Source organism: Periophthalmus magnuspinnatus, chromosome 21, assembly GCF_009829125.3.
Source record: "Periophthalmus magnuspinnatus isolate fPerMag1 chromosome 21, fPerMag1.2.pri, whole genome shotgun sequence".
NCBI classification, from domain to species: domain Eukaryota; kingdom Metazoa; phylum Chordata; class Actinopteri; order Gobiiformes; family Gobiidae; genus Periophthalmus; species Periophthalmus magnuspinnatus.
The window spans coordinates 12,806,514-12,950,692 of record NC_047146.1 but is presented as its reverse complement, the minus strand read 5'-3'; the positions used below and the strand labels follow the sequence as shown (position 1 = coordinate 12,950,692).

The 144,179-nt window shown below is 39.0% G+C and overlaps 1 protein-coding gene across 1 annotated transcript; it reads right to left on the bottom strand.

Moving 5' to 3' along the window:
* Positions 1-46,401: 46,401 nt before the first annotated feature.
* Positions 46,402-123,369, bottom strand: LOC117389700 (G protein-activated inward rectifier potassium channel 1-like). The gene is made up of 3 exons (XM_033987416.2): positions 121,842-123,369; positions 117,350-117,566; positions 46,402-49,030 (listed from the first exon to the last, which is right to left on the bottom strand). The coding sequence occupies exons 1-3, from the start codon at positions 122,517-122,519 to the stop codon at positions 48,429-48,431; spliced, it is 1,497 nt and encodes a 498-aa protein (XP_033843307.1). The 5' UTR covers positions 122,520-123,369; the 3' UTR covers positions 46,402-48,428.
* Positions 123,370-144,179: the final 20,810 nt, after the last annotated feature.

Sequence of the window (144,179 nt, the reverse complement as noted above, 5' to 3'; positions counted from 1 at the left end):
CAACACGGCAGGACAGTTACAGCTCGTCTTTATTCAACAACTTAACTCATCTCATCCGGTGCGGGCCCTGTGCACGTTCACTCTTATGTTTATAACGGTGCGCTCCTCAAATGGGCTGTACCGCAACAATAAGTAGGAACCAATATTATTATGAAGAAAGTAAATAATGTATCCAACATAATATAATAAATAATATTCATTGTTAATAAAATAAGTACAAAGTAATAAACAAAATACTAATGACCCAAATAAATGTTAATACTATATGTTGTATTATATTATATGTTAAATAATATATGTCAAATAAATCAAAGGTTACATAATTTTGTCTGAACACATTCTGTACTGTACAGGAGACATGGCACGGAGGAGACTGATGGACAATGGTCTACAGTCCCTTAGCCAATCAGGACGCAGAACACAATTCATGTTCACACTGTAAAAAAAAAAAAAAAACATCCAAAATTGCACAAAAAAAAGTGAAACAGACTGTGAAAGGTGAACCGCGATATAGCGAGGGACCACTGTATTGTTTCAGTTTGTTTACATATTAGATAGAAAAGAATACAGGAGATTTGGGAAATGCTTTTATGAGTAAATGAAATCTTACTGAAAATTGGTGTAAAAATTCTAATTTTGCCTAATGTTTTTGACTTAAAATAAACAAATCAAGCCTTGAATTAGATAAACAAATCCTTCCATCTGACCCATCAAAATCTCATTAAGCAAGATTCTGTTCATTTAAATATATAGATGCAAGATGATTAAATGAAATAATAAAATGTCTTTTGTTGTTTCCATAAGAAATCTTCAGATGTTCAGACTGAAAAAAAAAAAAAGAAAAAAAAAAAAAAAAAAAAAATCAACTTTGCCTATGGTCTCACTGCCTCAGTAAAATACATTTTTTTGTATATGGTTCAAGTGAGAAAACTGTGAAATCAATTATATTTCAGCAAAACACTAATTTCCCAAACAAAAGAATTAGCAATTACAATCAGGTCTGTGCCACTTTCCCCTCTATTGTGATCATAGCGTGTAACCAGCAAATTAGCGTTAGCCGTAAGTTCATTACATGCAACCAAATTACAGCAGATGCTCACACTTAATTATACTTGTTAAAGCAATCCCAGCATTATACGTCTCCATACTCCTACCTTATGTTACGTAACACTTAGCTTAACACGCTTCTCGAGACACAGCTAGCTAAGTACCGATTTCTGTACTCCACCAGATCTTTTGTTCCGTTTTGAATCGCATCCACCTACGTACAAACAGACAGCTGTGTGACGGTGGCAGGGCAAAGGTAGAAAGGAGGAAGTAGCGTCTCCTACAGATGCTAGCAGCGGGGGAGATGCTAACTATAGACACATCAATGACTCGATCTCGCAGCACGGACACCTAGCGGCACTTTGAAAAGAAAATAAATTAAACAACAAAGGCGGGAGGGTGACATTCGCAGCCTTTCGCGTTATTGCACCAAATAACGGCTGGTATGACCGCACGCACATCTGATCTGCGGAGGCATTGGTGGAGTTGAGTGGGGGGGGGTAGTTTTAAGGACAGGGTTAGCGTAGCGGTAGGGGGGGTGGGAAAAGAGCATGCTACAGGTGACATGAATGGAGGCAAAAATAACTGGAGTCTTTCTAGTTTATTTTGAAAGTGAAAGTAGAGGTATTCGGAATATAAAAGGGTGAGGGACTTTCCTTAGATTGGGCCTCAAAGAGAGAGATCTAACTTGTTTATAACAAAATGTATTGATACGTTTTCTTTGCTGAAAGTAGTAGTTGAAAAAAGTTAAATTTAATGCAGTACAGTCAAACATAGGGACCAATCATATACAGTGGCGACAAGTGGAGATAAGACATACCAAGACATACATAATGTGGTTTGTAGATGTAACAGATATTTACAATTGTATGTGACAAGTTTGCATTGCGTGTGTGATGTGTGTGCATGCGTTTGTGTGATTTTTACGTGATTTTGGAGGGGTAAGGTGGGGACAGCAAAGGAGAATGCTAGTACTAGTAATTTATAAGTGAGAAGGCCTATTTTTGCCTATATCCAAGAATATGTTGTATTTTTTAAAGATGTTCTGGGTTTAGTAATCTGTCTAGGCTATTAACACATTATTTTACCTTCAAATAAATAAACATGAAACAATAGCTAAAAAAAACTAAGATTGGAACATATTGATCAATGAATTTGGACCTATAAATTGAGGTATTCAGACCAATTGTCTTGTTGTTCATTTTAAGTTAAGGGGACAAACCAACCAAGCAACAAATGGAAACACAGCCAGGTCTGAAAAAACAAAAAACAAACATAGAAGCTAACAATTTTGCACCAAGACAAAAGTGTACAGAGATACTTTTCTTTGTACATAGTCACCATCAGAAGTAAAAGTATTTCAAAGTAGGATGTTCCATTATAACCAGCACATATAGCTCAACACAGACTTTCACGCGAAATAAAAAACGCCTGCTACAAGCTACTCCAGAATAAATAGAACATATGGCTCATTATGGATTAAGAAAATAGTTCATTCATAATACCAGTTTATAAACAGGTGTGGCCTATACAAATTTAACACCACAGGAAACCTTATCTTATGCCCTAATATGGTCATTCCAACACCAGAGAAGACCCACCTTTGTACCTCTCCCCACAATCAATAACAGGGAAATATACACGCGCTTACGTATCCGGCTCGGGTCCCATCCTACACGCCGCGCGCCAAATGATAAACGATTTTGTGCCAGTTATGACAGCGAGGTGCATGCAGTGAAGAGGGTGGAGGGCCTTTTTAATAGTGCTGGGAGAGAATTAAATCAAACCCACCAGGGCCTACCACGCGAAAGGGGAGAGAGGGCTGCGAGTCGGAGCGCTAAATCACACCTCTACTTAAGCCCGGTGCGCTCTTTCTGCCATTTTTCTACATTATACCAGGAAAGCTGTCAGTGCTGTCTATGGCAAAGTTTACAAATCATGATTTATCAGCGTTGCCAAACACCTGTGCAAAAAATAAGCATAGCGTCGCCGGGTGTGTCGTTAGTTATAAAAGTTTTTTTGGTGAGGGGGAACTAGTGGGGTTATTTGTTTATAAGGACTCAACGGGCTATAGCAAAGTGAATGCTATATGTTGTATTATTAGATAGAAGTGGGTCGATAAATATGGCGGGAAAATGTTGTTGTTATAGTTGTGTGCTGGAAGTTTTACTGAAGGGAGGGGATGTGCAATTTCTGTTTTGAATTTGATAAACATGATCTATCTGTGTTCCCAGGAACACACATAGATCACGTTCAAATCATGGCACTCAAGTGTTTTGGTTCTGGCAAGATGACTATCCAATCAGAAAGCAGAATGAGCCTCACATAAATCTCTCATTTGGGCTGCCATTTGGTCACATTTGAGAATTTTTTCGATGGACGATGATTCCCAAATTTTGAAAGAAAGATCTGAAGAGAATATCCACATATGTTTGAGGCAACTTCATATCGTTTTCTTTTCCATTTCAGTTTTATTTCTAATAACAACATGCGAGCAGTGTTTCTGTACACTGGTGTATGAATGTGTGTGTGAATGGGTGAGTGGTTCCTTGAGTGATGCCCAGATATGGCATAGATACTGATCGTAAATGCATTTTTTTCTGTTGTGAATGAGCAGACAAGAAGGATTTAATCGTAATTGGTCAATACCTATACCTCACAATGTTTAGAAAGATCTAGAGATATTTAAGAGATTTGTTCACCTGAATTGTTGGTTGCAGTTTATTTAATTTAAACATTAAACCATCAGTCCAGAACTTTTACATTTTAACTGTTGTTTTTTTCTACTTCAAATTCATGTTCTAAACTTGATACGAGACTGCTCCTTATTAGAGAAGGCACTAAACGTTTTGAAAAGTTTCCAAAGGTCAAATATTCATCAAACTTATTACCTGTTTAAAAGGAGATCCCAGTCGCATCTCATTTGGTGCAGTTTGAACATTCGTTGTCTTTGTAAAGGGCTGGACAATCCCACAGGACCAAACCTCCACGGACGCTCATTTGCATATCCCACACAGGTCACTACGAACAAAAACAACTGTTAGATTTGATTTAAAAATGAATTATGCTGATTTGAAAAACTTTTAACTTATTACTGTAAACAAAACTGGATGGCTGGCAAATGTTCATAATGTATTTTTTATTGGTTAGTGGTAGATATGAAGTGATGATATAGCTCTGGTAATGTATCCAGGACGTCTCGGCTTTTTTTGAGGCTGTTTTTGAACAGTGCATCCTGACTTTTTACATAGGCTGCCATCCCTGCTGCACTTGTTATTGTCTATTGTTAGTGCAGTACATCCAGAACACTGCTGCTCAGGTCCTGACTAGAACCAGGACATACGAGCGCGTGCGTCCTGTGCTCAGGTCTCTGCACTGGCTCCTGTGGCTCAGAGAATAAACTTTAAAGTAGCTCTGCTTGTGAACAAGTCTCTCCATGGACCAGCACCAAAGTATATCCCCGACATGTTAGAGCCACATGAACCATCTCACACTCTGAGGACTTCAGGGATCGGCCTCCTGCTGGTGTCCAGAGTCAGGAGATTCAACATGGGGAATCAGTGTTTCAGTTTTATGCAGCTAAAACGTGGAACAATCTTCCTGAAAATGTGAGACAGGCCTCTACTTTGACAATGTTTAAATCCAGGCTCAAAACAGTTCGGTTTAGCTGTACATGGTTTAGATTTAATTTCATGGTGTAAAATGACATGACAAATAAGTTTGTTTTTTCTTTTAATTACTGCTGCTAACACTTTAAAGCTGCAGTATGTGACATTTTAGCATAAAAAATTGACTAAAATAAACGCTTTTTAAAATTTTGGTTTTGTTTATTGCACTGAAAAAACAGGCTGTTCAACGTTCAAATTCCAACCATGTGGGTAACATGCCTCCTCTAGAAAGTTACATACTGTGCCTTTAACTAACCTCTAACTATTTTTCTAACCCTAAAAACTACTACGTTTGAGAACGTTTATGGAGGTTTTATCAATGAAACCCCAGATGAGTGGAGAGGCGAGCCTGCACACAGAGTCCTGCATGTGGCATGGTTTTCACAGTATGTTTTTGCAAAAAAACCAACAAAAAACTAGAACTTTAACAGGTATAATCGGACGACGCTAAGCGGGGCTTGACGGGGCACTAGCCTTTTTTTTTTGCCCCACTTTGATAACATGTCCAATCTCAACTAAAACTGTTCAAATGGCGACCACAAAGTGTTCCATTATTAAAGTCTTTATATTAACATGTGAAGTGAGCACCCACATGGAAAATCTTACCACCTCCTAGTTCCTCCAACCAAAAATATCTGGCACCACCCCTGGGCACAATGCAAGGTAGATACATTTTGCCGTGTTGTGGAACATACTGTGAAACCAGAAAAGTTCCATAGTGCAGCTTTAAATGCATGGCTATCCACTTTTTCACCATAAACCATACTTTTTATATTAAAACAGAAACACTACAGTCATACTAGTGCTGGCCACCAAAGCCACATGCTCCAGCCGAATACAGACAACACTTACCACCCCCCTCCACCGTTCCCCCTACAGTGTGGGGGATAAAGTGAACATCCTAAAGCAGAAGAAGCAGAAGTGTGCTGGCCACTCAACACACTCCACTTCTGAGGAGACAGGCCACCCCACTTCAGGGAAACCGAGTGACAAATGGCAAAGATAAAGCCGGAAAAGCTCGCAGACTTTAATAAATTGCAAATCAATAACAGGAGATATAAAAAAATACCTCAATATCTAAGAGGTCTGCGCTCATTCCAAACTGAATTCATCTTGTGTGTGTCATTGCTCCAAGTATGACCATTTGGATTTGGAGAGAGGCTTTTAGGCAGGATTATGATTTGAGTAAGTGCATACGTGTCCAGCAGTAATCTGACCAGATCTGAAGGGGCTTGGATGAGCAGTGAAACGTCTTCACCTCTACTTTTTGCCCAATTGACAGATTTGAATTTTTCTTACCAAAAATATGTATTTGTAAGAGTCGTTCTGAATACCACCAATGAAAAAGTAATTGTACTCTTTCATTTGGTGGTATTCAGAATACTTTCCTAAAACACTGCAGTACCTGATCACACAAGTAAGACTTCAAACTACACAGCACTAGTAAGAAAACTAACAACTCCACTTGTATGTGTTTTATCGTCTCTCATTTGGGTTGCCAGTTTCAATGCTGAAATCCAGTTGGTTTAAACCTAAAAAGATTCTGATTTGAATAGTCTCCATCTAAACCCCAGCACCTGCAGCCGATCATTAACCAGTGCTAGTGCAGCCTCTGCAGCTCAGTGACTGAATTCTGGAGGTTCTGAGCTTCACATGAGGCCTGTCCATAAACTCAGTGACTCACACAATATAAGAGTGTGACTATCCTTTTCTTGATGCTGCTGACAAAACACACGCCAAATTGTAATGTAATTTTCCTGTATGTGTAAAATGGACTTCATGATCTTTTAATGGTGTGAAAATGAAAGTGAAAACACGTAAAACACAAATAAAAATCAACTGTGTGCATTGTTGGGAGTTATGTACTGAAAATATGTATTCTGAATAACTACCAGAATGCAGTTGCTCTTATCCCTAAAATCAAAATCAAACACTGCAGCACTTAAGTATGAAATGTACACTTCAAACTGTTTGGTATCAGTGAGAAAAATAGAAGACACTGCTCTTGTGGTGCACGCACGTGTGATGTTTCCTTCTCTAGTCAGTGATAAATAAATGCTAAATAAATGTTTTAGTCCTAGGTTGTGCTTTTACATCATTTCATAATGTAACTCAATGTGAAAGTATTCTAAGTATTCAGAATACAATACATTGATTGGACCAGGTAGCGGAATAAGATACAAAATATATTTTAAAGCAGGTATCCAGTTATTTAGTAAATAAGTATCTTAATGTCATTAATAAGTTAACACCAACCAAAAACAGCCACCTACATTTTGGGCTCTCATGATTACACATTTTGAAGTGTGATACATTGCTGAGGTAAATATAGACGATAAACGATAATATTAAAACTAATTTATGCCACTGACACAAAAACCCAAGAACAAATTTAAACCACAAAATTATTCTAAATCTACAACATTGTCAAAACTATGAGCTGCAATAGATACAAAGAAGAATGAAACACTTTAGTACTAGTTTTATCCCTAATGGGTCATAGAAGCTATTGACCCCCCAAAAAATATTGTTCCATGTGTCATATTTTGAGCGATAAGTCGATATAGAAATTATCGTGACATGCCTACCTTTGAAACGTTTGAGGCATACATAAACCGTGCTTGGTGCTTGGTCTGCTCCGAGGGGAAACAGCGGCAGTAAATGCACAATATTCAACATTACACACATGTCAGGTCTGTGAGCGGCCAGAGTGACGCAGTGTCAAATCTGTGTGACAGATTTAGGTGAAGGGCTGAGGAGGAAGAGGAGGAAGAGGAGGGGACAGGCTCAGGGCGAGAGACGTGCAAACAGGCTAGGCTAACCACGCTGGGATGTTACTGTAGGTGCAATAGTGTTGTCAAAAGTATAAAAAAAATCAGATGATGAAATCGATAATAAAACTAGTATTGAAACTAGATACTCGTTTGAGCAGGTATCGATACTAAGACAGTCACATTCACAGGACAGAAATGAACCTTTCCTGAATAGCTTTAGAATTATGAGCCGTATCAGAACAAGTATAAGACACATAGACTAGTAAATGCCCCTGGATCACTGTGGAAGATACCTGGACCATTGAGGGATTACACAGACACTCACAGTACTTTCTGTTATATTACCCTACAGTCTATGATTTAATGCTGAAAATCTCATTCTATCGTCTACAGAAAGAGTGTTTTATCAACACTGTGATATCAGAATTGAGTATTCAGTGGTGAATTGAGTATTCAGTATTGAATTGAGTACTGATAAATTCATTAGTGTCATGATTATCCAGTAATGGTATTTAGATTTCATTTTTAACTGTCAGTGATCAGCTTGGATCTTTTTTTTTTTTTTTTATAAAGTGAATTTGTATTTCATTGGGGTATCCCGATAACAATATTCAGATATTATGTTAACTAGAGCTGAAAGATTTAGGAAAAACATAAATATATATTGACAATAACTGACTTAGTATGAAGCGACAAACTTATACAATATCACATTTCGTACAGTTAGCCCTGTAGTTTGGATCTGTGTAAGTCTAACAGTTTTTATGAACTGTGCCTATTCAAATTGCAATTGTGATCTGATTGTGATTAATGTTGCAGCCCTAATGTGAATCCAATAGACATGTGCTAGAAACACGTCTTCAAATGTGTTAGTTGAGGTTTAAGTTTCATACAGATGTGAAATGTCTGCAAAATCACCCTCAAGTGCAGAAATTTCAATCAACTCTTGTGCGACAGTTTTTGTTCTAAATGATAAACTCTTCATCATTTCAGTATACATTTTTCGACAATCTGTCCCGGCTTTAGTGTACAGCCAATCCTCTGTCAAGATGAAGGAAAAATACATGAGATTAATTTTTTATCATATATTCCAAAATGAAACTATGGAAAATTACGGGTTAGAAATGTGGTTTAGAACTGTTTAATTCAATTGGATTAAAAAGTCCTGGTTTTCGAGGTAAAATGTACTCAAAAATCTTGTGCTTTCTTACATATTACTCGATTTTGTTCATGCTTTATTCTACGGCTCATAGACTAATCGCAATTAAATCAACATGGCCATTTGAATGGACGCAGTTTGCAAATAGAAAAGTACCATCATTTCCTCCATAATGTCTTATTCTGTATTGTATTTTGTTAGTTCATCATTTCAGTCTTTTTGTCAATTCTTCTGGACGAGATTAAAACGAACCATATTATTTAAACATAAATCGTACATCTACACTTGCAATGTTGTCAGAAAAATCACAAATATTTTTTCCCAAATGGTTCACTAATTTACTTTAGCATGTAAATTAGTGATCAAATGTAAAGGTTATTTTAAATTATTATTTTATTTTTCACATAACTGCTATTACAAAGTTCCTACAAAGAAACATGACACATTCCTTCTTAAACTGAAATGGATTAAAACAGCTTAACTGTCCAACTCGCCTGTTCTTCTGCTAGTGTCTGGTGTCTTCACTTTCAGCCAAAATTAGCAGATCCTGCCAAAAGAGAAAGAATTATAGTAACCAGATATTACTGAGGTTATTTAAGTTTAAACTGTGTCACAAAATGGACTTTTAAGTGGGCTAAAGTACGACAAGTCTGGACCCCTAAAATACAGGTTCTACTTGTAAAGGCATTGGCTTATTGTTAATGTAATGTCGCCCTCTACTGGTCTAATTTAACAAATTTAACTTGATGCACAATGTCAGGACAAATTATCAAACGTGGCGTATGTTCTAAAATATATACATGTTCAAAATTTGAAAAGAGTAGGTTTACTGAAAAAATATATGATTTCAAAATTAATTAATTAATTTGGGTATTTTGTTATTTGTGTAAACAGAGATAAATAGGGACTAAAGGACTGTTTTGACAAGGTAGTGGTGATGGTGTTTTAAATCTAAAGCCTTACTGACATCTAGTGGTCAAAGTCAAAACTGCAAAACATACTCAGTAACTACAATATAGTTTTAGTCAGATACTGTACAGGGTTGTCAAGTGACGAAAATCAATTACTACTCTATGCTAAAACTTGTATTAAAGCTAGATGCTCATTTCAACAAGTATCGATGCTAAAAAAAAAAAGTCACATCAACAGGACCAAAATGTTAAAAAAAGGATAGTTTTTTTTTACAGTATCATACATTATATAGTTTATTATTGGGGTTCACTGACAGAGATGTAAGTGGATTGTCCAAGGTCACAACAACAACAACAACGATCTGCTTGTGAATATGCAATAAGGCTGGGACACAGTATCCTATATCGACAACGTTTACTATGGGGCAGTAGGACATTTGAATACTTGTGCTGTAATGAAACCAAAATTTTCAACACAAAAATAGGCCTAATAGTATTTGTTTATTGTACCATGTGATCTTACACTAGTTCTGATAAAACCCAAGAGGAAACTGTTCAGAAAAGGTCAAGTTTTATCCAGTTAAGTGATTTTCAAATTATTTTTTTCTATTATAGATATTAGTTTTAGTATCGATTAATATCTGACTTTCAATGCTTCTGACAACCCTAAAAGCCACAAACCATTTGTACATTATGTCAGCAAATTCTAACATCAAATTCTGAAATACGCATCTTAGTTTTAAACTATATGTCCCTCAGAGTTAGAGTTAGATATCCTTTTTGTCAGACAGGAAGGAGCGTTTGTTTACCTGCTTTGCATGTTTTGGCTACTTCCTGTATCTTCCTCAGAATCATCACATGCAGTGATGTGTATTGTGGGCTGCTTTACTTAGTTTTGCCAGGCAGTAGGGGAAGGTTATGCCCCCTAGTGTCTGACACCTTTTCCAGGACTGAGTGCTGTGTGTGATAAGGTGTAAGCTCCCTCGTCACGATTTATGCTCCTTGGACTTTGTTTCAGGATCTCAATGGCCTATGGATCCAGCAGTGGCATTTGTTGCCTTCAGCACATATGACCCTGTCATTGTTCCAGTCCACGTTTTGTCTCTTGGATTGTTCAGATATGGCTGATTTCAGATTTTCCTGCTCTGCTTGTTCTTCTATTGCTCTTGTTTGCCTGTTGGCCATTTCTTTTTCACTTTTTTTTTATGTTTTTCTGTTGAGTGTGACTTAAATGTTTTTTTTTTGTGAACAAAGATACTACCTCGTGGGGTATGAACATTTCATCGATTTTATGGTGATTTCTTACACCGCTGATCTATGAGTCCAAGTAGTGGTTTGAATAAATTGTGACAATGGAGCATACACCTTACCACACACGGGATGCAGTCCTGGAGAATGCGTCAGACAGTAGGGGGCGTAAGATTCCCCTACTGGCAAAATCAAGTAAAGCAGCCAACAAGACAGTCCCAACACAATCATGTGAGCTTCTGAGGAAAGCTACAGGAAGAAGCCGAAACATGTAAAGCAGGTAAACAAACGCTCCTGTAGGACAAAAAGAATTGCTAATTCTAGGCATCCACAAAAGCCACAATTACTTGAAACCTGAAGATTGAAGGAATTTATGAAGACAAACAAGTGACACTTTCAGGCAATAAAAACTGTGGATCATTCAGGCTAAGCAATGACATCTCCACTAGAGACAAGAAGATGGTGGACCTTTTTTTTCCAAAATGAATTACATAGATAGATGCATTTTCCATTGTTCACTATAAATCACAAGACTGATCTAAAATATGTATCACTCTGAGTCTTAACTGGTCAAATAACCACAACTACAAAACTAAGTACAGGGCTGTGGGCGGGAATAGGGGGTAGTTGAAAACAGGAATTTGCTGAGCTCTCAAGGCAAGCCTCAAACGCAGAACAAAACATGATTACTAGATGAATGTATACACAACTCTGAGTCAGCTAATGATGTGACAACACCACTGTAACGAGGTTCATCAAAAGTTAATTTAGCAAAATATGTTTCCTTTGAGGTCAAACACATGAACGCATGTTTTATAATCACTTTGCAACCACTACCAAGTAGATAAACATGAGATAAGAAACTCAAAAAGCTATAAAACAAACAAGTAGGGAAAATGTAGCATTTAAAAAGTAGCTAGCGCCTAGGCTAACTCACGCGCTAGGCTAACTCACGCGGTGCTAGTTTGTTAGCATATCTCTGCATACTTACTGTAACATGGAGTCAAGATATAGTCCAGATATAAGACCTTAAAGTCGTCAAGGTAAGTTTAATTTAACTTACTTACTTAGTACATACTTTCCTTCCAGATGTGACCTGATGCTCTGTCGGTGCAGCACGTGCGCACAGTGTCTTTATTAATCCTGTGAAATGAATAAAGCATGTCATGAAAGAGCTCCGGTCTTAGGAGGTTAAATACAAACGCAGTTAGACATCGGTCACTGTCTGCTCAATAACATTTGTTTTATAATGAAATGTCTTTGGTCTTGTCTGTTTTTAAGCAGTTCTTCTAGTCTGTTAATGATTTAGGCCCAGAAGATGTAATTCTCGGTTTAGCCAAAAGATGGTGCTATATGAAAAGAAAAATCAAGTCTATCTTTTTGCATTTTTCCAAATTTGATTTGCTCTCAATACATTATTACAGTACGCATTAACTTGTTAACAAAAATTCTGATCTTTTAAGAAAGGAGACATTATATCTGGCTCTCATCTATAGCTAAAATCATTTGCCTATATAATGTTATGATGTCAACTGAAATGTCAAAGCTTAATAGAAAATAGCATGATTTATATTCAGAATCATAAATGCAAACATCTGAGTCTTATGTACTTTACTTGTGCAGTTCTTCTGATTGCACTTCTTGACACTTGTGTGACTTTGTTAGACTCTTGGACTGTGTGTTCTTCTTGTGACCTTGTCAAAGCTCTTCTGAGCAGAGAGGACAGAGAGGACAGAACTGTCAGTCTGTGTCATGTCCTGTCCATGTGAGAGACTAAAAGCTCTGACGCTCACAAGTCTACTCACTTTAGAGAGAAGATGTATGACACAAGGAACAGTTTACAGATCACATTTTTGTATTGTGACACAACGATTTTCAAGTTAAAAGTCAGTTTAAGGTCATTTGATAAAAATTTTAAACTTCTATTCATGTTACAATGTGGTTTCCACTAAATCCACTTTATTTATGTGGCATATTCATTAGTGCTGTACTGAGACAGACACCACAAAAGACAACAACAAGATGTGAAATAGGATTTGACTAGTTTTAAAACAAGACTTAATTTTACAAACTGTGAAATTAAATAAACCATAATTATAGGCTCCATCTTGAGTGTAAAAGCTTGGTCTCACTGTATGATGTCATCAGGTGGCTCTTCATGAAGTACTCCTCCATGTTTTTAAAGTCTCATCAGTTTAAACTGACGGCACAATAAATCCTGTGTCATTTCTATGTTTGCAGAAATATACAAACGCTTCCAACATGCACAAAATTTAAAATGAAATACTATAATATATTTATATATTTAAAAACTTTAAAAAACTCACAGTATTGTTAAGTAAATACAGTAATATAGCAAATCTTCCTTACTTTTTTGTCTTTTGAGATTTGATCAATAATTTTCACTTAATTGTGGAAAACATAAAAATAAATGCCTATATACACCCTTGGGTAATTCTGTGGTGCCACCTTTAGATAACAGATCATATTTCAATAGTATTTCCAGTAGTTTTCAACATGACAAATATCAGTTTCATGTATTCATTTAGAGTGTAGTTCATAGTTCTTACAATAGATGGCAATATAGGGCTAGTGAAGTATTGTTAAACATAGCACCTGTTACCATACAGTCAGTATAGTCAGCATTTTAAAATACCCACACTTATTTGCATGCATTTACACCTTGTTTTTTATTGTAGAGGAGACTTCACAATCTCTGTACAAACCCAGTGTCTAGTTCTCTGCATCCTGTTTTCATATTCATTAAAATAAAAGTGCACAGTGTAACTTTTTTCATTCCTCCCTGGAGATGTTTCACTTACGGCACTGAACGTCTGTATCTTGCATTACTTAAACTTTTATTGCAGAAAAACATCTAGAAAATATGCATTCTTATTATGAGTAAGCTTGCCTCTCACAGATCTAACCAGTAACTTGGTCTAATGCCATCACCTGCCTGTCTCTATGGAGGTGCCAGTTAAATGCCATAGTGTAGAACAATCCAGGTAAATAAATAACATCTCCATTTAGATGAGGAGATGGAACACCACATGAGAATTGTTACATAGTTCCCTTAAGTTATCTTTTCGTTCATTCATACATTTGGTTAGTGGATATAGGTGCCGTTACATGTTTTATGCTTTCAACTGTATAACCCATAAATCCTGCTTATTGATAGCACTGCACACAAATCCTCTCTGATTCATTCCGCAGTGAGCGCAGTTTTCTTCAGGGAACAATGTCATCTAAATTATTTATGTGTGAATTCCAGATCGGCGCAGGTGTAGAGTGTACAGGCAGCACGGGGGATCACGCCTGAGACTCCGCCAAGAGGCCAAACATCGCATTACAACAAGGCAAGTGCCACACCAGCTGACAGAGGAGGGCCAGCGACAGGAGGTGAGTCAGTATTTATGAGGAGGGGGTGTTTGTGGACATCTGGGTGACATTCTCTCTTTAATCATATATGACATTTTGAAAGGTGGTGTGATATAGGCAATGCTGGCTGATAATATGTTTGGTGGATCAAGACAAAACAAGATCAATTTTCATGGTATCACAGCGAGAATATTGTCCTAATTTTACCTTATTAGCAATACCACACAGTCTATATCTGCTACTGCCATTTGACTATGGATTTTGCTGTAATTGTGCCTCTACATTTTAAGCTATGTCATCTTGTCCATCCATTTCCATTTGCCCGGCCAACCAAAACGAAACCCTTTGACAGTACTTTACAAAGGCTTGTGGGCCTAGAACCATGTCCTGTCTCTCTAGGTGTGATTGACCGGCAGATTAACCAATCAGAGAAATGCCTGATCTATGCGTGTCAAAACAAACATGGCAGTTTAAAGTAAAAAATAAATAAAACTAACATATAGGACTGAAAAAACACATATTTCTGCAGAATCAATAAGTGAGGCGCTAAACTCTTATGTATAGGTTTTATAGGTATATTTTGTTCTGACATGAGAATATTCAAGAGGAGACGTCTTCCACTTTTGAGAGTCATGTGCTACAGATTAGAGGCTGTGGTTGGGCTTTACAAGTTAGGACACTTTATGATCTGGTTCCAGACACTTAGGAGAAACTGGCTGGTCAGGCATCCATGACATGAAGCGCCTTTGTGGTCTCCTTTGCTACATGTCTTGTGATTGTTTCAGGGCTAAAATAGCTTTAACTACTCAGCTAATCAACTTAAGAACAAGCAGCCATTGTTTTCAATTTACAGTTACAATTGCATCACTCCAAAGTGAGCCAGCAGATGGAGTCCTTGCACCCTCTTGCATAATTTGTCTTTGGGGCCGTCTGGGCCACTTAATTGCCACACACACAGGGCCAACTATTAGTAATTCACATTCTGCAAAATGAATGCAATACTGTCATCACTTCTACCAATTGTATTTGTAACTAACTTTGGACAAAAAATCCATCCCCAGAAATTGTCTAAATGCTAGACCTTCCTCTCTCCTAATTTCTGATGCATTTTAATGTGTTTTACTTGATTAAAGTGAGTTTAGGCACTTCTATGTGAGAATGCTGCAAGTTCCCTCTACCACAATAGAAAGATATGGTACATCCTGTCTTTAACATTATTTATCTGGTAACACGAGCTGTAACCTACTGTAGCCTTGACATTCACATGACGGCTTGGATCACAAGAGGAAAAGCAAACGCAGTCCATTTAATAACCTGACTCACCATGCTAGCTTTTTGTCGCTCAGACTTACCCTTTACTAAAATATAGAGGGCCCTGTTTTATCTGGCATGTCCTTTGTCTCTGGTGCTCTTTGTGCATTGTTCTGTATGTACAGTTTAGTTCAAATGTGCCCTTTTTCCTTTGCCAAAAAATACCATAGGAAACGTAAGGAAAAAGTTCATTCTGATCACAATGTTATGATTCTTAATGATTCAGCCCTCTCTTCTACTTCCACAGTACATGTTTCAAACAGTGAGGTCTTCATTATCCCTGTATGCGGTTTACTTGTGTCCTCTGAACTTTTGTCCTCTATATGTTCACAGAGGAGCCTCAGTGAGACTGTGGAGGGACCAGCCCCTGCCTCAGACTGGAGCATGAGCGCGGCTTTGGCCATAATAGCCCTTCTCTATTGGAGTGGCTGTGAGGATCTTATTCATTATCATAATTGCAGTGACCGAGTGGCCTAAGACGCTTGTGTGCTGCTGGCTTTGCTTTTTATTGTAGCTCTCTCTGTCTCTCTCTCAATCTCTCCTCTATCCACCTCTCTCTCCATCCTCATCTCTTTCTCTACTCTCATTCCGTGTCCTTTCTCTCTTCTGTCACTCTATCCTTTCCCCTCTTCCAATCCACCGCCCCCCTTTCCTCTCTAAATATCCCTCCCTTTTTCTTTGTCCATCTCTTTTCTCCTTACCTTACCTCCTGTCCATTTCACCGTCTTCTATTCCTCTTCTTTTTTGTCGTCTTTTTCTCTCTGTCCCTCTCTCCGTCTCTTGCTTGTCCCCTCTCCCACCCTTGCTCTTTTTTGTCCACACCTCTTACCTTTACTCCTCTCCCTCTATTTCCTCTCTTATTCTCTCCCTCTCTGCCACCTTTCTCTTCCTGCCTATGTCTCATTTCCTGTCTCTTCTCTCCTGTCCTCCACCCTCTCTCTTCCTGTCTCTCCACTTTCCCCTCTCCCTCTATTTCCCCTCATCTCTCTAACCTTCTCGATTACTCTTTCTTCTCTCTCCTTTGTCTGTCTTTCCCTCCCTCCCATTGCCTCTTTCGATGTCTCACTCCTCTCCTCTCTTTGTTCTCTCTCTTTTCCCCTCTGTTCTCTCTCTTTCTTGTTTACGTCTCTCACCTTCACCCCCCTCTCCCTCTATCCATCTCTTCCTCTGTTTTCTCTCTCCCTCTCCCCTGTTTCAGTCTCTCTCCATCTCTTCCTCCACGTCTCTCTCTTGCTTCTGTCTATCTCCCTCAGCCCAGCCTCTCTCCTTCTCCTCTGTCTCCCTCTCTGTCAATTGCTCCCTCTCTTCTCTCTCTCCCTCCCTTTCCCTCTCTATTTCTAACTCCCTCAGTCCCCCCCTCTTTCTTCCTTCCTCTCTCTCTCCACTCCTTCTCTTTCTCATTGACTCACCCGCAGCAGCAGCAGCAGAAGCAGCAGCGTTTCCTAGCAACCCCTCTTGAATGTACTGTACAGTGCTTCCCCATCTCGCGGGTGCCTTTAATATAAATCTGCTCTGCTATTTCCATGTGAGCTTTGTTAAAAGATTTATAGTGCATTGGATTGAGCCCCTGAACACTCCTTACATACATGCAATAAATAGCTATGATTCACTGGATACAGATGTGTTTACAGCACTTGTCTGTGTATTACCAGAGAATTAGCATGACACGCGTATATAAGGACTGCGTTTGAGGAGGAGACGCAGCGCTGACCGGTCCTTATTGCTCTGAATGAGTGTTATTTATTGGAAAGGATTTTAAGCAATAATATTAAAGCAGATCTATCCTGCAAAATGGACTTTTCAGAGTTTTTAAACCATGTTATAGTTGTTTCCCCTTCTCATTTATCATCTCAAAGTTGTATTTTTAGTGATTTGTGCATGTTTGAGTAATAGTCTTATTTTCTTGACGCCATATTCCTGATCAACCCGTGTTTTCACCGCCACTAGTATACGTCCACCGTGACATATGCGCTTCCTTATCCAGTTTTATTTGACTTAATCGGTTGGATTCTGTATGGGTGTCATAGATTATAACTTTAGGACAGACATAATCACAATAAGTCCGCTTTGAAAGGATTCCTATTGTTCACATTGTTCACTTAGCCAAGACATACCTGGAGTTCTATTTCGCGTCCTTCATAGTAGTTTCAGCAATCCCCTATCCATTGTGACAGAAAATATGCAGTTTGAATTGTCCCAGAATTGTTACGTCGTAGGTAGAAACCCTGTGCAGTTTTTAAGTCCATAAGCATAAATCATTGCCAGACTTATTAACTTGTCTGGGCATGTTCCTTTATTATCTACTGATATTTTTCCTCCTGTCGCCAGTGGAGGGTACCTGATCACAGTTTGAGGAGAGTGCAAGTTGGGAAATAATGTGCAGTTAATTAGCCATTATTTTAATTTCTAAGACACGAGATGCTAAAGCAAAGGTACTCAAGAGCATGTTTAAGAGCCAACAACAATACAAATGCATAATATTTGTGCTTTCTATCGTCTGTTGGCTGGCAGCTGCTTCCTTTAGGGTTCTCATTTGACAGAAATGGACAATATCCTTCCGTCTAACTGTTTTTAGAATACTACCTTAGACTAAAGCGTTTTTCAGAACTACAAAGAATGTCAGTACAGGCCCTATCCATGGGTTTTAGAAAGATTTAAAAAACAATTAAACTAAATATTATGTCTTTTGAATTGTAAAAAGTCCTCAAAATGTTGCATCTGGACTCATGAGTACATACTAAAGAGAAAAGATATACAAATTATATGTTATGTATTACAAGAGGATCGCTTCTGTCTGTAAGGACTGTGGTGTCCGGATACAATGGAAGTCCTCATATTCTGAATGAACAGTGAGCAGAACAGTATCAGCGCTCCTCCTGCTGCATGACTTTGACCGGGGCATCCCTCTCACCGACACACGCTTTAATAAGTGTGACTCATTCACCACAGGGTCTTTTGTTCAGACTATCAGCTTAAATGCATGTATTATGTCTTCTGTGGAAGTCTGTCATCGCGTTTATGGAGGACTGTCATGTGAGGTTACAGTAGAAGAGGAACACAGCAGACACTTTTCAAACACGTATGAGCAATTAAAGAACTCATTTTGTGTGTAAATAGGAATTGGAAGCATTTGAAGTTGTCTTAAAGGGCATGTACGCTTACCATTTTGATCCATGGAGAACATGTTTCAGTCCTCTCAGCGATAGAACTGTCTGGTAGTTGTTTCTTCATGGTTCTCATCCAACATGTTCACTTGATTGAGAAAGTTGACATGGACGCTGCCATTATCTTTATCTGATTGTGCTGTTTTTAAGCCACCCAGAGGAAGTGGACATTATTGACTTATTGGTGCTCATGAACATCACATTTTTACACACATCAGCTTTATTTTGATAATATTTTAGCTGTAATATTTTATTTTATTTTCTCTACTTCTCCATGGAAATGAACAGAAATCTCACTCCCTTAAGCAGAAATGCCGACACAATGGAAGTGTGGATCAGTAAAGTGGCCAGGGCAGAATAAAGTGAATATATGCCGGTTCTTTCCTTTTGGTTCTCATCCAATAAAATGCCTTTTGAAATAGGAAAAATGATTCAGTCTCATAGCTGCTTTGACAACACTGTCTAGAGTAAATGGGGTTTTCCTGAACTACAAGAAATGAAAGTCAGATACACTCTTTATAAGAAATAAAGAGAAGATGTATAAATGTATATGTATTTGATGTTTTTTGAGTAAAGCCTACTACTATACAGTGTTTCACCTTCAAAACACTTTACATCAAGGAACCACTCACGCATTGACACACACACACACACACACACATACACACACACACACACACACACACACACATTCATACACCCATGTACACAGACACAGGGGGGTGTGCCCAAGGACACGACAGCTACTGTCACCCCGTTACTGCTGTTCAACTTTAAACTTTAACCTGTGAAATAGTAAATTTGCCATTCAGCCAATGTAACGTTGTAATGTTGTAAAACCTAATTTTTATATTCATACAATGTCAAGAAAGGTGTACGTCATATCTCATGCACATCCTCAAGATGTCAAAATTCTGAAATGTTGTTTTGTTTGGCTTGTGTTTTTATAGGGAAATGAAAAATACTTTTGTTTGTGAAGTGCTACTTCTGTGGCCTTCTATGTCATCAGTACCAAAATTGCATTTCGGCGTGGGCGATATTGATAAAAACGAAAAGCTCTATATATTTCAGGATTCTCACAATAAAAATAATATAACTCTTAACTCTTATAAATATAACTCTTCAGGTCAAAATAAGTCTGCTCTGTAACGTCTATCAAATTAGAAAGCATTTTACTGTCTGATAATCACTAGTTGTTGTTAGATTTACCGTCGTACTGGTCTCTGAGTTGTGAAAACCGCTTAAAAACTCATTGTGTTCAATAATTAGGATGCTCAGAACGCATGAGGTAAGTGAGAAGTAACTGCAACCAAGCAAACTAATTCTGTTTTTCACATTTTTAACACAGTAAGTATCAGCTATAGCGCTTTTAATGTCATTTGAGTTTCCATTGTATCCATAACAAGTGTGGAGATACCACCTTAGCCTTATTTGGAACATAATATGCAATTTTTCCTATTTTTCTTTAGCTCTATTCCAATTTTTTATTGAGTAGACTTCATATTTCCAATTTTAATATCACTCCATACTACCTTATTCTGATATTTGACCATTCTATCTCCCTCTCTCTCTCCCTCTCTCCACTCCCTTTTATCACACCCTATCCAGAATGCCTACTCCAGCTTCAGCTCTTATCCGGCACGCGGTTCACGGGGTCCGCTGTAAAACGCAGTCTATAAAAAGCCCAGCTGCATTTGAAAGCATCGCGCTGGGGTCGGACTACCACGAGAAGCTGATATCTCTGATGAATCCCACTGTTACGTGAGCTGTCCGGTACTGAAATTTATGGCCCTGAATCCAAAGACTCTTCATCATTCTATAGACAGATAGGATTCATCATGTCCGACAGCAGATCATGGATACTATATAGTCTGGCTGCTGTTAAAATCGCCGTCCCCTCACTGAATCACTGTCCGTTGAATCCGTCTGAGCATGTTACGTCCGTTGTCATCCTTGTTTATGGTTTTGTACTTTCCGGGATTGCCCACGCCTGTCTTGCCTGTCCTCTCGGTTAAATCCCGGTGATATATTTTTGGGATTCCGGCTTTTATTATGCAAAATGCCTGACCTGTGTGTGCGCTTTGGGACCAGCAGACACAAAGGGGTTGAATACATCGACAGTCGTGTCCAGCTGCAGCGTTTTTGTCTTTTTTGAGGTTGTTGATTTGGGGATTATTATTAGGAGTGTTGGGAAGAGTACTTTGAAAATGTATTTAGTCACGGAGTACCTGCCTGCGATTCTGAATACACACTTTTCCAATACTATGTAGATGTAAATTCGGATGGGCATGTACTGACACAGGTGGATTAGCCAAAGTAAATATGGCTGCTGATGAAGAAAAAATTGATTGACTGTTGATCCGAGGGGAGATTTTTTTTTTTACCTTGTTAAAAATGACGCACTTTTGTTTCACATGTGTCACTGCAATAAAAAAATGTAATCGCACGGCCGTGTTTGAGCCTGGCACTGTGGAAGGAAGGTGACCAGAGTGATACTACTCTATAAAAAAACACAGAGAAATATCATTCTGTATATGCCAGGTAACAGAATATCTATTAAAATGCATTTGTAACATATTTACTTAGAATACTTTCACTCTAAAGTTGCATTTTATTACAGTAAAAATGTAACACAGGATAAAGGAAAAAATTGTAGCAGTGCTTTCTATTTACTTCACTAATACTGCGCTGTTCGAATCCTTACTTCAAGTACCACAAAGTATTCCTTATATTTTTGTAACTATATTTAGAACAATAACAAACAAAACATCCTTAGGTGCAAAATTGGACAATGAGGAAATGTATATATGTATATGTTGATAGAGCACACTGTAATGCCTGTAGTGTCTCGCCTTAAAAACGATATATATATATAAAAAGGTTAAAGTATACGAGCACCAATAAACCTGTACCTGCCTGTAACCACGCCAACTGCCTTTTATATTCATGTCTTTTATTGAACTTCTTCCAGCGCAGGGAAAGCTCAAGTCTTGTCTTTTTCAAATGCAGCTACGTGGCACTGTGCCCTCTCTACCTCTTTCTCTCTCTCTCTCTCTCTCTCGCTATTCTTTCCCTCCTGTCTTTCCTCTCTCTCTTCACCGGTTTGCGTCCAGTGCATTTCCCGGAGGTAAAGAAGATGTTGTCTCCCATCTGGCTGACTTCACCGTGGGCTGACAGGCTGCTGCGGTTCTCTTCTGTGACTATACGAGCATACTGTTCCCATCCCGACTGCCACGGGCCGTGCTAAATCTGGCCAAATACAATCAGAGGGCTTTGAGGTAACGTCGTAATTAATCTGCAAATTATTATGTTACGTAAATTATGCTAAAATTAGTCTTAAAGCTGTGATGGAGGCAGCACCGCACGCAAAAATGAAAAGCAGATGTTAAAAACGCGATGGAAGCAGAGAAAAAACTATTTGTCATTGAGGTGGCTGTTGGTTCTGCTGCTGCGGTGAAGGGAATTTGTGACTGGGATTAGTTGAATAAGCAAGACAACATAAACTGACAATATTTCAGCCAGGAGTCCAGGGCAGAAAAAACAAAACAAAAATAAAAGTGAGATGCAACTTTTCTGGTAGAGTGTCTGCCACCTGCGTGTCTCCATGGAAATTGTATTGCTTCGGAATGTTCCACCATACGGGATTTATCTGTCATTTATCTATCTCCACAACAGGCATGTGTCACCACCAGAACAAGTTACAGGTCAGATCAGTGGAGCTATGACCTCGCTCACAGTAAGAATATTGGTTATCGACATTTTAGAGCAATAAAAAACATATGTAAACTCTACAGATATGAAATGCTTTAGTTTTCTTTTCACCGTGGATGGATTAGATGTCATGAATGAGATCAAAGACGAATGCAACGCCTAAAACAGAAAAAGAGGCAATTTTTTGAATAGCCAAGTAGACAAGCATAGTTCATAATCTGCAAAAAATGGGATGAAATCTTAACTTCGAAAAACAGTTCTCACCCAAATCTTTCATGATCAAAACTACAATTTGACATTTTTAGTGCAAAATGTTCACTAAAATTACTCGCTATTTTGTCTGCATATTTTGTTACTTTTACCAAACATTAGCAGCAGCAGCACCAGAGGTCTACAAACACGTTGGTAAATTCACGCTTGGGGTGCTCTCTGTTCCAGGTGAGCCGCGGCACCACTTAAATGAATAATTAAGGATTTCGATCATATCTCGGACTTGCATTTATTTTCGCCCGGTCTCTCCTGCCTCTCTAACATTATGGACGAGGTTTTAAATCAACTCTGACCCAGACCTCAACAGGCCCATAAGATCCCAATGATTGGATACAAACCTATTATTGCATCTGGCTGAATGACGGATAACCCAGCAGTGCCCTCCCTCACTAAGCTCCAATACTGTTCCTCCAGTTTGTAATAGCTTGTTTGCAGTCATGTGATTCAGGGGATGGGAGGAAGAGCGGAGGGATGCAGTGCTCAAGATAAGACATTGTTTTAGATAGAGAAAAGCTACTTTGCAGCTGACGTCATCAACATTCCTAGTGGGGTGAAGCTAACTGGAGGCACTGCTCTGTCTGAAGCTCTCTTAATCAGCTTAGACTTTAATCTCAGCTTTATTTTAACACAATCTGACTATAAAGAACTGGTTTTGAACAGGTGAGCTGATTTTGTACTGTTAAAAGTCCCTCTCAGATAACATTACAGTCACAAGTTTGCCAACAGTTTTTCAGTTAGTCACTTTGTTGAATGTCAAAGACCAAAATGGGACCATGGACACTTTTTTACTAATCACGAGCTTCTGAAAATGTGTTTTTTTAATCCAATTTGTATTTTTTCTTGGATATTCAGACAAAACTACAAACTTTTCAGGCTGTGTTAATTGCATTGTGTCACCATGGTAACTGCTGAACATCCCATCATACATCCATGCACGAAAAACATGAAAACGTGCGAAATTTGTCCTGCATTTGACCCATTTTTCAGTGCCGCTGGGGCAACCTGTCAGGAGCAGTGGGTGAACGCAATGCAGCGCCAGGGGACCCATCTTCAGATCTTGAGCTAGGCTTGGTCAGGATTACGTTAGCGGGAGGATTTTACTTACACAGACACGAGGAGAACATGCAAATTCTACGTAGGAAGTACCAATTCCCTCTGCAAATGATGTTGTATATCTGATAACTAAGCCGTTTTATGTTGTTTGCTGTATGTACTTTTAAAAATATACATTTGGGGAAGACTCTTGTGACGAATATTCAACAGATTTTAATTGTTCGGCACTTGGTGAAGATTTCTCAGTTTATAATAACAAAAACAAAATGTAAGAATAATGACATTTTGTTCAAGTCAGTATGTCCAAGTCCCTGGAGGAGCATACATACCCTGCACATGTACCACAGTTTGAGAAACACTGCTTTACTCAATTGAAATATACCTTCATATTTGTACTAAATGAATGTGCAACTTAGAAAAAGCGGTCGGAGAATGATTTTGAAGTGTTTGAAATCCACCCCGCACTTAGTCTCTCCTCACAATCTTCAGTATTCTTCCTCTTGTCTGCGGCAGTCTTGACTCCATCACCAGAGCTTATGTTCACATTCAGATCCACTTCATTCACTGCGCCACACTCTGGGTGAATAGTCCATTTTATTAAGTGTCGGCCTTAATCATAGACCTTAGCCGAGTGTTCTCTTTTCCTATGAGCTGACAGTCATCTTACACACTTAATCTGTCTTTAGCGCGTGACTGCAGGGAAGCACCGCGCTGCTGATATTACCCCACTGAGATCAGATTCAGACGCTATTTAATTTGTTAGCCCCCTCCCATCTTCACATTTGCAGCTTTTTTATACAAGGGCTCTCAAACTAAGACTAATGAATGAGCATATGGCGTTCGGCATCAAATGTTGTCACACAATTATTCTTGATTTGCGGTAAAAGTGCCAGAAGTACAGAACAAGGGTAAGTATTTCATTGAAAGTCAAGATGGAGATTGCTATGTGTAAAATGTTGCTTTTATTTAGACACTCATGATATCCATAATTTGGTTATAGTCAGGCTCATACTTGGTTATACCCTGTCAGTAAATTTGCCCGTTCTTCAGTTTTGCTGGTGCACCCTGACAGGAGCAGTGAGAGCCAATGATTGTTGACCCCGTCTCCAGATGTTGAGCGAGACTAGGTCAGAGCTTACTAGCTGCTGGATTAGTTTACTGCGTGTCAGCTGCCTGTATTTTTGCTTCTCTGCCAAAAGTGGGAAGTAGTTTATTTTCTGCGTTAAATCACACACTTACTTTACAGCATGTCTTCATCACAAATGTTCGAAATTACGCTGATTGTGTGAGCAGAGATTGTTATTAAAAGACCAAACCATACACGTCGTTACCAGACTAGTGAAGATAAAAACTGATGACGATCTGAAGTCCACACATTATAAACAGCGAATATATATCCCAATAAATTCAAATATAATTTTAACACGAGGAATTATTGCAAATACCCCTAAGAGTTTACAAACCCCCAGGTCCCCGGACTCCTAGTTGGGAAACACTAGTACAATAGTCCATATATCACATGCTTTTGAGGTTCAAGACTCATGCAAACTCCAGACTCACACAACATCCAGGATTGCTGTGCTGTGAAGCCGAGCCACCATGCCATGACAAATCACAACAATCACATTTCAAGTCATAGCATACAATCATCCACAATTTTTAAGACCAAACAAAAATGTCACACACAATATGAACGTTGCTGGCCTGATTGTGTTCAGATACGCACAAATTCAAAAGGTCAGATTTGGGCTTTTGATTGATGTCCACTGTGCGCACACTTTTGTCTGTATCTTCTGTAAGCGTGTGTTACATTTCTTGAGTAACTCCAGGTCAGAATGTGCAAGAACGCTGTTATCTTTTCTAATTCAGCCCTGCAGCGCGTCTTAATTAAGCCATTAGGAGGCACATTTCTTAAACCTTGCCCTGTGCTACTGTTAATTAGACATCTCGGGCTGTCCGCTGTGGTTTCCATCCAAGGCCTTCTCTCTCTTTCTCTTCTCCAACTCCGTCGAGGAACCATGACTCAGCAACGCTTGGAGATTTGGGAGCGAGGTGATTAAAGGTGTATAAGGATAGGGACTCCGCTGGCTGCTAGCGATTAGCCTGTGCGACGATACAACCTTTTTTTTTTCATCTTCCCTCAAAGTCATGTGCATTTGATGTGGCCAGGACTCGCTAGCGCAAATAAAATGAGCATATTCAAATGCGTTCCGAACAGAGTGGCCATCATTAGGAGATAAATTGAAAGATTGCCCTGGCACATCACGCGGCGTGCTCAGAATTGGGTGCCCGCTGTGACTAGGGTGACCAAGCGGAATATTCATGTCCAGTGTGTGTGCCGGAAAACGAGTAAATATTATCTAAAGCTGCTTAGATCTCAGTGATATTTGGACAGCAAATAGTGCAACAGCCACTGGTAAATATGAGGAATGTTATTGGATTAGGAGTGTCAGCAAATAAACTGCAGATATGAGTGAAATGTGAATACACTGCGGAGATGGCTAAATGTCAGACGTTGGTTGACTTTGTCCATAAGTAGTTGGAAAAGTTATAGCACATTTAAAATGATCAGCCTATAAACTGCACACTTATCAATCTAAGCAGGCTCCTCTAAGCAGGCTCTACTACAAGCTCCTCATTGTCATTTCTATAAAACGACAGCACATAGACCTAGAACATTTTTCCATTTGATTTGATTGTTATCATTGGATTGGATGTAGACCTATTGTTTTAAAAAGCCCTAACATGATAATTGCCATTTTAAAAATGTACCATGTAACTTTTCTGCAAATTTATTGTCTCTTGAAATGTTTCACAGTATGGCATTAAATTAAACCTATTGATCTTGCATTTTTTTGATTGCTGGTGTTTTTATTGTTCAAAAAATATGCGTTAAAAAAAAAATTTGATCACAAAAAAAAAAAAAAAATGCGTTCTTACTTTCAGCGGAGTCGCCTCTCCACTCCTGACCTGTACTTTGGTCTGGTGGCTTCACTTTCTACCGTCTCCATGGAGATAGATATCTTTAAAGCCGTACTGTGGAGCATTCCCAACACAGCAATACTTAAAAGAACTTCTGGGCTGTCAACCAGAAATGTCATAGTGCAGCTTTTAAATGTTTGGATTTGATTGAAATTTTATTGCACAACCTTACACTGAGGGACCTTTTGCAATAGGTCCATTTACAAGTGGTCAACAAAGTATAGAAGTAAAGTATAAAGCCAGAAAGAGAGGATGAGGCTCCTTTGTGACCTCTTTCCTGCGGGTTTGTTCATTGACAATAGCAGTTCTCATGGGGCGGCTGTAGCGGCTCACATGCTCTGAAAAGGTCTTTGAACTTCCCTCTACAGTCGAGCTCACGGTCTTTGTTTTACCAAGCTTAAAATGTGGTTTGTTATGGCTTTCAAACCAGCATTTCTGTTTTTCAGCAACACTGCACTTGGGCAATGTAAATAAATGCTTCTTCATGTGTAGGAAAAGTATTAGACTTACTGTATTTAACAGCATCAAGTGCTTTTCAACAAGACGAATGGCACAAACACCTTCGAGCCTTAATCGATACGTGAACGAAATCAATAGACCTGGAAAGAAAACTGCCTTTGAAACAAACTCACTCTGAAGGTTGTGTAGTCGTCATCAACAAATATTCCTTAAAGGATAATCCATTTGACTGGTCTTTTCTGATTGGTTTGCAGAACTACACATGGAGGCTGTGGAAAGGAAAACAAATCTGATGTATTAAAGATGATAGATCAGACCAGGGCACAAAATACACTACACATACTTTCAGGCAATCTTTTATGACAATTAAATCCAGATCTAGTCTTAAGATATAATATAGTATACTTAAATCAATTCAAGTAATAAGTAGTTTTTAATGAATATAGGTTTAGCATAGATAAAACTCACCACTGATGGGATTAAATCTCATTACACAGAGTTGGTTTCAGAAAGGTCTTTAATTCTTAATCCTTAATCCTAAAGTAAAAATACCTAACTTTCTCCTTTAGAGTACATTCTGAATGCCGCAATGCAACATGCTGCATCCAATCATAAATCACAAACCTGTAAGAAAAGGTCTGATATGCCATGTGTAACAATGTGAGCCGTCTCAAAAAAACTGTTCTAAAAAGTCCATGCATGTGAACACCTGCAATGTACCACAGGGTTTAGAAAAGCTATAGGAACAAGTGCGTTGTTTGCTAGAAGTTTAAACCTCCTTATCATGATTTGAGCTTTTCAGTTAACTATAGACAAAAGTAAGTCAGTCTTTGGGGCGCTATTTGTTCCAACTACCAAACCTCAAAAAACAAAGCTAACTTGAATTGTTATTGTCATAGCTAGCGTTTGACTGTTGAGCTGTTGTCGTGTGGATTGCACCGTATAAAGCCTGTGCGTGGGCCTTGACGTGTGATGGTTTTTATGTTCTATGAGTTTATGTATGAGCGAATTTCCCTGACAGGCCTATTGCATATTCCATTTCTCTGTGTGCCCCCCCTCTCCTGGAGAATAATCAAATTACAATGAGTCACACTTGACCTGCCTCACACTGGATTTAAATAGATCATAAAAAGGGGCTATCGCATGCTGAAATTGCCAGTATGTTACATTCATGTTTTGGTAATATGCTATTTCCATGACGCAGCAGGGCCATTGTAATAGACGCTAATTTATGTCATTTATTTGCGATTATCGATTCAGTGCAACGGAGCAAATGATGTAGATGAAAGGGCCATTTTGAAAGCGTTCATTCAAGCCAAGGTCTCACCGTCCATCCACTAACCCTGATTTCCCTGCGCAGACAGGGACAGTGGCATTGTACAGTGAAGAGATGATGCTATTAGCTAGCATACATTAAACATGAACCACATCCAGCCAAGGAATAAAGGCCGACCAGATGGTAAGCATATTTCAAGCTCAGCCAGAAATGAATAATTCCCCTCAACTGATGACACAGCAACGACAGCAGCCCAAAGAACTTCCAACTTGTTGTTAATTAAGCACATTGGAGGTTTTGCCTTGTCAGAAAGCCAGCAGAGGAGAACCCCCTTCCTAAATATAAAGCGATGTGTTCAAGGGTGAAAGGAAAACGTAGCCTATTTAATCCCTTAGGTTTACGTTGTGGGTGCCGTAATGAGCTTTGCCGCGCCTCCGTAAACAAGCAGCCATTGTGTGGGATGTACAGCCATAACGGAGTCTTTGGCAGAGAGCAGGGTTGGTTCGAGTGCAAGCAATTTATTTAAAGTCAAAAGTGGTTCTTACTTTGAATCATAGACTGTATATATTAGTGGACATAGCTAACGCGCTAGTCACCGCATTCCAGATGGGAAGTGGGCACGTGCACACTTCCGACTCCATCAACTCCAGCTCCAATTCACTTTCTATTGAAAAACTTTCACCCCTCTCTCACCCTGGGCTCTGCTGGCTCTGATTTGGTCCTCTAAGCTGTCAATCACGCCATTGGAGCTCAGAGAGATAGACCCGGTGTACACATCTTTGTAAAGCATTGGAAAAGCTTGTATTCATGGGCTGGCAGGCAATGTTGAACGAGCCCAACAAGATTGTTTGTACCCGGGGTAGAAGTTTGTACATTCACACATGTCCTGGTTTGATCTCGGAGTAGTCCCCATATAGACTTGCTTGGCTCTGTTCTTGTCCTGGTTTAGCGTTGTCTAGTTCAGGCTTAGTTTGGAGTTTAGTCCCAATTTTGTGGTGGTGTGTGGTGGGACGCTTTCAGAGTCATATGAAATCAAATTATAAGTCTCCCATTCTTTGGCATTTGCTGGAAGTAGATTGTTGGAAGAAAACAGATGCATTATTGGAAGAGACAAGGAACCGCACTTCGTATAAAGCTGACGATGTAGAACACCCAGTGGTGATCCAGCTGTGAGCCCTGACAAGCAGGACTTTGCAGCTCTGTAGAAAGTGCTTTAGGCCAGACTTATTCTATATGAACTCAGAGATATAGAGCTGTCAAATCAACATGACACATGGAGAAGATGCAATAAGGAGGTTGTGACACAATATAACTGAAGATTTCCACTGACAAACATGGCCATAGAATCATGGCAATGCATCCCGTTTAAAGACCATGTGGGCTGCAGCTTTTTTCTCTAATTATACGGGTCATACAGGAGAATTGGAAAATAACTAGAATTGAGACATATTATAAATAAACATGTCATTCAAACCTAAATCTGGCAAAATATGTGGTGTAGAAATAAATGCTATATGTTTTGGCATCAACAAAATTGCTTGTGATGCCAATACACCATCTGTTCTTGGTACTTCTGTCAGTCCTGTCCATCACCAAAAAACAACAAGGAAACATAAGTCCTTGTACAATCCATCAAACACATTGCTCATTCAAGAAGTAGGTCTAATGTATTCGCCCCATTTGTTCATTGTTCTCCCCAGTCACTAACACTGTTGTTGTCTCTACTTCCGTCCCATTATATTCTTATAGGGATTTTGCAGCGTCTCAGTGTCAATCTAACTTTAATTTCTAAGCGTAATATAAATCAACCCTATGTATAAAAATGAGTAGTCTTTAGATTCAAATTATACTCCACCCACAACCACATTTCAAATAGAGCTGCTGAACCTGGCAGTACCTGGAGGACTAAAGAAGAGAGTGAGGGGGAAGGAGGGGCGAGGTCTGGAGAAATAAAGAACAGTGTGATCGGTCCAACAGGTATCTACGTTTCAAACACCGCCCCTGCAGCCCGGTGTTTGTCATCAGAAACAGGCTGTAATCAGCGCAGGCTTTTGTGATGTCACCAACTACAAGTAATTGCATTTGCTACTGGAGGCAGCATTTGCTTAGTTTTATATATTTTTCAGCAGATAGGTGCAGATTTACCTAGGTAGCACTAAAATTGCCAAAAAATGAACAGTAAGTAAGCAAGCAGTGTTTATGGTGTGTCAAATAAAATCTGAAATCATCACATGTCAAATGAATACAGTATTTAAATATGTTTAGTAAATAATCCAGCCTGTTTGAAGCATGTTGAAGTCACGGTGTACTGTATTGCACCTTACTGGTCACTTCTTTCTCGTTAACTCATGTTGTAGTCCTCTACTACAGAGGCCACGCTGAGCCGGTTGTTTTAGATGCTTATGCCTCCATACTGAGGACCACAGGTAGCTCAAACAGCACTGAATAAACTCATATCATAGATCCATGGGAAATGGACATCTGAGAGATTTCTAGTAGTGTGCAGCAGGAGACGACAACAGCAGCACTTTCAACACGAGTTTCTAAAATAACTCGCTTTTAGCTTCACGTTTCTAGTGATTAGATGTTAGTAAGTTATACAGGCAGTCGTTTAATCAAACAGTGGGTTAATTTTAGGGCTACTTTGTATGAAAAGGAGGATCCGGACAGAGCACTTGAGTGACAGTGGCTGGAGAGGAGCCCGTTTGTTTATGGAGTGGCAGCATTAATGAAATAACAGGACTATTACACATGTGTGGAGAAAAATGTGGCTGTTCTGGACCAGTTTCTTCAGAATAGACATGGTTTTGATTTGCATCTGTGAGAAGTGAGTGTGAGCGCGCTGTTCTAATGCAGGGCTGTGTTTAAGGGGACGTTTGTGACACAGGACAGGACTTATTATAGCCTTCATGCCCCCGTCTGACCAGTGCACCTGTTTGCCCAGTGCACTGTCGTCGTACATTACATATGTGTAGAGCTGCCATATGTCACTCATATGATTTCCAGACGCATAATAATAATTACATAGATAACAATAGTACTGAAGTAGTGAATAGTAAATATGCTAATTGCATACGACTGAAAGGTTTTTATTCTGCACTCTTCTCTTTTAATGTAAATTTTATGATGATTTATGTTTTGATTTGTTTGTATTGTGATTTTAATGATTTTAAAGCACTTTCAGTTACTTTGTGTATGAATTGTGCTATACAAATAAACTTGCCTTGCCTAATTTGTAATGTAGTTTGTAATAAAAGTGGTGTTATTTTTATCTAGTAAACGTTGATGTCCACCCCAAGTCTGCTTGAATGCCCATAACAGTCCAGTTCACTTTAGCTTTGAGAAAAACATACCTTACCTTTCTAAACAGCACTGTCCTCAGGTGGAGCACACTGTCCACTACTGTCCACTACTTAATCCTTTCTTTAGTGCGACTCTGTGAAGACCCCAAACAGGAATATAATGGGGCAGAAGCAAAGACAATACAATGTTCATGACTGGAACTAGCTGGGACACTGTTGTGCACAGAGCCAATTGCTTTTCAAAAAATCTACCATTTTTCAAAAGCCCCATCTCTTCCTGATATCAGTGTAACTCCTTTGATTTACTAACTTGTCATTACAAATAGCAATCCTGTCAGATTTGTTCCTTGTCATTTTTCTCCGATGACAAACGTGGCAGTCTTTGACGATAAGACGAACCTCTCGTCCATTAGCAACATTCGAATGTGCTGCTAGCTAAAGTTTTGTTTCACTACATTATGCATCACAATTTCCTGAAAGATTTATTTCGTCTGACAAGTAGCCCATAATTGAACATGCTAGCCTTCACCCACGTTCAACTCCACTGCCTCCACCTACTCCAGTCTACGGATCCTACCTCAATTAAGAACGTTATTACCGCGGCGCTAACTCCGCAACGAAAAGGGGAAAAAAGGAGGGTCAAATGTAAGTTGCACCAATTAGTTAGTGTTTTGGCAGTGCGACGCCTTTCAAGAGCTGTTTCTGCTTTTAATAGATAGGAGAGCCAGTCATTAGATAGCCCCGCGCGAAGGCCTCTTTTGCATACAAAGCGTCAGGTGCAGTTAGAGTAGCACCACTTAAATCCACATGATTGAAGTGTTGGGGTGTAAATTAGCAAGCAGGTGAAGATTTTCAGAGAGTTTCCTGTGTAGAGCACGCGGTGACCTCCTCGACTTCATTGACCCAGCGATACCCATTTTAGAATTACAAAATTGAAGCTAGTTTTTGAAGTTCTGTTATCGTAACTTTCCGGTTTCAAACAATGCAGTACTGATTTACAAATATATGCTAATAACTGCAAACCATGGCCTTGTACACAGCTTGAGATTTGATTGTGGACTTGTTCTGAGTAAACACTGCCAGTTAGTCATTTTGGGGGATTCATTACAAATATACTTCTATGGGGCATTAACTGCTAACACGTAACATATTTAGATCACCGTGTTACCTTTTGTTGTTTTGAAAATGTTATGTTTGCCGAGAACAACGTATATATATTTTATAAGTTTCATATTTGTTTTTCACGCTCTGAGTCTTCCCTGCCTTTGCTCTCCATGCTAAGTCACTCCCCCTTCGGAGCACTATCACAACACAATCAGCGTGGATCCCTCTAATAAAACTACTGCACATCGCATCAGATTTGTTAAGTTGTTGTGTACAGAAAGTTCCTAATACATTTTGTTCTAAAAAATCCAACCAACTGCATAATACCCCATCTTTAATTGTAAGAAGGTAAGTTATAGAAAGAAAGGTCCAAAATCATCCCTGTATTTGTGTTTTTGCTTCATGTTTGAGTAATCTTACATATTTAGGCCTTGTCCTCTTCAAGGATCAGAATCACTGGCCTTAAGGCATGTCCAATGTTCAAAAAATATTTTCAATACAAATACTTTTTATGTGGAATTCTGATGCCAAGGTATGTAAAAGCAGATTTAAAGTGAAAAAAATTATATTTCTTTATATAAAGTTGTGAAAGTTACTATTTTCAAGCACGAAACTGCATCTTTTTTATGGCGTATTCACAATTTGGTAATCAAACATCTCAATATATAGCAAGCATATTTTGGAAAATGTAAATCTTGCAACACATCGACTGATCAAAACAATTTATTTTGAAAACTGAGCTAAGGCCTTTTGTATTTACTCCAGAGAAAAGGAGAGTGAAGAGGAGGAAAACAGTGCTTCATTCTGCAACATTAGTCCAATCAGCTCCCTTCGGCTCTGCTCTGACGGGGGGAGGGGAGGCGGGGGCACATCCCGCTGTGAGGGAAAGTGGAGGCTCTGAGATCGCTCTGCTGTTCCATACCATAAAAAATGCAGTGCATTACGAATTACATGGAGAGGCAAGAACTACTGTGTAAGCTAAGTATGGCGCGACATAGCTTTAGCATTAACTCCGTCTGGAGTTCAGATAACACTCGTCCTATAGACTCGGCCTAACAGAGGACAAGCGAAATTACTGTTGTTAATATATGGTTTGGTTTTTGTTGTACAGCATTAATGATATAAATGATAAGAATAATTTTTTTGGTGATCTTTCTTTGAACATTTCTTGAAAATACCATAATCGGTGCCATATTACAGTATCACATTTTATAGTCGAACATTGGCTTATACTGCATTAGTATAATAAATAGTTACTTAAGCTTCATCATGGACTTTTCAGGTTGTTTAAATTTGCATATGTATATGGTAATGGTAATTGTGACATTTGTGAAAGAGAGAGAGTTTCCTTAGGCCAAGTCCATACTAATGTAGTGTCTACACTGACATCTCATCTTTTAGAATATATTTGATTCTTTTCACACCTTAATGACTCATTATGTTTACACAATTTGGGCTGACGAAAGTGAAGGCTTTTATTCATGTTATATTTCCTCTAAGAATAACACAGATATGTGTGTTCAGAGCACGGCTGTTCTCTGTTCTATAAGGTTTCCTTGACAACCACTCATTTAAAATTTGTCCTTATAAGAAAATGTGGCCTATGCAGTCAACCTAACATTCAACCTTTGCCTTAATACAAACCAGTTAGGAGCATTGTGCCTTCACAGCAAGGATTTTGATCACGATTAAACCTGGAGTGCCTGCAGGAAATCCATCCAAACACGGGGAGAACATATCCAAACTCTGAACAGAAAAACCCCACTGAGCCCAGGAACTGAACACAGGACTTTCTTGCTGTGAGGCTGAGATTGCTGGCCTCTCATCTACTGTTTTTGATGCAGAAAACATGCATGAATCCCCCCTGCAATGTGATGCACTCCACCAGGTACACCACCCAGACACTTTTATATGTATTATTTATCAGCATTTTCTGTAAGCCATTTCCCTAATTTAGCAACCTATTTGACATGCACCTCTATGTATACACTGCTCAATGCTGTTGGAGGTCTGCCAAGTTTGGTTGCTGTAGTTATGTACAGGAGTTATTGTTTTTTGTCAGCAGAATACCTGTACCTAGGGGAGAGTAGCAGCCCTGTTTACAAGCAGGGGAGACAAGTGGAACACAGTGTGGCCTGTTAAAATATTCATCCCTCCACTACACAACGGCCCCGGATGGCCCCTGACACAATGATGAAGCCAATGACCAACAGCAGAGCTCAGACCACGTAGAACCACTGTCTGACACCACGGAGAATTATAGTGCGAGACAGAAAGTAAATGAGGGGGAATGTTGCGAGACTATTGCGTTACATTTTAGTATGATTTATATCTTTACTTTTTTAGGTTTTAATGATGTTATTCTGTTTTCTAATTAGACACTGAAACAGGTTTTGTTTCATTCTGGCATGTTTGAGGGTTAGGGTTTCAATACTCATTCTGTGCCTTTTGGTGGAGTGTGTTTTTAAAGTTCAACAATCTTTACGCAATATTGAAAATTTTGTTTTGCGTCAATGTTTTGAGTGTTCATGGTTCATATTTTCATATTTAATAAACAAGAGGGGCACAGGACTGTTCCCTGATGCACCCCAACCTGCTACAAATACCTGAGTCCACGTGAACAACAGGCTGGACTAGAGGGACTATAGTAATGCTGTTTACAAGAAGAGTAGAGACTGCAAAAGTACACTCTACCTCCTGAGAAAGCTCCAGTCTTTAAATGTGTGCAGTATGTTGCTAGAGACGTCCTATTAGCTTGTGGTGGCCAGTGCCCTGTACTTCACTGTGGTCTGCCAGTAAAACGGACATTGGACGAATTGACAAACTGATCTGTAAAGCTGGTCATGTGATCGGCTGTGAGCTGGAGACATTTTACAGTGAGGGGACAGGAGGACTGTGGACAAACTTCTTGGACACTCCTGCTGACCCACTGCACCAGACTATAGAGGGACAGAGGAGCTCCTTCTCCTACAGGACTACACCATACTCCATACAAGTGTACAACACCTCACCCTTACGTAATAGTGATTAACATGACATAGGGTTATCTGTTTCATCTTTGCACTGTTTGTCCTTACACGCTTCTTATATATATATTTTCTATTTACTATATTTGTATTTTTACTTGTACATATGCAATTGTATATTTATGCTTGATATGACACTAGTCTCTTGCTATTTTTGCAACTTGAATTTATTATGATATTTATATTTTTGCTGTGACATGTGAGCGACTGTCCAAATAATTTCCCTTTTGGATCAGTAAAGTTTGTCTAAGTCAAACTGCACCTTGTATTACATTACATCTGCCAACTAGATAGATACATAATTACTTCACCTAATTGCTGTGCTAAACCAGATACATTTTTTTAGGGTAAAGACTTATTTTTATTTAGCTGTGTTATTTAAATTTGAAATGAATGAAACTAATCACGTTTACAGTATACAGCATGCATTTCCAGCTATGAATCCAGCAAACGACTGTACACTGTAAATTAAAACGTATGATCGCTCACTTGCAAATAATCCTATTGCAGTTGCTAGGTAACACGTGCTTTGGGGGAACCCTCATTATATAAGTGTGATAAATATTTAATTAATTTGCTAATTTGCTGATGAACATATACTTCAGAAATAGCATCTCGTGTCAGGCCTGTGCGCACTGCAGCGGATACATGGAAGTAAGAAGGGAGAAAATACATTGTTGTCCGCACTGTGTAGAATCTGTAGGGACCACTGCTGTGCTATTGTGAGCAGGATCAAAAAGGCTTTAGCGGAGGCAACAAACAGGCTAGCAGTTACGGCCAATCTCCACACTTATCAGTTGCCGGGGCTGCTAGCGAGTTGAAAGATGTAGCCGAGAATCCACCAACGAACACCAACCTCCTTCGTCTAAGCGGGCGTTATTTTTAGCAGGCATAGATGTAGAGCCAGAGAGAGAGAGAGAGACGGAGAGAGGGAGACAGCAGTAGTCTTCACCCAGTCCTGGTAGTGGTTCAGCCTGGAGCACAACAATTATGGGTGCCCTTGGAGTATGCACGGTGATTTTCCTCTGGTTAGACACATGCCTGAACAAAAGGTGGCAGGATTCTCGAAGGTTCACTGCGGCTCACTGTGGATAAAGAGTTTGCGGTCAGTTTCAAATGGTGCAGGGTTTTTCCTCACTGTGTAATGTTATTTTACTGAGAAAATTGCCTTGGAGTGTGGCATTTGAGATAAATTTGGAAAGTGCACTGTAAAAAGTAGAAAGAAAGGGGCAGAATAACTGTAATATATGACAAAAAGGCTGTAAAATGTAGCGTTATGTGACGTTATGGTAAATTCACTTATATAATAGCAAGTGTTAACTGGGAAATTACCCATATCTACATCAATCGAAATAGGATTTAATGTTGTTCTTTGTTTTTAATTAACTAGTTTTTATAATGAGATGTTGTCACTGATGAATGAAAGGAAATTATGTGTACAGTAAAATTAAAAATACTCTCTATACTATATAGCATACAAAAATACTTGAAGGAGTTCTTTAATTTTGCTTTACTTACAAATGTTGTTTAAATACACCAAATTGTTCCATCAAAGTTGACATCTATACCATATATTCCCTTTAATTTCTTAATACGATGCTTTTCACATACTCTTAGGACATAAATTTCTTTCCATACAGCACAACATAAACTTTTATTTTGAGCGGCAATCGTCAATTCTCCCGTTCAAAATCTGGACAGTTTTGTTTACCACAACACACACGCACCCATCTTGTACTGTTTATACTACTCTTCAGGATCGCATTCAGCCTCGTACCAAAGGATTTCAATGGGCCATGCTTGTACTTTGGGTATTTCTGGCTCAGTGAGGCGGCAGTTGCTTACTGATCTTAAGGCAAATTGATGTGTGAGGAGAAAAAAGAAAAAAACAAGTGAGCATCATTCACAGGAAGCGTATATTTTCGAGCGAGTGGGCTCTGGATGTGATGTGTCCTCCTCTGCCTATTTTATTCTCTCTCTATCTCTCTTCCTCTCCTTTCTCTCTCCACTGTTGGCACCCAAAGCCCAGAGATGGATTTTCAGACTCAGGTGCAAACGGAGCTGTTTTCCAGACGCCCACATCTTACAGTTTTTTTTTTTGTTTTTTTTTTTACGTGTTAAAAAAAAAAAACATTCCACTGGGGACACGGCATCTGTTGTGGCACTGTGATGTCTAAAGCACAGGGGGATAGCGTGTGCATGTCGGTGGACGTTAGCGTATCGTCAGGAGAGCTCCAAATCTGTGACCCAAAGAGGAACAGATGATGAAGTTTTTTTTTTATTTTAATTTCATTTATTTATTCATAGCTTTACTTGTGCAGTTGCATTTTGGTCACCTCGCACAATGCCAGTCATTAAAAAGCCAGTGCTATGTAACACGGCTAAGTACGAGTGATGAGGTAACAGGAGTGATGGCAGGCGCTAATAAAAACACTACTGATTCAAGGGAGTAAAAATAGTCATATAGTGATTGTGCTTTTGTAAGTTCGATTATGTCACACCAGCAATGAGTAATGGGGTTTTATAATTTAAGGTTAAAACAAAAGAACAATACAAAATGTGATGCGGTGGTGGAAGTGGTCAAAAGTCTCACTTCGTAACCAGGAGGACGATGGAGTTTGCATGTTCTGCCTGCGTCTGGGGGCGTTTCCTATAGCCATCAATCTCAAATGTGATCATTAGTTTTATTCTCTAGCCAGTTGTTTCCGATTAAGGTTGAGACAGAGCGTCCGTCCTGCTTGTCTCCATGGAGATGTTATTGCTTTGTCTAGAATATTCCACAGTATGGCATAAAACTTGATTATCTCCATCAATATAAGCAGAGAATTTACAGATCAGATCGATGGAAAGGCAGCCAAGGGATTTTTGAGCAATAACTTTATCACTCTGTTGGAATATTTTAGTTGAAGCAATGACATCTTCATTGTGACAAGTAGCAAAAGTTACATTGTGCACTTTAAAAGATCTTTTAAGCTTGTGTATTCATTATTCTTTTCCGATTTTTATTCTCATGCTTTTTTTTGCTTATGCTACCCAAATGTCACTTTGACATGATCTAATAGCACTCAGGGGCAAGTCCTTATATTTTTTTCCTGGAAATCTAATCTGGTTTGTTTTGAGATTAGGAAACTGATTAACTGATTTTCCATTATCCAAAAATCAGTTACTTTTTTAGATATTTTGCATTTGTTGTTGGAGCAAATATACTCTCAAGGACCAGGCTCCAGATTTTGTTCCAGGTTATTCTTTGGGAGTACCTAACTGAGTGGTCAAACGCACACATTCTGGTTGTTACATTGCGATCATTGTCCACACTTGTTTACCACTACGACTGCTGAATGCAAACACATGCAACCAAACCGCGCTTCCCTCTGCATAATAACTCGCAGAATCGTGGCTGTTCATCGCTTCTGGGTACCAACCACCAATTGGCTGCCACCACAAAAACAACAGCACAAATTGCGTGTGTGCTAAAATGCCCCCCTGCTTGTGTCCACACATCCTCTGTACCGCCTGGACAGATAGCAGCTACATTAGGCCGCCGCAGCTGTTTCCACACAGAATTATCAAAGCCATTTGTATTGCCCGGATAGGAGTTAGGGGATAAAGAGGCGAAGTGCAAATGTAAAACAAGCCCTGACAGGAAGTGACAGGCGACTGTAATATTCCCCCTAGCCTCCTAGAGCGCCCACCCCCTCCCCAGAACACATCCAAGAGGGTTTAATCTGCCCCATAAGAACAAGCCTTCTCCACTCAACTTTGATCACTGTCTTTTGGCAAACTTACAGGATTGGAGGGATTGAGACAAATACATAATTCATCCTACGCTCCCATTTAGGCCTCTGTAATGCATTTCTCTCATCTGCCTGTCACGCCTGTCTTCGGGTCTCTTGTAAGATGGTGTCGGAAAGGACTGGTTACATTGAGAATTAAAGGAGGATATTCCTAGTGTTGGGCCATGTGATCGCATATTTATAACATGTAAGACGTGATTGGAAGGCACACGTTCAATGATAATGGTGATTTATATGGGCTGTCAATGGAGCTTGCGTGAAACTCTTGGAAGGAGAAAAGCGCTGCTAGAGTAAAGGAATATCCAGTGTGAAGCGACCAAAATAAAACAACAAATGTAAAGATGTTAATATGTGGGAAATCATTGCAGGCTGAAGCACGAATGCCTAAAGTTTTAGCCTTTTTTTTTTTATGACAGATGCCCATCCACTGTGCTTTTTCTAGTCTGGGTACAAGCACCACCCACGTTTGAAGGAAATTTAAATTCAGGTATATTTCATGTGTCTATAATGGAGCTCAACAGTCCTGCCCACTGCAAAGTTTGCTCCGGTTTTGGAATAAAATTTTCTACTCATTTTTTTCCCCTAGACATTTTGAAAAATTGAGAGTTCAAAGGTGTTATGGAGGTTAACCAGTTCCATCGTAACTAATATTCAAAATCCAAAAAGTACGTTTATAATGCAAGGTTCAGCTAAAAGTTTATAAAGTTTCAGAAACAGATTTTCTATAAAATTTGTGCTCATTAGTCACCACGAAGCTGATTATACCTGAGCAAACTTTCAAACTTTTAATAGTATTTTTGTTGGAATGTCTATGGGATAAATGAATGAGAAATTTGTCTTCCAGAACCAGTGGGTGTGGGGTCACCGTTGAGTGACATTGGGCTTCCTTTTTTCGACTAATCAAGTAATGTGAGCCCTCGCTAACCAGGAAGTCAACCATTTTTCACTTGAAATTTTAGTATTTCCAGAATTTCATTAATTTGAAACTGTTTCTCACTAATCTATCTTCTCATCAGGCATGAGTTCAAGCTGGGATGTCTGATTATCAAACTGTGAAAACTTGTTCCTAGCTTTCATAACCCCTTTGTCACATTTCCAGTATTCACATGCACACTTTTTTGGCCACTAGCACAGCTTTAGAAGAGCTTTTTTAGACTGAGAAGTGGAGCAAGGGGGGGACCACCAATGGACAGCCAATCAGCTTTCTTCTCAAAGTGTCCTAGAGTGACTCACAGGTCTCTTTCTTACAAGTTTTCTAGTGATAAATCATATGCGTTGGCCTGATTTTTGTCACAAAGTTTTGCTTTTACACTTTCTTGGAAGGAATATAACATTTAAAAGTTGGGTAACACAGTTTTAATATATATTGAAATCTAGCAGATGAAGTTCCAGTTAATTTTCTTTCTGGGCATGCTTCCTACAGAACCTGGATTTGTTTTGTTTTAATATTCTGTTCTGGTCCTCAGTACATTTTGCAATCCATTTCTCTTTGACTTCCACACTGCATTATTTACAAGCATCCCAGAGAAGTCCAAAGTCTGCAGATTCTTATCAAGGGCAATACATTTTCCAATACCTTTGAATGTACTACAAACACCCATTGTTCGTGGAGCAGTGTGATCTGGCCTGAGTAACGGCTGGTGTCAGGAGCCATGTTGGACAGCAGCAGAAGCTAGTTTCAGTTTCATGAACAGGTTTTATCTTGGGCATCTCTGTGGCCTCAGGGTGGGCAGGCAGCAGCGGTGCACAGAGCCAGGCCTCCTCTAAATCACTCTCAGAATCCATGAGTCATGAACTGCAATAAAAAACAATTGGAAATCACTTCAAACGCCCAGAAAGCGAGATTCACTTTCTCATAAGCCAGACCGAATCCTATCTCACCTGATCTGCTGGAAGAGCCCTTTAAAGTAAACTTCATCCATGTTTTATTGGTTCATAAAAGGTAGGTATGTAAAGGCGCTTTTGATGTTAGAATATTTATGAGACTTTGTAGGTTTGGATATTTTTTTGGGTTGAGTTTCTGATAGATCACATTTTAACTTTGATGCCTAAGCCCTGGTATTTTACTGTTGTTTTGTAAGTACGATTGAAATGTGAAAGAAATTAGTCTACAGATGCGTTTGTATTTAGTCACAAAAGGAAAGTTGCTGCTCTAAATTTCAGATATATTTAACTATATATCAGGATATTCTGGATGGACTATGTCTCTCAGCTGGGGTCTGAGAAGTGTCTGGGGTGAGAGAAGTCCCTGTTTACTGCTGCCCCTGTGACTTGGCCCTGCATAAATGGAAGAAAATAAATAGATTAAATATTTCTAAAATTCGCCCTGATTTTCTTGTTCCTACCATAGACTATGGTTTCTATCCAGTGCACTGACACACCTCTCCCTATGCAGTGGTGGTTCTGGTTCTCTGAGTAAGTTCAGTTTGTATCAGAACTATAGACTGAATAAAGAAGTGGACTAAGTGAGCGAGACGTCACCCATAGCGTTCGGCTCCAGTCAAATGAAGCTCGTTGAGGCTAGAAGTTATAGCGGCGATTTGGAGCCGAGTTCTATATTTGGAATTTTAACAGCGAGTATCAAAACAACTAAAGAGCCAATCTTGAGCGAATCTCTTGCAGGTAGAGATTCCCTTAGCAACGCTGTCAATCAAACCTGTTGCTAACGCTAGCGGGAGTGACCTCAGGGAAAGAAGGCAGCTGAGTTGTGTTTTATTAATGTTCATATATAGAGTTACGGACACAATAGCGAAATAAACATACCAGGATCATGTAGAGCGGGTTAATCTGAACATTTTAAGCTCAAAATGACAAGCCTGACAGCAGCACTTAGGAGAGATGGGTGATAGTTTTCTAATGTAAAGTAAATTGGAGGAGGGAGGCGGGGGCTAGCAGGTTAGCTATGTCCATTTATATATACAGTTTATGATAAGAACATGTACCAGATCAATGACTTCATTAGCCTGGTGCAGATTTTCTCCTGAAGTGCACTGAGTCCATTGGATCAATAAGTGTGAAGACGCTCTTAAAATAGCGTATATACTATAAGTGCATGGAAAAACGTCATGGAAAAACAGCTCAAACAACAACAGCAGAGGAGAACAAAGCAAAGCAGTTATGGGTTAAAAAGTACAGCCTCAAGTACGTTTTTATTCATACACAGTGCCCTTTTACATCTATACCATAGTTTTAGTTCATGTAATGCTGTAATATCATCGTACAATTGGTTTTTTTTTAATCATTATTTATATGGTCTGAATATAACGTACCAAACTTGCTCCATTGCAGCCTCTTGGTCTGACTTCACAGATTGGTCACAGTTTCTCTTTTACCATCCATTGCTCATATGCGATGCGTCATGCGTTGTGCCATCTCACCATAGTACTGCAGTGTGCAAACAGACAGTCTCAGCCTTATTTAACTGTGCATGTTTAATCAAGTTCCACCATCACAATGGAGACTTCAAGAATCTATTCCTGGGAAAAGGCAAATCCACTGACAAAGAATTTTAAAAGCCTGGCAGTTTGAATTGAGATCGTCAAGGCCAAAAGTGTGCGCACAAAGACCGTTTATTGTGATTTCACTGTAACTCACCAGGAGTATTAGCCTGTCTTAAAAGTGTATTGTGTTGTACTCCGTTCCTCTATCCTGCCTGAATTTGCTTTTTAAAGGATGTGTGAAATTGTCTGTAAAGCCAATAATGGGATCAAAACAGCTCCAGATCTCATTGTTAAATTCCTGAAGGATTTTATCTACGAATAACAATTCTTTTTTCCTTGATACGCCAAATCTCTTTGTCAATTACACCTGTTTTTTCTTCAAGGTTGCATTCCACAAGAAAGCCACTCTTGACAAAATAAAACGCGCTTCTTTGTGAGATTTTTGTACGTGTTTCTGGCAGATGAAAGAAGCAATTTCAGGGGGTCTAGAGGGATTTTCGTCCCATATTGGTGGAGAGGGGAGAATGCCACGAACAGCTGTGGTATTTGGATTCATCCCATGGGTTTATTTAAGAGGCAAAGAAAGGGTAATCTGAGGATAAAGACCAAATTAACCCTCTGCTCCGAAGCAATCGCGGCACTGACATTAGCTCCAGGAGAAAACCTGGGCCGTTCCACAAGAGACGCTATCGCAGAATAAAGACGTCACCATAGGAGATCATCAGCAGGAGAAGCACATTTAACCGCATGAGGTGACAAGTTACAAGCACTAAATTAGACCTGTCATAGTTTGATGCCTGTAATGTCAATATGCAATGTACTAGCTTTGGGCTAGAGGTATGTATGTGAAGTTTTTGTACTATGATTAATAAGAACCTTCTCTCATAGTATTAGGTCTCATTGTAGTCACCTTAATAAGCCATGTTTGCACTGTTGTTCTGATGCTGCTGTTGTATATATTTTCTACCTCTTAAGTATTTTATTTAATTTTTAAGCATATCTTTTTTAACGTTGTGCATGCCCTTATTTGTATTTATTCAGTATTTTTATGTTGCACGTTATCACCAAAGTAAGTTCCTAGTTTGTTCACTGACAATGGTAATAAAAGTCGTCTGATTCTGATTCTGATGCTGATTCTAAACGTCTGGCATAGTTAATATCAAACGTACATTTTAGGTTATTCAGTACTGATTTGGTTGATGCCATTTTTGAGACAGAGCTGTACGAAGGAAGTCCCAGGTCACCAGCTTTTTGGTGACATCATTAAACCATGATGACTCACAGTTGCATCTCATAGGACTCGCATTGATCAACACACGCCCTGATGAAGCTACTTGGTTCGTAGCAAAGCGCTGGCTTGTAAACTAAGTATGTCCAGTTGTTGTTTGAGTTTTATTCCTTATTATATTTTGTTACTGAATTGGTTAGTTCTTAAAAGTCAACAGTTTTCACCTTAAATTGTGAGTGTAGCTTATCAGGATTTTGTTTCATTTGTACTTTTCATTTCCACTTTTGCATGTTTGTTAGTTACATTCATAGTTGTACATTGGCTTGTTTGTTAGAATAGTCAGTCACTGGACAACACCTTGATTATTTGAGCTCACACTGAAGCACGCCTGTTAATGTCATGACACTTGCCGTGCTGCTAATTTGTCATCTTGAAAATCCTTCATTCCTCACGGTCGTCAGCAGAGAGCAAAACAGAACATGCAGCTACTGTAAAATCTGTTTATTATATTTTAAACACTGTTACGTGACAAATCCAGTATGATATCTCTTGGTATTTTTTTTATACAGATAGAAGTGTGTATTCTGGATCCCAGGCAATAAACACCAAGGCGAACGACTCCAAAATTATGTAGATTGTTCACTGTCATTGGCCATAGGAGGCATAATGTAGTCATCATCCCAGTGTGTCGTCGGAGCTACAGTTTTTGTTGTACGTGTGTGAATGTATGCATTTAAATGGGCTGATATTTATTTTATGTATTTATTTTTGGGAAGCTGAAGAAATACTTGAAAATTAAAGAGGGGTATGTTCACACTTACACAATAATTATATCTAAATTGGTTCTGAACTGGGACTAAATCTGTAACTAAACCAGAACATGGACAAGGACTAAACAAAGTCTACATTAGGAAGCAAACTGGGCTTAAACCAGAACCGAACAAGGACAAGTGTGAACGCATTTTTAACTAGAAATAAATGAGGTTAAAACTAAGGATTCTATCAGTATTTGTATAGTCCTGTCTACTTTGTATAGTGCTATCCACAATATTATCATTTGTAAAAACAATTCATCAAACTCAGAAGGAGAAAATGGAGAAATAGAGTGTGTCGAGTGTTCTGAGCAGTGTCGATTTGGACTGCTTCATCTGACACACTTGTGCTCCTGATTTAGTAACAAACGACATGGATGTTAGGCCCCGGTGTACAGCACTGTCAATAAGGCCAGATAAACACACCAAAATAGCACTCCGTTTGTCAATGTGTCTATTCCAGCGATAGCATCATCTGCATGTGTGGACCCCTGGGAGCCCACACAGGGATTGGGGCCAGTTATCTGCCAGCACACATGTTCACTATCAATGGCCATAGGAGGCGTAATGTAGTCATCATCGCAGTGTGTTGCCGTAGCTACAGCTTCTGTCTTGCCTGTGTGAACGCATGCATTAACAAGGACTATGCTCGAATACATTTTTGAATGCGAGCTTTTTCAGACGGTGTTTTTTGTTACTGAAGAAAACAATACGTCAATGAATACAATGAGGCCCATACAATAAATAAAATGAAGAAATGTTGCTTGATTGGTTTTCTAGTTGTTGTTTTTTTTAATAACTAAATCATTTTATAATACCATTTTTATTTTCCAAATACTGTTAACACTTCTTCTGGAGTGACAGATGATCCAAAGGGCTTCACGAAGTAACATTGATTAAATGTGCACTATGAGACTAGTGGAGGCTGCTTGTCTTCATGGAGATGTTATTGTTCTGCCTGAAATGTTCCACAGTATGGCATTAACAGTTTCCATCTTAATATAACTTGGCTGGTGGTGTCACTTGCTTGTTTCTAAGTCAGATCTGGGAGAAGAGCTACCACGCACAATAAAAATGATTGTTTTTCAAGGTGTTTTTCAGCAATATACACGACATTGACGATGTGAGAAACATTTAAGGCTATACTACGGAACATTCTAAGCAATAACATCTCCATGGAGACAAGAAGGTGACAAACCCTACACCAGAAAACATACACTGTGCACCTTTAAAGAAATTCTCGAGTAGGACATATGAACAAAAAGATAATCAAACCTCCAAACTGTAGCAGAGTAATTCATTTATTTGCAATGAAAACTCAAAATAAAGACATCAAATTTGACATAAGAAGAGATATGGAAAGTGTGAAGTCTCGTCTCAGGCATGTGAAACTGGGTCAGTATCTACGACTGGACATCTGCTCTGTAAGAATTATTAAAACTGTTAGCCTTGATCTTTCTTGCATATATTCAAACCGTATCTTTTACTCCTTTACATATATAGTAATTGGATCATTTGATTGTTCTATTAGATTTTAAAGAAAGTTATTTTGCTTGTCCAGGATGTTCGTACAGTCTGTGATGTGTGACAGTGGATTCAATTTCATTTTTGTGATTAACATTTCTTGGATAAAAGACTCTAGCCTGGCCAGCCATCCGTGTTTTATTTATTTATGTATTTTGTTATGTATTTATCTATCCATCCTATGCAACATTGTCAATTTCAGTTCCAGTTCCAGAGGGTAGAGCAAATGAACGATGACCGAACTAAAGCATTACAGACGTACACACTTTTGAAACTACATATATATGCTATACAGCTGTGTAACAAAGAACATTACCTAGAATGGATTGCATAACACTTACCCCACGTTTGGTTTATAGTATCACGGTCAATGTCATTTTTGTATGATATGACTTGCATAGCTTTAGTTCACTTCAGTTTGTTCAGAAATCAATTTGGCTAGGCTGGCCAGTCCAGATGGACAGTTCAATTACTAGCATTACGCCGAAGGCAATGCAGTCTAATGTGGAGCTCCAGTCCCTATGCACAATGTGACCCAAAGGCTTGTATACATTCAGGCAAAGATACATAACACGTCTCTTATATCCTTTATTCCTGAAAAGTTTGGGTATCATACAATATCTTCGATGCAGTTAACCAGATTTCATGGCATGGATCCAGAAAACCGAACAGAGGGGCTAAGCTAGACCCTGTGGCTATAGAAAGATTGGAGTCATTACAATGTTATTGCTTTCATCACAAAGGAGTGAGATTATAGGCCCTTAGAAGACAAAAGGCTCTGCTTCCTCTGTAGGGCCTGCTTTGAATCCTAACCAGTAACACCTAAGTTGAAATGGGGTGTCATTAAAATTGAATTCTTCAGAAAAGGGTTTATGAGGTTATGGAAAAAAGAAAGAAAGAAAAAATGATGGCGCAGTACAAAGCTAGCGCCCGAAGCACTTAATTTATGATCAGATAGCCATGAAAGCCCTCGCTAATATCTCTGGACGTTATGTAATGACTGCTTTGTGCTTCTCAAGTACGAGTATTGAACTGCTCAACTTAAGTGTTACTTTAATAATAATAAGAGTGGTTAATTGCGTAACATCGTGCCTAGTACCAACAGGTCATCCGGCAGCACTAATCCATTTTACTCTAATCTGGAAAAATCTCTATGATATAATTTGGAACTTATACATTTGAACATGGTAAATAAGTCAATATATGGAATATCGAATGAAAAAAAAAATACAGCTGTGAATAAATGAGAATGGAAAGAAGGTAATATAGTTAAGGCTAAAAACATCTTTGTCTATTACCTCTTGTATAAGCTAAGAAGAGGAGCATGCAGTCAACAGAACATAGCCACAACTTTTACATTAACAACGAAAGCGATCAACTCAAAAAACCAAAAATGTATGTGCCGATTTCGCCGTCAAAAATCGCAACCGTGTAAAGTTGATCTGTCCGCATTTGTAAATCATATGGCTTTATGCAATTCTTCCGCTGTCAGAAACCAGTTTGATTCTCGTCTTGAAATTAAAATATTGATAAATGTCATGCCGGAAACAAAATTAAAATTCTGCTCTACATGCGCTGTTTCGTATACATGCCGGATTGTGCTAATCGTACATCGTCCTATAGAAAAAAGTTCGTAGCACTTAACATCCAGGGAGTGTGCTCCATCCCGTCAATCTTATAAGGTACTTGTGCACATAATCTATACACGTCTTTAGATATAAGAATATAGTTCGTTAATAAATAAAGAAGGACTTTTCGAGAGGTCGTAGGAAAGGGTATTGGCATAATTATGTAAAGCGATCTGAATTCATCTTTCTAAGTTTGGGCGGCAAATGTCCGTCCATCCTGCCACCAGGTCCCCCGGCAAGTCGTTGCAGTTTTGGGGGCAAGTCCGCCACCGACTTGCTCATGGGCTCTGTGATTTTGGAAGCCTTCGCGCCCTGTTTGTCATCGGACACCCCCGGCACCGAACTGATCCTCTGCAGCTTCATCGGGAGGTCTCCGAAACTATACGTCATTTCCGAAGTCGTGGAACTCATCCTTAGCAACTTCTTCGGCAACCCGTCCCGTCCCGTCATCTTCTGGAGTTTGGTGGGCAGCTTGGTCGTGCTGTCATTGTCCTCGAGAGTCTCCAGGCAGTCCATTGAGGTGTTCTTGTCCCCCATCAACCCGCTATTGCACAAAGACGGGGCCATGAGCGGAGATGATAGTAGCAGAGCCTCCTCTTGCTCTTTGACGCTGTACGGAGGAGTGGGGACCTCGAACGTGGCGTGGAATTGGGAGTAGTCCACCTTGAAGAAGCCTTCCTCCAGGGAGATGACCGGGAAGAAGCGGTGGCCCCACAGCACCTCGTCTTCAGTGTAGGACGTCCGGGCTTGGCAGGTCATCCCTGGGTAAAGACACAAGAGCACAGAGTTAGGTGCGTGGAGAATGATTTGCTCGATATCGACTCTGAGCAGCAGAGACCATAAACATGACCGGGAGCTGTGCTGCTTGTCACTTTCTGTATACGTCAATGTTGAATGTCTAATGAGCATAAATGATTGCATGGCTCCACTTCACAAATGTATAGCCCGGTGACATATTTTATGGTGGTCTATAAGCAATTCAAGAAAAAAAATAATGGATTTTCACATTTTGCCTTGATACAAACAATTATTTATTCTCCTGGGTTTAAATGACATTCTGATATTATATAGCAGTACGTCCCAACCAGGGGTACCAGGACCCCAGGGGATACACGAGCACTTGCCAGGGGGGACTTGGAATGATTTGAGATTTAAAGCGCCCACATTATGTTATTTTCTGATCCATGTTATAAATTTATTTCCTCATTACAAACATACCTGGAGTTATGTTCACCATCATTTGGAATTTGAATGATTTTACCCCTAGAATTGCCGATCTCGACTGAACTCAAGGTAAAAGGTAGCTATTGAAAACAACACCACGTGACATCACAAGGTGGAACAGAGCATTTTGAGCTTTGGAGATGTAGACAGGCTAAATATAAAAAGGTTACTAAAACGTGTGTGAATGAAACAAAACACAACTCCAGGTCTGTTTTTGACGAAGTGACATTCTAACATGGCAAAAACCTCATAAGAGTCAATTTTGCGTCTTTATAAGAAAGATGTAATTAAATTGAATAGTGTGTTAACCTAAAATATTATTAAATAGTAATATATTTACATGATTAATAATGTTTCTGTAGGTTATTTTTTACATAAAAATCATTCAAAACAGACTTGTTGTTGGCTATAATAGTAAAAAACAACCGTTACACAATATAGGGGTTGAGACAAGGCTTTAGGAGTATGTCAGACAAATACAGTTGGGAACCACGCTTCTATATTTCTTGAGGCCTGGTAATATAATTTCATAACATGGTTGCATATATATTAGGGATGCAAAAATATTCAATATAATATAGAATCATTCAATACAACCCTCATAATACACAGGTTTTTGATCAGGTCTTTCACAGATACTCATAAAAACAGCTCCATACAAGCCTCACATTGGCACAGTTACATACAGAGAAGAGATAGTGTTATTGAATAAAATGTTTGAAATAGTAGAGGCCTAAAAGGTTAAGAAATTGTACCAGTTTTAAACCTTGTCATTAAAACACTAAATGGACATGACTGACATTTGTCATTTTTCCATTTTCAAAGATTCCAAAGCAATTTACAAACTATTGTTTCTTTGTGAAATGCTGAATGTTTTTAGGCAGTGGTGGATGAAGTACTTAGTTTTGTTACTTAAGTAAAAGTACAGATACAGAGGTAAAATGTTACTCAAGTCAAAGTAAAAGTATCACATAGGAACATCTACTTGAGAGCATTTAAGTACCCGTTTAAAAATGTACTTTAAGAGCTAAAAAATAAAAGTATTTCACACAAGTGTTGTTCATTCGTTTAAGTTAAATGTAGAGATAATGATTAAAAATGATAGATATTTTGTTCAACAGTTGCAATACGAACCAGTTTTTTTTTTTATTTTGACTATTTATTTTTGTTTGCTTAAAGCCAAAGTTTGAACTCAAAAACATTTGTCAGGATGTTACCAGGGATACAGTAAAAATAACCTCAGAAATTATAAGAAAAATACTTTTTTACTTTTCAGTCCAGTTGAATATGTAGTGGAGTGGAAAGTACAGACATCTGCTCTCAAATGTAGTGAAGTAAAAGTAAAAGGTAGTGTGTAAAATAAAGTAAATAAGTAAAGTACGTAAAAATTTCACTTAAGTACAGTATTTTACTCCTTCTACTTTGTTACCTTCTGCCAAAGCGTTTAGGAAAGATATATTAAAAGTAATACATCAGATGTAACAACTGTTCAGGGGCCTCATCACAGATTTTATTTTCTCTAAGAGTTTTAAATCTTGTTTTGTCTGTGAAAAATACCATGTTATCGCACCATAAATAGTGCCCACTGCCCTCGCGATCACAATCTTCAATTATTAAACTAACAGATGCTATTATAATCCTTTCAGAATAGTTTGCCATCTATTGCATTATATTGGATTGGACAAAAATGCAGTAAAAATGAGACAAAACTGGCACATGAAAAACTGGATTTTGGATCTCTGCAACACAAATAAGAGATTTTATTTTCAAGCACGTCATGTAATGTAATTCTGTTTTGACTGATGTGTTCATTTTGTCTCACTGTTTTCCTCAGCGTTTTACAGAGCGACTTTAACCTACAGCGCATTTGACAGGTACAATGTTTGTGTTTCTATGCTTGATCTATATAACTATATTATATCACAGGAACAGAAATCAAATGTTTATGGGGGTAGGATTCAATTATACCAGCAGCCTGCCTCTCAGAACTGTTTGTAAAAATGAATGCATGTGGCGTTTTATGTAACATCCATAACAAGAAGATAGGATTGTCGAAAATTAGATGCTAATCGATACTAAAATTTGTATCAAAACTAGAGCAGGTATCGATACTAAACATTCACCAGACAGAAATGACAGAAATTTCCTGAGTAGATTTAGAATGATCTTGAGCTGTATCAGAAGAACACATAGTCCAGTGTACCCCCATGGACCACTATGGAACCTACCCAGACGACTGAGGGATAACAAGTACATAAGGTTGCATGGCACCTAAAGGACAAAACCCCGAGCCATAAACAAAGTAATGTAGTCTACTCCATTCAGTGTAGTTCAGTGCAGTGAGCGTTACACTGGAGAAACTAAACAGCAACTTCATAAGAGGATGTACCAACACCAGCGTGAGAGCTGCTCTGGACCCCAGTCTGCTGTGCATCTCCATCTCAAAGCCACTAACCACTCCTTTGAAGGCAGTGAAGTTCAGATCTTAGCCATAGAAAAGAAATGGTTTGAGAGGGGATTTAAAGAAGCTATTTTGTTAGGAAAGACAATCCTTCCTTAAACAGGAATGGGCCCTGAGACATAATCTCTCCCCCATCTATAACTCCATCCTCAGACTCAGAACAATGAGAACAATAGCAAGGTTGTTAAGGGCTGAATAGTAGTTTCAGCTGAAACTGGAGACAATAGATGTTTCCAGTTTCAGCTTAGTTAGCCCCTCCCCTTAGATAGATATAAGGCAGTGACCACCAGCTATATGACCAGAAATGAAGAAACTGCTTGGATCAGTAGCGAAACATCTTCACTCCTACAACGATTTATCCAGTCGACAGATTTAAACTTCATCTTTGCTATGGATCAGACCTGGACGACTGAGGATTTACACAGACATAATGCTGCATATTAATATAAAAAATAACTACAATTTAATGTTGAAAATGACATGAAACTGATATTATCATTAAACGCAGTCATGACTCCAAATGTCAATACCATCCTATGTCTTGTAATAAGTATCGAGCCTGTTCCTTAGTATCAAAATCAAGTTTGAAATTTGAGTATTGTGACAACAGTTTGTAAGAAAATAACAACACAAATGTCTCATGGGACAATTCCACCTCATGGGGACGTTTAGTAAGCACTTTTGTCACGCCTTAAGCTTTGAGATCAAACAGTTCATTTGTCACTATGCTCACAGCCTCATCTATCATTCATAGTATTTAGTTCTTTTAATGAGGTGGAAAAATCCGGGTGTAATTTGTGTTGTAATCTTTGTAAATCTCCTTGTGTACAGCAGAGGCACTCCAAACATTCTGTCTTGTTGCTGTTTAAATATAGTGTTCCTCACCCTTGCTCTACCGTTTGCTGCAGGAGGTAATCAAATTTAAAGGGTGGCACCAAAAGAACATCGCTGCAGGCAAAAGCTTCTGGAGAATAGCAGGGATTTCACTCAAATTTTCTCAATGTATCCGTACGAGGATATGTGTAAAAATTCCCAAAACTAAAGAGTATGTATTATGTAAATTTGACTTTTATGAGCCTTTAACCATGTTGTAAAGGCGTTCCCTCACCATAGGCTTGCTCAGAGTTGTATTTTGATTGAGTAATCCTGCATTGCATTTGAGGCTCGAGTAGTCCAAAAATTTCAGTTTTCCCCTACCCCCTATCCCCGCCCACTGCTCTGTACTTGAGATTATTTGACAAATTGAAACACATGGTTAAAAACTGTTACAATTTTCAACAATAAAAACACATCAATACAAATCGGCTGCTTGCTAAGGTCCAAATTTAATGAAGAGGTCAGTGGTAGTTTTGTCACGATATTACCATTTCAAACTTGATTTTGATACTAAGGACTTGACTCAGTACTCGATATCTGTTACAATACCACAATGAAGATAAAACATGCTCCTTTTTTAGTATTAGAATGTCATTTTCATATACAAAATAATGACTTGTGATTTTTTTGCAGTATCGATAGATGCTTTAGTTTCGATATTGGTTTTAGTATTGGTTAATATCTGATTTTTGATACTTTTGACACCCCTAGTTGGTGGAGCTGGTTCTGTTGGGTTTTTCTCCATCACAGACTGCATAAAGACGTGGACTAAATGAGTTCGACGTCACCCATAGCTTTCGGCTCCAGTCAAATGAAGCCCATCGAGTCTAGCAGTTACAGGGGTGAATTTGGAGCCGAGTTCCAACCAAAGAGCCAATCTGGAGTGAATCTATTGAAGATAACGCCTCTTCCCACCTGAACAGCTGGTTTAGCAGGGAGCGGGCACTTAGCAACGCTGTCAATCAAACCTGTTGCTAACGCTAGAGGGAGCAACCTTGGGGAAAGAAGGCAGCTGGTTTGTCTGTTATTAATGTGCATATCTTGATTTACAGACAAAATAGCAAAATAAAAATAATGAGCTCATGTAGAACGGGTTAATATGAACATTTTTAGACGAAAATGACGACCCTGACAGCAGCAGTTACAGAGAGAGGGGTGACAGTTTTCTAACGTAAAGTGAATTGGAGCCAGAGTCGAGGGAAGCCGGAAGCGCGCTCATGCTCACGTCCTATTTGGAAAACGCAGTGGCTAGCCGGTTAGCTCTGTCCATTTATATATAATGGACAAAGCTAACCTGCTATCCACATCTACATACAGGACCACTCCATCCAAAGCCATAGCATGTCCTTGGACTGAGCAGGTGGCACACAATGCGCATTTAACCCCCGTGAACACATTGCAGTATCATCGCACCTACATGCATCAATTTCACCAGCAAATATGAAACCCAGTGATCCACAAAGCCACTTAACCGCTGGGAGCTCCTCGAGTCTGGACTATAATTTCTTAATACCCAAACTTTCTTATGCCAATACATGTGTGACAGTTCTTTAAAAACATCCAATTTACTTCATTATGGGATTTCAAATTAAAACAAAACAAAGCAATTTACCGCATTCTGGCTTCGTGTGAGCACCCCTAACTACGCTTAGCTCATGCAGGCGGCACATTGGGAAAATCAAATCCCGCCGTACGTCCCTGGTAATAAATGAGCATAATTACTAAAATCACAAGGTTTAAATTAATGAGCAACAATCATTTTTCATGCAAAGTTCATCATGACTGTTATTAGCAATTGGTATCATAAGGGCGTTAAATTATACCGTATTGTTTGGACTAAAAGAGAAGCAGGGAAAAAAGTCATAAGATGGGTTTTAATATCAATGTAGTTTAATTATGCAGAAGCACAGTTTTCATATAGAGGGAAAGCTCGGGGCACTCGTGTTAAGTCCTTTTGAAGCTGTTAGGAAATTATCAACGGCAACGACTTACTATCGCATGTTTTAATTAACCAGCGTATTATTGTTGGACGACCTGAGACGAGACGTGTTCATTCACCGCACGAGACAAAGAGATGTCATTATAGTTGTGAAGGGGGAAGCTAGAGGCATTTTGCACGTTCCTTTCTGGGGCCATGAGATCATTCCGTGATAACGTCCATGCTCAGTGACAGATGTGGGAGAAGCGATTGGGGAATTTGCTCTGTTACTCATGCGCTATTGCCTCAGCGTGCCCGAGCCTTGGGGCATATGGATGTGTGGGGTGTGAGGAATTAGCCTGGTGAGCTAGCGGGAGCAAAATGGGCAGGTCAAAAGGGTAAAAAGAAAAAAAAAAAAATGTTAAGGGTGCACTATGTGACTTTTCTGCCTGTCTTGATGGGGATTGATGGAGAAATTGCAATTCTGTGCTGTGCCAGCCCCACACTGCCAACTCAGTACTGTATGTGTCTACGTCATCAAAGGTATAATACTCCCTACAATCGAAGCATGGCTAGACTAGACTGTCACTGTCTTTTAGAAGAGAAAACACTATAAGAAATTAACCTATAAGGGACTATTCAATTCAGTTCCAATTCATCTTTATTCCAGACTCATGGTCAATTTTTAAAAACAGACAGGGACAGTGACAATACAAACAGTAAATTTTATGTTTTTATTAATTTATGTTTTAAAAAGAGCCACACCAGTGTCTCCACATCTTGGACTGATACCGAATTGCACTGAATTTTATGTTTGTGAGTGACATTATTATTTCATTTTCTGACTGACTTATTCAGCCTGCAAATAAAACAGTACATTAAAGTTCGTAGTACAGCAAAGTGTTCGCTCGTGTAGTGACAAACATCTCGGTCGCACTAGTCCATCGCGGCCTCCTCAGTCGCACCTGTAAAGCGTCACTATAATCCACCTGCAGCCTCCGGAGACTGGCTTTTTTGTAATAAGTGGTGTACAGTATGGGTGTACAATATGATTTAAACAACATCAACTTTACATCATCAGAACATGAACCAAATGTGAACAAAAACGTGTTAGCTTGAGCGTACAACATCCTGCATTGTCTATAAATATCATCATTTCTGCTGTTGTAACTTAGTTTATTTGTAACTTTCAACACAACATTAGACAGGCAAAACTACTTCAAAAACTGCCAGAATACCTCACCTGCTTTTTAATCATTGATACAGGAACATTTAATACCAGATCACATGACTGTATAAGGCGAGCCACAACCAAACTCAGACTGAAAGAGGACTTTTAGCTGTTTTGCTTCCCAAAAGTGGAATACACTCCAAGGAAAAGCAAAACTGGAATTTAATAATCTGATAACAAACTTTAATACACACACCTGCTCCTGTTTTTTATGTTTTATATGGACTTGTGTACTTATTTGTATTGTATTTTAAACAGGACGTCCATGAAAAAGACAACCCAAGTGCTCTCATTGGGTTCCCCTGTATAAACAAAGATAAAGAAAGACTGGAACGGACAATACTATCACCATGTCTCCCGGGCAATTTCAATTTATTCTACAACAGAGTCGTAGTTATAGTCTTGTCTGGAGCGTTCCACAGTATAGCATTAAAGTTATGTATCTCCATGGGGATTTTTTTTTTTTTTTTAAGCAATATTAATTTTACCTGTCCCCATCTGTATTAAATATTATTGTCCTTTATAATATTATGATGCCATGAAATCCAGCAGTACAGTGGAACATTCCAGGCAAACCAACAGCATTTCCATGGAGACAAACAGGAAGCTAGAAGACTGTCCATCAGAAAAATTACATAGTGCGTCTTAATATTAGTGGGTACATTTTCATGGCCAGAAGAACTCGTACAAGTAGAAATAATCAGATAATCAGACAATCCAATGATTATATAGTAGTGATTTATGTGTCTTTACCTGTCCAAAAGAAATCCGACCATCAAAAACACCTGGTACTATGGGATTTTTTTTTTTTTTTACTGTAATCAATGTACTGGATGCCAAAGTAAATTTTTCTTTACCGTTTTATTTGAGTTTTTTCTATTTGCCATATTAGTTTGCATAATTTTCCTGCACAGGCATGTACAGTCAGAAAGAACGCAAATTACTCACAACAGATGTACCGTAAATTTCGGACTACAGAGCGCACCTTGATATAAGCCGCACCAGCTAAATTTGAAGAGAAAATCAATTTTGTACATATATAAGCCGCACCTGAATAAAAGCCGCAGGTTTTCATATTGTAACATGAGACATTTACACAGAAAGACGGTGCACCGACACGCTTTTTTTTAAACTGTGCCTGAAAATTGGCACCAACACGACAACAACACGGGATGAACACATCTGCAGGTTTAGAAAATAAAGCTGCACCAACACGGAAAATCTGCTTTTATTTCCTCTGAAAACTTTTGTCGTCTTTTTACATTGACCAAGTTGGATTCATTGATGTCGAGCTTACGTGCAGTGGCTCTATTTCAGGGGTCGGCAACTCGCGGCTCCGGAGCCGCATGCGCCTCTTTCCGCCTCATACTGCGGCTCTGCGTGGCTTGGGAACTGACAGACACAGCTCACAGTCCTGCGTAAAGAGCCCTGATTTTCAGACGCTGTGCGCACAGGGGTCAGGAGCAACTTTGGCCCGTCCCTAATGACACACTAATAAGCTCGTCCGTAGATGTATCATGAAAATCCTGCTGGAAATCGCCACAGAAATCTATTTGATGTAGTAGCAAGTATATTATCTGCTCTTGTATCCGCGGTGACGTATCACGTATAACACATCAGACACGACGCCCAAAAGTAGAGCCACAACCGAGTGAAAATGAGCCAAAACAAAAGTCTTTGGAGATCTTTTTAACAAAGGGGAAAAGGACAACTGAGGAGCCAGAAGAGGAGACTACGACCTCCAAGAAAAAGAAAGATAAATTTAACAGACAATGCCTACTTAAAATCTGGGTTTGTCGCTACAGGTGACTCACACGCACAGAGTCCGCTCTGCGTAACATACGGGAAAAGCAAATAAGGCAATGAAACCTTCAAAACTGCTTTGGCACATGGAGAATAAGCACCTGGGATTAAACGATACGCTACGAGTTTTTTTGTTGTTGTTTTTTAAAGAAACTGCGGAGTAGACATATAATCAGCGCGATGCATGATGCAGCGGTTTGGTGAGTTGTATTTTTTTAATGCACTTAAGTTGTTTTTGCCATATTTATCTGCCACGTGTAGAAGGCTTGTCCGTGAAAGTAAAACCTACATTATTCCGTTACATTATTGTTATTATACAGTGTTATCTTCATTTTAGATGTCAACAAGTATTTGCGGCTCCCAGTGTTTTATTTTATGTGGAAAGTGGGTCCAAATGGCTCTTTGCGTGTTAAAGGCCGACCCCTGCTCTGTTTCCTTTCTGTTTCTTTATCTTAAAAACTGCATCATATCCATTTCATGATGCGCAAAATGATCGTTCAAAATCAAAACTAGTGAATTCTTCAGAGCAGAATCTTTCCCCACGTCTGTCTCACTTTTACGTTTACAGCTAGAGAGCGCCCCCCAGGGTCCGTTATCCAGTAAAATTCCATATATAAGCCGCACTGCTGTAAAAGCCGCAGGGTTCAAAGCGTGGAAAAAAAGTAGCGGCTTATAATCCGAAATTTACGGTAACTGTTTACATGACATTTCAATAATCTAACTCCAGAAATTAGATCATGATGAATTTTTTTGGTTGTACATGTAAACATAGCCGGTGTCAAGGTGTTTGTTAAACTGCACGAGGAAGAGACACAAACTGACCCAGAAAAACAAAGTGATGATGAATGTTTTATTGAATAACTTGAAGTGATCTCCATCCAGGCCAAGACACTGGAGGTGGTGAAGAGGAGGAGAAAGAAACGCTGAAGATACCGTTGGCTCTTTGTCCTGTTTTTGTTTTTTGTTTTTTGTTTTTTTCTCGTAACCCGCCATGCTTGTTTTGCTGCTTTGTTTTCCAATGGAACTAGTGGAGGCAAGACCCAGTTCCCGACTCTCATCTACCTCATTGTGAAGTATCGGAAAAGCACGATGTCCATCTGTTAGTCACGCTCTTACGGACAAAGTGGTGAAGTGTCTTGCTCAAATACAAAGGAAATCAGTTATCAAAGTCATTGGCAAATTTCTCATCTGCATTATACTTCATTGTGGTTATATACAGTAATCTTCAAAGGTAAATGTTCTAGTTGCTGGACCGCACAAACAATCTGGGGTCTCACAAAATCGATAATAACAATATAGAATTTGCTGTATACTATTTTTGAAAAACATTAATACAACAGGCTTCAGCACCGCTTTGCAAAATGTTCAATTCAGTACTGAACCCGTATTAAACTAAGACAAGATTAGTACCAAGTGGGTCTGTACCAAAACACTGACGTAAACTAGAAACCAGGCCTAACAAAACCAGTAAACAAGAGAAAATATTTTAATCTTTGGATGATGGGCTGTAGACCGGAATTGATTTTTTGGAGACCATGATCTAGTCCTTGGGCCACAAGTTGAACAGGCCTGGGCTACACCAAAGCCAAAACAAAACAGTAAAAGGTTTGAACCTACAAAACTGGACTGAACCGAACTGGAGGATTGAGGACATTCATCCTAATGGAAAACAAAATACAACAGACAACCAATGGCACATCAATAATAAATTTTTTCATAAGATGTTGAGTTATTCACAAAGATATTTATGATAATAATAAACAAGTATTGATTGAGGGTCAGACTGCTAAACCGTAGCGGGATCCTCCTCAGAGAGATGAAGTGAATGTAAGTGGTCTTAATGAAGTCTGCGCGATATTGAAAACATGTAATATACAAAAGAATTGATTGAGCTGTCGATTTGAGGCGAATTTCAACCACGCTGAAACAATAATTCAATAGACCACAAACTGGCAAATGCTTGGAAAGCCACAATACGAGCGATATTATTATTCATTATTAGAAACAGGTCACACAGGGCAGGGTTAGGTCAAGTTGGTTTTCAGACTAAATCATGAGAAGGCAAGTTGAGGAGAACAAATCTTCATAAATGCTATAGAATAAATATCAGGAAAAGTTACATATATCGTCAGTAATATGGAAAGTCTGATATAGAGGGATAATTCCAAGACACGCAAGTCCACTCACAGGAAGCCTGCAAGTTTTTCAGTGCAATAAAAAATGTATTTCAGTCTTTTTAGTCAAAATTCTGTAATATTTTGAGTAAACAAGAGAAGAACATTTCATATATGGTCAATTATATGTCAGAGTTATGGAAAGTCTGATAGTAGTTTAATTTCATGACCTGCAAACCTGCTCACAGTAAGAGCACAAGTTTTTCAGTTTAATAAAAAAAAAAAAAAAGGCTTTTGTTTGTATGTCTTTTTAGTCAAAAATGTTATACAGTGGGGCTTTAACAACAAAATGTTCAAAAATGATCTTGAAATCAACCAAAAAATTCAAATGAATCATAGCGAGAACAATTAAACTCTGAAACCACTGAACGAAAAGTGAAAACATTTTTTTTTTCAAGATTTACAGTGTGTGTGCAGCCAATTTCATCACCTACAATGTTCTGTGCCTTGTGTATGATATAACATAGTCTTTTAGCTTTACCATCTGTATGTACGGTTTAGTGCATGTTATGCAGCGTGCACAGCTAATAACGGGAACCACAGAGGGAGGGGAGGATGGAGGGAGAGAGGGAGAGGCAGCAGCAGCTTGACTGGTGTTAGATAAGACCTGGGCAGGAGGAGCAGAATGAAAAGTGCCCGCGGAGAGAAGGTTGCCACATTCGTATGTACAAGCCTCAAATAGCCTCATCTTCCATCTATTAATAATGCTCTTTTGTTCTGCACATGGTATATTCAACTCACATGCTGCAAGCCACGGATGAGAATGTATCGTGCTTGTGTCTGCTGTATACCTAGAATCTTTGACATGGACTATACAGTATGACATTTTACTATTTGCACATTTTAAATCACAAAATTAATCTAAAACAACTTAATAAAAGAAACAAGTTCACCAACTTCTGCATTAGAAAACTGCGGTGCCCAGTGGAAGCTGTTGGCTCCTCCTATGGATAGCTGCAGATCATGCTAGTGTGTAGTAGAATTTTTTTTTTGCATTTCTACCAAAATGACTACGCCAAATCCTAGGTGTATCATCGATTAAGAAAATAAAATTGAATAACTGCTTTAGGCTGCTTTAGGCTTTGATTTTTTTTTATAAAGAAGTACTATATAACTTTTCTAGTGGAGCTTCTACCATCTACTTGTATCCATGGAGATATTGTTTCTTTGCCTGGAATGTTCCACAGTATGGCATTAAACTTCAATCACAGGATTATTTTTGCTGAGAAATAGCTTTAAAAACATGCATTCTTGCAGGCGTTGAGCCTCTCCACAGATCTCACATGTATCTTGGCCTAGAGCATAGGTGTCAAACTCTGGCCCGCGGGCCAAATTTGTAATTATACAGTGTAATTATATTTGGCCCGCAAGGCAATTTCAAATTAATATTAGAGCTGGCCCACCGGTATTATACGGTGGCAGGGCTGTAACACCACATTCACCGCTTATATTACAAATCCCATAATGCTCTGCTGTTGTTTTGGCGCATCAGTTAGGACAGAGGCAGACTAACCTCCAAATGGAGCTGATTGAACTCCAGTGTGATGAAACGCTGAAGTCAAAATTTGATGCTGTTGGGGCCGCACAGTTTCCACAGTTCATCCCTGACACGATGCCTCAGCTCCGCACCGAAGTTGCTCAATTGCTCTCCATGTTTGGTAGCACTTACCTATGTGAGCAACTTTTCTCCTCAATGAAGATGACAAAAACGTCTCACAGGAGACATCTAACTGACGAACACCTTTGTTCAATAATGAAGGTTTCTTCAGCTCAAACCCTGAGCCCCGACATTGATGAATTGGCATCCAAGAAAAGATGCCAGGTATCTGGCTTGGGCGCATCAGAGTAGATCAGTGTGTCACAAAATGAGCAGTAAATACATTTTCTATGCACTTTTTCTTGCTACTCCAAGGCCTGAATGGTTTATTTATTCATAGTTATGTCATTTTATTTTGAAATTTATTAGCCTGTGTAAGAAGCTAATTTTCACATTTAACTCAGAAGGCTGCAAACAGAAAGGATTCAATTTTTATTTAAATCTTATTCAATATGCCATTGATATGTTTTATTATTATTATTATTACTACTATTATTATTAGTAGTATTATTAGCAACTCGATTTTGAATGCCTGCACTTTAAAGTTATATAAGCCTTGCTTGTTCAATATTCATTGTTAAATCAAAACTTGTTTGGTTCCATATTAAAAGGTTCATTTGCTCAATCTTGGCCCGCGGCTTTGTTCAATTTAAAATTTTGGCCCACTGTGTATTTGAGTTTGACACCCCTGGCCTAGAGGCATCCCCTGCTTGTTTCCATAGAGAGGTTTAATGTCATGCTGGAACTTTCAAGGCGATGTAATAACTCCACGGAGACAAGTAGAAATGTTACACATTTAAATCAACAAAATTTCATCAAATTTTTCTTTTTTTTGATCAGTTTATGTTTCAACTTTTTATAATTTTCAGTCCAATTGATACGAAGTCTGTTTTCACAAATACAATGTCAGTATCAGTTGCAGGCAACATATACTTATATATATACTTATATATAGGTCTATATATACTTATATATAGGTCTATATATACTTATATATAGGTTTATATATACTTATATATAGGTCTATATATACTTATATATAGGTCTATATATACTTATATATAGGTTTATATATACTTATATATAGGTCTATATATACTTATATATAGGTCTATATATACTTATATATAGGTTTATATATACTTATATATAGGTCTATATATACTTATATATAGGTCTATATATACTTATATATAGGTCTATATATACTTATATATAGGTATATATATACTTATATATAGGTTTATATATACTTATATATAGGTCTATATATACTTATATATAGGTTTATATATACTTATATATAGGTCTATATATACTTATATATAGGTCTATATATACTTATATATAGGTTTATATATACTTATATATAGGTCTATATATACTTATATATAGGTCTATATATCCTTATATATAGGTCTATATATCCTTATATATAGGTCTATATATCCTTATATATAGGTCTAGTGCTGTTTGCCCTCCATTGGGAACTCCATTCACAAATATTCAAACAGACACTGGAGGAAAAGTTGATTCAATGTCTTGCCAAAGGACACAAAACAGAAACAACTGGAGCTACTGCCACCTTCTTATTTTGATATGGATTTACACAAATGGCAATATGAGCGATGTTTTTTTTTAAAACAATTCCCCTTAACATAAAGTTTTTCTGCTTTGGTTCTGGTCTCATCTTGTTTACTCATTGGTTTGGTTCTCTTCTAGTCCTGGTTTAGTCCTGGTCTTTTGCATCTATAATTAGCAGTTATTCATACACATTAAAGCCTGTGCATTATTAAACAAATAACACCTTATCCCTGCTTTAATTATATATATTCTCCACTGTAGAGCACACAACCAGCTGTTGTTCAACTCCCATATTCATATGGCACACAGCGTATTAGGCTCGGCAATGAATAGGGCTACACACAGGCTAACATCACTGCATACTGTGCGTGACATTAAAGATGGTATATGTGCTCAAAATGTCAGCTCCAACGCCTGTAAACTGTACACAGCTAAAAATAGCAGCTCAGGGAGGAAAAATATCTCCCTTGTCACCGTACAGTAGCACGATTAGTGCTAACTCGTGATGTCAGGAAGTCAAGTGGAATTAAATGTGCTTAAAATGCCGTTGATTTTTTTGTCATGTGTTGTGGCATTTGTTCGACATGAAACGTGATGTTTGTTTATCAGTTTTAAATTGACAAAAGTAACTAAATAATGCACTTAACACATAACAAATGTAGATCACCAATTTACCTTTTATCATTTAGAAAATGCCATATTCGAAGAAAACAACATATTAAAATGTTTCATCACTTTCACTTTCGGTTTTGACACTCTGAGTCTCCCCTCCCTTTGTTCCCTCCACTAAGTCACCCCCCCTTCAGAGCGATATAACAACACAATGAAATTGTTGTTTTTGAAGTTGCAATGTATTATTGTGTATCCTGCTTTTATTTATTTAAAAAATTGGCCCTGCATGAGTTACGAAGGATTCTGTGCTTAGTCTTGTACCAGAAGTGTCAGTTCATACTACTCACCGTGAAGAGGGTCTGAATAGTTCCCAGGAGAGTTTTCAAGGTTTCTCAAACATGCATGGATGACATATTAAACCACTTCTTTAATGATAGCTCATGTACAGAGCTGCAAACTGGGGCATAGTGAAAAAGGGGACAATCTAATCCATCCACGGCTTGTAATCAATCGGCTGCTGTGCTCAAAAGTCTGTGGCTGTTATCGCAATTGCACATTACTTCAGTTATATTTTTTGCCTGAAATGTGTGAATTTTATAATAATTTAATAAAAACACCCACTTGAGAATGTTTCTGCAATTTACATTATAGTTGATATTAACACACAAGTGTCAACATGGGACAAAAAAAACAAGTGTGGGGGAACATTTTGAACAAAATCTATGAAATTTCCTGCATTCTATGGCATTTTAGAGGTACATTAAATAATACTTTGTAGTGCAAATATGGCTATGTTTTTACTTCCCAGTAAATAATTCCCACTAGAGAATCACACCAGACTGGGATGACCACACTGTTTGTGCATTAAAGAATGAGCTGGATGTTCTATATATCCCAGTTTGATCATAGCAGGCCTATAAATAAAGAGAATACAGCAGCCATTTACTACTAGTCTACTATACTGTATGAACTCTTCAACTCGCATTAGACCATTTAAGTGTAATAAGACTTTGAACAAAGCCTAAGCTTTTACTGTTTGGTCAGTCTATTCCGAGTATATTCATTGTTTATAAGTTTGATCACTGCCCTCCACTGTGTAGAGAGTGGCTCTTATATGGAGATCTGAACTCATGTTTTATGTGTCAGGTTATTGAATCTACATAAACACCTCACTGGTTATGCACACACATGCACATTCATGCACACACGTGCACAATCCTCACATGATGAGTATGTAAAATCTCCTGCCTTATTGTACATTGCAGAAGTACTTTATCTGAGTGGCAGACAAACAGAGCTAACATACTGAAATTTCACCTGACCGGTCCCTGCATCAGTGCAGCGGTGGCACTCTATCCTCTTGGGGTTGGGTCAGCGGTGGTCAAGGGGAGCTCAGCCTGTATCCGATGGGCTCTTGCAGACGCATGAGACCCACACTTTCCCTCGCTGTAGTGAGTGCGCCACAGAGTACGCGCTGGACCATTCACTGGACCAATGGGAGCATGCTTCATTTGGAGCTGTCTGATTTAAAGTATCCAACTCTGGACCTGTAGCCAGGTGTTCGTACTAAGGAAAATCTGTCTTTAGTCATGTCACATATTACTTGAAATTGCAGTGGTCATACACTGGAGGCAACACACACATTTTTATTATTTTTTTACACAAACCTAATGACCTAATTCTCACTAAAATGGCCAGAAAGGACAATGACCTGTAGATGATGATATTAAAACATCATACACACAGTTTAGTGCATGTGTCCTCAGAACTGTGTGAAGGAGCATTCAATAAAATAAGGCACAAGTAAATTACAGTGTTGTTCATTGTGTAAGTGCCTGGATGTCAGACAAACATGTAGGGCAAAATGATTATGTACTGAATGGTTTAGGGACCAGGTCGTATTTTGGGATCCTCCTCCCGCTGTGTCAGTTGTACTCCTTCTGTGGACTATTCCTAAAAATAGGAAGTGGAAAACGGAGAAAACCCATGCCACTGTGTATTTTGTATCTGTGATAAAACCTTATGTAACAGTCAAATCCACGCCTGCCTGGATCTCTGTGTTTCTATGGAAACAAAGCTGTAGGAATGCGAGCATGCCACAGCCATAAAGCTCCTCTGCAGCTCACTGCTGACTTTGTTCAAAAGTAACAATGACATAACAAAATACTAAAATGCTTTTACTTTTTGGGACAAATATGAAAGAAGACAACTCCCCTTTCAAAAACGATAAGTTTTACTACTGAGCCGAGTCAAAACAACCACAACCAAGTGACCTTTAACCGTACAAAATACCAAGTCAAAGTGCTGCTGATGAATCGGGCTGATTCATCGGCAAAGATCTGACCCTGTATCACAACTATGTCATCTTAAATGGGTTGTTTTCAGATTCTAAAAATCTCAGATGGGTTCAGTATTTATAGCATTTGTTTCATCCTACTTGCTGCTTTGTTCCATCATTGATTTCCACTATGGTACCAGCTGCATGGTGATTTGGCAGGTATTTACACTGATGCTCTTCTCACAAATGGCCACAATAATCCACTATACTGTAGCCTACTGCGGTGATTCATACTGTTGTGGCCCAGGTTTGAGAAGTTTCAGAATCCATGGCAAAAATGTGCGATGGCGGGGTTTGAATCAGCTACTTTATGGTTAGTGGATGAATACAGCATATCCATGACAATTATCCATAAGGTTTCAAAGTCCCTTGGTTCATTATCTTGTTACATTAAGCCTATATCACATCACAGTACTCTGAATATTAATAATCATTCTACTTTTTTAAACAAATAACTACACATTGAATCCTTCATAAAGACTTAATTCTAACTCTAACTCCTAACTCCTTAAAGAAGCATTAATCCTGAACCATTCTTAAAGAGGGCGGATTTGTGGAATATCAACTTTTTTGGAGCTTTCTACCATTTTATATTATTCCCTCACCAAAAACATCTAGTGATCTCTCCCAGTTACCCATTTTTAACCCCATTAAACAGCTCTAACTGTTACAACCCCAGCTCTCTATGTAGCATATACATGTTATTCGCTGGCACCGGAGCCTTGGATCTGTGCTCGCTGTGTCGCTGCACAGTGAGGGAGTGAAAAAAAAGTAATGGTGTTTTATCACCAGCGCTGCATGAGAGAGAGGAAGGGAGCAGGGGAGCAGGGGAGGTGTGGGGAACATCACTAAACGTGTCAAATAGTGCAAAAAGAAACTATACCTGAACAATACATGTACTTATGACACAATAGCAAAGTGCAATACAGGAGCTTACACGTCAGCTCTACTGGCACTGAGGCTTATATGGTGAATGGATCAGCGATATATCGGTTGAATTCTTCTAAACATCGACAATGTTCCGACATTGGAGACTATGTTAATGAAATGTAAGTCATTTCCAGTGTTGGGAGTAACGGCGTTAAACTATAACGGCGTTACTAACTGCGTTGCTTTTTCAGTAACGGAGTAATCTAACTAATTACTTTTCCCAGCGTCGTAACGCCGTTACCGTTACTGACAATAAAATGTGGCATGTTACTTTTAATTGAGTTCACTCTGCTCTTCATCAGAGTCTCAGAGATAAAAGGTTTGTTTGAGATGAGGCGGGCGCGGATACGACGCCGTCGATCGGTGCGCGGTGCATGCCAGTTAGTTTTGTGTCCAAGATGCCACCGACTTGCTCTGACGTAACTTGTGCGCTGGTAACGGGAAGTTTTTGAGCGCAGCAGCTCTCCACCGACTGCGGCCGCCTGCATGGACTACAAACGCGTAATGCATGATGGGAAATGATGTCCTGTCCACACGTGCATTCACAGCGGATTGGGTCCGAGTTGTGTTTTGATCAGAAACGTGACTGTGTTCTGTCCAAAGAGGAACAGGCTCAGATCAGAGGTGATTAATATTTGAATACTGGACAGAGAATTACAGTGTGTGGCCAGAGAAGCTTAAAGGTTTTGTCTTATTTTACATGATTTACATTTGAATGGTAATGAATCTTTTCAGTATTATACTGAAAGCACTTTATTGTTACTGTTTATTTTAATGAAGAAAATTCTTGAAGTTGAAATTGTGTGACATGTTGATTTATTTGCACTTCAAATGAAATGTTTTATATTTTTTTTTAATTTTTGATAAATTCTATAATTTACTTGGAAACAAATGCAAAATAATTGCAATCTGTTAAAGTAAAATCAATGTTAAAGGTTCACATCTGTTGTGTTTTTATTGTTTTAACATAATAAGTAACGTGGAGTAAAGTAACGCGGAGTAGTTACTTTGCCTAGTAACTAGTTACTTCTCCCAAAAAGTAACTGAGTTACTAACTCAGTTACTTTTTGGGAGAAGTAACTTGTAACTATAACTAATTACATTTTTGAAGTAAGATGCCCAACACTGGTCATTTCCAAATTGTCCTCAGCGCATCAGATTTGTGTTTTTGAACAGACGGATTAATAAAAATGGAAAAATACAGACGGAAAGCAAAATACATAGATAGACATGTCACAATATAAAAATGTAATGGTTTTATTACTGATTTTCAAATGACTGATGATATAATTGGATGAATATTCACTATTATTGACACTGTGACTAAACAGTAAAATCCTTCATTTTCTGTCATTGTCATTGTCTAATACATTTCAGTTCAAGTGCATTTTAGGTAGAGGGTGCCTGATCTGCTTGTCTCCATGGAGATGTTATTGCTTTGCCTGGGATGTTCGATAATTTGGTATTTAATGCAGGCATCATAAAAAACCTCCATGGAGAAGATTGCGTTTATTCCAGTGTGGAACATAAGCCTTCTTTGCACTAGTTCACTTTTGAGCGTCTGTCCAGAGTGACCAGTGTCTAAAGTGACCCGTACTGCCCCACTCGAGGGGTCCGAGCCAGACTTTGGAGGGTACCAGCTTCTAGAAGGATTCCTTTAGCTAAGACGTGGCTACACAAGGAAACGAGATAATTGGACAAGAGAGAACACAGACTCAAGACAGTAAAATGCAGAGATGAACATAAAAGAATCATTTCTCACCTAACACTGACTTGATCGTGTGATAAAACACCATATTTCCAGCTATGGCAACTTATATGTTGACCTGACTTGCTTCATAAAACAAAGCTAAAAACCACTGTTTCTGTTTATAAATGCAAAGCACTTGCGTAAGGATCAAAAGTCTGGTATTTCCAGTGCACAATACATCTAATATTAGACCCAACCCATAAAGAGACATTAAAACACAGTGTAGAGGTGCAGACAAGTGAACTGCAGAAAAAGCTGACGATAAACTGAGAATAGTTTTGAGTTTACGCTAGCTTTAGCTTTATCTTTAGCCTCGTCTCACAGCGCCACAAACTTGGGATTACTAAACGTCTTTTGGTAAATTGCTGAGCTCGTCCTTATGACTATGTGTATGATTCACATGAGTTATGTTTGAGTGACGTCAGTGTCTCACAGAGCAGGGCCCTGCTCCTGGACCCGGAGCCGTGCCCCGAACGTGGAAACACAACTCCACACAGACCCGGTCCAAGAAGGCCTCAAGTGTACTGTGCCAATGCAAAAGAGGCATTAACATCCGAGACAAGCAGGTGGTTGACCCTCCATCAGAAAAGTGACGTAGTGCACTTAGACCAGCACTTAACACGATCTGACAAAGACTTTAACAAGCCACATCTAGGTTTACTTTTTGGGAGCGTAGATTAAATTCAAATGACTTTATTTTGCATTTCATTTCATGATTTTTTTTTTTGTTTTTATCATTAAATTACATCCTGAATAATCGTGCCATCCCCAGCATTGTTTCTGATGCCCCCAAGGATATTATACCAACATGTGACACAGAATTCCTAGTTGTTGTTTTTTTTTCTTTTTCTTTTCTTTCCCAGGAAGCATTACAGACAAAGAAAAAAAAAAAAACGAAAAGAAGTCTGGGAAAAGTCATATGATTTACCGGAGGGTTTCATACACACATGTCTGTTCAATAGGACATAAGTGCTACAAAGAGAGAGCGAGTGCTTGGGAACAACAGCCTTAGAATCCATTTTTGCTTCAGCCCGTACAATACAAGAAGTGAGATGGATGGGCTACATAATAATCCTGGAAGTCTTATTGTACAAATATTTCTCACATGTGCCTCATGGAAATGGTAATATATGGCACATTTGCAATACCTGCGACTTCAACCAAGTAATCAAATCTACAATAACAGTTCTTACTATTTAGCGCGTGGGAATGGCTTACAAATACAACACATGTACAGCAAGTACAAATACAGCAGTAAATACAGCATCATTACAGCCTTATTCAAGTGTAGCTGAAATGTCAGTCATTGTGAGACAAATAAAGCTTCTCTTATCATATGTAACTGTCGCACAAGTTCAACATAGTTACACTGTAAGTGCACCCTGAGAAAAGCATAATTACAGGATATTCACACTATAAATGTTTCTTTTCCCCCCATCATTCCAAAACTAACAATAGGCCAATATTTTATTACTAGTACTAGTACTAGTACTAGTACTCCTAACCAGGATCCTGGCTCAACAATTAGTTTAAGTACAGTATTATGACAGGTGTTCTTTTTTTTTTTTAATTGAATATTTATCATAGTTTTACATCAGTAAAGTAACAGTAAGAGAAGAAAGTTCAGATATCGACTCCTTGTGATGGAAATTGACTCTCTGCATTTGACCCATCCCTCACCCAGTGTCTCAACCTGTCAGCAGTGAACTACTACCATGAGCTCAGCTGGGTCAGGACTGGATTTTCCCAGAGTGCCCGGGGGAAATCCACTCAGACATGGGGAGAAACAAACTCCACACTGAGGCTGGAGGCTGGGAGTCACACCAGAAGCTCCTGCTGTTGAAAAGGGACGTGATGTTTGTGAAAGACTTGGCTCTTTTGAGCAGTTCCTTAACATGAAAGGTCGGAACCGGATCTTATTTTTTAAAAGCTTTGTGCACAAAAAACTTATTTGTCATTATAATAACAGTTAGTTTTTAATTATTATTCTGCAAAGTTGAATTTAGATTTTCATCATTCCAAAGGGTAAAAACACTCCCACTCTCAGTTTGAACCATTTAAACAGATCTGAGCCTTGGTTATTTCTCTCTGTGATTAAACTGTAGATAAAATAAGTTCTCACATCAGCTTCTGTCAAATAAATAAATGGTAAAAGAGCCAGTCTTTTGAATGACTCTTTGAAATGAACAGATACAAAAGATTCGGATCCCATGAAAGAGCCAAAAGAGCCATCACTAGTTTTGAAAAGAACAGGATCTCTCTAAGCCATTAATACACAAAATTCCAACCAAAATGCAAAAATCTGCACGAAACACATTAATTTGCAGTTTAAATATTAATTGGAGAAAATAAATGTGTTTTCATATTTGTCTGATAATATTTACTACTGTGTAAATTTGTTTTGGCCCAACAGATCTGCTGTCCATGTGCAACCAGGAAGTAAAATGATACTTCCCCATAATTATCAAAGTAGAGAAAATAACTATGTTAACTACGATTAGTGAAATGAGTAATCTAACCTGTCACAGAACTACCAAAAGTACATCAAAGGTAACATTACTCCTTCAGTGCAGTGCCTGAGCAGTTATGAACATAATCGGATATTCCAAGCAGCCTTCAAATCAATAATTGAAATAACTAGCGGTGCAAATCAGTATCATTCAAATGAAGAAATCAATTTTACAACAGACTCATTTGTTTGTAATAGGTCAGAACATCCTTAAGCTGAGAGGACCAACAATACGAGGAAGTCCATTAGAAAAAGAAATGATGTCCATCCGTAATTGCTCTTGTAATTTCACCAAACACCACACTGTTCCCTTTAGTCATTAAGCCGATACGAGAGACAGGGATTCTGCTCACAACTCCATCAAACACCCAACGCTCTCACCCTGACACTGGCACTGATAGCCCGTACTTACTTAGTGACAAAAACATTTATCAGCGGATTCAAAGCTATTTTTTGTTTTGGTAAATTGGCATAAGATTGTCATCCAGCAGACCTCCCAGGCGTGTTTCTATTTGTGATAAAGCTTAAAGGGTCATATTAAGAAGTTGTTTTCTCATTAAAAAAAACATACCTGGAGTTGTGTTTTGTTTCATTCACACATTTAACACAAAAATCCTGCATATTTAGACCGAGTTATTCTCTCAAACAGAAAACACTCTGTTCCACCTTGTGATGTCATGTGGTGATACAGGAAGTGCTCCACTGCATTTTAAACTCCGTACACCTTCACTAGAATCATTTGGATGATTTCAGCCCTGGAATTTCCAATCACTACTGAACAAAAGGTAAAAGTTCGCTGTTTACTTGAAAACTACTGCGTCATGACATCACAAGGTGGAACAGAGCATTTGGAGCTTTAGAGATGTAACAGACTAATAATAAAGGATTACTACAACATGTGTGAATGAAACAAAACACAACTCCAGGTCTGTTTTTAGGCCAGTTTTTTTTAAAAGCTACAATAGAATTCTTTACATTTTAATTTTAATTAATTAATACATTTTTTCTTTTTCAGTTATGGACTAGAATGATTGCCCAGTTAAAGGCATTGTTTTTCACAATCCTCAGACCAGACCAGAGTTTTGATGGGATGGTAACACTAACAACAACTGGAATGCTAATACGCACTTCCTGATTATCTGACAGTAAAATGCTTTATAATGTAAATATATACACAGATATAAATACAGATGCAGACAGCACACAGTGGACATGTTTTGACCTCAAGAGCTGCTTATACAATACATCTGTACTGGGGCAAGACACTTTTTGCTCAAATACATGGCAAAAAAAAAAAAAAAATCTGACACAAGGCCTGACACAAGTGCCACCTTTTGCTGTAGAGTTTGTATATTAATGTTATATCTTAGCCTGGCAAAATACCCAAAAGTCACTGACACATTTAAGTCTTCAGTAGCTCCTATAATTCTTAAGTTATACTCACCAAATTTTAGCAGTAGGTAAACTGAACCTTCTGAGATTTTTGGCAATATATACGGTTATAATTGTTCACTTACACTTGAACTTATCACTACTTAAACTAGGGGAAGTAAAAATGGTCTAATAATAAAAATAATGTTTTTTAAGTGTCCACCATTTTCAGTTTTCGCCGAGAAACTTTCGAGCGATAAAAACACTTGCATACTGTCAAAACATTCCAAGAAAACCAATAACATCTCTACGGAAAAGTTACATAGTGCCTCTTTATCCCCAGCCTTGAAAACCACAGAACTAGCCTGTATAGTCAGAAAGACATAATGATCCGGGTATTTAAAACATCTCAAAGTGCAGTATATTAAATAAAGTTTTCCAGTATCCTAACTCGCCCTCAGATATAAATAGACTTTGATTGTCTGGCAGCCCTTTGTTGTGATTCCGTTTGACTGTTGCTTCATACGACTGGAGAAAGTTGTCATTAGCAACCGGCTGAAAGTTGACAAAGCAGAATTACATTGTCAGCCCAGCCGCGGGAGATGGATGGCACCAGCAGCTTATGAGAACACGGGATGCTGCCGCGGGATACAGAATTAGGGTGGAATTATAGTGAAATTATAGTGAAATTACTAAAATACTGTTTACAATACTGAAAGTCCTTGATGTTAAAATGACTATGTTGGGAGAGAAACTCAATTAAAGTACAATTTTAGAGTCCCCGGTTCTAGACGGGGCCGGGCTTTTGCTGTAGCTGGTCCCAGACTCTGAAAGAATCCTCCTCTGTGTATTAGAACAGCCCAATCTTTAAATATTCTTAAATCTTTGTTGAAAACTCATTTGTTTGCCCTGGCTTTTAACACGAGCTGAGCGGGACACTTGTATTGTATTGTCTATCGTTTTTCTGCATGTTTTGTTTTGTAAGATTGCACTTTATGTTGCCTTTGGGCCGCTGTGGTTGTTTTTAAAAAGTTCTTTATAAATAAATTTGACTCGACTATAGTTTTGCAATCCATAGATGAAAGCATAAAACATATATTTGTACTAATTGGTTATTATAAACAGTTTAAAAGTGTAATATGTAACTTTCCATGGTTTACCACGTGCTTGTCTTCGTGGAGATGTTTTTTTCTTATAAATGTTCCACAGCATGGCATTAAATTTGGGTCTATCTTCTATTAAACGAGCATCTACGGAGTCAAAGGCAAGACGCAACAAGGCAAACAGATCGGATGAGAGATGACAACAAGGATACATGTACGAAGTCAACAACGTCTCTATGGAAACAAGCCCGGTGGAGGAAAAGTTACATAGTGCACTTTTAAATGTACTTATAGTTGCTCAGTTAGTGGTTGCAATGACACAAACGTGAGCGTAAACATATTCTAATGACTATTTTTCAATCTTTTATACTAAATGTTCTACCTCATTCACTGTTTCTATTCAGTATCATGAGCAATACCACAAATCTCACTTCCGCAAACTCATCTAAGAAAACTACAACAATAAGACGTTTACATGAGGGTGTGAAAAATATCACCATCATCGAAAAAAAAAAAAAAAAAAAAAAAAAATCTGTGATATATGTCTCACCCCTGGCATCTAAAAGTGAACTCTTTGCCTCCAAAAGCCCCATTTCCCCAAGCAATATGTTTAGGGTCAAGAGCAGAGTGCGCTGTCAGCTAAACATGACGGCATACAAGCAGCAGCAGTTTTCTTTCTATTTGAGATATAAAGTGTATTCAAAGAGAATTTCAGAGAGAGGAGTCCGGGTAAAACGCTACGCTTTTGAGAGGGGTTCAGTTGTTTGAGAACGCTGAATACTAAACAACGTTTGAGCCAGCGCTGATACAAAACTAATGGATTATTCAAACAACATTACAGGCTAAAACTGCATCAAAGCTTTAAACCGCACGTATTACGCTAAATTGACTTTTTTTGAGCTTTAACATTGGAATTTTCCTGGATTGTTACGTCACAGGTAGAAATTCTGCACCGCTTTTAAGTCCATGAATCATCAGAAGACCCGTCACTATGTAAAATGTCCTCCACCTGCTTGTTTACATGGAGATTTGAATACTTTGCAAGCGATGTTTCACAGTATAGCTTTAAACTTATCTTGCCTTGATTCAATTACAGGTTTGTATTGCTCAAAAACAACAATTTTACAGTGAGGAGGGTCGCGTCTCCACAAATCTGACTCCATCATCACAATTTTCCATGGTCCATTCTCACTGGTACTATAAATACAATGTGTTTTTGTTTGTTTTTTATACCTGTGGAGCATTTTAGACAAAGCAATAACATTTACATGGAGATAAGTATTTTACAGAAACTCGGATTCAGCTCGTTTCCAATTGCGTGCATTATGTAATTTTTCAGAGATGAGTTTGCTGAACTAAAACTATATCCCCTCCAGCCAATCATCAACCACCACTTTTTTTTCTTTTTTTTTTTTTTTAATCTCTGCTAAGTGAATTCTTAACATTTCTAACATCTGCTCTTACCACCTACAGTGAAATTAATATTTTTATCCAGTACGTTCCACCATAGGCTGTGTTCATTATCCTATCCCATTGGCCAGTATCATTCCTCGACACATTCCCAAAGTCTGGAATCCTGTATGAAGCCGCTCATTGGTGTATCTCCTACGCTTATATGCACTATCCATGTGACAGCAGCAGCCCCAGCATTAGAATAATCCTCTGCTGAATCCACATATTGGAGGTGGATATGAAAAGCATAAAAGGTGTAGTTAAGCAGACAGAAGCTGGGGGCCAAGACACATGAGAATGGAAGATAAGATGTTAGCTAAACCCACAATATATGGAAAGTGTACAATGGAATATGTAAACGCATCCAGCCAAGTGAATTTTAACAAGGCTCAATGTGCCAAATGTGTAAGGGATTTCTAGTCATACATGCAGAGCTGGAGAGATTAACACGCTATGCCAATGTGTAAATGAAGCATGCTAATGTGCTATATCTACTAAGAGGTGGGTAGTTCTTTTACTTTTTTAAGAGACTGTACTTTTCAGAGTACTTTCCAGCACTCCTACTTGAATAATAGCTATATATATATTTTTTTTTAATTGAAGTAACAGTACTATCACTTGAGTACATGCTTTGCTTTGGTTACTTGCATACGGTAATTATACAAGTGACAAAATATTTATGTGGATAATATTAAATTATTTGAACATTTGAGTTTCTTGCACAGCTCCTTCATATACAATATTGTTTTTAGTGGTCTATACTTTGCGTGATTTCATTATTTGTCCTTACAATTACATTAGTTACTCTTTAAGTTACTCTTACTTGGGTATTGGTTTTCCCAGATACTTTACTACTCTTGGACGACTACTTTTTACTTCTACTTGAGTAATATTGTTTAAGAATGACTAAAATGTTGGTCTGCTTTACCCACCTCTGATTTTAACAGAGTAAAAAAAAATGTAAAATCTGTAATCTGGATTTCGAGTGAAGCATGCACAGATCTGGAGAGAGTGTTGGATTACAATGTTATGCAAATGTGTAAAATTAGGTACTACAGTATATCTACTCAATGGCAACACACATAGGATGAGTCGTGATCACAAACTGGTGGGTGAGGCCTGGTCAGTCAAGATTACGTGCTTTTCCTAATCTAAATTTTTCTCTTTTTTCCTAAACCCAAGGAGGTGAGAAGCACAAGATAGCACCTCTGCTTCAGGGTGAAACCTCCGAACAAAGGTGTTACATTGCAACTTATAAACCACATTGGTATTTGATCAATATAGCCAGGGCACATACATATAAATGATTACTTTTCTTTATACAAAAAGTACAATTTCAGTATAAAAAGTGTGTCACGTGCACGTATATTGCAGCTGCAGTATGGAATTGTATACTTATAGCACTGACTAATTATTTACATGACCTGCTCAGAGTCTCCAGTACCTCCTTTGCACAGGGTTGATCAGTTTTTTCTTTTTCAGGCCTTTTTATTTTAACCACCATCAGTGTCTAGGCTCTGCACCTTCAACTCATCACTTGCACTGTCTGCATCTAAATCATTTTCACAGCCCATGATGACAAACCAGATTGTGTAGCTGTGTTTATTGATTTAGCTAAAGCTTTTGATTCATTAGATTATAAAATACTCTTGAAGCACATGAAGCATATTGGATTTGATAATGCTACATGTAATTGAGTCTAAAATTATCTTCCAAACAGAACCCAGGCTGTAGTAGTCGATGGTTTTAAGTCAAATTGTTTAACTTTACGCAAAGGAGTGCCTCAAGGATCAAATTTAGGCCCGCTACATTTTACTATGTATATCGATGGAGACAATATAGTCCATTGTTTGCAACTTAATACATTTATACACAGGTGATTTTGTTTTGTATCAATTGGTCTCTCGGCTGATCAGGTGATTTAAAAACTGCAGAAAAATTTTAACAAAATCCAAAATTCCTTCAAAAATCTTAAATTATCACTGAATGCAATTACAGTATAGTATAAGTATATGATTTTTTTCTCTAAAAACATTTAAGTGGTGTCAAGCTACAAGTCTTTATACACTAAATAGTATATTGATTGAAAGAGTCACCACCTATAAATATCTTTTGTTTGGCTTGAGGAAAACATATCCTTTAAAATACATATCTAGGAATTATGTAATGGTTTAAAATGTAAATTGTCCTTTTATTATAGAAGGAAATCGTGTAGCCTGTCGAGTTACAGAAAAACGTTTCAAGCAACCTTTCTCTCTGTACTGGATTATGGAGATATAATATACATGCAAACATCAGCCTCTACTTTGAAACCTTTAGATGCATTTTTTTTCAACCAGCCCTTTGTTTCATAACAGGTGATGAATTTAAAACCCATCACTGTGAACTCAATGAAAAAGTAGGTTTGCCATCACTATCTGTCTGAAGAGAACAACACCGTATATAATTTATTTATAAGGAAGGACTTGATAGACTGTCTGAATATCTCACTTGCTTTTTGAACGCTGACACGGGAACTTTGAAATACAAGCTCTCATGATTGTCTACATCTAAAACTGACCGCACTAGTTATTTGCCTTCCCAAAAATGGAGTACATTTCAAGGACCTGCAAAACTGGATACATTGGTGCCACTAATGCACTTTAATAATCTGGTGATAAATATTTACTCTCACACCTGCACCAGTTTTAATGTTTTAAATGGACCTTTGTAGTTATTTGTTTTGTTTGCTTTTGCTTGTACTGTTCTGTAGTTTAACAGGGCGCTCATGAAAAAGACTCTTCTTGTATAAATAAAGATAAATGATAAATTAAATCTTATCTACAAATGGATGGACGGACACATCTACAGTCTTTTTCTCACTGGGTATTTTTTGGTTTGTTTTCCTGCCAATTGAGAAGAAGCGTCTAAAGATACAGAGCGCTCTGGGACAAGTTATTTGCTTGTTTTATGTGAATGTTGGCTAATCTGCTGCTTTTTATTGATCGATGACTGTTTCACTGTTTGATTTTATAACTTTCTGTTGGTTAATCGTTTGCCTCAACAGAAACCTCGCAGTAGTCATGTTTTGGTGTGTTTTAGGAGACTGGATAGTACCGCCCTTACCTGGGATCCAGATTGCACACTTCCCCAATACTCTAATACTCGTTGAATCTGACCGAGTTAAGATGGGAATGAATTAGCCAATCGGGGATGCGCATGGTCTGTATCAAAACAAATATGGCTGCTTATAAGGAAAAAAGAATGGGAAAAAAATCACAGGGGACTGAAAAAACATCGCTTTGTGGTCACCAAACTGATATCCCGCAACAAAAATACTGAGAGATATCATTCTGGACTTGCCAGGGAAATACCACCCACTGAACCCAAAGCTGCTAAGACACACTCCATTCCCCTACTATCTCCACAATACGGAATAAACCTCAGAAGAAATATCTGCGAGTGGAAAGTATATCAAGATTGTGGTCACGTGGCTCTCGGAAAAAGTTAGCATAATCTTTTCTACTTGGCGGCTAATCCGATTTACGTGCAAATCCGCACAGACTTCTACAAAAGCGACGGGACTGTGTGAAGAATCAGCTCAGGAGATTCTCGCACCTGAAAGCCATCTCACTTTCCAAATAGATGCACCTTTTCACCGCTTCACCTCGTGCCCCAGTCCATAACAGAGCGAAGCAGCCTCGCCAGCGCTGACAGACCGTGGATGCTGCTCTATAAAAGAACTGCAAACTCCAGACTACCTGACACTGTTTTTTTGATACTAAGCCAAATAAATAAAAAAATATTTGTTTAAGTAGAATTTGCCGTGCAGCGTCTACACGAAGCTTATCGCGGTTGTACAAGCGGGATCATATCTGTTTGGTGGCGGCGTATTCTCAGGTGTAGATGGATGGATGGAGAGAGTGAGAGAAGAGAGGAGGAGAGATGTATTCAGCACCTCAGTCAGCCAGTAGAATGGAGTAAAAAAAAAAAAGTGCTATTATGTGATTCAGGCGATCCAGGCACCCACGGGCTCCAAGTAAATGACTCTCAGAATAGGTGGCTGTGTGGAAAATGAAGTTTTATTTAAATGACTTCTCCAGATGAACTTGACGATGTGGAGGTGGGCGGAAAGACTCTCCAACTTCCACTTGGGTGACAGATATACAAATACGCTTTTCTTTCTGTGTTTGGGTGAAGGCGTACGGGCCATTTGGGAGAAAAATAGTGAGAATTTTCCACAGAAGGAAATTTTACTTACTCAGAAAAGTTTGAAAGGAAAAGTTTGAGTATGCATGATCTTAAGAAAGTGTTAAATGATTATGTTATAACGTATTAAAATAATAAAACTAATGTTGCAGCAATAAAACCTACAGCTATAACACGTGATTGACGGCAGGGTGGATAAGTAACACAGTCAGAACGAAGTAGGAAGTACAAAAGATGGATAGAGAAGCTGTTGAAATCAGGAGGCGAGGTGCACAGACCATCAACAGAGACGAGGGGGCTTTTACCTTGATGCACACTGCACACATGGGGCTCATTTTTCCAGAAACGACCACAAGGGGGCAGGATCAAGACCTGGGATCTGGTAAAGGCAAAAGTCTTATTGCCAAACATGTCATATAAGTTAGCTCAATGGCTTTTGTTTAAGTTAATATTAAAATGAATGTAATGTAGAAAGGCCTGTCACAATAATTACTATACTGACTTATCGTTCAATATATGAAGCTGGAATAATATTTTTTTGGATCAGTATTTCTCATGTGTACTTTTTCTTTGCACTACTAGGATTTTTTTGGTTATTTTTTGGCTCTATGATATGATTTAAGCCATAAAAGGCTGAATGAATGACTTCTATAACTCATTACAGACACAAAATAAGTACTAAAGCATTTAATTATTTTGTTTATTTAGTGGAGCTCATTTATTATTATTTTTTTTTTTAATTGTACATTTAAACCAGTTTTTGCGTTGTTTTTTTGTGTCAGTGGCATAAATGAGTTTCAGCATTATCGTTTATCATCTATATTTACTTCAGCAATATATCGAACTTCAAAATTTGTTATCGTGACAGGCCTAAATGTAAAGAAGATCCCAGGTCTAATTACTACTCTCACCAACTAAAAAACATTAGGCTCATTCTTCAGATAGATCGGCCATATCAGCAAAACAGTCACTCTCAAATAGCCACATGTAATGTAAAAAAAAATACTTTTTTAACTTGTTCATTAACTGTCTCTGTATTTATTTCTTATTCAAGTTACAAATATTACATATACATTTCCATAGATGAAAAAATATGGCTGTATAACTGTATCTCCTGATAAAAAGACATTTTAAGACAGTCAAACCTTTTAATTTATCTTGTTGTGGGCCACATAAAATGATGTGGGGGGCCACATTTAGCCCAGGGGCCTTGAGTTTGACACATGTGAGATAGCTAGTCTAAGTGAGTCCCTGGGGTGCTGTTATGCTCACTGTACCTGACCAGAGGCACCTCTTATATAGATGTGTCAAATGCAGGGCCAATTTACCCACTTTGACAATAAAGTATGCAAACTAAGAAACATACTGCGACCAGCTTGTCAAATTGAGCAAATCAGAGCAGTTTAAATCAGGTAACCGTAAACCGTAAAACAATATTGCTTCGGATGAAAGACTCAATCAGAAACGTTTTCTCTCTTAACCTTTCACTACTATTTCAAAAGCAACCAAATACTAGAGTGTTTTCCATTGCAGCCCCACACATGTACTCCCCCTGTCACTCAGGACTAGCTGTCCTCCATGCATCCTCAGTCACCGCTGCGGAGCTGTCAGCACAGTCCCCCGACAACCCATCAAGTCTTATGTACCACCAGCCCCAAATACAGAACCACAAGAAGAACTGTCTACAACTACGGCACTCTCCCAGATACAACGACTACCACAAACCGCCGCCACAACAGTAGCCGACGTCCACCCAAACTGGTCCCACATTATCGGGCATGTGATGAGATCTCCTCCTTGTAAAATGCTTGCTGCAGAAATGCATTTGAGACAGTTACAGAGGAGCCAAATGGAGAGCGAATTGGACTTTTATTGCAGCCAATGAAGCAGCTGCACTGTTGAGGTGAAGTGGTTATGAGATGTGTCTGAGATTGCGGTCCATATGTTCGAGGTACAGTGTTTATAGCACTAAATAAAGATGTAGTGAAGTTATACCAAGAACACTGTATTTTTTTTTTTTTGCCTTGGATGTTCTACAGTAAGGCATTAAACTTATCTCCACAAAGACAAGTTTAAGACTGTACCGTCAAGCATGTCAGGCAAAACCATAACAACAGAAAAATGTGACTTAATACACCTTTTAATAGTGTACTGGTTAGGCATATAAAAAATCTTAAAAACGAGTTAATTTTAAACAATTTGGAGTGATTCAAAATGATTTCTCACTTAACGTATGGCTTAAAAGCATCGTAATTACTCATTCACTGCGCTTTTCACAGTTCACAGGGACCAGAGCCGGGTTTTGCCTTCCCATAAGACGACAACAACTGGCATACTAAGGCACATTTCCTGATTATCGAACAATAATTTGCCTTTTCTGATCTTCGGTCTTCTTGATTGACATTAAAGTTAATCCTCTCTATGACTGCGTGTTTCTGGATGGTCTACTAATTACTTCTCAGCCACAATCCTAAATGAGCCCTGTCGCACACTCTGTCAATGTAATCTTATCTGAGGAGGACACGTTTTGACAGAAGCCACCTAGGTTCATCACATTACATTACTATCACTTACTTGTCTATACTTTGTCAAAATATTATGACTATTTGATTAAAAGGATGGAGTGATGGACTGCTGTCAAATCGTTGGCCGATCACCTGCCAAACTATTCAGTCAAATATGCTCTTTGAAATCAGTCATGTTGCATTTTCATATATTATGTGCAAAATCTCTCGTTGATCCAGCGTTACCGCAGCAGCAGAACCAACAGCCTCTTCAGACATGTGTGAAAAAGTCATACCCAAACAGATTTACATAGTAAACCACACATGTTCTAGCAATTAAATCTATAGCTATAACATGTGATTAGCTGCAGAGTGAATAGGTAGCACTTAATAAACAGTAGGAAGTACAAAAGAAGGATAAAGAAGTTGTTGAAATCAGGAAGCGAGGTGCACAGACCATCAACAGAGACGAGGGGGCTTTTATCTTGGCGCACACATGGGGCTCATTTTTCCAGAGATGACCACAAGGGGGCAGGCGTGGACAGTCGGATAGATCTGTCAAACTAACCAGAACTAAACCAGGAGAGGATCAAATCTATCAGGGCTAAACTGAGCTCAAAACAGGACCAAAGCAGAGTAAGTGTAGGATTTAATATGAACCTTTGTATCATAACGAGACCTCTGTTTCAGCCGGTCTGAGCATGCAAGATAGTTTCAGTACAAAGACATTATAATACATTACAGACAGTTATGGCTCATTTAGCTTGTGTAAATCATTATATTGCATCACAGAAAGGCAGGAAAACACTTCAGTTAGGTTGCAACATTGAGAAGTGGAGGATGAAATTGGTTAGAAGAGGAGAATGTGGGCTAAAAAGTGGGAAAATGTTCTAGTTTGACATGCGTTCACACTTTTAGTTCTGGTTTAGTCAAGGTTTATTTCTGAGTTTAGTCTCAGTTTCGATGCGGTAATAGCGCATTTGTCATCGCTCCCTTCGTACGCAGTAATTGGGGGACTCTCAGATATCTCCCACTCTCTCAGTTGTATTCCATCCCACGGAACGCAGAGTTTAAAGCACACGATCAGACCATGGCAGACATATGCTTCCATAACGGCCAATCGAAAGGCGTATTAAAAACTCATTGAGAAACACATTTTCCTGTAGTGGCCTGGCTGATGATCTGTTTCTATGGCGACCACCATCAAAAGCCCAAGTGAGAGAACCCAGCAATCCAGCAGCCTCGCCTGACCCCCTTTTCACAGTTTGACTTTCCAAGACATAAATAAATAAAACCCCTCCTCGCACTAAATAGCATTGTGGTGGTACGCCGCGGCCTCCGTTTGAGCTAGGTGGCATCCCGGTTGCCTCACTCTACCACCCCCTACCTCCAAGCTCTCCTGGTCCTGGCAATGCGAGGAAGCGATAAGCAGAGGGGGGAGGGGCGTGCCAGAGTGCGGAGATGAGGCTGTTTGGATGAAAAAGACGGGTTAGGAGAGAGGGGGAACAAGCCAAGCATCACGGTGTAAGATAGGTTGTCAGAACGCACAGATACAGGCCATTAGAACAGCCACAGGAAAGCATATTACTAAGTGAAGTCTGAATACCGCTGCAGAGGAAAACGTAGATCGATGGTTTTCAGATCTCTGTGCTGTATTGTATGTTGTGGAGGGGGGAGTCCCTTTGGGGCTGTGTTCAATTTATGTGCAATAGTTAGGTTGTAAGAGCTAGAATCATTATCAAGTTCTTCATAAAAAAAGTAATTATGTATTGATGCAGTTTGTAGGCAGCAGTGTTCTGAGTGTATTGACAGCTTGTAAAAGTGCTGTAAGTGTTGTTGTTTCATGGGATATTGAATTCAACATTATCACTTTTCGAGGCTGTAGGCCCCATATTAATTGCTCATATAGTTTTTAGTTTCAACAACGTTTTTTAAGAAGTTGTTTCACTTCTAAGAAACATCCAACTGCGTCTGTGGCATAGAGAAGTGAGTGGACTAAAGGAGTGTGATGTCACCCACAGTGTTCAGCTCCAGCCAAATGAAGCTCATCGAGGCCAGAGCGGTTATAGGGGTGAATTCCATATCTGGAATTCTGACCGTAAGTATCATAGCAACCAAAGAGCCAATCGAGAGTGAGGATGATGAAGGGAGTGACCTCGGGAAAGAAGGCGCCTGATTTGTTTGTTAGTAATGTTCATGTCTTGATTTACGGACACAATGGCAAAATAAAAATACCAGGATCATGGAGAGCAAGTCCATACGAACATTTTAAGACAAAAATGATGAGGCTCATTGCAGCAGTTACAGAGAGAAGGTGACAATTTTTCAGTATAAAGTGAACTGGAGCCAGAGTCGATGGAGCAGGAAGTGCGCCCATGATCACTTCCTATTTGGAGCACGGCGACTAGCAGGTTAGCTATGTCCATTTATATATACAATCTATGGTCTGTGGTCAACTTTTCTGAGACAAGTAACGTATCATACTGAAAAACAAAGCACAAAAATACTGCAAACCAATTCACAAATATACCATGACTCTATGTTTATAATGTATAATGAACATTAAAGGTGCACTTCGTAACATTTCTGGTGCAGGGTCAGCCACCTGCTTGTCGCCCTAGAGATTCTATTGGTGTGCCTGGAATTTCCCAGTGTAGCATTAAACACTACAAAAATAACTTGTAAAGCATTCATTCTTACTCTGACAGTGCTTGCTTCTCGACAGATCCGGTTTGTTACTTGGAATGGTGGTGTCAACTGATAGACATGTTTATTGTTTGCTGTTCCAGGCAAAGCAATTAAAGTTGAAGTATTGACCAAATTTTAACACAATTATAACAGTAGTGTTTGTGTTGGTCAACTAGCTTAGTTGATTGATTGAAGAAAAATAAATGACAACTGCCTAGTCTATCAACACTAGTTACTTCATTTACAATATCTACACAATATACACTACCAGTCAAAGGTTTAGACACATCTCATTCAATGTTGTTTTGTGTAGTTTTTTTTTTTTTTTAACTTATATACATATAGAAGACTGAAGTGAGATATCTAGAATTATATACCTAAGGAAAAAAAAGTGAACTAAGCTAACTAAACATATACTATATTTACTCTAAATATATATTTTTTTATATTTTATATTCAAATCCTCAAAGTAGCCATCATTTGCTTTGTCGAAAAATATTTTAGAGTTATTTTACTTTTTTCTTAACACCATAATTCCATATATTTCAGTTCATATATTTGATATATGTATTTAAAATTTAGAAAGTACCGGTAGTAAAAAAAAAAAACAAAAAACAAACTTTGACTGGTAGCGTATGTTTAAACACCAGTCAAAACTTTGGACACGCCCTCTCATTCAGTGTTTTTTTCTTTATGTTTACTACTTTCTACATATTATACATATGGAAAAGATCAAATATATGAAGCAAGATGTATGGAATTATGTAGTAAAGAAAAAAGTTAAATAACTACTAAATATTTTTGACAAAGCAAAGGGTGGCTACTTTTGAGGATTTGATAGATAAAATATATATTTTTTAAAACATTCCTTTGCTACATAATTCCATATATTCTACATCATATATTTGATGTCTTCTGTGTGTATATAACATGTAGAAAGTAGTAAAAATTAAGAAAAACAACATTTAATGAGTTGTGTCCAAACTTTTGATTGAGTGTATGTCTCTGATTCAAACTTCAGTGTAATCATGTTGAGCCCTCTTGACTTTTTTTGTGTGTGACATAACTGAAGTAAACCCAGTAGGAATCCATCTGTTGCTCTTCACATGTAAAAAAAAAACACCTGTCACATGTCTCAGCGGTCCTCAAACAAAGGCACAAAGGAGGGATTGTGAGGTTAGCTGTCCGTGTGATGAGCTAGCAGAGAACGCCATGCTTCACAGAGTGCTCAGATTGTCTTAAGTTTGTCACAGGAGAGGGGAGCACGTTACGGTTTGAGGCGGGCTGCGTGTCTGCCTGACTGAAATAGAAGCACAGGTCCCAGAGGAGGGAGGAGCTGGAGGACAGGCCTCGGAACGCCGTGTTCGCGAGCGGAGGACTTTTAGATGCACCATTGATTCACCTGGACTCTGCCACTGTCATTGAACAACACTGGGACTGAGCCATTTGATGTGCAAATCTATAAAGGAGAAGTTCTGCTTTTTCAGGTACTTCAAACTGAGTAATAGCATTAAGTAGATGATTATGTAACACAGCACTTTAGGCCACTCAATGATCTCATATAGACTACACTGATTAGACTTTGTGATATATATGTCTAATCATATAAAATAAAAGTGATAGTTCATTTCCTCCTCATAATCCATCATGTCATAGTCTATTTCTCCTGTTTTGATCCTAATGGACTTTATTTTGTTCATGCTAAGAGCTACGGAAGCGTATTTAGTTTAGTTGAGCTGAATCGAGGGTGGTTAGCATTCATGTCACAAGCGAGCCGCACTGGAGTCCACCTGGAACTGAAGTGGTCTCGGTACGGTTCTTTAGTCCAGACCAAATCAAACTGGTCCGCTTTCACACCAGCCCAAACAAACCCTCCTCACAGGTGCTCCAAACTCGAGTGTGCTTAAAGCGGACCAAAAGTTATAAGTGTGAAAGTAACGTTAATGACAGAAATGGGATCATCTCGTCCTAGTGGCATTTCACAACAGCAGACATGTCCAAACTGTGGCCCGGGAGCCAAATCTGACCCTCAGACCAGTTTTTCTTGGCCCTCAAGCTTCCAGGTTAAATTGGCCCATATTACCTTAAACAGTACTTTTTACTGTATATTTCTTAAAATCTACTTTAACAAGCCCATATCAAATATTTAATGTGTCCCACTGAGGATGTGCATGAATAAAAGTCTAGTGGTTCAGTCTAACTTGTAATAATAACACAGATTTGAAGTCTTCACTGTATTGGTGATGAGTCTATGGTCCTCACTCGGTCCTCAGCTTTGTCTGTGTTTTTATATGTGACCCTTAATGAGAAAAGCTTGGACAGTCCTGCACTACAGCAAGCAGCAGATGTTTTTTTTAATTTTTGAACAATGACTACATGATATTGAAGAACCCTCTATATCACCCAGAGTCTTAACTTTTTAAATAATCTAAACTAAGAACAGGGGAAGTCGGTGGGGATGGGAGGGAGGTGAAAACAAATTTTTTGAGTCTTTTTTGTACAGGATAAAAGATGCACATGAAAAACAAACACATGAATCAAAAATATAAATTTAAGTCAATCAAAATATAACTTTATGTAAGCTAATGCTATGGCAACATTGCTATTGCAGAGTTAAAAGTTATACTATGTTTAGCTTTGTTATAAATCCTTAGTTATTGGTTTGGTACATTTACCTGACTTAGAGACATAACTACAAACTTACTCTCACTTTAATTCCCCTTACAAGCCTTTTCACTATATAGTCTTCAAACACGTAGAAATGACATAATTATAATAAACAGACTTATTAAATAATACAATAAAATATGAATAAACAATCAAGAGCCTTTTGAGCAGCTTGTAAATTGGATTTGACTTAGGTCCCTAAGCCCATCTTTTTCACATCACTGCGTCACTGTTCTTCCCAATTAGTACAGTCACGATTATGACATTTTAGTTAATGATCAGTTGTCAAACAAATTTTGATTGCAAATACTCTGATGGAGATTACGCCACTGACTAATTTCACGCATCATGTCAGAAAATCATTTGTGAAATCATATTTTACCTACAGTTCACATATTAGAACGCGGACGTCTATCTGTCTCAATGATAATGTGATTTAAAAATTTCTTAAATATTGTTTCACTGAAAATGTGATTAGTAACAAAATTTTAAACTCAACCACACTGTTTAGACGGTTTGACACACTGAACACAGCTCTTCCATATAAGGCTATGATAAAAGGATCAAGTGCCGTTCACTATAGACTTAAAGGTCCACTCTGCAACTTTTCTGGTGATTAGTACGTCATATCCTCGTCTCCTTGGGATGTTACGGCATTAAACTTATCTCTATAGGAACAAGCATTTACAAGTTAAATCTGTGGAGAGGTTTTGCCGCTATCAGTTCAAGAGTTCTTAGCTTTGGGTCTTTTTGCGTAACAGAGGCACAGGTAGGAAAAAAGCTCGATAGATGTGTTTAAAGCAGATTTAAAGCAGACCTATTATACAAAATCAACATTTCAGAGCTTTTAACCATGTTATAGTTGTTTCTCCTTCCCACGTACCCTCTCAAAGTTGTATTTGGAGTGATTCGTGTATGTTTTGAGCAGTCTTTATTTACTTTATTTATTATTTATTCATTATTTTCAAGTTGCCATATTGCCGATCAACCCCCATTTTCACCTCCACCAGTACACGCCCACTGCTCTGTACTTACTCCGCTCTCCATTTTATTTTCTTAATCGGTGATACGCATACGATTCAGCAGCGTTGAACAGTAATTTTGGGCAAATGGAAAAAAAAAAATCAGCTTCTTGCTAGTGTGATCTGCAGCTCTGAATCCTACAACTTGGGCACAGCAGTTTTGTAGCGCGGATTTCAGTGAACTTGTTTCTTTTATTCAGTCGTTTTAGATGAATATTGCAATTTAAAATGTCCAAATTCTAACATAATGATCCACAGGTGTTGTAGATTATAACTATACAGCAGACACAAGCATAATACGTGTTCTTTAATGCAATACTGCAAAATATTTTAGGCAAAGCAATGAGTTCTTCCTGGAGTCAAGCCTCCACCAGAAAAGTTACATAGTGCACATTTAGCATCATTTTATCTAAAGACAAATCTATGAAACAGCTGTAAACCATTTGTCCAAAGCTTCATTATAGTTTCCATGCACCTGCTATAACAATATGCAGATTTACAGTGTATGATTGGACTAAATGACATGTTAGAGTCAAATGTGCACAGACAAACCGCAACAATCAAAGGTAAAGCCCCTCACTTATACACTATTGTCATGTTACATAAAAATTAAAGACTAAAGCTATATTTAGAACCTCACGCAGCAGTGTTCTGTCACAAACTCACATCTGCTCGCCCGGGCCGTGGCGTCATCACCTTCCCCACAGACTCGGATTCATTGTGTGTGAAGCCTATTATGCACACTGCAAAGAATAATAACATTAGGTCAAATTGCTACGTCAACATCTATTTTAATATGAGAAGTTGTGGCTATTTTATTTTTCAGAATAATTTTCTCTCCATAAGTGAAATATTTGAATGCATGACCACAGTGAGCATCAGGTACCCATCCGATTTTGGGACAGTCCCATCACAGCAGCGCTTGTAGCATCTGGAGCACATGCGTTTCAAAGATATCTCCTTTTGAATATTCTCGTATCAGTCTGTACAAAACTTCTTTCCTCTGATTTGTAGATTATAAAAGTAAAACTCAAACCGCAGGAGCACACGGTTAGTCTTAGGCATCCCGTGTGTACGAGTTAAAGCTGTATTCAAATAATTTCAGTGGTTAACAAAAGGTTGGAGCATGTCTCAAAAGATGCAATGTATCAATCTGCAGTGCATATTTGTGCGTTAGGCTATTTGTAGGGTGTCCATAGACTATATATAAATGGATGTAGCTAACCTGCTAGCCAAGTAGGAGGTGAGTATGGAGCTTTGGTTGCTAAAGATGGTCAAAAATAGGGACATCCGGGACATTCAGGCCTCAAAACTGGAACTGCCCCGGGTAAATAAGAAACGTCTGGTTACCCTGGTTATTTGTCAAATTTCAAAACAAAAAAAAAAATGTAAAAGAAAACCGACCGTGACAGCATTAACCTGCCTTATCAATCCCAGGAAACTTCATTCTACACAAAGTATGCTAATCCATATGATAGGAATTAACATACTCCTAATCTATATTACCCATGAGACTAGTTTAGGAGAAATAATGTCTTCTGAAAGGGCAAATTCATCAATGCCGACACTGTGCCCAGAGTGACCATGCACTAATTTGACAGAGCTTGATGTTGACACCTCCGGATGTGTTATTAATTCCCCGACTAGCCTTTTCACAAGTAAAACGCGACCCGACTTCAAGGCAACTCTGGCCCCTGTAGCATGAAGCAGAATGCACACTAAAGCTTTGTTTTCTCATCATCAAATAACAAGTTCATCTTAGGTCCAGAACGCCATGCCACACCTCCTCTACCAATGATTTATGACCATCCAACGGGGACCTGACAATTCCCTAAAGACACAATTACCGCGTGGCCCCTGGGAGCCCAGCACAGTTCATCTAAATGCTGTAATGAATCGGGCATGTCATCACAGCTTCCATGCAGTGCCCATTAGGTGCGGTTCATCCCTAGTGCAATTAGACTATGTACACTGACATACACAAGAGAGGTACAGAGAATACATTATGTCAGTGGGTTTTGTCTAAATGCAGTGTAAAGTCACTCTCATTATAGAACGGGAAAAGTGCCAGCGAAGCAACTCTAACTTTATAGATTTGTACATTTCTACTTTCTACAACAGCAGCTGGAGCAGTTCATTGGTCAAGAAAAAGATGTCAATCACTCTCAGCTGCTGACAGTGGCTTTATTATTGGAAACAAGTGTAATGTAGTAGAAAACTTCAACTTTTACCATATTTTGGTAAACAACATCTAGTACTGGTTTAGTCTAGGACTGATCTAGTCCTGGTCTAGTCCTGGTCTATGGTTTGGCCTTTGTCTGTGGTACTCCTGGTCTAGTTCTGGATTAGTCCTGGTTTAGTCCTGGTTTAATTCTGGTTTAGACCTGGCCTAGTCCTGGTCTATTTCTTGTTTAGTCCTTGTCTAGTCGTTGTTTAGTCCTGGTTCAGTCTAGATTCAGTCCTAGCATAGTCCTGGTCTGGTTCTGGTTGAGTTCTGATTTAGACCTGGTCTAGTCCTGATCTAGAACTTCTGGTTAAGTTCTGGTCTAGTTCTGGCTTAGTCCTGGTCTAGTCTTGGTTTAGTTCTGGTTTAGTCCCGGTCTAGTGCTGGTTAAGTTGTAGTCTAGGCATGGTCTAGTCCTGGTCCAGTCTGGGTTTAGTCCAAGTCTAGTCCTGGTTTAGACGTGGCCTAGTCCTGGTCTAGTTCTTGTTTGGTCCTGGTTGAGTCTGGATTCAGTCCTACTCTAGTCCTACTCTAGTCCTGGTTTAGTCCTGGTTTAGTCCTGGTCTAGTCCTGGTCTAGTCCTGGTTTAGTCCTGGTCTAGTTTTGGTCTAGTCCTGGTCTAGTTCTGGTTTAGTCCTGGTCTAGTCCTGGTTTAGTCCTGGTCTAGTCCTGGTTTAGTCCTGGTCTAGTTTTGGTCTAGTCCTGGTAAGCAGTCCTGTTTTTACAGTGGGGGAATAACAGGTCTCACTGTAAATTAGATATGAAGGACCAGGGGTGATTTGCTCAGATGTGCCTCATAACAACATGGTACAAATGCAGAGCCCAGTGCATTGTGGGAGCTTTGTAAAGGTCCACTGTGTACTCTAGTGGGAATATCTGCTTCTGTACACGTAGATCGATAGAATTTGATGTCATACTGTGGAACATTCCTGACAAAGCCACATTATCTCCTTAGAGACGAGCAGGTGGTGGACCGTCAGCCAGAAACGTTACGTAAAATACCTTTAAATCAGTGTAATTTGTGGACCATTATACCTAAAAGTAATACCATGAGTAATACCCCGATGAGGCTGTTTGAGATGTACTTCGAAGCTCGATAACATTTTAAAATCAATACTTTGTTTTAATGGAAAACCAAAGAAACGGGTAATATGTTCATGTGTGATGGTCACGTTGTGTCCTAGTTTCATTTTGAGGAAGTTTAGTTTTAATTTTTGTTATACATTCTTGGTTTTAATCACCTTTTAGATTAATTTGGCAGATTTCAGGTTTCATTATAACTTGGTTGCCCAATTAAAGGTAAAGTGCCTTGCCTGAGGACACAGTGGAGACAAATCCTCGTCTTCAGATATAGCTTAAACTGCCACATAAAGCTGAAGATTAAGTGACAAGCATTAGCGTTAGCACATCTAGTAGCTAATGCTTTTTACACACTCACAAACACCTCACAATGATCAGTCCAAGCATATTTTTAATAAAGTCTGGACATTCTTTTTAAACCTACACACTTTGGCAGAACACGCTTACAAGGTCCCTATCAGCTATAAAACAATCTATTTTCAAGCAATTTTTCTTAGCAAAGACAAATTCCGAATCAACTATCTAAGACCCAACTCAAAGCTAAAAGTTTAAGCTGGTGTCACTTTGATACACTGTAGAAGTAATTGAGCAGTTGGTTCCGTTTTACTTTTCAGCAGGCAATTTGCAGTGCGCTTAAGTGGAGTTAAGGAGCCGGAGGTTGAGGAGGCAAGAAAACTTCAGGGAAAAAAGTCAGCTCATTGCCGGTTCTGACGTCTGTGTCGACTAAGTGTGGCCCACAATTACAGAAAATCTATTGTGAAGAGGTACATAGTTGATTCCAAAGTACAGACATGACATAACTGCGGAAAAGGCTTGGTCTAAGGAAGTTGTTAGCATGTGTGTGTTCGTTCTGATTAAAAAACAAAACTCTCAGCCCTTTCATTTATTTTAATGGGTGATTTTTCCAGACCAGGCTTTAGTTTGTTTTCATATTGGCAATTTCTGGGACTGGGACGGAGCAAACATCATTGGGACAGAGGACGACAAACATCATCGCTGGATTAAGGAGGCAACTGAAATAGAAAAACATACCCGTGGACTATAAACGGGGACGACGGGGCTTTTTTCTCTCACGCACCTCGGATACTGTCCTGAAGAAGTCGAGCTGCAGATGGCGCTGTCGTCCTGCCTCCACCGTTAGGAAGACGGCGCCAAAAACTGTTTAAATCATCTGATTGGACACGTCACAGCAACATCACGTGACCACTTTGAGGAAGAGGACTAGCGAGAGGTCGAAAACTGTCAGGTATGAAAACAAAATAAACCTTGGTCTGGAAAAAGAATCTATTAAATACGTTTTCAAACATCATACTTTTGCTCTTGAACTGAACCGAAGTGATTCAGAGGTGGAGCTGTCGGCATCGTCTGGCATCTCGAGCCAGAACCAAACATAAATCGTCCAATCAGATTTGTTTTTTTCAGTGACGAAGCAGCTGGTCACCCATCAAATTTCTCTCACCTTATGTTTGTCTTATGTTTGTCAGTCCGCAGTGATATTTTTTCGTCCTTTCTTTTCACCTCTTAAGCAGCCATATTTGTTTTTATACAGACAGACCATGCGTGTCCCTGATTGGGTAATGGACCTGTCAATCATGCCCATTTAGATCTAGACCTGTCACGATAACAAATTTTGAAGTATGATGTATTGCTGATGGAAAAAACATACGATAAACAATAATACTGAAACTAATTTAAGCCACTGCCACGCCATCCTCTAAAGTAGAATTAGAATTATCCCAAAAAACTGCAATATGTTTAAAAAAAATAACTGCAATAGATAAATAGTGTAATAAAAGCCTTCAGTAGTTAATGGGTATTTCATTCAACTCTCTAAAGCTCAAATCTAATCATAAAACCAGAAAAATATATTAAAAAGTTTCCCACTAGTACTAAGAAAAAGTACCACAAGAACTTTTGAGCTGGAAAAATGATATTGGACGATAATTTAAAATAGTAATTATTGTGACAGGCCGATGCCCATCTGAACTCAGGGAGACCTCAGGCGTTTAGTTGTGATGACATTTTGTGGTGAGTGTAAAGGGGAAGTCCGGTGAGTCTTTCTGTTCCAATGCAAACCGTAAAAGTCATGAGAAAACCCCCCGATTTAATGGTCCAATCAGTCACTATTTTACCTCATGTGTCAAACGGGAAAGACATATTCTCTGTTCCTCAGTCCTTTCTTTTTTCCTTTTTTCCTGTTTGTATCAGACTGACCATGTGAACAGACCATGTGTTTCTCTGATTGGTTAATTCACCTGTCAATCACCTTCGTCTTGCTAAGAAAAGACACGGTTCCAGACCCACACGTCTTTGTAAACAGACCTGTCACGATAATTACTATATCGACTTATCGTTCAGTATATGAAAGCTGGAACAATATACTTTTGGGCTCGAGAGATTTATGGTATTTTTGTTGTAACACAATAGAATTTGAGCTGTAGGGGGTTGAAAAAGTAACTTTGGTGGGTAATTGTTGCTTCTTTGTATTGATTTGTTGCAGCTCAGGCCTTTTAATGATATTTAAAAATGTTTACCGGGATTAGAACTGGGATTAACTTGCATTATTGTTATTGTATCAGTGGCATAAATAGTTTTAATATTACTGTTTATCGCAGTATATCTCTGTGGTAATATATCATGCTTCAAAATTTGTTATCACATTTGAAAAGGTTTCTAAAATTGCTGCGTCTTGTTTAATTAGGAAAGTAAAAGGGAATGCGGAAAATCAACTCTGTAGTTTTGTTTTTACTTTTTAGGTAGTTTGCAGGTATGATTGGCTTTTCAACAAACTTTTCAACAGACAAAAAGACTTTGAACTAACTTTGATGCAACACCTTTGTCCTTAAAAACTATCATTTACATATTCATTTGTGTGGAGGCTTGACAAACAATAAAACTAAACAAAAAGTCACGGCAGATTCTGAAACCTTCCGAAATTGCGTTCTTCATTAAACCAGTTTTGATTCACAAGTCTATACTATGAAGTTGGCAGACATGACGCAGGACGGTTAAAAACAAACCAGGACTTTTTGTGACGGGTTGTTCAATCGCTCTCAACCTGCTCTGACCCCTGTTTCAACGCTGACCACCAACGCACCATGACTCACACTCAAGTTGTGCTCCACGTCCCTAGAGTCTTGCTGTAATATCTCCTGCTGTCTCCCGTTCCGAGGTAGTACTTAGTTATGTTGAGTATCCGAGAGAGTAAATTTTACTGTTACGCTCTATTTTTACCTCAGTTTTATTGAGGTAACATTTTGATAACTCTTCCCTCTGTGTCTGAAAGTAATAAAAGCTTCACTTTGACAATATTAAACACGCTGTACTTGATTTTTAAGTTTAAAATCTAAAAAAAACAGCTACTTAATTTTGAACAGGTTGCAGTGATTCATGGTTAATCCTCGTTTACCTCATGCAGTCCGAGCATCCTAATAATTCACCACAATGCGTTTATTAGTGCTTTTCATAACTTCCAGAGGCCAGAGAGGAGTTTGCCGTCACGTTAATGCTAATAACAACTAGCATGCTAACCACACACTTCCTGATTCTCGGGTACAGGCTCTTTAAAATGAACTTGAATTTCCTCTTTTTGGTGTTTTCTAATAGGTTATCATCTTGTAAGGTTTCCTCATTCAAAGTACATTAACTAAATCATAAAAAGTACATCCAAACACAGTAGAATCTTCAGCAAATACATTTTTACTTTACTTTTACTACACCACATGACTTAGTAACTTAACAATAATAAGGTATGTTACTGTTACTTGAGTGAAATATGTGACTAGTCTATCCACCTTTGCTCCTTTTACTCCGAGCTGCTTTGGCCTCATTTAATGATGTATTTAAAACCATTAGGACTCCACCAGTCGTATTTCATGATGACATAACACAGGCCTTGACACTGATAACCAGAGCAGTTCATTAGACTGACTGGCCACGCTGCAAGACTGTACCCGTTCCAGTGCAATTAGTGCCATTTTACATCTAAATATATACTGCAAAATAACTAAAGGTGTGAATGTATTCATTAAAATAGAGTTCAGATGTTTGGTGATAACACTTTTTAAGAGCGGTCTGAAATAAAAAGATGAAAGCACATGCCAATCACTGACACAATCCAGCGTCTGGAAAAATAATGTGATATTTTCTTTGTTTTGTGACTCATTCATTTAATATGTATCACTATTGCACCTTCTCTTGTGAGCAGGTATTCACATTTCTGCTGTTGTCCAAATTAAAACACATGACTCATGAAACTGTCCAGTGTCCAATGATGTAATTTCTTGAAGTGACATCCCGATTTTTGTCCATGAAGTTGAGCGAAATAGGCCTCATTCATGTTTATTTGTTTGTAACTCCACTTTAAGAAGATGCTGAAAGAACAATGTGTTTCTGAGAAGCAAAATTCCATCGTCAGAGATGAGTCTAATCGATATAGGAACACCACCGCACTCATTCACACAAGAACGTATTTACTAAGAAACACCTTCTAAATGTTTATATACAGGCTCGACGGGGAACAAATGAGGAAGTCCTGAAAACAGTATGTCATCAATGCATTTTTTACTTGTTTTGATGGCCATTGAGAACATTTGTGGCATGCAAAAATCATATTTCAACACTTTCAAAACCATCTCACAAATCTAATACAAATCCTTTCATAGCCTGCTGTGTCGTACTACAAGATAAAGTCCTCAAGCTCGTTCACTTGTTGCTAGTGGGTGATGGCCAAGGGCTGTTTTTGTAACCAGGGTTAAATGGGCCCTCTGCCTCATTATGGGATTAAACATCTGCTTCAATGGACTATGTTAGACTCAAATAATAATAATCAGCACCTCCCAAATTCTGTTTGTAACAATTAAACAACTGTAATTTAGTCAACATGTGCAAAAGAAATAGGACAACAGTTTATATTCATATCTCAAATGAATAGGACAGGATGTTGAAAGCCATGAATACGTAGATTTTACTTTTTAGTAGCTCCATTAAATGACGTTTTATTGATTCTTTTTCCACACTAAGGTTTAGTTGGTGTTTTCATATGTGACAGTTTAGTATCCCAGGTGTGTGAGAGTAAAAAAGCCCCCTCATCCCAGTTTATAGTCCCAAGATGTCCCAGAAATCGCAACATCACTGACCACTCTGAGGAAGACTAAACTAAATCTTGGTCTGGAAAAATAATCTATTAAAATAAATTCACGTAAAACCAGATGAACTTCATTGGACTATCACCGACTGACCCCAAACAATGCAGTTTTCTAGTTCATGTCAGGATATGTCTAAACACAGAACAAACTATTTAAAGCCTTTGTGCACAAGACACATGCATTAACATAACCAGTTGATCCTGCCTATATACAACCTCCTACACTCATTTAACCAGCCTGCTACTGCTCGGCTCTATTTTCTCTGCTCCTGCTGTGAATCACGAAGAGACAGCGAGAAAAAGTGGGCGCTGACATCCAGCTCTCAACACAATGGAAACCAGTGTTCAGTAGAGATTTCATCAAATGTTAACCATAACCTGCCTCATGCCATTTATAGATCCTTCCACAAGTGGCTATAGCTAAAATAGATCCTGTACTTGACTGTTTTATGCTGTGTTGTTTTGAATAACCACATGGAGCAGCAGTCCTAACAATAGCTGTGGTGTTTATGTAATTTTTGTGTAAGGTATTTGCATAATATGTAGGAGTTAGTTTATTCAAATTAGAATTATATATTGTATTTTTGTCTATAATGGTGAAATGTGCGTTTTACTTCAATGCGGAGTGTACAGGTCCATTCATTTTCTACAATAGCATCTGTACATTTCATACGCAGTTGTATTTATACGTCTGCTTGCTATAATGTATACAATTGTACCATCCTATCCAAAAGGGTTTCTCTTTTATCTTTTATCTCTCTACCGTAAAAATGAAAATAAAATGTCTCTATGACGAGGCAGGGCCCATCAGTTCTGCGGTTTCTATTATTAAGCCATCAATACTGCAGTTTACAATAAGCAAAGTTTAAAATAATGATCTACAAATGGCATAGTAGAGATGCACCGATTCAGCTTTTTATGTTCCAATACTGATGTCGATAATATGACTTTAAGTATCTGCTATTACCCAATAATATAAAGTATTTCCTTTAAACACAATGGTATGGTAAAAAGTTATTTTGTGATTATCATTATCATTTAAAGTAACTACGCAACAGCTTTGAAAAAATACAAGATCAGTATCACGATGTGGTTTGTGCAAACATGGATCAGTAAATCGTCTTATTACACCAATTTAGTGACCAAAATGGGATATATCGACTAAACCGATATGTTGGAACTGATATCCGATGAACATTTTCAATATTGGTGTAGATTTCCAAGTATCATATCAGTGCATCCCTAATAATTTGTCAGTTTATCAGTTCATATTTCAGTATTCTCGCTTTCTGTTAATATTTTGAACATAATCCTTTTCAGATGTCATCCATGCATGTTTCAGTAATTTAGCGATCTCTCCCAGTCCCTTTTCGAGCCCTCCTCATGGTTAGCCATAGGATTTGGTCCATAGCTCCGCCCACAAGTTTACGACACCCACGCTCCCACACGACAACTGTCCGTAAATATACAAAAACATGAGGCAAAACTGTACACAACAACGTGACAAGCTTGAAGCGATGTGCAGTAGTTTCATTAGCAGGATGCACACTCATTATGTGTGATAGCGCTCTGAAGGGGGAGTGACTTAGCGAGGAGAGCAAATGGATTCGTCTTATTATTATTCATGTTAATACATTGATTTCAACAAATACAGCATTTCCAAACAATAAAAGGTAACATGGTGATCTAAATATGTTCTTGGTTATCAGTTAATACCAAACAGAAGTAAAATACATCCTCTTTAAACATAAATTACAACGCACAATACATTTATGAAATCACACAGCTGTAACTAAAGCCACAAGAAAGATTATATTAAGTAAACATGAGGTCTTTATCCTTTCTGTCTTGCTGCTAATGGTGTTTTGCTCAATCGACTCGCACTGCATCTGCTCAACTTTCCAAATGAGCAAGAAGTGAAGCTTTCTACACTGGTCATGACAAATCCTGACAACATGGTGTCACTGGAGGAGAGATTCATCACTCGAGTAAACTTGCCTTTTTCTGCCTGAAGTCTCTTTATCACCACGAGCGGGAAAAAAACTGACTAGCAATCAAATTCAAAGTTACAAATGAGCCGCGAGAGTGGAGTTTCTGTCAGATCTGTGGCACCAAACACAATAAATCCAGCTGGTTTTGTCCAACGCGTCACAGCAAAAGAACCTTATTTTCAATCTTATTTTATGAATCTCCCGGTGTGTCCTATAAACAGCAAAGATCCCAGCTAGCATTTGCATTCAAGAGGCGTGGAATTCTCAAAGACTTTTCGCCGATGCTACATTTTACCCTTATGAATCATTGCTTTTCAGAGCTGATGACTGGCTTTAAAACTGTATTCCGAAGCACGAGAAGGTCTTAATGCCATGTTTTGCCAACAAGTCGAGAAATAGGAAGTATATATTTCACAGATAAACAAACCGCTTGAAAATGTTTCTTAGGATTTATATATCTCAGCGAAGGAGCCCAAAATCTACCATGGTATTTTATAACATCATGTCAAAGTGTAGCTTAAGGATACTTTTATCTTATCAGCTTTTTAGACAAACTACCCAGCTTTAAAACACATCCCACGGAGCGCATCTTTGCTCATGATTGGAAGCAGGTCAGAAGTTGGAGAAGAGGTGGACGGGGTTTGAATCAAGGGAATATTTCCAGATGTGCTACTGCCTGATAGCAGAGGATACACGCGTTGCCATGTCTGTCCGCTGTTTTCGCCTCAAAAAGTGTCTGACAAAAGTTGCCAATTACCAAAAGAGAAATATAACAATATAGCAACAATTTGATTTTGATTCCCTTATGAATGTAGATGATGTCAGCAGAAAACAAGCTCCTCTCTCAGTGGAGATCAATCACCTGCACCAACCGATGTATGGCTCTTCTAGCGTAGTAGTCACTTCATTGGAAACAGAGGTGCAGTTTATGAAGTGTCTTTTCCAAATTTAGATATTATTTTAAGTTAGAAAATGTGAAATACTTATCCTAATGTGATCAAAAGCATATTTAAAAGAGAATTAAAGCCATGAGACTGTACAATACGTGTTGTTTAAAACGTCTTTCTGCAATGGAAACACTAGATGCATGGTAAAATTTTTATACATAGCGCTTTTCCACCTTCCAGGAACTTAAAGTGCTTTACATCAAGGAACCACCCACCCATCCACACACACATTCACGCTTGAGTGTACGCAGACATGGGGGTTGAGGTGGATCTTGCCCAAGGACGCAATGACCACATTCATCTGTGGAGCTGGAATCGCACCGCCAACCTGTGCGTCAGTGGATAAATACTCTACGAACTGAGGAGATGTCTGTGTAATCCCACAGTCGACCAGGTCTGATCCATAGCAAACGACGAAGTTTAAATCCGTCAACTGCACAAATCGTTGTAGAGGTGAAGACGTTTCGCTGCTCATCCAATCCGCTTCTTCAGTTTTGGTCAGATTGTTCGTGGACACTGGCTTATATCTGTCTGAGGGGAGGAGCTAACTAGATATAAGGTAAATATAAGGAAGTGTCCACCAGCAATCTGACCAGAACTGAAGAAGCAGCTTGGATGAGCAGCGAAACGTCTTCAATCTTGCAACAATTTATCCAGTTGACAGATTTAAACTTCGTCGTTTGCTATCTACCAACTAAGCTACTGATGCCCCAGGAATGTACTTTTGGCAACAGGGAAGGAAGTCATAATGATGTAATGGCTGACACAGAATGAACCAACTGTCACGGATCAGGCTCAAATAACAAAATGGAGAAAATGATCTAAGAAAAATCTTGGAAAGTAAAATAAAGAAAAGTTAAGGTCGCTCATTTCGCCACTTTGCAATCGCCAAACGTAAAAGGAGGAGAGCGCTGGTGTTTCGCTGATTGGTTTTAATGGTTGGATTATGCTGAACGTCTGTTAACTGCTAGCTACAGTTTATTTTGGGTTCTACAGAATCACAGCTATACTAATGAGCAGATTGCCCAAGGCTCAGTTAATCCTGTGTAGACTCCAATAGCGAATAGCATTACTGGTGCAAATGGACACTTATCCCAAACTTGTGATGTATTACTGTGCCGTGCTCAAAAGAGGAGGGGTCAAAGAGAGGTCGGCAGTTGCCTTGAGGAAAATGCCAAAAGGAAGATTAAAATGTCATTAAGGGAAATTTGTCTTGTCAAATATGGAATTGGAAATTAATGTTTTCTCAAAAGTGTGAGGAGATCAGCGCAGCCCAAGGCCTTCTGGCGAAAACCCAAATGCCATGGATTACTGGTCAGCGATGAAATAGATTAAATTGGGGTGGACCAAAAAAAGCGAGCTCCTGGAGAACACACTTATCATCTTGAAATAGTGAATTAGTATGTTAAAAATTAGCCTTTTTTTCCCAAATGTTTATTTTTAGTCAGTTGCTAAGACTTTTAAGACCAAAATTCTTCAGTTATTTTGGTATTTCCTTGCCGGAGAGAAGCAAACATGTTATCTGCTTTTGAGAATAAAGTGATTTGTGTATTGATTTGGCATCTTTTTTATTTCTTTTATGCCAGATGCCCTTCCTGACCCCCACATTCTCCATTATATATGCATGAGATTAGCACGGTGGTAAGTAAATTAGACTGGAATACTCGCATCACTAAAACATATGTAAATTTCAAAAATGCTAGCATCAAAATTGTACTTTCCGCAAAAATTTCACAGTAATAAGTCACAGTCAATAAATGAATACGTCCAAGAATCATCATACATTTTGTGGATTCAAATTGGGTAATTAATTGCAAAGTCTGCCATGACAAAAGACTGGCATGCTGATTCGAGTCCTCCAGAGCAAATGCTAGGTCAAATATCTTGCGTCGCGTAGCCTTTAGCTTGTTAGCCATGTAAACACGTAAATGCTAATTATTAACCCTACGATCTTTTGGCCACCCCGGTCCTTTTAACCTCCTGATCTTTGCAACTCTGCTCCGTCAACAAACACACACACATGACCCGGGCTAATTGGTTTGCCGACTTCTGTAATTGCGCAGACAAGCAGGCACAAATACATGTTTCACGTCTGATTGTGTCATACAATTGGACATATAGTTATCTACAATTACTCGCTCCACTTGACATGACAGAGGATTTCAAGGTCTTCAAAAGTTATTATAAAGAATTACGCTTGTGTAAACTGCACCGACACATTTTCAATCTACCAATGGCTCAGTTACAAAAACAAACATATTTTAACAAGGTGGGTAGATTAATAGGCTCACTATGTAACTTTTATGGTTGGGGTAGGGCGCTGCTTTTGAATATTCCACAGTATGTCATTAAACCTATCGAGCATTTTGTGTTTTATAGCTCAAAATACCTTCAAAACAAACATTGGTTGTGTCTGAATGTCCACACTATTCCCTAGTGTGGGCAGTATTTAGAGGTGTCCAACTGGGTACACTCAAAATTTCCCATAATGCATCTTGAAAAAGTAGTAGACCGGCCAATATAGACCACAATGCATTGCAGGAGTCAAAACAACAGAGCAACGACAGGTCTTTGACTTGACACGACTAAATCAAAGTAGACAGAAGCACTGGTTTGTTGCACTATTGATCCCTGATTATGAATAAAACACTCGTAAATAAACCGTTGCTATATAAAATTAACACAGCGATAATTTTAACATCTCAGATTAAAAAAAAGAATAATCCAGTCCATCTACGTGAGATCTATCTCGACAAAAACTTGTGTGATTATCATTAGTCTATAAATATGTGTGCCGGTCCAATCTGATCATTTTTTACGACAGAAATCAAGTTTTATCAGAGTTAAACAGACTTTTTTTCACCCAGACGTCAGAATCACATAGTCCAAATGTACTGAGCTGCGTGTCTGAATGAGTGCACTATATATTCTGCTAAAGAGTGAGGGGCTATGTAGTGAATGAGGGGTAAGGGGCTCGAACACAGCCATTCTTACTGCGAGTGGGGTCACTTCTCCACAGATCTGACCTGTAACATGACCTGGAAGTAACCTCCTTAAGTTTAATTTTATACTCTCGAACACTCTAGGCTTAGCAATAGCATATCCATAAAGACAAGCAGACCAGCAAAGTTAGAGCTGATCAGAGCGGGAATTCAACCGGCAACTTCTCCATGCGTGTGATGACCGCTCTGTAACCACTGAATCACTTTTGATAACAAATTTTAAAATAACGGGGCGACAGTAGCTCAGTTGGTAGAGTGCCAGACCCACTGATCCAAAGGTTGGCAGTTCAAATCCTCCTCTCGACATAAACATCATCGGTCCAGCTCCCACAGATGAATCCTTGGGCAAGACGCCTAACCCACCTCACCCCTAGTGTGTGTGACTGGGTGAGTGGTTCCTTCATGTTAAACGCTTTGAGTTTTACATCATTTATATTTGAGCCTTGAAGGTGGAAAAGCGCTATATAAAAATGTGACCATAACTACACCATAAGTGATGTTAAAAAGCATTAAGTAATGGTTTCTAAGAATAATTCAGGCTTAGTTCCAATCCAATCCAATCCAACTTTATTTATAAAGCACTTTAAAAACAACACAGTCGACCAAAGTGCTGTACACAAGTTAAAACACAAAACATGAGATGGAATAACATTAAAAACAGATCATGATAAATGTCAAGTCTTTACACTGAGTTAAAAGCCAAGCTAAAAAAATGAGTTTTAAGAAGAGATTTAAAAACAGGAAGTTGTTCAGGTAGTTGTTCTTTTTTTCCATGCATTTTTATTCATATCCCAAAAGTAAATATGCCCCGTAGCCCAACTTGTACTGGACATTATGCAACTTTCTCCCACATAAAAAATGAAGGTGAATCGTGATGATTACAGAACATAACTCGCTTTATAACTCGCCTAAAGGTGTGTTCCCATGTTTAGTCTGATAGCTTCGTCCACACTTCAGAGGCTGTTTTCCCATTGTCCCTCATGGTACAGTAGTTTTTTGAGGCAGTGTGGAGTCTATTGTATCATGTGTACAAGACATGCTTTTGAAAAATATCAAAAGTGCTCTCAGGGCTAAGGATGGTTAAAATGCCTCCTAGCTCTAGCAACAAAATGTCACTACAAGAACATCTGAAAATGTCTGTATTCTTCAAACCAGTATTTCACGACAGTAGCTGCGCTGAAGATGGCAATTCAGTTACATTAAAGCTTGTGAAGAAATAGATTTAAAAGGTACACTATGTAACTTTTCCATTGCTTTGAATGTTCCACAATATGATACTTATACTTATCTCCTTGCATGTATTCAATTGCACGTGGTTTACTGCTAAATACTACTAAAAACAGCATCACTTCTTCATAGATTTAACCTGTAACTAGGCCTGGTAGTATATGTGGCTTGTCTCCATGGAGCTAGACACGTTTAAAGTCATACTGTGGAGCATTTGAGGCAAAGCAATGATAAATGGTCACGTTTTTCTATAGCGCTTTTCCACCTTTTACATTAAAGAACTACTCACCCATTCACACTGTACTTACACCAGTGCACACAGACACTGGGGACGAGGTGGGTTAAGTGTCTTGCCCAAGGACACAACAGTAGCATTCATTTGTGGGAGCTGGAATTGTACTGCAAAAAAAAAAAAAAAACCCCAAAAAAACAAAACTATCCTGGCAGAGTTCTATGTCCCCCATTGCGTGCTGCGTTAAATCTGCATAATTCTACTTTTTGTTTAGCTCTACATCCAGTTTAGTCACCCGTACGCTAAACTAATTATGTTTTTTGTTTAATTGGTCAGGAAAGAAACGTATTTAGACCATAATAAACCACATTCCCCGTTGCATTTAATATACATTTTACATTAGCTATTAGCATGCGTACGGAAGGGATAATAGCACAAAGGCAATCTAAAGCAATAAAACTAAGTCCCACAGTAAAACAGCATTTTATATAGGCTTATGTGTGAGTGCTTATTTGTTTGCTAACACACAGACAATGCATGGTAAATGAATAATGCATGAAGTCACTTAATGAAATAATGGAAGATAAACAGCGATGTCTCTATGCAGCTGAGACGGAGCAATGTAGCAGACACCCGTTTGTTTTTGGGGCTGTGAAATCTAATAGGCATATTATCATTACAAGTTCAGAAAGTAGGCTACGATGCAAATAAGAGGTTTGTTAAAGGTGCAGTAAGCAGACGGAGCTCCTACTGTTGGAAAAAGGTACTGCAATTGCAACTGCGTATAGAGGATACATGGGAGTCTTTCTCATTCTCCGAACCACCAGAATTCACTGACTGAGCTGCAGAGGCCGCACTAGCACTGATAAATGATTAGCTGTAGGTGCTAAGGTGGAGGATTCAGGATTCTGTTTTCTGTTTGGATAATCGTCTTGACAATGAAAACACCAAATTATAAACATAAGCAACTTGTCCATCATCTACAAGGGGGCAGCGTTAGGTCATGTTTGTGAAATTTAAAAAAAAAAACATACACACTGTCCCTTTAAAAAGATGACATAATTAATCTTTAGACACATTTGCATTGATATTTAGAGATGACAGTTGAGCAGTTACCCGTCAATCTGCTTTAGCCAGGACACACTGCTTTTGTATTCTAAAGCAAGGCGTGTCATCTGACTTTTTCTTCCCCGTGTATGTACAGTGGAGTATGAGCGTGTTTGAGAGTGCAAATGCGGGGCAATGTTATGGAAAGGACAAAATTCGCCCGTGGCTACGAGTCAGTGTTTCATGTATGTTCATTGTTTTATAACACTAAAGATTACAAGTTACTGTTACAAGTTAATAATAAAAAATACACGTCTGGAAAAGCACACTGTCTATTTTTACAGCTTGAAAGCATGAATCAGTCATAAGACACCCCGTTTGGAAAGGCTAAAAATGGCAAATTAGTAACACAAAAGCTTTTTTAAAATGAAAAACACATGATTAGCTCTACTCGATTAGGCAAAGCAAGTATATTGTCACCTTGTGTTGTGCGTATCGATTGTTATAATGTGCAGGATTCAGGTTTTTTGTGTGTTCCGTGCTGTTTTCCCTCCTTCTTCTGTGTCTTCCCTGGAGCTGGGCTGAGATTCTGGCACCACCCACTACACACCTGCAGCTGATTTGCAGTCAAGCCTCAGCCGTTGGAGTACACAGGGGCTGAGGATTGTTACAGACGCTCCCGGATCGTGTTGTCGTCTTCCTGTATTTCCACAAGTCATTCTTCATGTCATCCTCCGGCCAGATCGTCCGTGTATCCGCTGTGATCCTGTTTCTTGGAACCACTCTGCACCTCCGCCTCCGACCCAGCTCTCCGCGACTGGTACAACCACCTCAGCCTCTGACCCTACAACCCACGACCTGCTCCGAGACTACTGCATACGACACCGCTCTCAACTGTCTGCTCTGTCTACCTTCATTCACATTTCCATGTCTGAATCTTTGTTCTCCCCTGCCCGTCATTATAACAGAACAAAAAATCCGAATCCTGACATAATGTTACCTCCTCAAAAACAACCCGGAGTTGTGTTTTGTTTCATTTACCCTTTATTATTAGTCTGTCTACATCTCCAAAGCTCAAAATGCTCTCTTTCACCTCGTGACGTCATGAAGCAGTAGTTTTCAAGTTTACCTTCAGTTCAGTACAATTTAAATTGTCATAACGACTCCGTACATTCCACATTCATTTGTTGTGTAGTAAACATAACGCAGTAGCTCTCCTCGTCCGCACAAAGCAAGTAAATTGTCACACCCATATGCTGATACGTTTAGCATCGCCACTCTGCAGATGTCTGTTTCGGCTAAATGACTCGTGTTGCGCGTATCGATTGTTATTGTGTCAGATGTCGTCCCTATTAGAGGTTGGAAAAACATGGCCGCCGCCGTGAGCAGCTTGTATACTGTAGTTTAATTGCAACGTGACGCACAGCTATGGTCCCAGCTGGTGTGTGTGCGCTAACTCACTCACATAAAGTGGCATCGATCAGGGAGGAGCATGCCACTGCCACACAAGACCTATGGCACTCATTTAAAACTAACATGGCAGCCGATGATGGAGATACAGACGTAGAGCTGGAGAACGGCTTCATTATCTCAGCGTACTGTACAGTATAGTTTTAAAACGATAATCTTGTACTAAAGGTTTCGACCAAAGTGTAAAGTGCTCCAACATATATTTACTAGCAAATTAGCGAGTATAGCAAAGCGCACCGCAATCTCTCTCTAATATTAATACTCCTGGATGTGTTTAAAATGTTATACAGAGTCCTACCATTAAAATATACATCGCTTATCATAATCAAAAATGTTTCATAATCGTTCAGCTGTACTCAAAATCTCCATAAATCTGAAGGTTTATACAGGGCATCTGGATTAAAACGTCTGCAAAATACCACATATATGACAAAAAACACAAATATGTACGTGTGTAGGTTGTGTAATACTACTTTAAATGCCCTTTCTCCTCTGTTTTACTGCTATTACAGCCACTTTTGACTCATCCATGTCAGCAGCCAAACAATCTGCCACTTCAGCCTCTCTATTTTCTCTTCTTTTCAACCAGATGATATAAAAAAATCCATATATATGAACACTATATAATAACTACGCCTTAGTTAGCCTTAAATAGGGTGTATCTTTTAGCTGTTTACCATGTTATAATGTTCCCTCATCAAAAACATGAGATTTTAAATGTCATCCATGCATGTTTCAGTAATTTAGTGATCTGTCCCTCCTCCTACTCGAACTCTGCTTACGTTTAGCTGTAAGATTCTGTCCATAGCTCCGCCCACAAGCCTACATCACCCATGCTCTCACACGACAACTCTCCATAAATGTACAAAAGTGTGATACAAAACTGTACACAACAACGTGACAAACCTGATGCGATGTCCCGTGATGGCGCTCTGAAGGGGGAGTGACTTAGCGCAGAGAGAGGGCCTCAGAAAATGAAATTGAAACTTATACAACGCGTTAATACAGCTTTAGCCGTGACATTACAACATAAAATGCGACCTGCCTTCATCTTATTCACCTTCAAACCACTTCTACTTGCAAGTCATATCCACAGTTTGATTCATTAGCTTGCCATTTTAGCCTGGCCTCTCTGTCAGTCTCCCACACTCTCCTGTATTATTTTGTCAGTAGAGTAGTTCAACTGAAAACGCATTGTGCAGAGCCAGTCAAGGGGCAGCTCTGAGGATGTTACAAGTGTAGACAAAATACACTTTTACTCAGTTTGTCTTGTGACCGAGGCGAATGGAGGGTTTCACTGCTATGACGATGGAAGACTTCTCAACATGCAAAGAGAGTATGTTTGTAGCTTCTGTGTGTTGGATAGGGTTTCAGAAGTACATATAACACTTTTTTGCAGGTTTGAAGAATAATATGGAAACATTAAAATTAATTCAGTCATGAAATTTACTCTTGTGAGCTTTTGGCCATGTTATAATGCTGTTACCTCGTCAAAAACAAAGCTGGAGTTGTTTTGTTTCATTCGCACATGTTTGACTAACCCTTTATTATTAGTCTGTCTACATCTCCAAAGCTCAAAATGCTCCGTTCCACCTTGTGATGTCATGAAGTGGCAGTTTTCAAGTTAACATTCAAGCTACCTTTTACCTTTAGTTTAGTAGAGATTGGCAATTCCAGGGCTGAACCTATCCAAATCATTCTAGTGGAGTTCAAAAACACAGTGGAGCACTTCCTGTATTACCATATGACATCACAAGGTGGAACAGAGTGTTTCCTGTTTGAGAAAAGGAATAGTGTGTTAAACATGTGTGAACTAATCAGTGGGATTAAAAGTGTAAAGTTAGCATGTTTCATAATGATTAACAATTCAAAGCTAAATAGTATTTCTTTAATACATTTAAATTACCTATTAACGATCAGCCATGAAATTTGCAAAGAATCATGGGAAAACAACTGCCTGATAATATTGCAGACTGCTGATTCTCTATTATGGGGCATTATCAAGAGTGAACTAAAGCACAACGTGGGCGGAGATTGATGAGAACCATTTGGAAACAAGTACATGAGACAGTTCTTTCGGTGTATCGTGGTGTCATATAAAAGTATCAGAAGTTCAAAGGTCAAACTGAAATAACGATAAAGCTTCAATTTGAAATGCATTTTTGGGGCAATTTGAGCACTGAAATGAAGAGAAAGTGAATGGAGTCTAAAAACATGGAGCAGCACTTCCAGGACTACCACGTAATGATGTCACAAGGTGGAACAGGCCGTTTTCGAATGCCCTAAATATGCAACTTAAACAGGTAACTCCAGGAATACAACTCTAGGAATGGTTTTTGAAGAGTAGGCTAACCAATGTTATACATGTGAAAAGCCCCAAAAGTCAAGCTAGCTTAATTTAGCATGTGTAAATCAGTGCAGACTGCTAAATCTCGTACTGTACAAGTCAATCTGCAGCCTCTCTTCTTGTAAACAGTGTTCTTATAAATATTTAATTCCATACTTCTTGTGCTGGATCACCTGCTCTTGTAAACACAGCTCCAACCATTTCATAATTACCCCACAATCTTGATGAAAACGCAACGTGCTCTACGCTATATGCAAATGATGCCGGGATTCCTACACACAGCATTGGAATAAAGGATTTAAAAGGGAAAAAAAAATAAAAAATCCAAGTTTAGGTGCAGTGCTGCAATCCGGAATACTCAAGGAGGAGGAGGAGGTTGCCATGGAAACAGAGTTACATGGGCTTGAAAATGAAAGCGTCTGAGGGTTTGGAGTTTCACTGTACATCAATTTTTAAATCCAGGGATTGTTTTTTTTTTTTTTTCAGGCTTCTACGTCAGGCTTTCCAGAGACGAGGAAGACGAGAAAATGACATGGAAATTATCATGAAAGATGTTGCTAATGCTTGCCATCAAACACCATATTAGAGCGCTAACAGAGAGAGGGAGAGTAGCTAATTAGAGAGGCATTAAAATAACTGCGGCGTTTACATGTTGCTAGCTGTTTGATTGCAACAGTGTACATATAGAGCTATAAGGGAACAACATGCGGTGATTGGTAAGCTCTCGTAGCACTGATGTAAAGCAAATGGCTAATAAAGAATGTATACGGATTATGGATTATTTATTATGTAAACATGAAAAGATGAATGGATTTTGTTAATTTGGTGGGGCCACTGTATATTAATGTAAGTAATTATGTAAGACCGAGTCATTTCTCTTTTGGATCAATATAGTTTGTAGCAGTGTTTGTGTACACATGTTGTTTTATAGGCAAAAATAAGAAATTAAAGATCCTATATTACACAAAATTAACCCTTGTGAGCTTTACGCCATGTTATAATGTTGTTACCTCATCAAAAACATACTTGAAGTTGTGTTTTGGTTGATTTACATTTTTGAGTAATCCTGTATTATTAGTCTGTACATCTCCAAAGCTCAAAATGCTCTGTTCCACCTTGTGATGTCATGAAGTGGAAGTTTTTAAGTAAACCGGTACCTTTTACCTTTAGTTCAGTACAGATTGAAATAGAGGGCTGAAATTATCCAAATGATTCTAGTAAAGGTGTATGGAGGTGTAAATCCATCATCTATAGTAAAAACTAGTCAAAAAACTGCAAATAGTGCTGATTAAAAATAAAATAATAAGTGATGTCACAAACCAGAGTGATATTTCTGCACTTTTACTGAAAACAACCTATTCTGCAAAATCAACTTTTTTGAGTTTTGAACCATGTTATAGTTGTTTCCCCTTCACTTTGTTCGCACCTCCACCAGTATACGCCCACTACTGCGCTGCCTTTCTTAATCAGTTATAAACGTGGAGTTCAGCAGCATTGCATAATTCTTCAAAACAGAGGTCAGCGGTGTTGTTTCTTTTATTAGGTCATTTTAGATCAATATTGTGTGTTAATATGTCCAAATTATACATAATTATACATAATGATCCGCTCATTTAAGTACTCTCTCTTCATTGTGTCATTTCTGCTACTTTTCACCAAACTATTTGCACCATAGTACCGGAACCATGAGCCACCTCAGCCTCTCCATCTCCTCCTCTCTAGTACCACCAGTGTTCATAGATTAACAATCCTCATTCTCTCTATTCATCACAACAGCTCCCCATGGCTCAGCTGATCATATTGTGTCATTCAGATTGATGGTTTCATTAATAAGCCTATTGTGAATCTAGTCTCCCTAATAATAACCCCCCTTTTCTTTGGCCAAATGGTTTGATCCACAGATAGCCTGTCCTGGGCCCAGTGCCCGGTCCTGGCCCAGCGCTCACACAGCAGCCGCCTACGGCCGGGCCACAGCGCACGGACAGGCTCTGCGGGCCAGCACTCACACCGGAGGAGAGCAGCCAGTGGCACATGGTCGTGTTGGGACTCGGGCCGAGACGATGTCAGACTTCATTATATGTGCTTAAATGTCTCGTGTTCTGCAGCAGTATCAGCTGCTTAAACATTTAAGTAAGTTGATTTGAGATATCTCCATTCCTCTCTCTCTCCCCCTCTCTCTCTCTGTTTCTCTCTCCCTCTGTCTCTCTCTCCCCCTCTCTCTCTGTTTCTCTCTCTCTCCCTCTCTCTCTTTCTCTCTCTCTGTTTCTCTCTCTCACTCTGTCTCCCTCTCTCTCTCTCCCTCTCTTTCTCTGTCTCTCTCTCTCTCTGTTTCTCTCTCCCTCTCTCTTTCTCTCTCTGTTTCTCTCTCTCTCTCCCTCTCTCTCTGTCTCTCTCTCTCTCTCTCCCTCTCTCTTTCTCTCTACAGACACATCTCTCGTCTGTGGAGCAGGCACCAGTGCACACTGTCAGCCAATAGCGTCGTGTATCTCGGCTCTAAGACCCGCCTCTCTCCGTCTGATTGGTCGTAATCACGTTGTTCACAGCAGAGGAAGTGTCAGCTTTTGTAAACAGCTTTTGGATCTGCTCCTATTAAATGTAAGTCTCTTTGCCAAAGGTGTAAAATGTTCTACCATCACCTACGATTACTCATGTACAGCCGACACACAAACTACAGTAGAACACACAATATAATGTACTGGAAAATACAGGCTCATGGGCGATTAACAAGTAATTAGGCCTTTTGTAGAGTATAATGAGAACGATGTGAGGACAATATCCACACGTTTGTTTGGATATATATTAATAGACAGGTTTAATATTTATACTCAGCCTCTATGAAGACATCATTAAAGAAAACAAAACAACACCAGGTAAGACACACAGGACAATAGCACACACAACAATAACACACAGGACAATAACACACAGGACAATAACACACACAATAATAACACACAAGACAATAACACACAGGACAATAACACACAGGACAATAACACACACAATAATAACACACAAGACAATAACACACAGGACAATAACACACACAATAATAACACACAAGACAATAACACACAAGACAATAACACACAGGACAATAACACACAGGACAATAACACACACCAGTTCATTTACACGTTTTCAATCAAACAGGGAAAAAACAACTAGAAAGAAGAGGGACAGAGAAGCACGGAGAGAAGGAGTGAGAGAGAGTGAAGGACGGACAGAAGCAGAGAGAGTGAGATAGAGTGAGAGAGAGAAGGAGGGAGAGAGAGTGAAGGAGGGATTGAGAGAGAGAGAAGGAGAGAGAGTGAGAGAGAGAAGGAGGGAGAGAGTGAGAGAGAGGAGGGAGAGAGAGAGAAGAAGGGAGAGAGAGTGAGAGAGGAGAGTGAGAGTGAGGGGAGGGAGAGAGAGTGTGTGTGTGAGAGTGAGAGAGAAAAGGAGGGAGGGAGCAAGAGAGAGAGGAGTTAGAGATTGAGAAAGCGAGAGTGAGAGAGAAGGAGGGAGAGAGAGTGAGAGAGAGAGAATGAGAGAATGAGAGAGAGAAGGAGGGAGAGAGGGAGTGAGAGAGACAAAGAAAGAGGGAGGGAGAGAGAGACAGAGAGAGGGAGAGAAGGAGAGGGAGTTAGAGAGAGAAGGGAGGAGTGAGTGAGTGAGAGAGAGAGAGGGAGAGTGGGAGACAGAGACAGAGAAAGAGAGAGGAGTTTATTTTAGGTTAAAAATATTTTAATGGAAGTATAAGTACAGTTTAAATTATAGAAAGGGCTGAGGAGGACTAAACAAAAGGCCATAGACTACAAAGCAAGATTTGACTCCAACACCTATGCCATAGTTTGGAAACCGCTGATCTAAAGAGACAGTGATAAAAAGAGACAGATAAGAAGAGTGTGCGCCGTGTTGGGGAGTGGTATTTTTGGCGTGCGCTCTATTGATCCTGTCATGTCTGTCTTCTAGTTGAAATTTATGTGTAAAGTAAAATTACAGCTTCTAAATGAAATTGTTAGATTTTTTTTTTATACGAAAGAGACTTTAACATGAGACCAGGTTAATGACTTATGGTTTATCTCCAACTACTTGGCACCTACGGGTCTGGGTGTGGATAATATGATAAGATTAGAGTGAACAGTCGTATTCTCTTGGGTTTTCCAGGTGAATAAAAACTGCTTTGTCCAGTCTTTGCCCTGAGAGTCAGAGCACAAACACACACACACACACACACCCACACACACACACATACACAGCTTCAATCCTGCTGTATCAGTGTGTCCTGCTGACCTCCCCTCCAGAGCTGCTCCAGGCCCGGGCCATTCCAACACAATATTGTATTTTTGGGTTAAGGGTTCCCAAAGCATTTACCATTGTTTCTCTATAGTGTGTAGCTGCGTAAGAAATACTTTTATGTAGCGTCAGATAAGGAGAACGCAACTGTCACTTTTATAAATTGCTATTAAATGTACAAAATCTCACCAACAATAAAACCAATTTCACATCAGCATTTCGCATTTACTGATATATTTACACACCGATTGAATGATTAAAGCTGTACTATGTAAGTTTTTTTTGTAAAGAGCCCACCAGCTGGTTGTCTCCATGGAGATTTTATTGCTTTACATCAGGCAAACAGCAGATGCCACCAGGATAAGTTACAGGTTAGGGCTGTGGAGACACGACCCTGCATTATGTTTTACGGGGTATTTTTTTAGCGATATTTTCTTTTATTAAGTTGTTTTAGATGAATATTGCGATTTAAAATATGCAAATTATAACAGAATGATCCACGGGTGTCACCGATTATACGAACAAGAACAACATGTCTTCTTTAAAATTAGATTAGCAACCAATTGTACACATAACTCATTTAACTACTCTCTTTTCATTGTACTGTTTCAGCTTCCCTTCACCAAACTACATGCACCGCAGCAGCAGAACCATGAGCCACCTCCGCTTCTGTATCTCCTCCTGTTTTAAAGTGTATTTTTGGAGCAATAAAACCAACTGTAATTGAATAAATACACGTTAAATCAGTGTAACACCAAACTGTGGAGGATGCAAGCGAAGCAATAATCTCTCCATGGTCACGGATCCCGCACTGAAAAAGTTACATAGTGAAACTTTAAATAAATACCTGATATAGAATTCCGTTGTGTTTCACTGTGGCTGAATCAAAAGGTTTGACTCATTTTGAACCAAGTTTCTAAAGATTGGTGACAGCTAACTAGTAATATGAGCAATAATTCAATTGTGTAGTTAGAAATTAATTTAACATTTTAAAATTAAGCTAAAATTCTTCCAGTTTCTAACCAAACACAGCTGAACAGTAGTCACTTCTCCTGCTTCCTTTCTGCGCCGTATTTAATAACTGTCCTCATTCTACCGTTATATACTTTTGCGTATATAAAGTCATCACGCATTAACCCTTTAAGGACTGAGCACACTATAGACCAGTATATTTTGTCTAGATTTTTATTATTTTTTTATCTATTAAAATCATGTTAAAGGAAGTATCAGAATCTACTGCATTTTTTTCCACACAACTACCTCTTTTTTACACATCCATCTGTACTTTTTCTTTGACGCATTGAATAAGTGACTGGGAAAATCCCCGTGGGGGCATTCGTCACCTTCGAGGGACAACGGAGGCAGATTACCGTAATGACACTAAAATATTTAAAGAGCCCCATGCCTCTGCTTTGAGACGCCGTTTGAATTTACATGAGAACATAACTGGTTGCGGAGTTACCGTAATGGAAAGTCCGCAACAGCGAGTCTATCGGCGACAATAGCATCCGCCTCTATAGGGTTAAACATGATAGTATATGGTCTCACAACTATGGGATGTTTTTGCTAGCTACAATGTACTAGTGGTGTTACGATGCTACAATTTCAAACTCGATTTCAATACTGAGGAACAGACTTCGTATCGAAATCAAGTCTTTGTTCCATATGTGTCTTATACTTGTTCTGATACAGCTCAAGATCAGTCTAAATCTGTTCAGGAAAGGTCAATTTCTGTCCCGTGAATGTGACTGTTTAGTATCAACATTTGCAATCTAGTTTAATATTGATTAGTATCTGATTTCCGATACTTATGACAACCCTATAATGCACCTCGGGCTCCTACGTCACATCTCCATATGGTCCCATTTCATCTGAACTAACGCGACTTCCGATGACTTTACAATGGCGCAATGTGTAAAACTGGTGTCAAATCGATTCAGAATGACCACTGCAGAGGATTTTACTTGGGGCATTACTCTTCTGGTGCAAATGGATTCTCCCTAATTCCACAGGGGCCTTAGAGAGAGAGCGATTTCTCCCAGTGCACCTCAAAGTTGTACAAAAAAAAAAAGTCCCTAGGAATAGCTTTCGAGAAAATGCATAAGAGAGAGATTGTGGATTGCTTTTTCTATCCCAACTGAAAGCTATCCAGTCCAATGCGGGCTAGAATGTATCATCTGCTACGTGTTAACCGCAGTAATGATGATATCTGTGCATGTTTACCACCCAAGAAATCAATTAGATTCAATTAAATAGTCAATAACAAGGCTATTTGGAAGTCCGCTTTTAACGCCAAGAGAGCACTGTATATGTGTGGAATCGATATCTTAAGTAATACAGAAGACAAGTCCCAGGAGTTGTCAGATTTGGATAAAACTGCAGTTTTTATAGGTCAAAGAATGTCCACTGTTAAAGGGCCCATATTACACTATTTTCTGATCTGTGTTATAATGTTGTTTCCTCATCACAAACAGACCTGGAGTTGTGTTTTGCTTCATTCACACATTTAACACGCAAACTGACACGCAAAGCTGAGTTCTTCTCTCAAATAAAACATCCTTTTCCACCTTGTGATGTCATGTGCGCTGTGTTTTTAAACTCCATACACTATAATGTCAGCTCTGTATTTGCCACTCTGCTGTGAACAAAAGGTAAAACGTAAAGGATAACTTGGAAACTACCACTTCATGACATCACAAGGTGGAACGGAGCATTTTGAGCTTTGGAGATGTTACAGACTAACAAAAAATGGCTGATGAAACATGTCCGAATGAAGCAAAACACAACTCGAAGTCTGTTTTTGAGAATGTAACAACATTCTAACATGTCTTAAAGCTCAGAAGCGTCAATTTCGCATAACATAGAGCCTTTAACAACTTAATATTCACTTACTGAGAAAAAAATCTGCTAAGCTCTTAACTTAATTCTGAAATGCATTCGTTTAAAAGTTCAGAGTTCAGTCTTTTCTCAAATGTTAATCCTTTTGATGCAATACTATAATACTAAAATTACATCCACATATTTCTAAGATTGCACATGAAAAGAATACACACAAAGGAGATGCTTGGTAGTCGTAAGTCATAAATATTATCTGCAAGAAAGTATTGATGCAACAGTCATGTGCGTACTACGTTTTACAGGGAATCCTCCAGCTAGGTACTCATCCAAAATCAATTTCCGTCAGATTGCAGCATATAGATCGATGGGGTTAAATGCAAAAGAACTACTCCACAGGGCGACATTTGAGTCTACGTTATCGCTGTAACTGATAAATATACATTGCAAAATCTATATGCATATAACGTATAAATAAAATATTATCGCATCCTTACTTCTTCTTGCTCTTCTGGTTAGGTTTCCATTAGCAACCAAAACTATGTCTCTGAACACCTTGTCCTCGCTCCTGTTGGTTCTACAACTTGGCAACATGCAGAAAATTGGCAACTTTTCATATCACAACTTTCTGAAATAGGTTTAAATGTGTTCGCCTCTGTTTTGTGAAGTCCGAATCACTGCTCTGACAATTACGACTGAATGCCTCACCCCACTCTTCACCCCCATGTCTCATATAATAATAATCAGCTCTTTGTTCCCTTATACGTTTCATTGTATGGTTATGCTTGGAGCCTGGTTTTGATGTTATCGTTTAAGTAACTGCCAATTGCCAATTTACTTTAAAGCAATACCGTGTAACTTTCTGGTATGTGACCTTCATAATTCCATGGAAATAACAAGTTAAAACCATACTTCGGAACATTCTCTTTGAAGACAGATACATTTTGTGCCATACAGTGGAATATTATAGCCATAAGAGCGGTGTTTCCATGGCGACAAGCAGGAAAAAGCCCTTCTCCGGGTCAAAAAAGAATGAGGTTTGTGGAGATGCAAGCCTGCTCATAATAAGGATGCATGTATTTTAGTTTCTGGCTAAAAAGTTACGCAGTGGGGCTTTAAAAAATATATTTTAATGGGAGAAAACAACATAGATACCCTCCCATAATATCTTGGACAAAAATCTACTTGAACAAGAAAAGAAATACCACTACGACCGTTTCAAAAAACAACAAATCCCAAAATCCTTACTCACCTGTGGTCTCTACGATGCCCTCCAGGATGACCACGATCTCAAACTGCTCCGTCTGCATGGAGCGCTGGGACAGGTCGTAGAAGGGGCTCTTGGTATCGATGACGTGGCAGATGGTGAGTGGAGACACCAGAAAGAGCTGGTCTGCTCCGGTGCTGAACCCCACATCCAGCTCCAACTGGTCCAAAGGAAGGAACTCTCCCTCTGGGGTCTGCCGGGACTGAGGACGGGAGGGACAGAGAGTCAGTGGGACGGAGGAGGAGGAGGTAAGAGGGGAAACATGGAGGTGTGTTCAAAGGAAGTTGTGGCATTTTAGGTGAAAGAAATGCTATAATTGTGTTATAGGAAGGAGCTAGCTACACTGAAACTAACACACCTATTGTTTACCGTTGTGTAGTGTGTTAGTAAGTGTGTTTCAGCTCCTCCCTTCACATGGATATAAGGCAGTGTTCACCAGTAATCTGACCAGAACTGAAGAAGTGGCTTGAATGAGCAGCGAAACGTCTTCACTCCTCATTAAAAACAATAAATGGCTTTCAACACTAATTTGAATGCTAATTTTATGAACATAAACGATACACTTTTAATCAGTGCCATTAAACACAAAAAATGCTCTTCCAAAGTCTGAAATATGCTCCAAACCACATGTAAACTTGTGAAATTGAATTAATTGCACAGCCACAGCCCGACTCATGGGCCAAATGTGCCACTGGCCGCTCCAATACACGAGCACAGGTGAGATTAATGTCTGGCTCAAGGAAACAAAGGCAGCTAAAGAAAAACTCTCTTTTAATATTGCTCACAACAGTGTCAAGAATGAAAACATAATTTAATAGTGAACCAGTTCCACTAGGTCTGTCATGATAACAAGTTCTAAAGATCGATATATCGCTGAAGTAAATGTAGATGATAAACGATAATATTAAAACTCATTTGCACCACTGAGCTGCAATAAATCAACAGTAAAATTAAACACTTTAGTACTGAGTTTGCATCGGTAATGAGTCATAAAAGTTATATACTCAACTTTTTACAGCTTAGATCTTCATCATATAGCCAAAAAAAAATACTGACTCCAAAAAATATAGCTAAGTACCACCTTGAGTTGTTAAGGTGGTCATCTTATAACCAGATACTTTGCAGTTCAACCCATGTGCCAATTTACTCTGTACAAACACCTATTCATTCACAGATGACAACAAGGACTGGAGATCAACAAACTGACTGAAGTTTTTGATTTAACAAAGTTTTGCACACATTAAAATCAACAGGACATCAGTGATCAGTATAATGTCACCCTTTGAGATCACAGAGTTCACATTGTCTGAATGATCAACAGATGTGTCCATGTGGGTTGGTCAAGATAACACATATTGACGTTCGATATATTGCTGAAGTAAATATAGACTATAAATCTACAGTATTGTAAAAAAAAAAAAAAAAAAACATGAGCTGCAATAAATAAAAAGCAGAACAAAACACTTTAGTACTTAGTTTGAATCTGCAAAGAGTCACAGAGGTAATAAATTCAACCTTTAACGGCTTAAATCTTATCATATAGCCAAAAAAATAAACAAAAATGTCCCAATATCCCATGATAAATACTGACACCAAAAGTATACTGTTCCAACTTTCATATATTGAACGAAATCGATATAGTAATTATCGTGACAGGCCTATATGTGGGTTTCTAATTATAAGACCTAACACAGTATTTGATCACTTCTTTAAATGAACACAGATAATATAATTTATGTATTGTTTCTGCTGGGACTGACCTGCTGCTTTTCATCGTCCCAGGTTCACAACATGTAGGTATTAGCACTCAAGGTATTAGACTGACAAAGCTTCATGTGCGAATGGTGAGAAGAAGCCATAAGGTGAACATTAAATATGTTCAATAAGCCCTGACAATAAATCAATACAAGGATCTATTAACACAAATCATTATTATGCATTTGTATTGTGTGCAATCAGCCAACAAAACAATACTATTCTCTGTCATTGTGTTGAGGAAAGTGGGATTCTTGCATGTTTAATTTAAAGGAAATGCATGAAAGATTTTTATTTTAAATTCGATAAACATGACCTAAGTGTGTCCCCAGATACAAGCTAGACATGTTCAAATCAATTATAGCTTTTACTCATAACAACTGCAATGCTGTTTTGTTCTTAGTTACAAAAAACTCTGCATGTGGTAACCGAGTTGTTTATGTCATAATTTGGTGTTTTGGTCCTCAAGACAATTATCCAATCAGAATGCAGAAGCTTCACGTGAGACTCTCATTTGCGTTGCCGGGTTCAGTGCTGAAATCCAGTTGGCTTAAACCTAAAAAAGGATTCTCTCTGATCTAAATAGCCACTACCTAAACCCCAGCACCTGCAAATGAGTCTCATTTGCGTTGCCGGGTTCAGTGCTGAAATCCAGTTGGTTTAAACCTAAAAGGATTCTCTCTCTGATCTGAATCGTCACTACCTAAATCCCAGCAACCACAGCCAATCATTAACCAGTGCTAGTGCAGCCTCTATAGCTCAGTAAACTCTGGAGGTCTATATACTAAGAATAATTCTCTATCTGCAGGTTAAGGCACGGGCAACCCAGGTTCAGTTATAATTGCAGTATTCTTTTAACCAGTAAGAGCACGGGCTACATACTTTAAAGATTATGTTGGCGAAAGCTACTTCTACTTCAGTTAGCCGATCCAAATGTTCTTGTCACTTGGCGCTTAGCAAACTGCCTGGCCGTAATTCAAATTTTCATTCATCCATGTAAACAAACATTCGATCGCAAGCCCAATCAAGTATAATTCTGAAATTCTGAAGAGCTGTCAAAAAGACAATATGGCAACCGTCGATAATTCAAATGAAATCGAGGAAAAAGTGCATCAAATGTGGCACTTTTGCTTTTTCGAATAGTGTTGTTCACAGTTGCTTTGTTAATGGTGGCTAACGGGGGCTAGCTGCTAACTGCATGAGAAGAGGGCCATCTGTGCTGTTAGATGTGTATGTGTTCTCCTATATTAGCCACCACACAAGAAGCAGGCATTTTGTTCCTATGGGGGAAGTTGCCGTTGACTCCCCCCTTTTGGTATATTTTGTCACAACGTACACAAATCTCATACATTATATCTGACATCTGAAAAAAAATCCTTTGTTGTTATGTTTATACTCGCAAAAATAGGCCGAAAAGATTGACAAGTACGGACTAAAATTGCAGTATGACACAGATTTCAGTGGGCTCCAGACAAACATAATAATAATATTGTCAGTCATTTTTGTGATATGAGATTCAGCTGGTGCTAAAACCCACTTCCAATCACCCCCTAGTATGATGTCGTGGTAAAAAATCTGTAGTTTGTGAGAGGAATGATTGAAAATCGCTTCAAAATACAAATGTTAGTTTTGGTCCTTCAGCAGTGAAAGTGGTAAGTCTAAGGAATATTATGCAAATTAAGGCGAGAAACTCATGGGGGTACTTGTGATAAATAATGGATTGGATTTGTACAGCAATTTGAAAACACCCGAAGCACTGACTTTAATAGTTCAATAAACAATCAGCATTCAAATTAATATGTTTACAGTTAAGTAGTTAAGTAAGTACATTTTGGAAATCGATTTATTCAAGTTTATGCCATTCGTTCTACCAGCTGAGCCACTGAAATACAGCCTTAATGTACAGGTTCTGTTCTGTCCACTTTTGGTGTCTTGTTCTAGTGCTACTGTTTTGCAGGACTGTGTGATGTGATTGGATAAATAGGGTTGAAAATATTAAGTTCAACATTTGCGGATTTTCAATTTTGGACTTTTTTTCAGAAATGATCACTACTTTTCTCCTGCTCCTGGCACTCACCTGACAGGAGGACATGTTCAATTTACAAAAAGTGGGGTATCACTTTTAGTTTTATTAGTGGCAACATATTAGCAGCAGCATATTAGCAGGTTTGATTGCATATAGGTCCCTTTAATTAGACTATATCTTAAATACATTTGGTGTCAGACTGCAATGTGTGATCCTATTCCAGCACTAGTCCATACTGCTGTGCCTGGACGCGGACCATATGCCTAAAGAGTGTGACAGCATTACGCACATACATAAAATATGAATAATCCGGATGGTGCGCAGTGTTGACACGTGTGGGGGCTGTTAAAAGTTGCAGGAGCTCGCTGACTGAGGTAATGGGGGAAACCAACGTGGCCTAATGATCAGGAATAAGTGGCACATTTTCTCCACTGTCACCCGTCACTTGGCTGGGAGCAGTGTGTGGGGACAAGGATTCATTAAAAAGTCCTGATAGACGCGCACTTAGGGCCCTCTTTCGTGTGTTGTTAGTGCGTTACATAACCAACCAACAGGCCACTGCTGCTGTGGAGAGAGGAGTTTTGTGTGGATGTACTTAACAGAATATGGAAATGAATATGCACATTTGCCGTATGCAATTATGTCTGATGTGCAGGGAGCAGCGGGGTGCAGTCAGAGCTACTTGGGAGTACTTACTTTGAGCAGTTTGCAGCGGATCTGTGCGGAGACCATATGGCTGTTACGCAGGTTGCCCACCCTGAACATGAGAGTTAGTTTGCCATCACGCATGGAGATAGCGGCGTGCTCACTGAACATCAGTGTCTCGGCCCTCTTCTTGGGCTGAGACATTTTGATAAACATGCATCCGATCAGAAAGGCATCGACGATGGAGCCCAGGATGGACTGGAACAGAAAGAGGATGATGCCCTCGGGGCACTTGTCCGTGATGTACCTGTAGCCGTAGCCTATAGTGGCCTCGGTCTCTATGAAGAAGAGGAAGGCTGAAGGGAAGTTGTACACGTTGGCCACACATGGCGTGTACTGGTCGTTGTGGGCTTTGTTGAGGTCCCCCCGCATGTAGGCGATTAACCACCACATGGAGGCCATGAAGAGCCAAGCCACCGTGTAGGTGAGGATGAAGATGAAGAGATTCCAGCGCCATTTCAAATCCACCAGAGTCGTGAACAAGTCTGAGAGGTATCTGCTGGTCTCACCACCCAGGTTCCCATGCTGGACGTTACATCGCCCGTTTTTGTCCACAAAGCGCTGTCTCTTTCTCTTCTTCTCCGGTGGAGGCTGACTGAAGCCGGACCCGCTCGAGGAAGTGGTCACTACCTGGTAATCGTCCCCAAATTTCTTTCGAAGTGCAGACATACTACGATGACAGCAGCGAAAGAAATGAGAAAGATGTAAGGCAGGAAGCGCAGGGAAAGTCCGTGTGAGTAGTTGGTGCAGCCCGTGCGCAATGCTCCTCCGGAGAAATAAAGTGCAGTGTCTTGACTGTCTTTAGTCTCGTTGCACCGTCCTCTTTCGCCCCGCGCTACTGTTGCTGCGCACAGCCATGAAACATCAGCAGCGGGAGTGCGCCTGACAGAACATAGCAGCCATAGAGCGGTGGAGAGGCTGGGGTAGGTATCCAAACGCGCCAGTCGCAGTCCAGCTCTTCTCGCGTCTACCAGTTACTGCGTTGAGGAGAATTACTCATCGTAGCGAGGAGGTTGTGCCTTCACTCTTTATCGACCGCTTCAGGACGCACTAAGTAAGTTTCCCCCCAAATCCCTCCGAGAGCGCGCCATAAACGAGCCCAATCCACGCGTAATTAAAGAGCTGCCGCTTCGCCGAGATGCTCCTGCGCGCACTTGTGCGTCTTCTTCCTCTGGCCCTGAGCGTTGGAGCGGTGAAGACTATTCTTCCAGTCCGTGCTTCTCTTGGGTGATGTGTATACATCCGAGCATATGACAGTAAAATATGACCAACTGGAGCTGAGGCTGAAGGAAGAGATTCACTGTCCCACTGTCGTCATTTTCAGACGCGCGCATCGACGCCAGTTACCGGGCATTTCTCCCGTTTTCTCCCGGGGCTTCTTTTTAAAGCGACCAGATTCGAAAAGAATTAGATCCACAAGCTGCTTTTTGTGGTGGTTTTCTGCGCTTGGCTCCTGCGCACTTCCACTCTGCCAGTGATGCTCGCACTGTTGCCTGGTGGTGCTAAAGACACAGACTCTTTGGAGGAGGAGAGAAGAGGATGGCATCATCCCACTCTAACTTATCAAATATGTGAGGAAGGGCTGAGGTGGTGGAGGGGCTGTACTCAACAAAGCAATTTCCCATTAAACACACAAGTCATTTACAACTGCGCCAAATTTGGAAGGATGCCAACAGCTCCCTGCTCTAAAATAAGGAATAAGGAAATAAATAATTCCCTCAACATGCCACATATATAATTATACTGAATGTATTTGTGTACAAATGTAGATCAGAATTTAAAAAAACAACAACAACAAAACAACTTAGAATATATATATTATATATTTATATATATATTATATATATTTAAATCTATATATTTATCTTAAACACAGGTAAATATATCCAGACACTCAGGTATAGTGTTTATCAGTACACTGAACGAAGGAGGTTTTTTTTCACACATATTTTAGATTAGAAGTAACTCCTTTTAAATGAATCTAGTAAATTAGGAAGTCAACCAAAAAAGTCTTGTATTCATGATAGTTCGTTTCTTTGTACCACTTGGATTTATGTCAATGACAAAATCCAGAGACACTTAAAACCACCATGCCATAACTTTTTGCCTCTGTTTTGCCTTTGCTTGTCTACACATTCTCCTGTTCTGAATCACAGCTCCCGTACAGTTCTTTGTCCTCACCGTATGATTTCAGACCTGATTGTGCAGTGTCGGGAGCTTGTGAAAAGGTGTCATTTTGCACACAGCACAGCTCCAGCGCCTGGCCTCTGTGTGCAGCGGACAGTTACAAATGCCCCTCATTTAGTTGCTGTTCTTATGGGTCACCAGGTGCTAACACTCAGTGATGACCTCTCATCCATCGCCCACTGACACCGTGGATTTATCCTTTCAATAGCACACAGGGACGTGGGGAAAAAGAATGTGTTTTATAGATCAGAGGATGACAGAGAAGCTGATGTGGTGTGTACGCCCACATGGAGTTATGGGCACATGAGATAGGACACTAGAGGCGATGCTGAACACATAGGGACAAAAGATACACATTTCATGGGTTTAAGCTTCCTGTAGGTGACATGTTTATATGGACTTTGCTATGGAAATGGTGCTAGATTGTCATCACTTTGAAACTCATGGATTAGGTTTTGGTGCATTATTTAACCTTTCTTGTATGCAGCATAGTGTGAAATTATCTCCATGGAGACAAGATGCAGGTGACACCTCAAGGCCAAGTTGCAGGTTAGATCTGTGTAGAGGAAAGGAGCTCACAGTAAGGATGTTTTTGGGTTTTTTGCACACCTATCCTTGAATAAATGCAAGATAGTTCAGTTTAATGGCATAACATTCCACACAAAGCAATAACATCTGCATGGAGATCAGAAAGTGGCACCATCACCACTACATAAAAAGTTACATAGTACAGCTTTAGAGCGCCATATGGTTTATGAAGCACAAACACAAATTAAACCAAGACTGAAAGATAATTCCAACCTCACATGTAGCTGTCAGCAAATCACAGCCTGCACTCCTTCCCTCCATTAACCGTTCAAACCTGTATTTACAACAACTTAATAAAACAAACAAATCCACTGACTTCCACGTTAGAAAACTACGGTGCCCAATTGGAGCTGACGTGGCCGTAAACGTCATCACAACAAAGAGTCGGCACCTCTGATGATTAGCTCCAGATCATCCTAGAGAGCAGTATTTTTTTTTTTTTCATTTGTACCAAAATGACAACACAACACTACAGAATCCTACTCATATGACCGATTAAGAAAATGAAACTGGAGAGTGAAGTAAGCACAAAGAAGTGAGCGTATCCTGGTGGCGGTGAAAACAGGAATTGATCGGCAATATGGCGTCTTGAAAATAAGCAATTAAAGAGTGCTCAAACATGCACGAATCACTCCAAATGCAACTTCAGGTGAGGACATTTTTTGCATAATAGATCTGCTTTAAATGCTTTCTTATTTTGGGGCTCTGTGCTACAACACTTTTCTACACCTTCTACACTGCAGCAGTAAAACCATCAACCTCCCCAGCCTCTTTTTTCTATAGCAAATACCTCAGAGTCTCTTCTCAGCATAGCAACACATCTAAAACGCCTTTGCTTTTGCTAGAATTCAGCATAATAGTGAATCCAAACTAAGATTTTCCAGACAAAGCATCATCATTTGCTCCTAACCTGTGGTACATTTTCATACTGCGCTTGGTAACATTTTTTACTATAGAAGCTGTCTACTATGGGGGGAACTATATATAACCATTTAAGGTATCTGTCGCTTGTGTTATTCTGTATTAACATTTTTCATTTGAATTTCTGAAGCTACAAATGAAAACGCTCAGCCAACCAATAAGGCTCCTCACTCAAGCATGACCGCCATCATGGACACGCTAGACTCCATGTTACACGCTATGTGCATACCAAACATAAAGGGGAAAACAACATGGAGCCGAAAAAAAAAAAAAAAAAAAGATTAGTTCAGTAGTTTATTTCGAGACAATTGACAAACTGTTCCATGTGGAGGCTGAAAATTGTATTGGCCCAGGAGGAAGAAGGACATCTGGAGGCCCAAAACACAGAATAATTATCAGCAAAATCATAAAAGGCATAAATAATGATGAAAAACTCTACCTTTTAGCCATACCCCAAACTGAACTAAAAACGTTATCAAAATAGCCACAGTATATAACTTTTTAGCCAAGAGTTTTTCATTTTGGTTGTGTTTATTGCACTGAAAATCATAGAAAAACATGCCTTGTTTCTCTGAATAGGCTTCCTTCTCCACAAACCTGACTCTTGACGTATCTATCACCATGGAGAAGTTTCTGAAGTATGGTTTTAAGTTTGTATTTTTATGGCATCATGCAGGTGACGTGCCACCGCCAGAAAACTACATACTGTACCTTTAAAGTAAAAACAATCACAGTATTGCACACATTGATTAAACCAAAGTTGTTTTTTTGTACATCATAGTTTTGTCATTTAACATCTATTTCCAGTTGGTATATTATTTTATTTCTAAATTTCTTAACAAAAACATTCATCGGTTGCCATTTTCAAACTGTTTTTTTCTGTTTCTTTTCTTGCAATTCCAATTTCACGTCTTTATTTCATTCATAGAGTTTGATTTCTAGAGAATAGATCCACAAACACCGCCTGATATCTCCAGTCCATGCTCTAAACGTGATTCTTTTGTAAACACTACACGAGAAGGGGGCTAGAATTCCACTCCACAGCCGCATCGCATGGAATTAATACTGAAAGCCACTCTTATTGAGAATCAATGGTGGCCAAACTGTCCTGGGATTCAGGTCTAAAAATATATTCCTTCTTCAATGTGATGCAATTAGACGGAAGAAATCGGCAGCCCCAATCAACGTTTTGTCGATCTGTTGCAACCGACGATCTGTTGCAACCATTGTTTTATTTAGGTATGTTCAAGTTTGGCCTTTTCAACCACAGAAGTATATATTTGCAGTTTCTGAATGATACCCAAGATGTTCTAAATTAGTGAACCGCATATATATTTCATTATAGATTCATTTGGACAGGTAGCATGGGTCTATCGTGTGTGTACTTCATCCAAAGAGAAGCATATGGCATGAGGAAACCCAAAGACAGTGTGTTTGGTTTACCTTTCCAAAAAAGAAAGAAAAAAGACATTTAAATGGAGGTGTAAACCAAAAGAAACTGGACTGTGCTGATTTCACTGTTGACTAGAGTGACCAGATATTCAAAATTTAAAACTGGGACACACACAAAGCTGAGTTCAGATGGTTGGAATGGTTTATGTAAATAAAATAGTGGATTCTTGACTCACTTGTGGGTCAGTCATAATCTGGGGGATGTCTGTCGGTGCATTTTTTTTGCCTTATGCTCATTTTCAAGCATGGTTTTCAGTATTTTAGCTAAACAACTGACAATATACTCCCTTTTTTTAACCACTGGCGGGGCTCAAATTGGTCAAAAATTGGCATATAATATATTTTTCTTGTATAATTGGGACAAATTAGTAGTTTTGGATAAATCTGTTGGGACAGGGGACACAGGACTCAAAACTGGGACTGTCTGGGTCACATAACTATTGACCTTATCCCGCCCCACTCCCTTTTGCCACTAAAGGCGACTAAAGTGTACTTTCTTTGTTTCGAGCAGTACTGCAAATACATTGAACTGCAGTATGAGTTCAATTTGAGCTAGGGTAATCTTATTTGATAAATCTTTGTAATATTTTCTCTTAAACGCCTTTTCCATAGAATCTTTTAATGTTTCAAAAGTGTCTAGCATACCACCTTTGTCACATGCAGACATTTCAACATATTGCTTTAGTCTTTAGTTTTAAACTGCCCTCAAGTGTGACAAATAGTGCTGTACTTGTATCTATGTTGTAATGTATTGTGCCCATAGACTGTTTCTATAAATGGACATAGCTAACCTACTAGCCACTGTGTTTCAGATAAGAAGTGAGTATGGACGCACTTCTGGCTCCATCGACTCTGGTTCGACTCTGGTTCGATGGAGCTGGAAGTGAGCCTTTCTATTGAAAAACTGTCACCCCTCTCTCTGTAAGTGCTGCTGTCAGGCTCGTCATTTTGGTCTTTAAATGTTCATATTAACCCGCTCTACATGATCCTTGTATTTTTATTTTGCTATTTTGTCTGTAAGTCAAGATTCCATTCCATTTTCTTCCACTTATCCGGGGCCGGGTCGCGGGGACAGCAGTCTCAGCAGGGACTCCCAGACTTCCCTCATCCCGAACACATCCTCCAGCTCCTCCGGTGGGACCCCAAGGCGTTCCCAGGCCAGCCGAGTCAAGATATGAACATTAATAACAAACAAATCAGGCGCCTTCTTTCCCTGAGGTCACTCCCACTAGCACCAGCAACAGGTTTGATCGTTTGACTGCTTGCTCCCTGCTAAACCAGCGATGCGGGTGGGAAAGGACTTTACCTTCAACAGCCTTGCTTTAGATTGGCTCTTTGGGTGATATGATACTCGCAGTCAGAATGTCTAATATGGAACATAGCTGCAAATTCGCTCCTATAATCACTAGCCTCAATGTGCTTAATTTGACTGGAATAAACGCTACGGTTGACGTCACACTCCCTTAGTCCACTTCTTTATGCAGTCTGTGATTGTGCCTCTCACCATAAATATTACATACGGTTCTGCTGAAGTCACTCACAAAATAACACCCACAATTTATAGTATTCAACCTTCATCAAAAGAAAGTATACCTCGCCTGTACTTTGTGAGCTGGCTTCTTGTTTACACACAGCAAACCGATCTTGCATTATCCCTAGAATCCTGACTCAGTATCTCCACTTTCTAATTCAATTTTCTCCTGGCTCTTGGTGACCTTTTTTGTTCTTCCCCAAGTGTCCTCTAAATATCTCCATTGATGATTTTTCCATTGTCTCAGCTTCTCCAGTGAATCGATAATGTTGTCCAGCGGCTTCAGTTCCAGGCAGAATACCTCTTTGTCATTAAGCCTGTGTTCTTTGCAGGAGGATCTATCACTCGGTAGCTCCACTGTACAAATGAGAGCTTCTAAAAACAGCAGCGCGGCCGTCACGAGAGCCTTCCGAGTGAGCCATCCCACCGAGCTAACGCCGCTGCTTTTGTTGATCTGCCTCCAAGTGTTTGTCTTTGATTCATTCGTCAAAACAAACTCAAGATAGACAAGAAGAAGAAGAGATTTCCCCCAACAGGCAAAGGGATATTGTAATAACCCAATTAGAGAAAGTGAGCGACGAATACGACAACGACTCGCACATACAAATGAATGAACGGAAATGAAATGTTTATTGAATCAATGGACCGTTGGCGCGTGGATTTGTTGAGGAAAAAAATCTCTCTGAATCTAAATATGATTTCAATGTAGAGGATTTACTGTGGAAGAGAGTGAGACTAAAAGCTCCTGTATCAGTCCTCTATCTCTTTTAGTTTACTTATTTACAGTTTAAAGTGGTTCAGTAGTTCAGATAAATAAACGCCTTGCTAATTAACAAAGAAAATGAGACTGAAGGATACTGCCTGTGCATTTTCTAAGACGTTTTGCTGTGTGATAACCATGGACTCTATACAGACTGACATAGCTATCCCGCCAGCCAAAGCTTTCCAAATAGGAAGTGAACATCAATTCCCAAGTGGTTCCATCTGAGTCTGGCACCAATTCACTTTCTATCAAAAAACGTCGCCCCTTTCTCTGTAACTGCTGCTGTCAGGCTCGTCATTTCGGTGTGTTTCTTGTGTTCGTATTAACCCGCTCTACATGATCTCGATGTTTTCAGTTTTCTATTTTGACCCTAAATCAAGCTTTAAGTTAATAACAGACCAATTAGGTGGCTTTTTTTCTTATTCCTGATTGGTTCTTTTGGTTGCGCACCCGGATTTCCAAATATGGGTGTTGATTTCAGATTAGCCGCTATAACCTCTAGCCTCAATTGGCTTCGTTTGGCTGCAACTGAACACTCCCTCAGTCGACTTTTATGGTAGCAACACATGACACATGACACATTTTTGGTCCAACTGGGATTAAATCTGTAGAAAGAGGTTACTATTACTATCTGGGATGGTTGTTTGTTAGTCACGGTGTTATATCAGAGTGAAAAAATGGGTTAAGTGGGTAGAGCTCAAAAACTACCGCTTGTGACTGTCTCAGAGAATTGTTCATCAGTGGGACAGTGTTCAAACATGTTCACTCACTTCACATGTTCAAAATTGGGTACGAAAGTGATCTGCTTTGGGCATTCAGCGTCGATTCAGTGTTGAAACTTGCATTTGCTTATGTGCCAATGGTACAAAGTTTCAAAGGTAGTCGACTGGATACGTTAAAAAGACATTTCTGACATTTGAAAACCATTAATAACCAAAAATGTTCAAACACACTGCCCAAAATGACTACCTTTGAAACCCTTTCTACGATGGAGCGCTCTTGGACAAACGAGGGATTATATCGACTTGTTTATTCCTGAATTGTGCATTCAGCGTCCATCAGTCCATCGCATTTCAGTTTATACTAAATCAAATCCCCCACTTGTTGTTATAGCGTGGACCTTGCTAGTAAAGTTTAACCATGCTTGAACAAATGCTGTTTATAATATAATCACTGTTGTTTCACTCAAATTGTTCAGCATTTTTTAAGATTGGCAAAACATTCCGATTTGCATGTTTCATATTGTTCCAAAATTTCATCTTTGCTAATGCCAGGTTGGTTTCAGAATGGTGCGAGTCTATCTGTGTTTTCATTATGAGTGCAAGAGGACACGGGTCATCCAGTCTGCAAACCCACTCTCATTAGGGACCAGAAGAAAAAATAAGTCTATTAGTTTTGACTGACCAGCCAGCCGGAACTTAAAACCGCCCGTTCCACATCTTTAATTGCCTTATTTCACAGATCCACTCGGAAACATAACAGCATTGTCATTAAAAAGAAGCAATTACTGCATATCACTTTCACTCCCAAAAATGTAGTGCTATCTATGTATGTATTAGTTGAATGGGAGTTTGAGGAGGACTTTATTCAAGTTATCATTCAAAAACTCGCGACTTAAGAGTTGTTGTTCTTTTTATCTGTTCAACACGCCGGATTTGTCAGGAGAATAACAAGGAGGAGGTGAAGGTCCAAGCTTGCTCCAGTCACACACGAGGAGGGAGCTGATGTCGCGCACGGGCCGGTAAATTAGAACGTACACAGATGAGTCCTCAAGATGCACGACTCCAAAGAGATACTGGGTTTGCAGAACTCTGATGCAAGAAAAATATGTTTTGTTTGCATGAGAAAGTTTAGAGAGGAGGACAGAAGCAGGAGAACTAATGTACTGCGAGATAACTAAAGCAGAAGATATATCTGCTATCTCTGATTAGTGGGACTTAAACTCCGCCCGCAACCACATTTCAAATAGAGCGGCTAAATCTGGGCAGTGGACTAAAGAAAAGAGTGAGGAGAGAGGAGAGGCGGGGTCTGGACATATGAGGAACACTGTGATTGGTCTAACAGGTATCCATATTTCAAACTCCGCCCAGCTGTAATCAGGACAGTGTTTTGTGATGTCACCAACTACTTGAAATTGCAGAGGCCACTGAAGGCAGCACAAACTGAGATTTAGACAGTTTTGACCAAGCTGCAAATTGACCAAATTTGCTATAAAGTTGCCAAAAATGACTACAAACCATATATATTGCTGTTAAATCACCATAAACGCAGGTTGGCAGTGAAAAAGTGGATTTAGTGTTTAATTCCACTGCTCTACGTGTCTTAGTTTTAAAAGTGCTGTCCCCCGTTTTGAACTTTGAGCGTAGAACATGTTTTAGTTTGAACTGTCCCGCCCAGTTTGAATCTTTTCTCGCTTTAATGTTGAACCATGAGAGACAATCAGCTGTTTGGATCATCATAATCAATACTTTGCACATGGTACTGACTAAACTCCACCCACTTTGTCCAATGACCAATGATAAATTACTCTGTGTACGAATTGTGCCATACAAATAAACTTGCCTTGTCTTGCCTTCTACTTTATTACTGATCAAAAGTCTTGTTTTCTTTCTCAAAAATCTGCTTATATATTACGTTGCATATTGTGAAAGGCATTTATCAAGACTGGAAGAAAGTAAAGTCAGGTACAGGACACTTAAGGATGTCACATATGAATCTTAATAAGGTATTTTGTTGGATGAGAACCATATAGAAGCAGCTCTCGGGGACTCTATCTTGATCCAACCAGTTTTCATTTTTGGACAAGAACCAAAAACAGTCCATTCAAGTTTTTTGGGGGCTTCAAATTTTACAAACTACAATCAAAAGATTTTTCGTGACCAGTAAACATTTCACCAAAATAAGATTCAAAAGAAACTATAATTATAATAAATAATCCTAATAAAATCCAAAATTGGGCCCCTATTGGTTTGCAGGGCTCACTGGATTTATTCACTTAGTTTTAAATGACTGATACTTGTGATTAGTTTCAAAATTTGTTTCCTCACTTTGAGTCAATTTATCTGACTGTGGAACAAGTGCAATTTGTCCTCTTGCATATAATTCAGAAATTATACTAGTCAAAACTTCTCAAATTAAATATCTGAAATTTTGGTATTTTGTTTATGACTAATAAAGATGAATGAAAACCTTGCTGAATTTAATCAAAGATAGTCTCAGTGTAATTAACATGAAATTGGATATTGAGAAGAGATTTTTTTGTCAAGTTGCCTGTTTGTGTCTGTTGCCTCTGCTTATGACCATCAAAAATAAACCAGTGTAATGCTTACATATTAGCAAGTAGATTGAAGTGTCTTGCCCAAGGACAGATATTGTTGATTTGAAATAAGAATTATGTACTCTAGACTCAAACTGTACTAAATATTGCGATATAGCGTGAGGCGTGTCATTTTAGTCTCAAATGTTCATTTTAAACCGCTTTACATCATCCTGGTGTTTTTATTTTGCTATTTTGTCCCTAAATCTGAGTTCATCTGCTGTTAGCGTTTGCAACAGGTTTGATTGACATTGGTCCTGTGTCGTGACGGTGGGTGTAGCGGAAAGAGTGCAGACTCGGGGCAGATTTACGGTGTTTATTTACAATTAGTGCACAAGACAGTTCAGACAGTTCGTTTATCTCACACGGGACGTAGGTAGCGGGAGACAGACCAGACGGGCATAGGGCAGAGCGGGCAGGAGACATCCAGGGCCGGAGCACGACAGGACAAGGCGCGGGAACAGGAAGGACCGAGCAGGAGAAATCCAGCAAGCAGGAGCCAGGACAGGTGACAGGAAACAAGCTGGAGACCAAGACAGGACAGGAGGTGAAGACACACGTAGGATCCCGCAGACAACGACAGGACAGACAGGGTGAGGAAACGCAGACGATCTCATGCCGAGTGTCTAGTCCTGGCTCCTCTTATACACAGCAGGTGGTGGTGATTGCGCTGATGGCCTGCAGGTGCGCGCAGGAGGAGCCAGGAGCCCAGCCCAGATCCGGTAGGTGGGGGAGGGAAAGAGCAGGACAGGAGGAAAACCAGGAGCGGACGGTGCGGATCATGACATCCTGCCTCTTTGCTGAGCTCCCTCCCCCAGGCAGGAAAGGGCGAGTACCTTCAACACTTTGCTCCTGATTGGTTCTTTGGTTGGACACCCGGATTTCCATATATGGGTCTTGGTTGCACGTTAGCTGCTATAACCACTAGCCTTCATTTGGCTGCAACTGAATGCTTCGGGTGACGTCACAGTCCCTTTTAGAGTGATACCCAGGTAGAAACAACAGCTAATGACATTTTTAGTCCAATTGGGATTAAATCTGTCGACTAAATCTATACTAAATATTGCGATACAGCGCCAATGCCTTCACTTTTACCATAAGCACATACCTCATAACTCTCATAACCCATCCCATAGACACGTATAATAGAATAACAGACTATCAAACGAGAAAAATCCATTTTGCTCAGACTCGTTCAGAAAACATTATGTGCCTGCTGCTGACCATTTTTTCATTTCAGTCGATGATCAATCCAGCGTATGCCATCGCCGCGCCCGAATGTCAAAGTTCACTTAGTCAATAATGAGAAATACTTCCCATGATGATCCTCCATAACCCGTTTCATAAAAATAGACCCGGCAAGACGTGGCGAGGCGGATGGGGATGAGGAGATTGATTTATTAATCTAATCAGCCCGATGTAGGACATGTGGCGCGCTCTGTCCACTACTTCTCCAAACATTGCGAGGATAACACTTGAGGTCATCCTGTGGGGAGATCAGCCAATCACTTCAAGCCATCGCCTCCAATTAAATTTTTTTCCCCCTTAAATAATCTCTACAATCAGAGACGGAGCAGGGACGCGTCTCTTGGCTAGCTTGCCGATTCGTCTCGATAGATTTTGCTCCCTCGTCTTCTGCAGCCACTGTATTGATTTTTGTACTTTAAAACAAACTGTCTCTCCCTCTGAAAGACATGCCATTATGGTCTGAGAATGGGCTTGTTCACTCAAACCGAAACAGAGGACCCGCTGTGTAATGTGAGACCATACCGCGAGCAGACAAAGACATTCCATTGGGTTAAAGGGCCAATATTACGCTCTTATGTTCTTATCTATGTTATAATGTTGTTTTCTCATCAAAAACGCACCTGGAGTTTTGTTTTTCTTTGTTTTATTTTATTTACATATGTTTTAATAGGCTCTTTTTTCCGACAGCGCACTAGCGGTCTTCCTCAGAGTGGTCACGTGATGTTGCTGTGACGTGTCTGGTCAGCTGATTTACAGGTTTTGGCGCCGTTTTCCTATCAGTGGAGGCAGGACGATGGCGCCATCTGTAGCCCGACTGCTTCAAGACCGTATCCGAGGTGTGTGAGACCAAAAAGACCCCCTCGTCCCGGTTAATAGTTCCTTTTTAATCCAGCAATGATTTTTTTTTAACTCTCATTTAGTTCTTGTCTGACATAAAACACTCTGTTCCACCTTGTGATGTCATGTGGCAATACAGGAAGTGCTCCCTGCTTCTTTGAGAAATCAGTAGACCTATGTGTGAGGGCTGTTTAGTGCTAATGTGGATTTTTTTTTTTTTTTTTAATTCGAATGAAAGTAAATGTATGTAAAAGGAATTGAGACTACATGTGCATTTTGAGGTTAAACAGAGCATCTCCAGTTGTGGTGCAGGACAGGTCAGAAATCTCTTGCTTCTGTCGAGAGCGGGATTTGAACCGGCAACCTCCATTTGTCAACTGGGCTACTATTGCTACTGTTGCTTTTAAGCTTTCAAAATGTATGAAATAATTAATATCTTCAATAGCTTTTAGCAGTAAGTAAAGGTTATAATTTAGCATTTCATGAGTGCTGCTGTTTTTTTACCCTAATATTAAACCAATAGAGATTTAAGATACAAAATGGCAAACATAGTGTTCATTGGTTCATTCTGGTGTGATACATGTTTTTAGCAGTAGTGAACCACCAGTGTATTGGTGTTGTTCATGGCTTTTTTTTTGGTTTATTTTGTATTGTTTTTGCCAATGCTTCTCTTTGGACATTTGGAACATTTTATCTGAACTTCTATAATTTCCCCTTTGTGTTTGAGTAATGTCAACACTTTTTGGTTTGAGGGTAAAACAATAACCAGAATCAGAAAAAAAAAAAAGTTGAACTTTGTGTTTGTTTGTTTGTTTGTTTTTTTCATGTAGATAAACCATTAATCAATGGTTGAATGTAACAAAATAAAAGTAGTAAAGTACAAGTTTTAGGTATCTGTAATACATTTTAAAGTGGATATTTTTTACTACAGTTCAGGGCAGGTATCTGTACTTTCTGCTCCACTACATTTTTGATTTTGAATAGTATTTTTTATTGTTATTTGCTGCTGATTGCTTATTGTGACCTGCTGAGAAAACTGAGGGGTTTATTTTTATCAACTTCATAGTCTGAGCAAACAAAAATATGCAAATAAAGCAGCGAGAAAAAAACAAATTGATTCAACTGTTTGTATTGTACAAAATTCAGCACAATTCTTCATCAAAATCAATACATTTAAAGCTTTAAAAGACCTCAAAATATGTGTGGAATACTTTTACTTTTCACCCTTAAAGTACATTTTTAAAGGGGTGCTTTAATACTTTTACTTAAGTAGATTTTTTCATGTGGTACGGTATCTGTACTTTTACTTAAGAAACAAAACTGAGTACTTCTTCCACCACTGTCCATAATGGAGAACAAAATCAGCAAATTCTGCCATAGAATTATAATCTTCACTGTAGCTCCATTTCAAAATGCTATAATGTCACATTAGCACAGCCTAGTGGCCGGGGTATCCAGGTTTTGGCTCTTATTTAGGTTATATTACATTATCATGTGCACAATATAGTTTCAGTTCATTTGATCCTTCCTTTGTGTTTATTGTTAAGTACATGCTCGTTTCCATGGTGAAGACAAACAAACGGAGCGGTGATGAGGCTTTGTTCATTTATGACTGAAAAATATCACAAATGCTGGTAGTTAATGTTTTAGTAAATCCAGGGTCTGTCACTGTAGTTGCTCTTAAATTAGTTAAATTTAGTCATAAAAGTGCAAAGTGTACAGTAGCCTTGAAGGTCACAAAAACAAATCACATTTCAGGCTTTGAAACTTGTTTTCCTATTACCATTTTGTCATCTGTTTTATCGTCTGTGTTTGTGACTTGAAATTTAAGGCCCCTGTAGTAGAGCCGCAGAGAATGTTCATGTCCTCAGCCTTTTTAGTGCAATATTTATGATTTAATTCTATTATTGGTTTACATTTATTATTACACATATTTACTCTATAGATTTTTTTTTACGGTTACAATTTTAGATTATGCCTAGTTTTTAGATTCTTCTTTTTTAGCTGTAGTGGCTCAAAGTCCTGTCCCTGAGCCACTATGGTTATACAAAGTGTGAATGGTTTTCTTGATGCCTAGTACTCCAAATACTCCTAAATAGTCCTTTATTTCCATACATTCCATAAAGACATGGGTGTTTCGGCCTTGTGTCTTCCCTGGAGAAGCAAAGACGTGCAAACCCCATGTGATACTAACCACTCTGACTAACTACTCTTGTGCACTCCAACACTTTCAATGACAAATATTCTATAACTAGTGCAAATGGCATTGGAAACTACAAAAAATATAGCTAATAGCAGAAAGTTACTAAAAAGTTAAATAAATGATTCTACTCATTTATTTTAATGTAGCATGAATTAGAAACTACAGCAGCACACCTAAAAATACTTGTATTCTGTAGGCTACATGTGGAATGGCTGTTTTTTCTTTATAAAAATGGAATAAAAGATTTAAGGGCACATTTACTAAGACAGGTGCTAAATTACGAGTGCAAACTGAAAAAGTGCATTCGCTATTTTGGGCGTGTTGCACCTGAAATAAAATGAGAATATGAAAGAATGTAAATGAAAGTTCAGAGTCGGAGCAAAAGGAACGGTCTGTTTCTGCTCTGTAGCTCACACACAGGCCTGAACAGTATGTACACAGCTTATATACGCCCATACGCCTCATTGTGTCTGTAGCTTTTCATACAATCATTGCATACATTTAAAAGTAGCTGCAGACGACCTGTTGGACAGGACTGATGCTGGGAAGCTCGTCTTTTCTGTGGATTACGAGGGACTTTTTATTACGCCGCGTCTACCTTCAAAACAGCGTCATGATTAAGATATTTTAACTCGAATTAGTAAGTGTATAGAGTCATGTACTTTAACTTCACATCACTTTTGAACAGTTACTTAATGTGGATGGTTCGAACCGCATCTCATTTTTGAAAAGAACTGAATCTTTTCTTATTTTTATACATTTTACACTGATTAACCTTAAACCAACACACAAGCAGAGCAGACAACTGAGAGCTTTGTGCACAAAACAGATTTGACATGATTATAACAGTCAGTTTATGATGATGATGATGATGATATTATTATTATTATTATTATTATTATTATTATTATTATTATTATTATTATTATTATTATTATTATTATTATTATTATTATTATTATTATTATTATTATTATTATTGTGCAATGTTCTATTTAGATCATTCCAAACTCTCCCACTCTCAGTTTGAACCATTTAAACAGATCCTAACGTTGGTTATTTCTCTCTGTGATTAAACTGTAGATAAAATACATTCTCACATTGGCTTCTGTCATATAAATAAATAGTAAAAGAGCCAGTCTTTTGAATGGATTCAAAAGATTCTGATCCCCTAAAAAAGCCCCCAAAAGTCCTTTCACGACTGTCTATCCTCCAACAATCACTCACACTGTCTTTCCATCGTTTTAAATGTTCTCAAAGTTTTCGCCCTTGTTGTCTTGATAAATGAAGCAGCGCCCGCTAAACAAATTCATCTGCATTTTCTCCTTCCTCTGTTTTGCCCATTTCATTTGGTTTCAGGATCAAAACCTATGCCGTGTCTGTGAAGCGTCCATAAGTATTGCTAATCTCACTGCATCCATTTTTTTTAGCGTTTCCACTGAATTTAGCACATGCACAAATGCTTAGTAAATATACCCCTTAAACTCACAACAAGAGCCAGCTGTTAGCACAATGCACGCACTATCATAAAGCTATAATGAAAGTACTTTTTAAGCTCTATGCCACAGTATAGGAGCGATATGTTTTAATATATACATAACTTTGCCACCACAACACAACATGGCTTTCAAGGTCATCAATAATGAACACAAATTACATAAAATATTAAGCTGACAATTATGCCCTATACATATTTTAAAGACATTGTAGATGTTTGCATATTTTAACATGTGGTCAGTGTGGGTGCATGGGAGGCCATATGAGAGTCATTCATGAGTATGGGCAGAGCGACGTGGGGTGTTTTAAGGGCTCGAGTGCACGATGTTTTTTCTATCGTCTTGGATCTTTTGGGTAAAACATGTTAATACAAAACACAATGGATTTTTATATCTGTTTAGTGCTTAGTTGATGTAGTAGACATAGAAAGACCTAAAATATACACCTTAAATCAAAAACTCTGCTCATTCAAAAGATGTAATACAGTATTTCGTTTTGAATTGTTAATTTCTTCATCAATGGCGCGAAATTTTCATCAATTTCATCACTTTGTCATCACATTTAAAGGTCTTGTATTACGCAAAATCGACTGTTCTGAGTTTTAAGCCATGTTAGAACGCTGTTACCTCCTCAAAAAACACACCTAGAGTTGTGTTTTGTTTTATTCACACGTTTGAGTAACACTTTATTATTAGTCTGTCCACATTTCTAAAGCTCAAAATGCTCTGTTCCACCTTGTGATGTCATGAAGTGGTAGTTCTCAAGTTAACAGCTAACTTTTACCTTTAATTCGGTACACATTGGAAATTCCAGGGTTGAAATTATTATCAAAATGATTCTAGTGAAGGTTTATGTGGTTTAAAAACAGAGTGGAGCACTTCCTGTATCACCTCATGACATCACAAGGTGGAACAGCGTGGAGTGTTTTCAGTTTGAGAGAAAAACTCAGCCTAAATATGCTGGATTTGCGCGTTAAACATGTGTGAATGAAAGAAAACACAACTCCAGGGCTGTTTGTAATGAGGAAACAACATTATAACATAGATTAGATCAGGAAATATTCACCATCTAAAAACATATACAATAAAAATAGTTCACATTAATTACCCACAGTAAACCAACTGGTCTTTTCCAAACCAGTGAAACGCACGGTGGCTTTGTTATCCTTACACTGGGACTAAACAGGCCTTAACTTGTCGTGCAGTGTTCAGAAATAGAAGGAAACAAGCAGGGCCCTCTCACGGTGATGAGCGATTGATTACTACACAATTAGGAGTGAAAGCAGCGAGCAGGCCCCTCCTCCTAATTACCACCTCCGCCGCTAAAGGAACATGATCACATAGTAGGAGTTTGTTCCTCTGAAAAGATCGATACGGAGTACTCACGAGACTGTATCCATGAATATGAAACGGATTTGACAAGAGCACAGACTGCAATAGGGGAGCAGCTCACAGGTATATTAACTACGAAATTTAAGTACTTCTCCGTGAGTACAAAAGGTGTCAATATAAAAAGCAATGGACGAAATCAGCATCTATAAGGATCTTTCTAGTTTGGCTATACTGTATTCTGTTCTACGCCATACTAAGATTTGTAGTTTGGGTTTAGGTCCACAGTTCTGCCGTGGAATTGGGTGACTATTTAAGACCTGCTGTGACCTTGACCAGAGGTATTTTCCATGTAAAGTGTATTGATTTTTAGAACAATCCTATTGAAACACCTGAATTCCAGTGATAAATCTTCATATTCAAAGCCATCCGCACCCCGTGGAACTTCTACCTGTGCGAGAAAGACGGGAGGGGGGCAGGTATTTGTCACCGGAACAGTGCTACTTTCATAAATACGGTGGTTTTGGGCGTTTTTGTGGGCATTCTTGAGTCGCTGAAACCTGACAACCCTCGTATCACTGGAATAACCTACTGAATCTAACCGATGCAATGTTCCTTTCCCCTTTCATTTTTCATAACGTCGACGTAGATTGACGTACAAAGCGTGTAGCATCCCCCTATTAAGACAATGGAGATTCACAATGACTAATTAAGGGCTTGTTTCGGCGAAGGCACCAGGCAGCTTCAGTCCCCTCCACAATTAGAAGACAGGCCCCGACATCGTCCTGATTGGTCCCTCCTCTCAACACCCTCCAACCCCCCTCCCCTCACACCTCCTGGCCATTATTGGATTCACTTAGCTGATGAAAACCCCGTGTGCTGAGTACGGAAAGCCAGGAGAACCAGAATACAATCAGGCGCGTCACAGAGAGGAGGGGGGAGAAAAACACAGATGGGTGTCTTAGCAGTCGAAGCACGGGTTTGAAGAGCTCCTTGGTCTAATGGAAAGAACCCTCACAATCAGATTTAAGCAGCGTTCCAGTCCTAACAGCAAGGTCTTAGGTGGTCATGCAAATTAACCTTCAGGGGAGCCCATTTGGAAAGATTAAAAACATTAGATATAGAAAATGCGAGAAGAATTGTGTCAGGGAAGGAAGGGAAGTGGGTTTGCAGGTGGGAGATTGCACACTGAGGAGACCTAATGTATTAAAGGAAACCTATAAGGCAAAAATGGACTTTTTAGCACCTTTAACTATGCTATAATTGCTTCCCTTTCTCATTTACCCAGTCAAAGTTATATTTAGAGCGATTCGTGCATGTCTCCTATATTTAAGACATCACTGCTTTGATCAACCTGCTTTCAGTGCTACCGACATACGCCCACTGCTCTGTACTTACTTCATTTCCAATTTGTTTTCGTAATTGGTGAAACACTAACTGGGTTGTACAATTTTACAAGCTGGAAGTGACAGAGCTTGTTTTTTTGTGATTAAAAATGTCCAAATAATGAGACAAAATCACTATATGTCTTGTTTAAATGTGCTGCAATATGTATTCATCCATTTATTAAATAACAAAGTACCGTATTAATAGTAATGAGGCATTCATCTAATTGTATGTGGCTTTTCTAGAAGCTCAAAGGCACATACAAGCAAGTGTGTGTCCTGCCCAGGGGCACAAGAGCAATATGCAAATTAAATGTGGTTAGATAACAAACATATCCTGGTGACATTATAATGCATGGCCATATACTACTACATTTCAGATTCAGAAAACTGTATTCTACCCCAAAGGGATGGTAATTCTTTTGTAGTCCATGCCATACATTCAATCAAACACCATAAGAAATAATCCCAGAGAAATAAGTCAATGAATGGATCAGCAAAAGCACAGTTATAGTGACAGTAAAGGCCTGAGTGAACAACAGCTGCCTGAGATTGTCACAGGCAGATGTTTCCTTCAAAATACCTTTTTTCTTTGTGGAAGTCTGAATTACGTTTCTTAGATACTTTATTCTGTATGAAGTAAATTATGTAAAAGAATTAAAAGTTAGATAAAGGTCCTTCAAAACATGTTCTTTCTTTGACATCATAGACTATATTTAAGTGGACCGAGCAAACCTGCGAGCCGCTGTGTTCCAAACAGGAAGTGAGCATGGGCGCACTTCCTGCTCAACTTTGGCTCCAATTCACTTTACATTGAAAAAACTGTGGCCCTTCTATCTGTAACTGCTGCTGTCAGACTCATCATTTTGGTCTTAAAATATTCATATTAATCCACTCTACATAATCCTGAAGTTTTTATTTGGCTATTTTATTTGCAAATCAAGATATAATAACAGACCAATGAGGTGCTTTCTTTCCCCGAGGTCACTCCCCCTAGCAGCAGGTTTGATTGACAGCATTGCTAAGCGCCTGCTCCTCGCTAAACCGGCAGTGCGGGGAGGACGGACTGTTACCTCCAACATCCTCGCTTCATCTGTTGAAGGTAATATGAAACTTGGCTCTAAATTTCGCCCCTATAAACGCTAACCTTGATGAGCTTCGTTTGACTGGAGCCGAACGCTATGGGCGACATCACACTCAGTCTGTTTCTTTATACAGTCTATATAGGACTTGCATTTTTGATCAACATTTTGGCATTCGTATAAACTGAAAATTCATTCATATAAAATCTCAATGGCATACTGTATTCTTAGATTGTCTCGTGGCCAAATGATTTCACTCTTGCTTTACTCTGCTTGCCCTGGGACCATAGTAACACACACACACACACAGCACACATAGTCATTTGTGAATCCTTGTTAGTTCTTAGAAAAATGTGTTTTCTATGGCCCCATTACCAGCTGTAACTCAAAGCGTGTGTCATTACTGCTGTCTGCCTGCCCCAATCAACTCGACCGCTATCCTGGCAATTACCTACAGCAGCAAAACACGTTGAAGATTTGAGCTGATTCTTGGACCGCTTCTGTAACTCACCGTCAACCCGCAACCTTTAGGCTCTTGAAAACCGCTTACATTACTCAAAAATCTTACACTAAGCAGTACTTGTACCACCCTACAGAAGTGTGGAGGCCTCCGGAGCACCAATCACTTTTTACCTTGGAGAGCTGTGCCGAACCAGAGATAGCTATAGATAAGGCTTCCATTAGAGCTATTTTCTTCAGTGGTTAATGGACTCCCTTGGCTTGGTACGGTTCACTATCTTATCCAGCAGAGCCAGTAAACCAGGCCGGGTTTTGTACCAACAAGTGTGAGAGAGTCCCTATGCTCCCCCGCTGAGTACCCGCAAGGCCCCGATGTACCGATGCTATAAATATCTCTTCACCGTAAACCTATAGAGGGAGACAAAAGAATGTGCATTACTTGTCATCCGTCAAGATTTAGTCCTAAAGTTGTCTCGGATTAAACGTCTTTGGATAAATGAGTAATCAGTTGTTGAGTAAAATGGTTAAAAGAACTGGAAAATGCGGTGGTAGCTAGTAACAACATGAACTGTGAGTTCATATTTTGGGACTAGAAGTTAAAGCGGAACTAAAGTCACTGATGTTTCAATGACATTATTACTGTGTCTAGTTCTTTATTGGCATTTTTTGTAGAAATTAGGTACATTTGCAGCTTTCTGGTTAAATACGTCTACACCTATGTGTTCTGTCGTCTGTGGCCACTGCAATTTCAAGTAGTTTATGACATCACGCAAGACTGCCCTGATATTTCTGATTTCAAACACCTGCCTACAGGGGCGGAGTTTGATATATCTGGACACCAAACACACTGGTCTTATACCCCCAGACCCCGCCCTTCCTCTCCCCTCACTCTCTTCTTTAGTCCTCCAGGTACTGCTCAGTTTAGCAGCTCTATTTGAAATGTGGTTGTGGGCGGAGTTTATGTGTTTACCCTCACTTTAAATGAATTTTGTTGTTTTTTCACATCATTGAACTAACCATCTGTCATTATTGAGCAGGTACAGCTGCTCTGTGGGAACTGTGATAAACATTGGTTAGTTACTTATACTTTGGCTCAAAGGTGCACTCTGTAACTTTTCTGGTGGAGGGTAGAAAACCACCTTGAGTCCATGGAGTCCAGCAAAGTTACATAGTTCATCTTTAAACCCTTTATTGTATGAACTGCCAAATGTTGTCTTGTTGCCATGTTCTCTACCCACTCACTGAAAACCCACTCTGGTCAGTTGTCTTATTTTCATGAAAAACTGCAGTGTGCCTAAATTACTTGCAGATGGGAAGTTGATTTATCTTAATAAATATATATTTATTTTTATATATTGTACAGATTTTTTGCTTCTCTAAGCTGGTTGTTTTATACTATAGAGATTTTAAAATCAGGCTGTTACCTTGGCTTTGTTCTCTGCAATACTAATACTGATTATTAATCACTGACACTGAAGTGTGGTAAAAGCAATAACACTTTCATCTATGGATATATACGGCTATTCCCACTG

Coding starts and splice junctions, on each gene's coding strand:
- LOC117389700 (XM_033987416.2), bottom strand. CDS start 122,519: ATGTCTGCACTTCGAAAGAAATTTGGGGACGATTACCAGGTAGTGACC. Junction 117,567..121,841: donor TCCGCTGCAAACTGCTCAAA/GTAAGTACTCCC, acceptor TCCCGTCCTCAG/TCCCGGCAGACCCCAGAGGG. Junction 49,031..117,349: donor GGGCATCGTAGAGACCACAG/GTGAGTAAGGAT, acceptor GTCTTTACCCAG/GGATGACCTGCCAAGCCCGG.